The sequence below is a fragment of the Pituophis catenifer genome, unplaced genomic scaffold (genome assembly GCF_029215685.1).
Source record: "Pituophis catenifer annectens isolate HBS135680 unplaced genomic scaffold, rPitCat1.0.hap2 SCAF_2, whole genome shotgun sequence".
Classification (NCBI taxonomy): Eukaryota; Metazoa; Chordata; class Lepidosauria; order Squamata; family Colubridae; genus Pituophis; species Pituophis catenifer.
In genome coordinates this window covers 204,660,012-204,804,190 of record NW_027256882.1, presented here as the reverse complement: position 1 = coordinate 204,804,190, position 144,179 = coordinate 204,660,012, and positions in this window count along the sequence as shown.

Below are 144,179 nucleotides of genomic sequence, written 5' to 3'. Positions count from 1 at the left end.
AAACAAGACTGGCAGCATCGATCCAGGGAGCAGGGGCGTTTTTCTTATGGCATGGAGCAGGACCATCGTCCTTAAAAGAGGCAGTGGCATATCTGCTGTTGAAAAAGTGGGTCACGAAGCCGTAGGATTTTACCAACTATTGCGCTGTTACAAATACTCCTGTATGTGAGGGTGCTTGAGGAACAGACACCCGTGTGATTACAAACATTTTTGAAGGAAATACTTAGAACTTTTCCAGATTTGGGTTTAGGACTAGATCACCTTGATAAACTCTTATCACCCCTGAGGAAGAGCGTGAGTTTGATCGTTTGATCTTAGTAGCTTTTGATAGCATCCTTGTTCTTAATGGGAAAAAATGCCCCCTCAGAAAGTTCAATTACATCATTTAGCGCAGCGGTCACCAACTGGGAAATGAGAAAATTTTGGTGGTCCACAGAAAATTTATTTGCATTTTTTTATATTGCACTAAATCATGAGTTCCAGTGGGATTGCATCATGGCCTGGAACTGGCTGACCCTCTCAGCCCGTTGAGCTTCCAGGTGGCTGTACCTGGCCTTGCACTCCCACAGGTCTTCCCTCTGCTTGGAAAGCTTATGCTAGTAGTCCTCAGTGAGGTGCTTCTACTGAGTCTCCTTCTCAGTCAGATCCAATCTGAACTGAGCTGTTTTGCCAACTCTTTCTCCTGGTGGCTACTTAGCTCCAATAACTGCTTCCTGTTGGGGGCCCTAAGGAGCCTGGGCAGGCAGGCGAGGAGTGGCTGGGAGGGATGGGGCGAGTAGAGGCTGGCGAGGCGCCCCTTGACATTAGTGACATCGAGTTGGCCACGCCCACCCAGTCACATGACCACCTAGCCACGCCCACCCAGCCAGTCATTAGGCAGATCATATTAGTGGTCCACAGGATTTAAAATTATGAATTTAGTGGTCCCTGAGGTCTGAAAAGTTGGTGATCCCTGATTTAGAGGTATACTTAGTGTCCCCAGTGTCAGTGGCCCCACATGCCCATCATTAAATCAAATAAAACCTTACCTGGATAAAGCAGGAAAAGCCCTACCTACTACAGTATCCTCCATACAATAATACCTTATACATGTTAAGGTTACTGTCATGTAATCCACAGCTAGAAGCTACAGTTGGTGCAAAACATGGTAGCCAAGTTGCTGAGCCCAGTGCCTGTTGTGTATATGTAACACATTTATTGAGGCATCCCAAAGGTGCTTTTTTTCAAGAGGCAACTGGACTTTCTTGTTTTTCTTTGAAGACGTTTCACTTCTCATCCAAGAAGCTTCTTCAGCTCATTGGATCTTCAAGCTTCTTGGATGAGAAGCGCAACGTCTCCCAAAAAAAACCCAGAAAGGCCAGAAAAAAGCACCTTTGGACAACCATGACCTGGATGACTGAGATGTCATCTCCATAGATGTTTATTGAGACAATTGCACTGGCTGTCCATTAGCTATTTGAACCAGGGTGAAAATTCTACTTTCGATGTATAAATTTATCGGTTTGGTGCCAGGATATGGGATGAGCTCTTTCACTAACAACACTGAGGAAATTCCTAATGCATGGGCCATCTTTCAGTCACATTTGGTTGGCCTTTCTCTGGTGATGTCTAACCCCTAGTACTCTCTGTCTCATAAAATGTGCAAGCTACGTAGTGCTATATCTTTTAGGCATCAATGGTACTAAAGATCTATGTCTGTAGCCAGGCCTTTCCTATATGAATCATCTTCCTTTTCCTTCCTTTTCCTTCCTTTCTCCCATCACCATTTTTTATTGTACAAATCAAATCAAGTCAAACCTTTATTATAAAAGGTTTTTAAAATTGTTTTTAATTTATTAAGTTTTATTGTGCATTTTATATTTTAAACTCATTCTAGATCAGGGGTATCAAACTCGTGGCCTGTGGGCCAGATGCGTCACGCCCATGTTCCTCCCCAGCCTCCTCACTGTTTGACTCTGCTGCCAGCTCCACAGGCCACCGGCAGACACAACAACAGTCACTAAATGAATGGTTTTAAGTTGAGGACCACCCTGTCAGATGTAAATGCCTTATTCTCTAATGTGTAAATAATGTATATATGGAACATCAGGGGTTAACTTATTCTTTGGACTTTAATGTATTCATAATTTACCACTCCCATTCCTGGCTCCACCCCTTGTATATATAAGGAGCCATCCTCCCCATTTTCATTGCTTCTATCTTGAATATTCAGCGAATATAGAATGCCTATTATGATTAAAGAGAAATATATTTAAATCTCTAACTTCTATTATCTTTATTGAGTCTGATCCTGAAAATATTGCAACAAGCTGGTAGCAGAGGATGGTTAATTGACTCAATAAGTAATAAAAAATGTCCAAGAAAGATAGGCCCAACACCAGGGCCTACAGCAAAGAAATAGAAACTGATCAAGAGACAATCAACGAATCCACTAATGCGATTTCGAGAGAATCCGAAGAATACACCACTGAAGAAGAAGAACTGATGAGTGAAAATAACGACCAGGAAGAAATCGAGATAGAAAATAACGAACTCAGGTCAGAGATATTAAAGATACTAAAAAGCCAAAAGAATGATGAAAGCCTCATCGCGGACCTCCAGGAGATGCTGAGAAACAGCGGAGCAGCGAGAGAGAAAAACGTCATTAAAGAAAAACCCAAAGATCAAAAAACTGTGAGTGAAATGACTACTGAGAAAATAGTTGTAAAAAAGAAAAGATGTGACATCGCGCGAAATTTTGAATGGCAGCCATCTTGTTTTCAACGAACTTCAAAAGAGAGTGAAGCGGAGCCAATCAAAACGATCAGTTCAAAATTTCTGGCGCGAAAAACGCTATCAGACGAAGAAAGTGAAAAAGAAGTCTCAAACTCTTCAGATGAACCAAAATCAGAAAGTGAAGACGATTTAACAAAGTCTCAAGTAAAGTCAGCAATGAAAACGCTTTTTGCTGCTTTTGGGCCAAGATTGAAAATTTCCAAGACATCAACAAAGAAGCAAGGAATCAAACCGACAACTCAAGACCTGCACGCTCCCATCCTGACTTCGAAAACGACGACACCCGAGCCCAGAGAGTCATGCCGATTCCGTCCTACACCGCAGACAGAATCGAGTGCCAGCGCACACAAGAGAAAGAAAAGAACCGTCGCCATCACCAAAGCCCCAAAAACCGAGCCAGAGACCGACTCATCTGAAGAGGAGCGGATCGAGAGAGCTGAAATGGAGAGAACCTTCCACAACGGCGCCAAAGAAGAAATGAGCAACGCGCATGTGCAAAACTACGTAGACGGCCCCGAAAGACTTGAACTGGCCAGAGAACCGCGCAGACTCGTTACAAGCATCCCAATGCCGTTCTGTAATTTCCTGCACTTGAGAGACCACGGACTGCCTCAGGTTGTAAGTAATGGACAGAATAATGTAGGGAATTTACCCAGTGACTTCCCAAAACTTAGAGTTGATGGCATTAATTTACAAGAGTGGTACCAACAGCTTCAGGTTGTTTTTATGAAAGAAAATTTACTATTCTTTATAACTAGTCCTCCAAGAAGACCTTGGACTTTAAAAATAGATTGTTTACATCATAGAGCATTTTTCATAATAATTTCTAGCGTGTCTCCTGCAATGTATCATAGCATCAAACCAAACCTAACTGTATCAGAAATAATTCAATGCATGTTTAATCTATTTCACAGCGATAGCGTAGCCACAACCACAAGAATGTCTAAGGATTTCTTTTCTTCTAGAGTGAAACCAGGGGTTTCTATAAGTGAGCATTTGATAAATCTAAACAAAATAAGAGCAGAGCTGCAATTGAGGGGGGAAGTGATTTCAGATCAAACAATGAAAAGTGTTATTATCAATTCACTTGATCCATCATGGGATAGCTTTATGTCACACTTAGATACCATTAATTTGGGATATTTATCAATAGAAAGTTTATCTAACAAATTGATAGCAGAAGACAATTCAAGAAAAAATCGTTTCAGTAACCAAACAGAACACAAATCTTTTAGGAAAGTAGTCTTTCAAGATAAATATAATGAGGCCTTTAGATGCCACAATTGTGGATCCAGGGAACACAGTAGAAGAGACTGTCCCAAAGTCCCAAGGGAAAGACATAGGCCAGAATACAGGAGCAAATACAATTACAGACAATCTTCCACAGATAGACACAAATATAGAAGTCCACCAAATTACAGAGAAAGTAGAGGGGGTAGAGAAAATTCAAAAGAGAGAAAATCTGGGTCACTAAATGGGCTAAATAAACAAGACAGCACCAGAACACAACAAGATGAGAACAATAATTGGCTTATTGATTCTGGTGCAACAAATCACACCACTAACAACAAAAGTATATTATCTTCATTTACAGAAGATAAGTTTGTGATAAAGGTAGCTAATCAAGAAAAGGTTCAAGTATTAGGCAGAGGAAATGTGACCTTGCCTGGTTTAGGGAAAATAGAGGGGGTATTATTAATCCCAGAAATACCTCACAACATACTGAGTGCCATAAAACTAAGCAGAGAATCTGACATCAATATAGTTTTCTCAAAGGGGAAAGCAACTATAGAAAAGAACAAAACAAATGTAGGCACTGTGATGATAAAAGGGGGTCTACCCTATCTGATAACCAAAGAAAGATGGTTACATAACATTGATTCAAATATGGAAGATTGTATTGAAGCAGATGATGAAAATGTCAGTAACAGTGACAATGATGAATGTAAAATAACTCATGATAACAAAAATACACACAATGAGAAGAAACCAAAAATAGGTAAACCAATTCATGATGAGTGTGCTCACATCTTACATAGGAAGTTAGGACATGCAAGCTTTCCTGTAGTACAAAAAATGACTGAACACGCAGAAGGTGTCAAAATAAAAAATTGTGAAAATTATTTGGAATGTTCAGTATGTAAATCCACCAAACTAAAAACCAGTCCCAGACCAAAAAAATCTAACAGATCAACCAACAATATTTTTGATTTGGTACATATGGACTTAGTTGGTCCATTAACTCCATCAATTACCTATAGAAAACGTTACTTCCTAACAATAGTGGATGATTACAGTCGCTATGGTTTTGTTTACACATTAAAGCACAAGGATGAAACCTTTCAGAAATTTAAGGAATTCTACAAACGCGTAGAAACACAACATAATATTAGAATAAAACAAATTATGACAGATAGGGGATGTGAATTCATGTCTAAAGAATTCTCCCAATGGTTAAAGGATAGAGGGATGCTACATTTCACGTCCAATCCATTTTCTGCATTTCAAAATGGGATTGCAGAGAGAAAGAATTCCACACTACAAACCATGATTAGATGCACATTAGAGGATGCTGGTTTAGGCAAACAATTTTGGTCAGAAGCCTTACATTATTCAAATTACACTCAAAATAGGACATGGTCCAGTATTGTGAATAAGACACCATATGAGGTGATGTACAATAGAAAACCCAAATTAGCACACATGCACATATTTGGAGTTACTGCAGACGTACACATACCTAAACAATTGAGGAGAAAGGGAGAAAACGTATCCAGGAGATTAAGATTCATGGGATACGAAACTGGAACCAAAGGGTACAGATTCATTGATAATAATAACAAATTTATAGTATCCAGAACAGCTGTGTTCCATGAGCAGGCCAATTGGTCTAAATTGCACCTTAATGAAATATTTCCTAATAAAAGCAAAGATAATATATCTTGCGAGGAAGGAACAACAGAAATTCAAAGTATTAACAAAAGTAAGAACAAAACCAAAACTTGGACAAACAGTCAGCATAAAATAAAGACAGACACATTAACAAAAAAGGAAGCTAGATTTTTGCATGACAACCATAGCAAACCTGAAAGAAATATTAGAAACAATAGAAACCAAATACCAAATAAATACAAAGATTACATAATGCATATGGATAGAGAACAAATAACACCTAATACATATGAGGAAGTATTGAAACTTCCCTGTGAAGAAAGAGAAAAATGGGAACTAGCTATGGAAAAAGAGATGGAAAGTTTACAAGGATTAAATGTATTCACACCTGCGATCGCACCTAAGGATAAAACAATTATAGGTACCAGGTGGATTTATAAAATTAAGAATTTAGAAGGAGGTAATACCTTATACAAGGCCAGACTAGTTGCACAAGGTTATGCACAAAAATATCCAGAAGACTATACTGACACATATTCACCAACAGTGAGAACAGAGAGTGTCAAAACAGCTCTTGTAGTAGCATCTGCACTCAATCTGGACGTGTTTCAATATGACATACAGACTGCATACTTACATGCAAAATTAGATAAGGAAATATATGTAAGAGCACCACACAGTCAATACACTAATAAGAACGAAATTTGGTTATTAAATAAGAGTCTGTATGGATTGAAGCAATCTGGAAAAAGATGGTACGATTGTTTGGTAAAAGTACTTAAAACCATGGATTTCAACGCCACCACTGCTGATAACTGTTTCTTTGTAAAAAAGAGTAATGATCATATTGAATTTGTATTAATTTATGTGGATGATATTTTATATATTGGAAAGCATAAAGAGAGCAGGGAAATCTTTGTAAATAAGTTAAACGAACACTTCTCATTGAAATCACTAGGTAGAGTGAACAAATACCTTGGTGTACAAATTAACAAAACAAAAAGGGGATTCAAACTTACTCAGAAAGATAAAATCATTGAACTCCTAAACAAATGTAACTTAAATAATGCCAAGACATGTGACACACCTATGCAAACTGATTTTCTCAGAAACATTGATGAATCTTCCCCTGAGTTTAAAGACAACACATTTTACAGATCAGTTATAGGTTCACTCCTTTATATATCCAATTGGACTAGGCCAGATATTGCATTACCTCTCAATTTATTGTCAAGATATGTTAGCAGACCAACCTTGTATCATTGGGAAGCTGTCAAAAGAATTTTAAGATATCTAAAAAGTACATTAGATTTTTGTTTAATATTGGAACCCAATAATGACAAAGAACCAAAAATTACTTGTTATGCTGATGCAGATTGGGCTGGTGATACATCATGCAGAAAGAGTACCTCTGGTTATGTTTTTCTATTGAACGATTGTCCAGTTTACTGGTATACTGGTAAACAAGAACTGGTAGCCACTTCTACCACAGAAGCGGAATATGTTTGCTTGTCTAAAGCTGCAAATAACCTTGTATGGTTCAATGATTTGATCACAGATATTTGGAAGAAACCTACTTTACCATTTATTATGCATGAAGACAATAAAGCGGCCATTGAAATATCTAGATCCGATGCAATTGGACAAAGGTCCAGGCATATTGATATAAAATTTAAGCACGTGAGACAACTATCTCAAGACGGATTCATCAAAGCAATACATTGTGATACTTCTGAACAATTAGCTGACATATTAACAAAACCCTTACCTTCTAAACAACACAAATATTTAACTTCTAAATTATATGTATTATATTGTCCTGAATCTGAATGTAACTGGTGTTGTATAACGAACCGGCATTTAGAGGGGGATTTGTCAGATGTAAATGCCTTATTCTCTAATGTGTAAATAATGTATATATGGAACATCAGGGGTTAACTTATTCTTTGGACTTTAATGTATTCATAATTTACCACTCCCATTCCTGGCTCCACCCCTTGTATATATAAGGAGCCATCCTCCCCATTTTCATTGCTTCTATCTTGAATATTCAGCGAATATAGAATGCCTATTATGATTAAAGAGAAATATATTTAAATCTCTAACTTCTATTATCTTTATTGAGTCTGATCCTGAAAATATTGCAACACACCCGTACTAGAAACTCATCTCAGTAATGCTTATGTCTACATAATAACATTGGACAACCTTTTGGTAGGCAACAGCCATAGTTACAAAAAGGAGAGGACCACTTTATGTACTGCATACCATGGGGACTAAGCTATTAGGGTTTTCAGGTCTTAGATTTTATACAGTACTACATTCCTCATGTGTCTTTAGAAGAGCAGGAATCTGTGCTGTAATCAGAGGACTCCCCAGGCTGCAAAAAAGAATCTGGGAGTTAGTTCTATGAGGGTATGCCCCCATTTGTAGAAAATGTTCATTTGGATAACATGTCGATACTGAAGCCTGAGCCTGCCTGGGTCAGTATGATAAAGATAAAGGAATCCTTGTGGATTTTACTCCGCTCTCATTGTCGACTATAGAAGGTGTTGTTCATCTCCATTTCAAGGCCATTGAGCCAGCACAGTCTGAACACATTTCCATGGTCCTGTGGCCAGCATGATGTCATGGAGCGCTGTTCCCATCCCACCAAAGTGGTACCTATTTATCTACTCACATTTGCATGCTTTCAAACTGCTAGGTTGGGAGGAGCCAGGGCGAGGATGAGGGCTCACCCTGCCATGTGACACTCAGGACTCGAACCTGGGCTGCTGGAATGAGACATTTCCCCCACTCCCAAATCCACAGAGTACCATCCAGTTACATTTAAGTATTTATTCAGAGCAGGGGTGAAATGTAAAATTTGTTACTACCAGTTCTGTGGGTGTGGCTTGGTGGTGGTGGGTAATGTGACTGGGTGGGCATGGCCAACTTTTTTTTTTTAACTTTTCAAAGCATTTTTTCTAATGCTTTGAAAAGCCTCTGCCGATCAGGCAACTCAACTGGGATCGTCAGAGGAGCTTTTTAAAAAATGCCTCTCTGACAATCAGACAACTCAGCTGGGATCGTCAGAGACTTTTCAAAACGTTTTTTTTATCACCTCTTCAGCCAAGAGGTTGCAGGAAAAAATGCTTTGAAAAGCCTCTGACGATCCCAGCTGAGCCGCGCGATCATCAGAGGCTTTTTTTTTTTTTAACTTTTAAAAGCATTTTTTCGGCTGAAGAGGTTGTAGAAAAAATGCTTTTAAAAGTTTTTTAAAAAAGCCTCTGATGATTGTGTGGCTCAGCTGGGCATGGTGGGGGGGCGGGGCGCAGGGATTTTTGCTACCGGTTCTCCGAACCACCCGCCGCCATTGCTACCAGATCAGGCGATCCGGTCCGAACCGGGAGCATTTCACCCCTGATTCAGAGTCAAAATCAGGCTGTGTTATACAAGCTCAAAAGAGAAATCTAACTCTCCATGGGCCACAGAGACAGGAGCGTAAACAGTGCTGTACCAATGGGTTTTCTCCTACTACGTTGCTTTTATTTTCAAAGTATGCATGCATACACACATAGAAATAGAGAGAGCAAAGAGAAATGGTGCATGAAAGGATGTGGTATGGAATAAGATTTCTTCCACTTTGGCGGGTCTGAGCCCAATCAGGCCACTATGGACCTTTCCTGTTTTATTTTCCTAAACTATCAACCACAAGAAAAAGAACAGGAAGGCTGGAATTCAAACTAAAACAGCTGCTCCCAATAGCAGCTCTCAAACCAGCTTTAGTTTCTTTTGATCACCCGCCACTAGATCACCAAATAAGTCATTTACCAAGGCAAAGCAGCAGACCCAGCCAGCTGGCTGTGGTTGTGCACAGTAGGGCCTTCATTTAATTATCTGAGTATAAGTGTGGGTGGATGGGTGGATTACGGGCATCCATATCTATTAGTATGAAGACAGATGAACTAAGAAATTAGCTTTTGGATAAGACATTGAACTTAGTTAGTGGTCTTCTGCTAAGCTACTTTCGATGTTTGCCTGTTCCGTGAGGAGCTTTTCATTGTGGCATCTTTCCGTCCTCTTTCATTTCCTGAAATAAACTATCTTTGGTTGCCAAAATTCCAACTTGGGATAGAATGACTGGATAACACATCCAGGTGTAGTCTACTTTTTATACCATCTAAAAACCAGTTGCCAACTTGTACGCATTTCAAATAGCAAAGCGACCGCCAGCTTCCTGCAGATTCAAATGTTCCCCAGTATGCACAGTACAACAGCATGACTAGGTTTAATGATTCTACAATAGTTAAGCATGGGGTGATGAATATGCCACTTTAGCCCAATTTCGAACAGTTGATTGCTACCAGCGTATCCATTTAATGCTTTAGTGGGCTTAAGATCCCATTTCTCAGTACAGGAGGCAACAATATCAGCAGATCTTCATTTTAGATTTGGTAGGGGTGGCAATCATATGTAAAATATATGTTGGGCTGTAGGGGAGACGGTTGCATAAAAAGAGGAGAGACCCAATGAACAGCTGCAATGCGAGGCATTAAATGTTCTGCTATTAGAGAGAGATTCAGACATGCTGCTTTCATTGCCTTCTTTCCAATTCTATTATGGTAACAAATGAAAAAGTAGAAAAGACTAGCACTAAAGGACCAACACAATTTCAGAAATGTTTTTGGCATGTACAATACAGAGCTGAGAAAATGGCCGGATCTGAATGATGAGCAGCTTTACACTAAGCTCTCACTCGACAAGCAGTGACTAGTCACAACACAGCAATTATTCAACACACAGGAGATTTTCTCTAAACTTTTATCAATGCGTCCTACAACCTAGGAAGACAATGTGGTGCCCAGGGGCACCAGGATACCTAACCATACCTCCTTGGGTGCTCTCAGCCTCCCTAACTGCCTGACTTTATTCTTTTAATGAAATATTAAAACATAAACAAATCTGACAATTAAAAATGGATGGACTCTTTTAATTAAGAACAATTAAATGTGAAACTAGCATGCCGCAAAACAAAGCACAAGCTTCTAGCATCAAGGTACAATGTTTCTCAACCTCCCCTTTAAGATGTGTAGACTTCAACTCCCAGAATTCTCCAGTCAGCATGGGAGTTGGAGTTTCAGTTAGAGTTGGGGAATTCTGGGAGCTGAAGCTGAAGTCCTTTGAATCTTAAAGTAGCTGAGGTTGAGAAACATTCATCTACAAGGATGCCTCTGGGTTGGTTGGCATTCTGAGTTTGTCAGTAGGCCCTGTCAGTCAAGAATTTCAAGATGGCAGGGTCCAGGAGAAGGGCCTTCTTTGCCATGGCCCTGTACACCTTACTCCCTGAGCTGAGATTGGCTCCCATCCTTCTTTCCTTCCACAGGACTCTGAAAATCTGGCTCTGCCAGATGGCCTCAGAGCCTAATGGGGGAACATCACATTGGAGAGTGTTGTTGAATTAAGAGGCAATCCCACCTCCCCCACACACATATATTCTGTTCCCTGCCTCCCCAACTTTTAACCATATCTTGATTGGGATTACTATTTGTACTTTTTAAAAGATATTTATTTCTTGGGTTTTTAATGTTGGAAGCCACTCAGAGTTGTTCGCTATGAGATGGGTAGCGAATAAATTAATAAGAAAATAAATAAAATTGTTTAACATGTTCTGGGTGGGTAGAACCCATGACCCCAAGCTCTATTGCTAACCAGACAACATCAGTATTGGTACCAATCAGGGGTGGGTTCTACTTACCTTTACTACTGGTTCGCAACAGGATCACATGCGCACGCTTGCTTTGCTCGCGCACGTGCCTTCTGTGCATGCACAGATCGCTGATGATGACATTCAGGGTGGTGGGCGGGGCCTCCCGCTGGTTTTACTACCGGTTCTTGCGAACCAGTCCAAACCGGGGGCAACCCACCACTGGTACCAATCTGCCTACCAGACAATATACAATAGCAATCAGTGTGATAAAAGGTTAAGATCAGATTCAGAAATAGGTGCAATGTTGCCCCTTCAACCTATCATAGCTTAGTATTAACAGCACTATTTATGATGGGGACCCAGCCCAGTCAGAAAACTTTGGCTGAACATTATGTCCTCTACTTTTCAATAGAGATGGTTTGCAAGTTATTTGCATTGCTGCCATGGTGGTGCAGTTGTTAGAATGCAGTATTGCAGGCTAACTCTGCTGACTGCCAGCAGTTCGATCCTGACCGGCTCAAGGTTGACTCAGCCTTCCATCCTTCCGAGGTCAGTAAAATGAGGACCCAGATAGTTGGGGGCAATAGGCTGGCTCTGTAAACCGCTTAGAGAGGGCTGTAAAGCACTGTGAAGCAATATATAAATCTAAGTGCTATTGCTGGTTTTCACTGGCAAATGAGATAGTGCCCACTTTATCAAAGTGCAGACTTCTGGTCTTCTCGTAACAGCAAATAAAAGACTCTACAGATTAATATCTAGCAGAAGCTCACTGTAGGTTTCTTTTCACAACAAACCTGCAGAAGTATGACAGCTATTCCACGAATCACAAATGCTACCATGAATATAAGCTCTTCTAAGCTTTGTCTGGGTTCTTGTAACGTAAAACAAGATAGTTGATGTAGCCATTATATGAAAATACAACTCTCCCCCTGTTTTTCTTCTGGCAAGTCACAGACATCTTTCATCCTATGTTCATGTTATAGTAATGAACCAGGAGAGTTTCTCTACTTTACATGGCTTTGCATTTTACCAAATTTGATCAGTGATGTCTCCAAAATTTCAACCCCGTTTCTTGCTTCTGTTGCATTGTCTTTCCTGCAGTGTCTTATATTAATTCTTTTGAAGAGATGAACACATTAAGAGAATCCCATATGCTACCTCTAGAATGCTCTTTGGTGATATACAGTATTTCTGATTCTCTAAAAGTATTAAGAATTTTTTATTTTCACCAGGTGATGGGAACATCTTTCTTCCTGCTTTTTCTATACAGATGCAGTAAAGTTGCTGGTGTGTAAAAGCACTCTAAAATCACATTGTGAAGAGTTGAGAATGGTTTCAGCTGGCTACCTTTTTTGTTAGTTTATTCCATTAGGTTAAAACTGTAAGGAAAAATGAGATAGTAGTTGATCTAATATCAACAGGCATTTGGATTTGGGGAAAAAATTGAAAGTAGGAAATGAGAACATTCCAGAACAACTAAAAGTAATCGAACGATAAAATTCATTTAGTAAATGTAAGTCAGTGCAGCAAGCTAAGAAAAAAAAACAGCGTATTTTGAATATTTGGATGGCAGTGTTGCCTTTGAGACTTCCAATGAACCCAACACTTTTGTCAGAATGAAAAACCAAGGGCCACATCATTGCAACACAGGCTCTCCCCTTATGTACTCTCATACATAATGTCTACCCAAAAGGGGAGGAGCTTGTAATGCTCATTTTACCCTCTGTCTCCTTGCCTCCAGGCAGATATCCATGTCGCCTGTCCCTATCCTGTTGCATAGCAAACTAAAGCTCTTGAAATTGAGGTAAACCATATGGTTAAGTGGGCTTATTCTGAGTACAAATTTCATACTCTTTCAAAACTCTACACTTGCCCAAGGCCAGACGTTTGCAAAGATGCTGGGTTTTGAAAGAGCCACCTTCTCTCACTTTACCCCATACCTCCCACAAGACCACTGAAATCATGAGGTTTGATCAGGGGTTAATGCTCTTTCGAAACACGGCACCTCAGTAAACCCTTAAATTTATGAAAATGCTATGTTTTGAAATAGCGTTAAAGCCATTCTTGAAGCAACTGCTCCATGGGCTTAAGGAGCTGGCTGTTTCCTCAAACCTATTCAATATCTATTTAGTAAGATATACAGGGTTTGCAAGTTTTGATATTCATCATTATGTAGGATAAGTGGGTTAGTCCCCTCTTAAAACTCACTGCCTCTTCCAAATGATCCTTGTCCTTACCGGCAAATGGTTTTTCTGTCAGCTTTGGAAGCCATATTAGCACGAGAAACTTCCACACTGCCACTTTCTTGTGCTTGGGAAAGTAGGAGGGGGGATTTAGTAATTTAGGGTTTGTAATTAGACATAATAGCATTCTTCTTTTCGATCAAGGTCAGGTTGTTCCTGCATCTGGAGGAGGAGTGGTTGAAGTGGTGGCTCAAGATGGGATGGATGGGGATTGGGCCATGTGATGGACTGAAGGCTGCAGGGGTTGGATTTTGGATGCTGATTTTCTGAGGGAAAACCCGGAACTCTCAGATTTGGGTTTTTCCAGATGTGCCAGTATACCTACTCTAATAAATTGGAACTTTGAGAAAATGCCTGTTTTGGAGTTTTTAATTGGAGTTGGGTTCTTCTGGAACGCTGACATTTTCTTTGGTTGGTGATATTGGAGGTAGAAGGTGGCAAAGCCGGAAGATTTAACTAACTACTTCACTTAATACAACCTGCCTACCCAAATCAAGGCTCCATTTGTCAAGAGCTTCCCCCCACCGCAAAAGGCTATAGATGCAGGATAGGGATCAGCAATGGGGAATAGCCAGTTTTCTACCAAATCAGGGAGACATTTTAATTCAAAAGTGGGAAAAAATCCTTACATTTTAGAAAAAATACTGCTGACGGAATGATTATACTCCACTCCCTGCCAATACTAAGATGAGATTTGGAAGAGTTTTAAGAGGGAACTAATCCACCTCTCCCACATTGCAACACATATCAAATCTTGCCTGCCTTCCTAACACATATTGAACATGGTTGAGGAAATAGCAAGTTCTGACAGGTGCAGAAGATCTCATGTTCTTTGTGTCAAAGCAGGAGAAGACAGGTCTAACTGCCAGCTCCCTAAGCCCATTGAGCAGTTGCTTCAAGCATGGTTTTAGTGTCTTTCAAAACATGGCACTTCTATGGCTCCAGGGCATTTCTGTAACCTCGATCTAACTTGCATTTATCTTCCTTTAAAGCAGTTTGGTGCTCTTCAGATCTTTGGACAACAACTTCCACATGTATTTAGCAAAATGCATGACATGAACTGATAGGAAATATCACTTAAAAATATCTAAAACATTGAAATAATTAATTGCCATCAAGTTTCAGCCCAGCATTTAGTCTGATAAATGCACAAAGGGAACTAGGCAGTGCCTCAACGCTAAAGAAAGTAAGCAAGTATCAAATGTTAAAGGAAGTTAAAATTTACAAGTCATTCTCAATGTTTAAGGAAGCTAATGGTTCAGATCAAGAAATTCAAAACATGTCCATCACAACACGGAACTTTTCAATTCTATTATAGGCAAGTTCTCTGAATCCCCAAAAAGCAAACAGGAACAAAACATCCTGCTTCTGCAGAGGATTGCCACCTTGATCACTAGCCAATGTTATTTGGGGAATTTTATGGTGCCACATCACATCTTTTGCAATTTCTTTCTTTTTTTTTTTTTTTTCAAATTGCAGAAGAAGAATTCTCTGAGGTTTGAGGGCAGGCCGTGGCTGGTTTGAGGAAATCTTACTCACTCACTCCTACTGCTAGAATGTGGAGCTTTCTAGCATATTTGACAGCCAACCTTATCAATGACCCCTAATTTAAACCTTCTAGTCATCTAATTTGTTTCCTAATCTGTGCAACAACAAAAAAGGAGGGGGAGCAGTTTGCATGAGTAAAATGTTCCCAATTGTTGCCTCATCATCACTGGGGGTATGAGGTAGTTATCATTCTATTACAGTATTCCCCACTTCACCCTTCCAGAGAGGTTGTACAATGTAACCAACAATCCTGGTGCTGTTAGTTGAAAAATCTTCAGTTAGTGAATCCTGGCATCATACCATTGCCAAAGCTTTTAGTGGGAATTTATATCTGGCAAGAATTATGTTTTGGCAACCAAACAATTTTCTTGTTGCATCCCCAGTTCAGATTTTTTTTTTTCTGGGAAAGCTCTATATAACAGAGGCAAATAGAATTCTATTACTCCAGGGGATAGGGCTTGAACAGTGGTGAAATCCTATTTTTTTTTTACTACCGGTTCTGTGGGCGTGGCTTGGTGGGCATGGTGTGGCTTGGTGGGCGTGGCAGGGGAAGGATACTGCAAAATCTCCATTCCCACCCCACTCCAGAGGAAGGATACTGCAAAATCCCCATTCTCTTCCCATTCCTGGGGGAAGGATATTGCAAAATCTCCGTTTCCACCCCACTCTGGGGCCAGCCAGAGGTGGTATTTGCCGGTTCTCCGAACTACTCAAAATTTCCGCTACTGGTTTTCTGAACTGCTCAAAATTTCTGCTACCAGTTCTCTAGAACCTGTCAGAACCTGCTGGATTTCACCCCTGGGCTTGAACTAAATAGTAATTTTCGCCTTCTCCTATTGGTCAGTTGGAGAGAATGTTGATGCCTCATAATGTTTTCTGCCTGTTTTTGGCATTCTAGAGACAAGAAGAATGAAAGGAATCTTAGTGCTGACTTTAACATGTTTTTAAGAGATTGGGGAATAAAAATGGGTCCATACGGAAGTGCTCTTGGTTAATCTTTGGATTTATTGGAAAATGTCTGAATCAACTAGTTTTAACCGAGGTGGTGCAGTGGTTAGGGTGCAGTACTGCAGCTACTTCAGCTGACTGCTAGTTCAGCAGATCAGCGGATCAAATCTCACCGGCTCAAGGTTGACTCAGCCTTCCATCCTTCCAAGGTGGGTAAAATGAGGACCCAGATTGTTGGGGGCAATATGCTATTTAGTATACTGTCTTTGGTGTAAGCCGCCCAGAGTCCTCGGAGAGTGGGCGGCATAGAAATATGAATAATAAAAAAATAAAAATAAAATAACTCTAGATTCAATTGTATTCATCTTCCCATCATTTACTAGTATGGTAAGTCACCAACTACATGCCATTCATAATGGTGTTCTTAAAGTAATAAAACAAAAAATCATTTGGGGGGGGAGAAAACCCCAGGTTGAAAAAAAGTAAAATATCCACCAAATTTTAAATGTGTTCTCAGTGAATTAAGTCTATGAACAGATTAAGCAAAAAGCATGAATAGATGAACTGCTGTTAAAAAGATCATGCAAGGACACCAAACAAATATATAAAACAGTCTAACATGCATGTAAATAATCATACTAACCTTGATAGGAAAGAAATAGTGATCAGGTTACAAAACAAAAGACTTTTGTGAATGTTGACAATAACGCACCTTGAACTAAACAGCACAGAGTAGTTAAAAGAAGCACTGCTGAGACCTGCAACTAAGGAACGGCAGAATTAATGTCTGTCTCAATGGCTATTCACTGGAGACACCATGGGAACATTTTTAAAAAGGAGAGATTACATTTGTTGAACAAGCAGTGGCTATGTATTTATTACTCGATAACTTGAGATTATTTTGGATGATTTGGAGAAAGTATAATAGAACTATATTAAAAAAATAATAACCAGGCATTAAGATGAAATGCAAAAATTGCAAAACTCTCCAGGAAATTAAATTCATTGTTTGCTTTATGCATTTGCGCTATGGATGCATCCATATGCTCTTTTTTCTTTCTTTTGGTGAGAGCAATGGACTGAAAATCTTGAAATTTAAAATCCTCCCCCTCCCAGCTGTTTCCCCCCTAAATTGATACATATAGTCTTTAGACACATTTAAAGATGCTGAGCTTGTCATCTGGAAAGTTGACAGCCTGGGTTCGAAAGCGGAGCACCGCACAACAGGGTGAGTTTCCCTTCCTTCCCCAACTCCTGCCCATCTAGCAGTTCGAAAGATGCAAATGCAAGTAGATGAATAGGTACAACTTTGATGGGAAAGTAACAGTGTTCTGTGAGTCTTTGGCATATAGCCATGTTGGCCACATGATCATGGAAAATGTCATCAGACAATGCTGGCTCCCTCAGCCAAGAAACAGAGCACCTTGCGCTAGAGTTGAACACAACTAAACAGGGAAACTTTTACCTTCAATCTGTATTGGCAACAATAATTAAGAACTGAAACTGTGAAACTCTCCCCATCCGTTTTTGCAAAACAAAGTCATATCCAACTCCTTAAAGTAGAGTAGGTAAAGGTTTTCTCCTGTCCTGTCATGTCTGACTCTAGGGCAGGGATTCCCAATCTTTTCTATACCCGCACCCCTAGAATGCTTCTGATATATTCTCGCACCCCCTAAAAAAATAAATAATTATATGCATACAATTATACACTATAATTTTGAAACTTCTAAATCCAAGATTTTGCACACCCTGGTTGGGAACCTCTGCTCTAGGTGATGGCACTCATCTTCATTTCTTAGCCAAGGGAGCCAGCGTGGTCTGAGGACCTTTCCGGGGTTATGTGGGCCCCATGACTATAGGCCAAGGCACATGGAACCCTGTTACCTACCCACCAAAGTGGTACTTATTTATCTACTCACATTTGCCCACTTTTGTACAGCTAAGTCACGGGTATCAAACTCACCACGTCAAGTTGCCATCACGTGATGTATCGCAATGTTTTTTCCCTTCGCGGAGCTGGGGTGGGTGTGGCCTGCACGTGATGCATCCAGCCCATGGGCCGCCAGTTTGACACCCCTGTGCTAAGTGGTCAGAAGTTGGGGCAAGTAACTGGAGCTCGCCCCATTGTGCAATGCTCAGGTCTCGTCTTTAACCACTAAGCCATTAACTCCTATAAGAAATGTTGGTGTTTGGTGGCAATCTAAACACGGGGTGGAAAATACTACCAGCTTTTTGCAGTGTATAGTACAGCCAAAGGGTTATGCCAAACTCCAAATATCTCAGGATAACTTTGGACATCCTAAACAAGTTGACTTCCCTTGAATTCAATTCCTTATCCATACACGTACTCACCATCAAACAGGCACACTTTTTTGTCCATTCCAAGAATGCAAATCTAACCACAGTCATTTGTTTGGAAACACATCGTCTAAATAATTCTGCTTAGAACAGCAGCTCAAGAAACACAAGAGAGGTTTCTCTTAGCTTAACCCATCCTCTTCACCAGAATATACATCAATGGGTCCACAAACCTTCCAGTTTCAAATGCTGATGTGACACTTCTATGGCAAATGTTGACACAGCAAGTTTGTTTTTCCTTGCTGTGCAGAAAGCACCAAGTGTCTTTTGCATTCATAAATCTTCTGCTGGATGCAAAAATAAAGGGATATCAACTTCCCATTCCAGCATCATGCTTAATCCTTGGAGTTCAATACTATTTTTTTTTTCAAATACTCATCAGTATATTCCCTGAGGGGGAAAAAAAACCTTACCCAGATGTGCATTATTTATATTAATTTTTTTACACATACAAGTAAGTCTTCCAACAAAATGTTGCAGAACCGAGCACTCTGGCTCCAGCTTCTAGCCAGCCATACTCTTATTCAGGGTTTTCTCTTCTATTTTCTCTCCTTGTGAATTTCTACCACCACCATCCCAATCTTCCTAATGCCCATAGGTATTAAACTGCTTCATCTTCCTTCGACTGGGATGTGCAGGTAGGTATTCTATGGTCACTCAAGTAATGGCTACTAGGATTTTATTTGTAAAAATAAGTTCTCATATATAAAATATTAATCTCTAAAATAAGTAGTCAAGAAATGAAGATGACGATTGCTGTAATATATGGAGTAATTGGTCACTCTCTCCTCATTAGTAGCTTAGATCAGGGATGGGTTCTACTTACCTTTACTACCGGTTCGCAATGGGATTGTACACGTGCGCTCACTTTGCTCACACACTTTGCCTTGCTTCTGTGCACGCGCAGAAGCTTCTGTGCATGCGCAAATCGCCGATGATGACATCTGGGGCGGTGGGCGGGGCCTCCCGCCGGTTTTACTTCCGGTTCTTGCAAACCGGTCCGAACTGGGGGCAACCCACCACTGGCTTAGATGTAACAGATTAATCAGCCAAACCTCTCTGAATCCAGGAATGGGGAGTTTATGGCCTTTCAGATGTTGCAAGTCATCTGCCCATGATAAGACAGGCTAGAATCTATAGTTCAGCAACATTTTTTCATATACATTTGGGCATGTTTCAGGAAATACTGGGAAAAAAATTGAATAAAGGTTTTCTTCAAATAAAAAAATGAAGGAGATTTGATAGGCTGGTTCATTGACAATCGTTTGCAAGTAGACAAATAACCATGGTGTAGAATGGCAGAAAAACACAACAAATTAGACGCAGAAAAAGTTATAGCAAAGTCCAGAAAAAGTTTTATTAAAGCCCTGCAGAAATCAATACGAATTTTCTTTGCTATACATTGAATACCCAATGTATTTCCTAACCCAGGAGTCGGCAACCTTAAACACTCAAAGAGCCATTTGGACCCGTTTCCCACAGAAAAGAAAACACCGGGAGTCACAAAACCCTTTTGACATCTAAAATGAAGATAACACTGCATATATCATCTCTTACTTTTATGCTATGTATAAAAAAAACTATAATGTGCTACATTTATGAAACCAATGAACTGCTACAGAGAAAACAAATTTTTATTTCTGCATGCAGCAAAAACATTTTGAACTCCCCCCAAAAAAAGATGGGTCAAAAAGCTCAATAAATCATGTGCCGGCGGGTGTCACACATTGGCGGTTGTGACGCATATTTTGAGTGACAGGGAGCCACAGCAGAGGGATGAAAGAGCCACATGCGGCTCCAGAGCTGCAGATTGCAGACCCCCTGCCCTAACCATTCAGGGACCTAATCTTGCCTCAAGCTACACCCCAACCTTGTTGTCCATTGGTAGACCAGTCAGCTCCTTGGTGATCCCTTAGCCATTGAGACAAATTTGTAATTTACGGCTACCTTTTTCAAGAAACTTGGCAAGTTACTTTTCTGAGGTCTCTGATAATAGAGAACCAAATAGAGAAATGGAAAGCCAAGCCAAGCAAACAAACAAACTTATAACTGACACTTTAAAAACAAAACAGAGCAGGCCTGTCCTCTACATCAATCTCTTGAAGAAAGAGGCGTTCTGATCTCTTCAGAAAAAGTGCCGTAGGCCAGCTTTAAAATGAATCTCTCCCTCCTTACCTCTCTTTCCCTCTCCCTCTCTTTCTTTGAGGCTGGTCCCCCTGGAATGGAAGTCTGCTGAGTGAACAATCTCGATAAGTCCACATCATAATCCCGGGAAGTCACATCTCCAACTGTCCCATTAGTTACATAACTCTAGATTGCTTCCAACCGTATGAGCCAAGGCTGTCAGAAGTCCTCTCTCTCTAGCATTTCAAGAGATTGTTCAGGTCATTGTTTGTGCCAGCAGATTTCCCTTCCAAGATGACCTAACTGGAGAGAAAGGAACAGCAGCACTTTGTCACTTGCTCAGTCAGGAGGCTTAGCTCAAAACCTAGCCTGAGGTTAGATATACATAGACTATTCTCCGAATGATAAGGATGGCTCTTATCTTTGGCGAGGGCACCTCTGTACCTCTGTTTCGGTCCACTTCGCTTCATTACAAACTCCTTTTGAACATAGTTTGTGCGATTTAATGTTTAAAACGGGCTTTGTTCTTTCACCATCTCCAGAGATGAGAAACGGCAGTCTGCGCAAGACAGACTTGCTTCTACCAACAGGTTTCTTTGAATGGTTATTCTCTGTGTACATTTTTTCAAATGATGGTTATTGTAGTTCGGCCCAACATAAATAGAGCATATGGAGCCTGGACTGATTTTCTAGCTATCAAAACTCCCTTACCCCCCCCCCAAAAAAAGAACAAAACCTCCAGTTCTTGAAACAGGCAAGCAAAACTTACCTCCGAGTGGAGTTTGCCAGTAGCTGTGAGTGTCAAACTGCTGTAAATTTATCTTGTTCTAACAAACAGCAGGAGTTGGCCCTAAGAGTTCCATAATTAGGAACAGCACCATGAGTCCCTATTTTCCTCTGCTCTTTGCCAAGTAGGAAACTCTTCACTTGGTTAAGAAAAGTAGAATGGCTGGAAGTCTATTTTCTCCCCTATCACTACTCTTTCTCTATCACTAATGAACAGGGCTGCTTGATTTTTACATTGCCATGAGATCTATGTGAGATTTAGTCACAACTGCATGAGACAAAGTGGAGGTAGGAGTGGAGGGGGAGAGGAGAGGAGGGGAGTGGAGGGGAGGGCAGGGGAGAGGGGAGGGGAGGGGAGGGGAGGGGAGGGGAGGGGAGGGGAAAGGAAGGGAAGAGAAGAGAAGAGAAGAGAAGAGAAGAGAAGAGAAGAGAAGAGAAGAGAAGAGAAGAGAAGAGAAGAGAAGAGAAGAGAAGAGAAGAGAAGAGAAGAGAAGAGAAGAGAATTACTCACTAAGTTTCTGAACAGTCAGTCCAAGGGTTGGAAATGACCACACTGTTCCAAGTAGCATATAAACTGATTTCAAGAACAGAAAATGCCAGACTATCAGGGTGTACATTAATAGTTACAATGTTCTCAACAATGCACCTTTCAAAACAGCAGAGGCGCAAATGGTACCCACCTCTTCATATCGAATAGTATCTAGGGGTGTCCATAGGAAAAGGGGTCAAAAAAGTCAAGATGGACACAACCATGGAATTGAAGCCATGCTCCTTTATGTCACAACACATGTAAAAGGACAAGGCTTTGGTTGCATAGTTGTGACCCCATCTTGACTTTTTTTTAAACTTCTTTGATAGTATTAAAACTCAAGGGTTTTTTTGCAAGGCAAATACTGCTGTGTGCACAATTTATCCATCTCAAGCCAGTGCAAATTGCAATAGCACTTTCTGTTGCATGGATTAGTTCCTTAACTCTATCAAATGCTAAAGCTGGCCTTAACAATCAAACTAGATTGGGAGTTTTTTCCAAAATATTCTAGACTGCAGAATTTTCTGTAGAATCAGGAGTCTAATTTGGATTAGAGATTACAGACATTTTCAACTCTGCCTAGAGAACTATTCGGCTTCACACTAGTGCAATAGGACTGGGTGTTTTGTTAATATGATTTATTAGGTTAGGGATCTTCTGTCTTCACTGTGAGTTGTATCGTGTTGGGGGGGGTGTGCACTGAGGGAGCTCATCCAATCTCATAGTACATATGTTGTGCACAACTGAATTCACAATGCACTTGATGAATCTTCCAAAACGAAGGCTGCCTAAGAAGCTATTTGCACTTTGCCGTTTTATAATAAGCAAAGTCATCTGATAGTGAAATAAGATTTTCAAATTATTAACGTCATCATGGTCATTATTATTTTGTTTATTTCTCTGTGTATCATGAAGCATCCTGGGAATAATATTTCAGCAGGCACTAGACACTTTTATAGCACTTTCAACGTGCATGTTTACGCGATCGGATGTAAATCTTACCGATTTTAATGTTACTTATTCCCAAATAAGCGTGTACATAAAATTGCAGCTTTAGATTCTGTCTGTCAAGAAATTCGTACTGCAACTATAAACAGTTGCATAATTTCAGAATTACTTTGTACTTTCCTTTATCACTTGTGTACAGACTAATACATACATTAAATGCAATTAAGTCATTAAGAACAGCCAATAGAGAATCCTATGTTCAGACTTATGTTGCTTTCAGAATTTTGTCCTCCAGTGTCACTTCAGTGACCCGCCATCTGTATTTTCCCGCCTGCTATTTATCCCAAGCAATTGCTTTATTGCAGCATTTCACTTTCAGCTCACATTCTGAATTATTTTGCATGACTTTCATTAAACTTCTGTTTAATACCATGATATTCGACAGCTAGAATATCAACAACAAATGTCAAGTAAGTTAAAAGTTACTAAGAAACACAGGACAAGCACCAGACCGCCTTTTATTGCATAGCTCTCAGTGACCGGTAAGATCCCACAGAGTTGGTCTCCTCTGGGTCCCGTCAGCTAAACAGTGCCAGCTGGCGGGCCTGCGGGGGAGGGCCTTCTCTGTGGCTGCCCCAGCTCTCTGGAACCAGTTACCTCCTGAGATCCGGACCATCCCCACCCGGTGAAGACCTGGCTTTTCTGGCAGGCCTGGGGCCGTTGATCTCACTGTTGCGATCTGGCAAGATCCGGCCATGAATGGTGTGAATGGGTTTTAATTGTTTTTAATGTTTTAATTTTTAATGTTTTATATTTGGTTTTTAATTGCATTGTAAACCACCTTGAGTCTTTGGAGAAAGGCGGCATACAAGTTGAATAAATAAATAAATAAATAAATAAATAAATAAATAAATAAATAAATAAATAAATAAATAAATAAATAAATAAATAAATAAGCATGCTATCGATATAGAATGCGTTGGCATTCTTTCATGGCATGATGGTTGCTGCCTTAGCCCCTAATACTTGTAATTTAACAGGGCCTGCATAAATGTGGGTTTTGGTCCTCTCCTGAAGGGTTGGAGCAAATGCTTGAACTCCTTTGAGGGGAAGGAATAGGGGTGATGATCAGTGATGAAATGTAAAATTTGTTACTACTGGTTCTGTGGGTGTGGCTTGGGTGGCTAATATGACTGAGGGGCGTGGCAAACTTTTTTTTTTTTTTACTTTTAAAACCATTTTTTTACAACCTCTTCGGCTGAAGAGGTTGAAAAAAAATGCTTTTAAAGCCTCTGATGATCCCAGCTGACTTGCCTGATTGGCAGAGGCTTTTTTTCCTTTTAAAAACATTTTTTCTATAACCTCTTCGGCTGAAGAGGTTGTAGAAAAAAATGCTTTTAAAAGCCTCTGATGATCCCAGCTGAGCCGCGCAATCATCAGAGGCTTTTTTTTTTTTTAAAGCATTTTTTCGGCCAAAGAGGTTGTAGAAAAAATGCTTTTAAAAATTTAAAAAAAGCCTCTGATGATTGCGCGGCTCAGCTGGGCAATGGAGGGGGTGCTACCGGTTCTCCGAACCACCCATCTCCATCACTACCAGATCAGGCGATCCCGTCCGAACCGGGAGCATTTTACCCCTGGTGATGATGGCATGGAGGTTTATGGCATTTAATTAATTGTTGCATTTTAAGGGACAAGATTAAATTTTAAGAATTGCATAGGCACTGAACTGAATATTAGTCCTTAACATTTCTCGATAATGGGCCAATACTGCCCAATTTTGGAAAATGGCCCTCAAGAACTGAAGAAGCTTCTTTGATGAGAAAGGAAACGTCTTCTAGGAAAACAAAAAAAAAGCCCTTTATGAAAAAGCACCTTTGGGACAATGTCTACAGAGATTCTCAATCATCCAGGTCATGGTTGTTCTGAAGGTGCTTTTCCAAAAGGCAACTGGATTTTCTTAGTTTTTTTTTTTTCCTTGAAAATGTTTCGCTTCATATCCAAGAAGGTTTTTCAGTTTTTGGATAAGAAGCAAAACGTTTTCAAGGGGGAAAAGAATAAAGTCCAGTTGCCTTTTGGAAAAGCAGCTTTGAGACACTCAAAGCATGGTGTAACTGATATGTGCTTAGACAATAATATGGCTATGATTTTTGGACCTAGTAAAGATGCCATCAGCCTCATATATCACTTCCATTCTACATATTCAATTAAGAGGAAATCCCATAGAGTTTAGCATGGCATATTCCCAGGAAAGTGAAAACAGGTTCCAGTTATGAACCATCTATCAATTCAAAATCCCCTGCATGAAGTTCAGGGGCTCAGCTGAAAAGCACCACAAAAGAAATAAAGTTAAACATTTTTGGTGTTTCTTCAAGCAAAATGCCTGGCAGGGAAGGAGTCACAATCCGATCTCAAATTGGAATCACCCTTATAAGCAATAACCCCAATTCACTGTTTTGAATTGGGAGTGAGATGCTAAGTCAGGCCTGTCAAACTGGCAGCCCGTGGGCCGGATGCATCACATGCAGGCTATGCCCACCCCAGCTCCGCAAAGACAAAAACCGTCGTGATATGTCACAATACATCATGTGATGCAATTGGGTTGGACACCCGTGTTCTAAATGCTTCTCACAAGCTCATCCAGAAAGGTCCTAGGGCAAAATCCAAGTCTCTGAAGTCCAGAAGAGGGAAACTTGAGGTGAAATGAACTGAAAAGAGTAGAGGATGTTCATAAACTGGATATGGAACTTTCTTCTCATTTACAAAGTGGAAGAAGGTGATCTTTGCTTGATCTAGAGCTGGTATATTTCATGGTGCTACCCAATGGTGGGTTGTTCCTGGTTTGGCCCAGTTCGGGCGCAAAGTGTGTGCGCGCGCAAAGCACGTGTGCGGAAAGAACCGGTGGTAACACCGGTTGGAACACACCACTGGTGCTACCTGTTTCCCCCAAAATAAGACATCCCCTGATAATAAGCCCAATCGGGCTTTTCAGCGCATGGCCATAAGGCCAAGCGCTTATTTCAAAAAAAAATAAGACAGGGTCTTATTTTCGGGGAAACACAGTATATAGTTTTGTATGGAAGTGTTACAGTGGTGGATTGCTACCGGTTAGGTCCGGATCCAGCAAATGGCAGTAGCGGCGGCAGTGGGAGGCTCTGCCCACCCGCCCGGATGCTTCTGCGCATGCAGAGAAGTGCCCCGTGCACGAGCGCATGTGCTCGAGCGAACCGATAGCGACAGGATTTGGAACCCAGCCCTGAAGTGTTACAATATTTGTGGTTTTATTATCTGTCCACCTCGTCATGGACCATATCATGGAACAGCATGTGCAAAAATTGGAAGTAGAACTACTGAAATGTTCTCTGAATAGGTAGCTCATGGTGCTTCCTTCTCCTCCCCTCACCCCCAAATGTGAGCTTGGTTGACAAAGTCACTGGTTTGCTGTAGTTCTGTTACAGCAACTTGCAATACGTAGACAACCTTGGCTGACAACCTTGCTTCACTAAGCATCATCTGATAGGGATGTCAGCCCTTCAAGGTAGACCAAATTAGGAAATCAAACTCATGAGTACTAATATTACTTTTAAAATAAAGTTACTATTATATTACTGGGAAACTGGCCCCTTGTCAGTCAACAGGAGTGTTGATTTACCACCAGCCTATCAAGTACTTAGAAGGCGAGGGCTGGGCAACACAAACAAACAACAGCTAATGACTTAAAAACCAGCCATCAACACACCCCCAATCAACATCTAAAAAGCCACTTACAACAGGCACTATAAATAACACACACAGAACAGCACACACTCTGCTAAGAAGAAGTTCCCTGAAGATGGGCTCCAGCACAAGCCTGAAAGCTCAGAAGACAAAACTTCTGATCCCAGTGACCAACCCAGATTGAATCCTGCAATGTTATCCTGGGACACATATATTCACCTTCATTCGTGATAAAGTTACTAATTGAATATTAGTTTCAGGGGTGAAATCCTCCCGGTTCGCAGCAGATCAGGCGATCCAGTAGCAATTGTGCCGGGTAGTTCGGTGATCCAGTAACGTTGGGAGAGCAAAGCTCTGCCCATCCGCCTGGATGTCATTACTTCCTTCCGAACCGGTAAGGAAGGTAAGTAGATTTCACCTCTGATTAGTTTACTTCTGACAACTTAGGACTTACTAGTTAATAAGTACTTAACTATTTACTACTTAGTACAACTTATTACTCTATGATGAGGTTATTATTTACTACTTTATTATAAGGTTACAGTAACCAAATCTTGCAAATCTGAGTGTGCAAGGGAGGGTCTTGTCTGAGACACTCACTCAGGTTACAGTTCTGGCCCAGATTCATTTCTTTTATGTAACCATTGCCTTGGTTGCAACTCTTCCTTCTGTTCCTCAAGGTTGTTCCTTGTTCTCATTACTTTACTTTTACTTTACTTTATTTTGAATTTATATACCACCCTACTCCCGAAGGACTCAGGGCGGTGAACAGCCAAAAGATAAAACACACACAATACAAAATTTAAAAACAACGTAATGTTTTTACAATGTAATTACAATGAGTTAGTGTTCGGATGAGGAACAACCAGGAAATTTCAGAGCTGTAAGCTAGACTGGGGAGTCAAGAAAACATCCCTGAAGAAGGAGACATAGAAAAACAATTTCCATGTTGCTGCCAAGAAAATCAAGCCTTGCGTTAGTCTCAAAGGAGTCACTTGGTTGGCATAACCCAGTGATGGTGAACTTTTTCGGCACTGTGCCCAAACCAGACCATGGGCGCACATGCACATATTCGCACCAGAGTGCCGGAAACCTGAAGAATAGCTGGCCGACACCAGAGTGTGCATGCACGCCCTGGAAACCAGAAGAGCAGCTGGCAACGGTGCACGTGCCCACAGAGAGGGCTCTGTCACGTGTGCCACAGGTTCTCCATCACGTTATACTTTAGCTGTATCAGACAAACATAAAACTTGATCCAAGCCATCTTGGAATTACCACATCAAGGCTTCACAAACTAAGTTTGAATTAAATTATCATGGTGCTGCAATTTATCCAAGAAATTTCTCCTTGCGATAAAGTTACTTAAATTAGTCTATCACTTTATCAATGATAGCGCAGCTGGTTGAAAGTAGTTTATTAACATTTTTTTTTCTCTGACTTCAATGCACCAGCCAGCCATTCGAACTGCCTGATCAGAGAATGGAAGTGGTAGTGCTCACTAAGCTTCTCTTATACAGTACTTAGAGGCAAAATGGCCCACCTGTAGTTTGGCAATTCTTTGATCTAAATTTCTCCCCTGACTGGATCACCTTACTTCACTTCCTTGGTCATAAAGGTAAGGAATATTCAATTTTGGATTTTCATTCCTTGAAATTGGAAACTTTTATCAGATTTCAGCCAGCAAGCAGAACTGTAACCAATTAAGAAAACTCATAAACTCCTGATAAGTAATTCTTTATTGAAGAAAGGTTAAGAAGCCGCACTCAGGAATTCTGGCGACTGTTGTTTCAAGGGCAAGCCCATCTAGAGAAACCATATTCACATGCTTTTTCAGGATTTTCTCATAGAATAGAATAGAATAGAATTCTTTATTGGCCAAGTGTGATTGGACACACAAGGAATTTGTCTTTGGTGCATATGCCCTCGGTAAACATAAAAGAAAAGATACATTCGTCAAGAATCATAAGGTACAAAACTTAATGATTGTCATAGGGAACAAATAAGCAATCAAATCATATTAGGAAACAGTCAATATAAATCGTAAGGATACAAGCAACAAAGTTACAGTCATGCAGTCATACGTGGAAGGAGATGGGTGGTGGGAACAATGAGAAGATTAATAATAGTGCTGACTTAGTAAATAGTTTGACAGTGTTGAGAGAATTATTTGTTTAGCAGAGTGATGGCATTCAGGAAAAAACTATTCTAGTCTAGTTGTTCTGGTGTGCAGTGCTCTATAGCGTCATTTTGAGGGTAGGAATTGAAACAGTTTATGTCCAGGATGTGAGGGGTCTGTAAATATTTTCTCAGACTTCTTTTTGACTCATGCAGTATACAGGTCCTCAATGGAAGGCAGGTTGGTAGCAATTGTTTTTTCAGCAGTTCTAATTATCCTCTGAAGTCTGTGTCTGTCTTGTTGGGTTGCAGAACCAAACCAGACAGTTATAGACATTCCCATCCTATACAGGTAGTCCTTGACTTACGACCACAATTGAGCCCAAAATTAATGTTGCTACGCAAGACATTGGCTAAGTGAATTTTACACCATTTTACAACCTTTCTTGCCACAGTTGTTAAGCAAATCGCTCCCGATGTTAAGTTAGTAACCTGGTTGTTAAGTGAATCTGGCTTCCCCATTGACTTTGCTTCTCAGAAGGTCGCAAAAGGGGATCACATGACCCCGGGCCACTGCAACCGTCATAAATATGAGTCAGTTGCCAAGCATTTGAATTTTGGACACATGACCATGGGGATGTTGCAACGGTTGTTAAGTGTGAAAAACAGTTCTAACTCCCTTTTTTCACTGCCGTTGTAACTTTGAACAGTCACTAAATGGATTGTTGCAAGTCGAGGACTATCTGTATAATAGACTACCCAACTCCTCTTTTGCACAGCAACACTGAATTTTTGCACTGACCATTTAAGAACTAACACTTCCCCCCACCGTAAAAGCTATTCAAAGCGCTGTTTAATGGTTTAATCTTGTTGCAATATTTTCAGGATCAGACTCAATAAAGATAATAGAAGTTAGAGATTTAAATATATTTCTCTTTAATCATAATAGGCATTCTATATTCGCTGAATATTCAAGATAGAAGCAAGGAAAATGGGGAGGATGGCTCCTTATATATACAAGGGGTGGAGCCAGGAATGGGAGTGGTGAATTATGAATACATTAAAGTCCAAAGAATAAGTTAACCCCTGATGTTCCATATATACATTATTTACACATTAGAGAATAAGGCATTTACATCTGACAAATCCCCCTCTAAATGCCGGTTCGTTATACAACACCAGTTACATTCAGATTCAGGACAATATAATACATATAATTTAGAAGTTAAATATTTGTGTTGTTTAGAAGGTAAGGGTTTTGTTAATATGTCAGCTAATTGTTCAGAAGTATCACAATGTATTGCTTTGATGAATCCGTCTTGAGATAGTTGTCTCACGTGCTTAAATTTTATATCAATATGCCTGGACCTTTGTCCAATTGCATCGGATCTAGATATTTCAATGGCCGCTTTATTGTCTTCATGCATAATAAATGGTAAAGTAGGTTTCTTCCAAACATCTGTGATCAAATCATTGAACCATACAAGGTTATTTGCAGCTTTAGACAAGCAAACATATTCCGCTTCTGTGGTAGAAGTGGCTACCAGTTCTTGTTTACCAGTATACCAGTAAACTGGACAATCGTTCAATAGAAAAACATAACCAGAGGTACTCTTTCTGCATGATGTATCACCAGCCCAATCTGCATCAGCATAACAAGTAATTTTTGGTTCTTTGTCATTATTGGGTTCCAATATTAAACAAAAATCTAATGTACTTTTCAGATATCTTAAAATTCTTTTGACAGCTTCCCAATGATACAAGGTTGGTTTGCTAACATATCTTGACAATAAATTGAGAGGTAATGCAATATCTGGCCTAGTCCAATTAGATATATAAAGGAGTGAACCTATAACTGATCTGTAAAATGTGTTGTCTTTAAACTCAGGGGAAGATTCATCATTGTTTCTAAGAAAATCAGTTTGCATAGGTGTGTCACATGTTTTGGCATTATTTAAGTTACATTTGTTTAGGAGTTCAATGATTTTATCTTTCTGGGTAAGTTTGAATCCCCTTTTAGTTTTGTTAATTTGTACACCAAGGTATTTATTCACTCTACCTAGTGATTTCAATGAGAAGTGTTCGTTTAACTTATTTACAAAGATTTCCCTGCTCTCTTTATGCTTTCCAATATATAAAATATCATCCACATAAATTAATACAAATTCAATATGATCATTACTCTTTTTTACAAAGAAACAGTTATCAGCAGTGGTGGCTTTGAAATCCATGGTCTTAAGTACTTTTACCAAACAATCGTACCATCTTTTGCCAGATTGCTTCAATCCGTACAGACTCTTATTTAATAACCAAATTTCGTTCTTATTAGTGTATTGACTGTGTGGTGCTCTTACATATATTTTCTTATCTAATTTTGCGTGTAAGTATGCAGTCTGTATGTCATATTGAAACACGTCCAGATTGAGTGCAGATGCTACTACAAGAGCTGTTTTGACACTCTCTGTTCTCACTGTGGGTGAATATGTGTCAGTATAGTCTTCTGGATATTTTTGTGCATAACCTTGTGCAACTAGTCTGGCTTTGTATAAGGTATTACCTCCTTCTAAATTCTTAATTTTATAAATCCACCTGGTACCTATAATTGTTTTATCCTTAGGTGCGATCGCAGGTGTGAATACATTTAATCCTTGTAAACTTTCCATCTCTTTTTCCATAGCTAGTTCCCATTTTTCTCTTTCCTCACGGGGAAGTTTCAATACTTCCTCATATGTATTGGGTGTTATTTGTTCTCCATCCATATGCATTATGTAATCTTTGTATTTATTTGGTATTTGGTTTCTATTGTTTCTAATATTTCTTTCAGGTTTGCTATGGTTGTCATGCAAATATCTGGCTTCCTTTTTTGTTAATGTGTCTGTCTTTATTTTATGCTGACTATTTGTCCAAGTTTTGGTTTTGTTCTTACTTTTGTTAATATTTTGATTTTCTGTTGTTCCTTCCTCGCAAGATATATTATCTTTGCTTTTATTAGGAAATATTTCATTAAGGTGCAATTTAGACCAATTGGCCTGCTCATGGAACACAGCTGTTCTGGATACTATAAATTTGTTATTATTATCAATGAATCTGTACCCTTTGGTTCCAGTTTCGTATCCCATGAATCTTAATCTCCTGGATACGTTTTCTCCCTTTCTCCTCAATTGTTTAGGAATGTGTACGTCTGCAGTAACTCCAAATATGTGCATGTGTGCTAATTTAGGTTTTCTATTGTACATCACCTCATATGGTGTCTTATTCACAATACTGGACCATGTTCTATTTTGAGTGTAATTTGAATAATGTAAGGCTTCTGACCAAAATTGTTTGCCTAAACCAGCATCCTCTAATGTGCATCTAATCATGGTTTGTAGTGTGGAATTCTTTCTCTCTGCAATCCCATTTTGAAATGCAGAAAATGGATTGGACGTGAAATGTAGCATCCCTCTATCCTTTAACCATTGGGAGAATTCTTTAGACATGAATTCACATCCCCTATCTGTCATAATTTGTTTTATTCTGATATTATGTTGTGTTTCTATGCGTTTGTAGAATTCCTTAAATTTCTGAAAGGTTTCATCCTTGTGCTTTAATGTGTAAACAAAACCATAGCGACTGTAATCATCCACTATTGTTAGGAAGTAACGTTTTCTATAGGTAATTGATGGAGTTAATGGACCAACTAAGTCCATATGTATCAAATCAAAAATATTGTTAGTTGATCTGTTAGATTTTTTTGGTCTGGGACTGGTTTTTAGTTTGGTGGATTTACATACTGAGCATTCCAAATAATTTTCACAATTTTTTATTTTTACACCTTCTGCGTGTTCAGTCATTTTTTGTACTACAGGAAAGCTTGCATGTCCTAACTTCCTATGTAAGATGTGAGCACACTCATCATGAATTGGTTTACCTATTTTTGGTTTCTTCTCATTGTGTGTATTTTTGTTATCATGAGTTATTTTACATTCATCATTGTCACTGTTACTGACATTTTCATCATCTGCTTCAATACAATCTTCCATATTTGAATCAATGTTATGTAACCATCTTTCTTTGGTTATCAGATAGGGTAGACCCCCTTTTATCATCACAGTGCCTACATTTGTTTTGTTCTTTTCTATAGTTGCTTTCCCCTTTGAGAAAACTATATTGATGTCAGATTCTCTGCTTAGTTTTATAGCACTTAGTATGTTGTGAGGTATTTCTGGGATTAATAATACCCCCTCTATTTTCCCTAAACCAGGCAAGGTCACATTTCCTCTGCCTAATACTTGAACCTTTTCTTGATTAGCTACCTTTATCACAAACTTATCTTCTGTAAATGAAGATAATATACTTTTGTTGTTAGTGGTGTGATTTGTTGCACCAGAATCAATAAGCCAATTATTGTTCTCATCTTGTTGTGTTCTGGTGCTGTCTTGTTTATTTAGCCCATTTAGTGACCCAGATTTTCTCTCTTTTGAATTTTCTCTACCCCCTCTACTTTCTCTGTGATTTGGTGGACTTCTATATTTGTGTCTATCTGTGGAAGATTGTCTGTAATTGTATTTGCTCCTATATTCTGGCCTATGTCTCTCCCTTGGGACTTTGGGACAGTCTCTTCTACTGTGTTCCCTGGATTCACAATTGTGGCATCTAAAGGCCTCATTATATTTATCTTGAAAGACTACTTTCCTAAAAGATTTGTGTTCTGTTTGGTTACTGGAACGATTTTTTCTTGAATTGTCTTCTGCTATCAATTTGTTAGATAGACTTTCTATTGATAAATATCCCAAATTAATGGTATCTAAGTGTGACATAAAGTTATCCCATGATGGATCAAGTGAATTGATAATAACACTTTTCATTGTTTGATCTGAAATCACTTCCCCCCTCAATTGCAGCTCAGCTCTTATTTTGTTTAGATTTATCAAATGCTCACTTATAGAAACCCCTGGTTTCACTCTAGAAGAAAAGAAATCCTTAGACATTCTTGTGGTTGTGGCTACGCTATCGCTGTGAAATAGATTAAACATGCATTGAATTATTTCTGATACAGTTAGGTTTGGTTTGATGCTATGATACATTGCAGGAGACACGCTAGAAATTATTATGAAAAATGCTCTATGATGTAAACAATCTATTTTTAAAGTCCAAGGTCTTCTTGGAGGACTAGTTATAAAGAATAGTAAATTTTCTTTCATAAAAATAACCTGAAGCTGTTGGTACCACTCTTGTAAATTAATGCCATCAACTCTAAGTTTTGGGAAGTCACTGGGTAAGTTCCCCACATTATTTTGTCCATTACTTACAACCTGAGGCAGTCCGTGGTCTCTCAAGTGCAGGAAATTACAGAACGGCATTGGGATGCTTGTAACGAGTCTGCGCGGTTCTCTGGCCAGTTCAAGTCTTTCGGGGCCGTCTACGTAGTTTTGCACATGCGCGTTGCTCATTTCTTCTTTGGCGCCGTTGTGGAAGGTTCTCTCCATTTCAGCTCTCTCGATCCGCTCCTCTTCAGATGAGTCGGTCTCTGGCTCGGTTTTTGGGGCTTTGGTGATGGCGACGGTTCTTCTCTTTCTCTTGTGTGCGCTGGCACTCGATTCTGTCTGCGGTGTAGGACGGAATCGGCATGGCTCTCTGGGCTCGGGTGTCGTCGTTTTCGAAGTCAGGATGGGAGCGTGCAGGTCTTGAGTTGTCGGTTTGATTTCTTGCTTCTTCGTTGATGTCTTGGAAATTTTCAATCTTGGCCCAAAAGCAGCAAAAAGCGTTTTCATTGCTGACTTTACTTGAGACTTTGTTAAATCGTCTTCACTTTCTGATTTTGGTTCATCTGAAGAGTTTGAGACTTCTTTTTCACTTTCTTCGTCTGATAGCGTTTTTCGCGCCAGAAATTTTGAACTGAGCGTTTTGATTGGCTCTGCTTCACTCTCTTTTGAAGTTCGTTGAAACCAAGATGGCTGCCATTCAAAATTTCGCGCGGGGTCACATCTTTTCTTTTTTACAACTATTTTCTCAGTAGTCATTTCACTCACAGTTTTTTGATCTTTGGGTTTTTCTTTAATGACGTTTTTCTCTCTCGCTGCTCCGCTGTTCCTCAGCATCTCCTGGAGGTCCGCGATGAGGCTTTCATCATTCTTTTGGCTTTTTAGTATCTTTAATATCTCTGACCTGAGTTCGTTATTTTCTATCTCGATTTCTTCCTGGTCGTTATTTTCACTCATCAGTTCTTCTTCTTCAGTGGTGTATTCTTCGGATTCTCTCGAAATCGCATTAGTGGATTCGTTGATCATCTCTTGATCAGTTTCTATTTCTTTGCTGTAGGCCCTGGTGTTGGGCCTATCTTTCTTGGACATTTTTAATTACTTATTGAGTCAATTAACCATCCTCTGCTACCAGCTTGTTGCAATATTTTCAGGATCAGACTCAATAAAGATAATAGAAGTTAGAGATTTAAATATATTTCTCTTTAATCATAATAGGCATTCTATATTCGCTGAATATTCAAGATAGAAGCAAGGAAAATGGGGAGGATGGCTCCTTATATATACAAGGGGTGGAGCCAGGAATGGGAGTGGTGAATTATGAATACATTAAAGTCCAAAGAATAAGTTAACCCCTGATGTTCCATATATACATTATTTACACATTAGAGAATAAGGCATTTACATCTGACAAATCTTGTCCTTCAAACATGCCTAAGACATATAAACAGTATTTTAAGATTTGTTTTGTGTAATTTTGTGCTTCATTATGTGCTTTTCTGCTTTATAATTGCAGGAGCCCCTTGGGAGCGTGGCAGCATTAAAATAACACAAATAAATAAATTAGTCCTTGGTGCTATGAAGTTTTACTCCAGAGACGGAGTCCCAGATACCAGAGAGCTGTTGCCATTTAAGGGCTGAATAGAGATAGAAAAGAAAAAAAAAGAACGAGAATGAGAATTCAATTGCAGATAGCAACGAAGAACCCCGATCTGTATTAGCAACATACAAAAAGCAGGAAGTAGCATTTATGGTATCAGGACATCACTGGTGGTATTCAGCCAGTTCGGACCAATTCAGGTGAACCAATAGTGGTGACCTGTGAGTGGGCCACCCGCCCAGTAGTGAAATGTAAAATTTGTTACTACCGGTTCTGTGGGTATGGCTTGGTGGGGGGGGGGGGTAATGTGACTGGGTGGCCAACTTTTTTTTTTTTTTACTTTTAAAAGCATTTTTTAAAATTCTTTAAAATGCTCTTCGGCCGAAGAGGTTGCAGAAAAAAAATGCTTTTAAAAGCCTCTGACGATCAGGCAACTCAGCTGGGATCATCAGAGGCTTTTAAAGGCACTTTTTTTCTACAACCTCTTTGAGGTTGTAAAAAGGGTTGTAGAAAAAATGCTTTTAAAAGCCTCTGACGATCCCAGCTGAGCCACGCAATCACCAGAGGCTTTTTTAAAAAAAACTTTTAAAAGCATTTTTTCGGCCGAAGACGTTGTAGAAAAAATGCTTTTAAAAGTAAAAACGACAGCCTCTGATGATCGCGTGGCTCAGCTGGGCATGGAGGGGGGGGCACAGGGATTTTTGCTACCGGTTCTCCAAACCATCCGCCGCCATCACTATTGGATCGGGCGATCCAGTCCAAACCAGGAGCATTTCATCCCTGCACTTGTCCCAGCAGTATGGCATCCTATTTAGTCACTTTTTCTAAGCTGTGCGCATGCACGCAAGCCACGTGCGCGAGCAAAGTGCATGCGTGGAAGGCCGCACGTCAGTGGTGGGTTGCCCCCGGTTCGCACCGGTTCTATAGAACCAGTAGTAAAACCAGTAGGAGGCCCTGCCCACTGACCCTGACGTCATGAAAATGCTTCTGCGCATGCACAGAAGAGCGTGTGCGCACGAGCGAAGCGATCGCATACACGCGGCCCCGTTGCAAACCGGTAGTAAAGGTAAGTAGAAACCACCCCTGCTGCACATATTCGGTGCGTGGCGAACCGGTGGTATAATTTTATGAAACCCACCTCTGCAGGACATATCATGGGGGGAAAAAAATCTAATTTGAGTCCCAAGGAGGAATTATATACAGGAAGAACTGAGAATCTACTGAGATGTTATATTGTCATATTTGCCCTCGAATAAAATCTAGCTTGCTCAACTCAGGCTATTCCCTGGATTGTTGTAATCAGATCTTCTAAGAAGGACCAAAAATATATCCCTCTGCCAGAAGCAAAGATTTGCATTATTCCTCTGTTGCTGTTTTGTTCCAACACTTTTGAATATGTTCTCGGGGAACTTTCTTTCTTTTCTTTTTTTTCCAGGGGTAAGAAATGCACGATCAATACAACTAAGCATCATATCAACTCATGGTTCTTAAAAAAATAAAATGTAAAAAGAGCTCATTTCATACTATAAAAGAGTGATGGGCTTCAAGGTTTGCTATTCTCCAGTTGAAAAAGGCTCAGTCATGGAAGGGAATGCTTTGTAAAAACAAGACACGGCACAACAATGCAGATGCCATTTTCATAGACCTTTGTATGTTATCCAAAGGTTTCAAATACTTTTTTGTGCCGCTTTTATACAATGAAGCCTGATCTCCCACTGGACTGCTTTCAAAAGGAACTGTGACAAACACCAGGTACAGTTCCTATAAACCCCAGCGTATGTCCATTCTTGCCAAGAGAGCTGAGAGTTGTTTAAAACAACCTTTCTCATTTAAAACAGTCAATGTAGTTACATTTGTACAAAAGTTAGACGTTGTGTACAGGCGAGCATTTTACAATACTAGATAGGAGGGGCTGGAAACTCACTCTCTGTTTGTAGATGCCACACCACAAGGCATGTGTAAACTGTGTCTGATAAATTCTCAAGTAGGAATCCGGGATATAAATAATCAAAGTGGTGTTTTAACAACAGTCATGGAGCACTGACCACCAAGTGGATTCACCTTTGTGCTGCAGCTTTCAGTATAAATTTAACACACTAAGAGTGATCTGGGGAAACAGCCTTAGGTTTTGCTTTTTGTCTTGTAAGTTGGCCTTTTTGTTTTTAAAGAAAACCTGTTTTTTTTTTCCTAAATGCACTTTCAAATCAGTTGTGCCGACTTTGTGGATAAGTACCTGCTGTTTTCTTGGGAAGATTTATCAGAAGTGGTTTGACATTGTCTCCTTCCTAGGGCTAAGGGTAAGTGACTGGCCCAAGGTCACCCAGCTGGCTTTTGCCTAAGGCAGGACTCGAACTCATAGTCTCCCAGTTTCTAGCCTGGTGCCCTAACCATTTACATAAAACTGGCTCTCTACATACATACATACATACATACATACATACATACATACATACATACATCAACACCCTTGGGGTTGAAAACAACATTTAGAGAAAACAAGAACTGTATATTTCTTCAATGATTATGAGCTCAGCTCAAATAAATGAATAAAATAAATAAAATCCTCAGATTGGTACATAATTTATGTATCTGGCTAATAGAACTTGAGCTTCTGCTCTAAAGAAAAAAGATCTCTGCAATATAAAAGACTGCCCATTTTTGCTTTAGCTACAACCCAAACTACACAAACATTCTGTTGTAATGATACCAATGAGGCACACAACACAAACCCCAACTGCTTTCCTCTTAGAGAAAATGCTTCCAATGTCTACTCCAGGGGTGTCAAACTCAAGACTTGTGGGCTGGATCCAGCCCGTGGGGGTGTTTAAATCTGGCCCACAGGGCCAGCCTGGAAATAGCAAATGACTGGCCTGTGGTCCTCTGACAGCCAAAATGGGGCACAGGGAGCCCACATGTTGCCCCCGTGCCTGCCCCCCCCAGCATGCCCCATTTTCGGCCTGGATGGCCACCTGCAGCACTTTGCCGGCCAAAATGGGGCATGGGCTGTGGGTGGCCCGTTTTGGCAAGCAGGGTGCTGCAGGAGGCATCCATCCCATCTCCCTGGGCCTATCCCACCCGGCTGGCCCGCAGAAGAGAACTACAATGCTGATCCAGCCCTCAAAGAAATCCAGTTTGACGCCCCGCCCCCATCGCACATGCACGCACGACCACCACCCACCCACCCCCAGAGGCCCTCCGGAGGCTGGAAACGGCCCATTTCCTGACTTCCAGTGGGCCCATAAGGTCAGAAAAGCAGCTGGCGCATGCTGGAGCTGAGATAGGGCAACAATCGCGTGCCCACCAATATGGCCTCGCCATCACGGCTATAGGATGTACAAAAAATACAACCTTTCTAGTATCTATTGGTTCTGTTGCATTTAAAATAGATTTCATTGCAGGGACATCTTGCTCACGCTTTAAATGCAGCAAATGCTGCATTGCATGAGTTTCTGCACCGAGCAGCATTTCCAATTCAAAGAATTTCGCAAACATTGGTGCCTTGCACAAAAGAAAACTCCAATAGAAATCCTGCCCGAAGAAAGCCTGCTGCATATCTGCATTCAGCTTCTTCCCAGAAAGCTTGTCTAGCATCTTGTTCAAAAAGCCAATTATAAACACACTCTGAGCAGTATGAGACTTTTCCTTGGTCAACATTTGCAAAAAGGCCATGCAATTGTAAGTCCAACCTCAGAGTTTTGAATCTTTATTAAAGATCTTGGGTCCTTAATGTGGAACCATGAATGGAGGGCATCTCTTGACTTTTCCATCAGCTTTTCCCAGCCCCCTGCCCCATTTTTAATTAAAAATGGTAATCTGGCGTGCTACGTTATCTTATTCTCTAAGAATCTCTTTGGCCCCATAGGTTTTCTTGAGTAATATTTGCAAATGTAATTTTTGCTCCAAAAAAGCGACAAGGTTAATGCTGCTTACTGCCTATTAATTTGTGTTGGTTTTTATCTACTTGTTTAAAGGTTTTAATAAAAAAAAATTACCAGGATAATGATAAAATAATTTGGATAATATAGAACATTCCACAAAGAGGACTGCTAAAGAAGTTAGCAGGCGGCAGTCTGTTGCATGTGTGCTTTATTTAGTACATTCATTGTCAGTCCTTTGAGGTAGTCCAGACAACAAGCATCAACCATGAGTACTAACACTACCTTTATTGTAAGTATGGTATCAGAGCCGTGGTGGCGCAGTGGTTAGAATGCAATATTGCAGGCTAATTCTACCAACTGCCAGCAGTTCAATCCTGATCGGTTCAAGGTTGACTTAGCATTCCATCCTTCCAAGGTAGGTAAAATTAGGACCCAGATTTGGGGGGGGGGGGCAATATGCTGACTTTGTAAACCACTTAGAGAGGACTATAAATCACTGAAGCAGTAGATAAGTCTAAGTGCTATTGCTATCAGAATCTTGAATATCTGAAAGGCATTTCTCCCCTCCTTAATTTTATTGTCCCAAAAACAATGGTGGGTCCCTCCTAAGATGTTACCCATGTCCCTTTTACTTCTGTGGTCTGAGTTTCCTTTTGCATGATGGCTGCCCTCCTGTCTCCCAAGATCAATCCGACAAACCACAACATCCATGGCAATTATTGTGTCTCTCAACCAGCCCTGACCCCCTGCAGACACTTTGCAAAAATATCTTAACACTTTGTCGCAAAGATGCTTTTTAAAAGGGAACTGGACTTTCTTGATTTTTTTTTCCTTGAAAACATTTTACTTCTCATCCGAGAAGCTTCTTCAATTCTGACTAAATGGTAGTGAACGGAAGTTCTTCAGTCAGAACTGAAGTAGCTTCTAGGATGAGAAGTGAAACATTTTCAAGGAAAAGACCAAGAAAGTCCAGTTGCTTTTTTATTATTTATTTATTTATTATTTAAATTTGTATACCACCCTTCTCCTGAAGGACTCAGGGCAGTGAACAGCCAAAATTAAAATACATACAATATAAAATTTAAAATAATTTAAAAACAGAATTAAATTGAATTGGCTTCCCAAAAGTTAAAACCCATTACCCTTAAAACCCATTAAAATTTTAAGCCAGCCCAGCTTGGTGAAATAGGAAGGTCTTCAAAGCTCGACGGAAGGTCCGGAGGTCCGGGATCAGTCGTATTCCTGGGGGGTAGCTCGTTCCAGAGGGCGGGTGCCCCCACAGAGAAGGCTCTCCCCCTGGGGGTCGTCAGTCGACATTGCTTGGCCGACAGCACCCTGAGGAGGCCCTCTCTGTGGGAGCGAATTGGCCGGTGGGAGGTTATCGGTGGCAGAAGGTGGTCTCGTAAATAGAAAAGCACCTTCGAAAAGCACCTTTTTGAAAAGCACCTTTGGGACAAATATGACTTGGGTGATTGAGACTCTCATAAATACTTTATTTGGGGGGACAGATGGACTGGCGGAGGAAGGGCTATGAAAACCAACTTAAACTCCTGAAAGAAAGGCAGGATATAGATCTAAAGAAGAAAATGAGATGTTCTCAAAACTCCAAAAACGGAGTTTCTACAGATGGAAACTAATCAAGGAAAAAAGCAATCTAGAACTAAGGAGAAATTTCCTAACAGTGAGAACAATTAACTAGTGGAACGGCTTGCTTTCAGAAGTTGTGGGTGCTTCATCATCGGAGGCTTTTAAGAAGCGACTGGACAGACGCTTGTCTGGAATGGTATAGAGTCTTCTGTTTGAGCAGGGGGTTGGACTAGAAGATCTCCAAGGTCCCTTTCAACTCTGTTATTCTATTTTCTGTTTCTGATCCTTTGTTAAATTCAGGATACCAGGCTGTTGTTTGCTTTTTGTCTGGGAATTATCAAGTGGGACCAGGACTGAGGATCTCAGAGAAACTTTGGGAGGTAGCTGAATAACATTAAAATGTAATGAACTTGTAGTATACGAAAATCCAGCTGAATCAGCTGAGGGTTTGGGTGCATTTAATGGAAAATGTAATCCCTATTCAAAAATGCAACTTTGCTTAGAAACTAGTAAAATTGCATTTGCCTCAACCCCACCCTTTTAAAAATGCTCTCTTGGGGTCTCTCTCTTTCACCTCAGCCTGAGGACATTTTGTTTTTTCTCCATGCTAAAGAATTCTCCCTTCCAGGATAACAAAGGTCAGTGATAATTGATATTGAGATAAATATCCATTCATTGCTTAAGAGCCATTATCTTTTAAAGCATCTGATTAAAGTAGCATCAAGTCATTAAAATCCTTTTTACATTTAAGTATTCCCTGACAAAGGAATGGTTTCTTGTTTAATATGCTAATATAGAGGTCAAGATATGCCATTCAAAACCTTTATTGCGTCTGTCATCTCCAGAGACTAAAGAAATAGTTCCCCACCTACAATATGACAGTGGACCTTTTGGGGGTGTTTTTTTTTTCAGTTGGTTAAAGCTGAGGACTTTGTGCAATAATTGTTAATCTAGCAACTATTCAGTGCATCGTTTTCATAAATAAGGCATTTAGATAAACCAATGTGAATTAATGGCCAGCAGCAATCTTAACTTTAGTAAAGGCAACATTTAGATTTGCTCTGTGAATGGGTTTACAGCTTTAAAATTCCCTTGCACAGGAAACCTGTTGCAATTTTCTCTGGGATAGAAGGGACTGTCTTGTGGAATTTTAACCCTGATATGATGTTTCCTAAGTGTTAGGGGCAGTGAAAGGATTCAGCCGGTTTGAGCCAGTTCGGGCGAAATGGTTGTTAAATTGCTGGCTGGCTCCTCCCCTCCCCTCCCCACCCCTTCCAGGAGTCCCAGGTAAGTGCAGGAAGGCCTACTAGGCCCAAAACAGGGCATGAGGGCGGTGCCCCCCCGGCAGCCCGTTTTTGCTCCCAGGGGGGTGCAGGAGGCCAAGTGCCACACCCACCCGGCTGGTCCTTAGGACAGAGAACGAGTTGTTAAATTATTTGAATCCCACCATTGGTTAGGGGAGTTAAGTAACGTGGGAGAGGGTGGCTCTTTGCAAACCTGTGACTTCTAGTCTTGGGGAAGTGTAGAGTTTTGAAAGCCTATGAAACCTGTGCTCAAAATAAGCCCACATAGCACTGCCCACTGCTATGACACTAGATGTTCAGTGCTGTCTTCAATATGCCACACAAGGGTGATATAGATCAAGGGTCCCCAACCCCCATCTGCAGCCCAATACCAGGCCGCAGCCCATTGGGAATCAGGCCGCACAAGCAGTGGGCAAGCACATGAATGTGCATTTGTGCAAGTGGCATGCATGGAAAAACCATCCCTGCTCTCCGGTGACATTGGAGCCGCCAATTTATATATATATAAATATATAAACCAGCTAGATTGGAAGAAAATGGGCCTAGCTTTAAAACTGGAGGAAGAGATATCAATAGCCTTTGCTATGCTGATGACACTACCCTGATAGCCAAAAATGCAAAAGCTGTACTAATGAAAATCAAGGAGCAAAGTGAAAAAAATGGAACTAGGATTCAAAACAAAGAAGACCAAACTAAGCACTGCTCAGTAACCATTGTTAAAATTGACAATGAAGAATCTGGTGGATAACGTCTGCTTTTTAGGAACAAAGACAGGCAAAATAAAATAAAATGGAGAAGTGGGAATGGAGCCTTCACAATCATTGCATCAAAAATATGCTTAAAATGGACTAAACTTTGATTGGTCAACTGTAAATTGAAGATATATAATGTACTCTATTCTTTAAAATTGCATAGCTATCCCACACCATATACCCCTTAGCCCCTGTTTCAAAAAAAAAAATGAAAAATTTGAAACAGAAGTTAGCATGGCATGCAGACATGGTAGATAAAAACTCTCCACACATTCTAATACAATGTGGGATGGAAAGAATTAAAAACAGGTAGATGGAAAGATCTGCAGACAGGATAAAATATCTTTCTGTAGGTCTAAACAACAAGATTAGGGACATCTATTTCACTGAATCTCTGGCACAGTTCAAATAATTAAATATGAAAACTTTATTTTTAAAAACTCCATCACTGTTTTGCCTTTCTTGTGAATATTTTAAGTATTTAGAAATTTCAAAGAAAATATTTTCAGAAAATAAGATTAGAAGGTGCAGGAAAAGGCTTGGTTATCAAACCTTTGGATAAATTGTTCCTTCACTGTTGAGAGAAGATGAAGATCTGGAACAGGAGATTCTGTTTAATATTGCCAAAATACTCAAGGAAGTTTGTGAGATGCCAGAAGAGTTTCAGTATGACTAATAACATCTCTAGTATTTGCGTGAAACTTTTAACTTATGAAACAGACAATTAACTTATATGAAACAACCCCATTGCATATTGGTAAATGTACAGCCTTCAGGAATTGATTTTTCCGCCATAAGGTTTTACTCCAAAATAGACTTTACAATTGAATGGAAAATTCAATAATCATTTGTGTGATAACCTCTCCTTTAGATTTAAAATAGACATCCACACAAGCGCACACACGTACAGCCAGACACACAGAGTAACAAAAAGGATCAAGTATTCTGTTAAAAAAAAGAAATAAACAGGGGATGTGAAACAGGAAGGACACTGACAGGAATTAGTTTAACATCAACAGAGAAGATGCAGCTTATAAAAATATTGAAAGTTTAGGAGAGAAAGACTTGGAAGGCACTGCTTGATTAAAAACAGGCCCTACGAAAAAAGGAAAATCATTCACAAAATTATTCAAAGATAGCCTTAAATCAACATAAAATGCAAATTCAGCTCACAGTATTTGAATACTTTTCTCATTTTCTAATTTGGATTCTGATATTTAGACATAGTTTCCACCTGATGGGCTGTTCCTCATAGACATATTAAAGTATTCTCTTCCGTTCTTTTAATGAGAAAAAAATGATTGATTTATTTTATTAAACAAATTTATAGAGAAGGCCCTTTTTGTGGCCCCACCAGCTGTACATCCCTAATCGATGGGATCCTTAACATACCCTGCTTTCCATTCCTGGTGGGCTAAATGGATTGTCCTTCATTGATCACAGGCCCAAAATTTTCTGACCGAGGAATGTTCACCTTGCTTCCTAGAGGGTAATATTTAAAACCCATGGAAACAAGGGACATCTTAACTACAGCTAGGACATTTGGTGCCATCTTTAGAAATAGCAACCTACTAAAACAATTACTGTAATAACATGCGATGGCCTAGAAAGACTTCACTGATTTCTGAACAAACTAAAGGAGGAAAATCTGTTTTTATGGAAAGCAAAATCCATTCCCAGCTGAGAGCACAGTGAATGAAAGGAACCTGATTTGTGGTTTGTGAACACTGATTCAGAGCCAAAAGATTGTTATCCTTTTAAGAACATTTTGTTCTAGACTGATGCCATCAATTCATCACGTTTACTTTTTTGCAAGCTGAGAGCTTTCAACTTTGGGTGTACCTAGTCAAGAATGCCAATGCTGCACTATTGTCATGATCAGCTTCTAAGCACTGATGGGCAAAATTCCATAAAGTTGTCAAGGCCTCTTCATCCATAAGCACATACCAATGGACTTGACGCAGATAACACAAATGGCACCACACTGCTCCTTGTACAGTGGTTGTAAGTATCTGAAATCCTCCCGTTTCCCCTGTAGATTACTTAAAGTACAATGTTCAGAATTCCTAACTGTTGTGTCTTTTCTATTGATATATTAAAAAAAAAAGACCTTTGAGACTGGATTGGTTATTTTCTGATGCATGCTTTAGTAAAACCTGTAGAAGAATGAACCCCAGAGAGGCTGCAAGATTTACAACATATACAGATAGGCCAAAGTAGTTGAGCAACAGAGTAAGTGTGGAGGCATATTTAATCAATCAGTGATATCAAGAATCCAAGAGACTGTACCAACAACTTGGATCATTCTGACCACAGATCTGAAGCAGTGGTGAAATTCAATTTTTTTTATTACCGGTTCTGTGGGCATGGCTTGGTGGGCGTGGTGTGCCTTGGTGGGCGTGGTTTGGTGGGTGTGGCAGGGGAAGGATACTGCAAAATCTCCATTCCCACCCCACTCCAGGGGAAGGATACTGTAAAAATATCCATCCCCTCTCCACTCCAGGGAAAGGATACTGCAAAATCTCCATTCCCACCCCACTCCAGGGGAAGGATACTGCAAAATCCCCATTCCCTCCCCACTCCTGGGGGAAGGATATTGCAAAATCTTCATTCCCACCCCACTCTGGGGCCACCCAGAGGTAGTATTTGCCAGTTCTCCGAACTACTCAAAATTTCCGCTACCGGTTCTCCAGAACCTGTCAGAACCTGCTGAATTTCACCCCTGATATGAAGGCTACGAGGTTAAGAGAAGGCTCAACTACTTAAGCAAGTGGCAGTTTGATGCCAAATAGAAAACCAGACTTTGGACGGAGGTTTAACAACACTTTCTTAACTGCAAACAGACCAGCTAATGTCATAACTTGTGTAATATCTGCTGCTGCAAACCTTATAAAGTGATCTCACGTTCAAGTGATGAAGTGTGGAACAGGCTTTTAATGCTATGTAATTCTTCCTACAACTGATTTCAAAAGAGCTGCTGCTGTTGTAGCTTTAAATCTTCACTCTTTGCTAGTGTTTCCTCTATGCACTCGTGAAATATTTCTGTTCTTACATCTTGTTACATCTGTTTAAATAAATAAACCAAATAAAATTAAACAAGGCTTTATTCTCTATTATCTTTCTTCAATCACTCTGCCTCTTTGTGTCAAAACAAAATATTAGAATCATAAAGAGCCTTGGTAGTACAGTGGTCTAAGGCACCCTGTTATTAAAGCTGGTTATTAAGACCAGCTGCCTGCAATTACTGCAGATTCGAATCTCGCCAAGGCTCAAGGTTGACTCAGCCTTCCATCCTTTCTAAGGTAGATAAATTGAGGACCCAGTTGTGGGGGCAATAAGCTGACTTTGTATAAATATACAAAAGAATGAAGGCTATTGCTTAGCGCATTGTAAGCCACCCTGAGTCTCCGGAGAAGGGCGGCATATAAATCAAATTAAAAAAAATAAATAAATAAAGGAGGTACACCATGCTGGCTGGGAATTCTGGAAGTTGAAGTCCACACAAGTTACCAAGGTTGAGAAACATTGCTCTAGACCAGGCATGTCCAGCTTGTGGCATGCGAGCCACATGTGGTTCTAAACAGCTAGTAATGCGGTCCCACAAAATCATATACTTTTAACATTATTATGTGACTTATATACATTAACCACCTATTATATACTTTATATGCATCCAAGGCCATTCCTCTTCACTCAATGAAGCCAAGAGGTTGGATACTCTCCAAACTTGGCAACTTTAAGATTTGTGGACTTCAAGTCCCAGAATTCCTCAGGTAATCAAATTTGGAGACTCCTGATCTAGACCCATACTTCCAATCAGTACAGGAAATTCAGATGCAACTTCCAGTGAGAAAAAGCATCTCCCTTGTGTAAAATCCTTCAAGTTGCTATAAGAGTAAATAAGGGTATATTCCAGGGGTGAAATTCAGCAGGTTCTGACAGGTTTTGGAGAACCGGTAGCAGAACTTTTGAGCAGTTCGGAGAACCAGCAAATACTACCTCTGGCTGGCCCCAGAGTGGGGTGGGAATGGAAATTTTAAAATATCCTTCTCCCAGGAGTGGGGAGGGAATGGGGATTTTGTAGTATCCTTCCCCTGGAGTGGGGTGGGAATGGAGATTTTGCAGTATCCTTACCCTGCCATGCCCACCAAGCCACGCCCATCAAGCCACACCATGCCCACCAAGCCACACCCACAGAACCGGTAGTAAAAAAAATTTGGATTTCACCACTGGTAAATTCGTATTCAACTCAAATCCTGTATCATTGACCAATTAGACTTAATTGATGTTCTCTGAAACAGAAAAGAAGTATATTTCCCCTTCTTTACATAGCAACTCTTTAGGTATTTGAAGACTTATATCCTGACCTTACCCCCATGGGATTTCTTAAGCTAAATATACTGTACCAATTCCTCTCATTTTTCCTTGAATTTTTTTTGAGGGTGGGTGGGAAGCTCTCCTTGACATTCTTGTTAGTTGTATCTCTGGCTTTTAGACACTTTAGTTATGTCTTTTGTACAAAACACTACCAGCTCAAAAGACTTCGGATATTGCTCTGGTAGAGAGAGCACCTTTGTTCATTAACACAATATAGGATTGTGAATTCATATGCAGGTATATCTTTTCAGGCTTTCACATTCCACTTTGAATTATTGGAATAGGGTGGCCACAAATTTCTCTGAAAATCTCTTCCATTCATTTGGGAATTATTTTCAGAATCATTATTTTTTTTTTCTACAGCTGAATTGGTTGATAATAGTTCTTAACCTAGGTTGGAAATAGAGTTTGCACTGTTGCACGTTGGACGAAATATCTATGGAGTTCTTTGGCAGTTTTGCTAATGCTTTGGCAGAAAGCAGACCCAACAACTGCACATGAGAGAAATGTTTTGCAGTGGCACACTACCTCATTCTGTGGGATCAGCATCTCATAAGTTTCTCTTTCATAGGATTGTAGATTGATCAAAACAGTGAAGGAAGTCTGGAAATAAAGCATTGAATTGCACTGAGTTGCAGAGGAAGAGCATGGATTATGTATGGAAAATCTAGGATATCAGCCTGGAAACTAAATGCAGATTAGTCCACACTAGCATGTCTCCCTTAGTTATCTACAGTTGTGAAAGTTGGACCATGAAAAAAACTAGAGGGGAGGAAAATCAACTCATTTGAGATGTAGTATTGGAGAAGGCTCTGTAGGAGAAAAATAGGGGGGTAGAGTAAAACATGCCATCAGTTTAGAATCCTTGCATGGCTATAAGAAATCCAAATCCAGCCCTATGTGAATTCTGTTGTCCCTTATTAGCACCAATTTAGTGCTGGCCATTAGTTGACTAGACTTTTGTGTATAGGCCTCAATAAATTATCTATGTTGCATCCTTACAAATGGTCCTGATTCTTTGCACCCAACAGGTTCCTGAGTGTGCATTCCTTGATCAGCAAAAGGGACAAGCAAGCAAGTATTGGAGCTTATAAAACCAAACATAAACCTGGAAGGCAAAATCACAAAATTCAGCCTTACTAATTTTAACCACATGTGATCACAAGTTCACTAAAAAAGGCAGCTGTGCTTGGAATGTCAGTAAAAGAAAACAAGACTACCAAAAAAACATGGTGGCTAAACCACCAAAATCAACACCAGCCAGAGCATAAAACCGCTAAAAGAAGCCATACAAGATCAGAAAATGTAGAGAGAGATGAATAATAAAATCCGCCCAAATTGGGCATGATTAAATGGATATCATCATCATCATCATCATCATCATCATCAACATCTACTTTAACATAGAAAGTATAACTAATGCTTTTAATTTTATTTTACAAGATGGTAGATAAAAGTTAATAATTTGGAGGTCAGTAATTGTCTTAGATACAAATAAATCCCAATTTAATCCTGCTATATTAGATTGAATCCAGTTAAGATCAACTACAGATAGGGATCAAGAGGATAGTCACAACTATATAATTGATACCGCGCCCCTTTTGTATATATCATGACCACTATCTTGGTAATTTTTTTACACTGTCCAATGGATGCCGCTGAATTCAGTGCATAGGATAGTACTGTCAATTCAATGTTGCCAGAATTTTTCCAGCTAATAGGAACTATAGTATATAGGGATTGCCTGAAACATTTTGAGGACCAAATCCAGAGTCTCAAAAGATATGTGCTATTGGAGAACTGAAGTTTGAGAAAGGAGTTTTAACTATGGAGATTGGATTGGGAGCTGAAAGTTACGCTAAGAACATTATGTAAAGACAGAAAAGCTCCTGGAAACAGCAGTCATTGGGATGGGAATATTTCTATCTATCTATCACAGGGGTGTCAAACTCGCGGCCTGCCGGCCAGATACACCACACGCTGGCCACTTCCACCCTCATTTTAGTGAAGGGGGATGATATATCACGTCACAAGTTTGACATTCCTGATCTATCATCTATCTGTCTGTCTATCTGTCTGTCTGTCTGTCTATCTATCATCTGTCTATCATCTGTCTTATCATCTATCATCTGTCTATCTGTCTGTCTATCATCTATCTACAATATCTAATCTATCTATCTATCTATCTACCTACCTACCTATCTATCTATCTATCTATCTATCTATCTATCTAACTATCTAACTATCTATCTAATCTAATCTAATCTAATCTATATTTTTCATCTATCAAATTTTCATCTCCTAAGAATTGACTGTGGGCGATGTACAGCAAAAAGTAATATCAAACAATAAACATGTTAGATTTTAAAAGTTACTCCCAAAATAACATCCTGCCAAGCAAGCTACAGAAAAACCAGGATGAATTAACAGATGAATCCATTCAATGACGAAGTCAATTACATATGTTAGGACAGGGACAGGTTAGCCAATTAGTTGCTAGGTTGGGCAGCTAGCTAACAAGAAAGAAAGAAAGAAAGAAAGAAAGAAAGAAAGAAAGAAAGAAAGAAAGAAAGAAAGAAAGAAAGAAAGAAAGAAAGAAAGAAAGAAAGAAAGAGGAAGGAAGGAAGAAAAAGAAAGAAAGAAAGAAAGAAAGAGAGGAAGGAAGGAAGGAAGGAAGGAAGGAAGGAAGGAAGGAAGGAAGGAAGGAAGGAAGGAAGGAAGGAAGGAAGAAAGAAAGAAAGAAAGAAAGAAACTGTGGCTGCCAAAAGAGGAATGAGGAATGGGAAAACAAGTCAAGAACTAAATGGAAGAGGCAGTCACAAGATACCAGCAGAATCAATTGGAGGGACAAGTTTGCTAATGTGAACAGGCCATTTCAGGTTGCCTCTCACAAACAAATCAATGCACTTTTTCTATCCCATACCCACCATAGTATTTTCAATGAAATGTTGAGGTTTTTTAAAAAAAATTGTGTGAAATAGCTGCCATAGTGCTACAATATGGAATAGACTTGAATTGCAGAATGGAAATCAAGGGTCTGAGCGTTGCCATAGGTTGTGAATTGGAGCAGTGTATGTTGGTGCCTGTGAGAGCTACCCCATGTCAGTGCAATCCAAATTATCCCAATTCTCTTCAGGATTCAGACACTATCTCAAGCCAACGGACAGTTGTTACAGTTCTAACAACCATTGTTAGAAATCAGCTTTGCTCTCTGGATTGTATTTATTTATGGGGGGGAGGCTTTAATATGGTTTTTTTTTTTATTCCTGTGACTGCCTGGACAAGTCCCTGCAGTCCTCTTGGCAGGTATCTTCAGAAATAGTTTGCTGTTTTCTCCTTCGTAGGGCTGAGAGAGAGTGACTGGCCCAAGGCAAAACTAGAACTCACAGTCTCCCAGTTTCTAGTGGGTGCCTTCATCACTATACCAAACCAGCTTTTGGGAGTCAGCATTCCATCATGTCTCTGTTTCTGTGAAATCGAGTTTTACTTCTGATTATTGAACCAGCGATTGAACAGCGAATGGATGCATCCCAGCTGTTCTTGTAAGGAGAAGCAGCATTTGGGAACTTGAAACGAGGTTTTGCCAGGGAACTGTGAGTTTATGGAACTGATCAGCTGCGTTCAGGGAGGTGAGTTTGGCTCCTTGGGTAAGGATGCATTCTTTGTCTTGCTGAGATGCAGCCTGAGAGGAAGAGGGTTTTTCACTGCAGCTGTTTCCTGATCGAGCGTTTAACAAGTGGGTAGAATCACATTCGATGTCTCAATCCCAGCCAGCAACCTTGGGAAAGAGGAGAGACAGCTGGGCATTTCCAAACAGAGCAAGCGAACAGCAGGGCTAACAGGAGAACAAAACAGGAGGAGTTTTCCAAAGGTGTTTTAACAGGACAGGAGCAGACTGACCTCTGCTGACCAATAGGAAATAGTGACCATCGTGCTGTTACACTTAACATACACGCAGACAGGAAGCGGCTGGAAAGGTCCAACACTGTTGTTTTTTTGACTAAAAGTGTGTTTTTCAAACTTCGCAACTTTCAGATGTGCAGGTTTCAACTCCCAGAATCCCCCAGCCAGCATGAATCTGAAAGAACTACAAAGAAACGTTCGAGCAGCTTTTATACAAATCCCTTACCTCCTTGCTTCACATCTTCATAAAACAGACTCTGGCGAATACCTTTATTCTGCCAAGTCCCCGTGGCTTTGTTTTCATCTCCTCCTCATCTTATGCGTGGGACTGCCTTAAGCCATGTTTAGCCATACAGAAAGTTCTTGGCTAGCCACCACAATGGGGCCCCCCATTTCTTGTTGCCAAGCAAGACATTTGTTAAGTGAATTTCACCCCGTTTTTTTACGACCTCGCTTCTTACAGCTGTTAAGTGAATCGCTGCAGTTCTTAAGTTAGTAGTATGGTTGTTAAGTGGATCGGGCTTGCCCATTGACTTTTCTTGTCAGAAAGTGCCAAAAGGGGATCACAGGACCCTGGGACTGTGCCACCGTCATAAATATGAGTCAATTGCCAAGGGTCTTGAATTTTGATCATGTGACCATCGGGATGCTGCAATGGTTGCAAGTGTGAAAAATGGCACTTTCTTGAGTGCCGTTGTAACTTTGAACGGTCGCTAACTGTTGTAAGTCCAGCACTACTTGTACTTGTGTTAAAATGATGTTTTCCCAAACTGACAGCAACCAGCAACGGTTTCAACGTGAGGAGGACAATCTGCCCATGACAGTACCATGAAGGGACCTGTAGGGGGTGAGATGATCCCATCCTTTATTGTTTACTTAGGGCTGGTGTACTTTCCTTCATTCGCCTTTCTTTAGCACAGGGGTCTCAAACTCAAGGCCCACGGGCCGCATCGGGCCTGGAGGGTGCTTAGATCTGGCCTGTGGAGCTGCCCTGGAAATAGCAAAGGACTGACCCGTAGTTCCTCTCCCAGCGAAAACAGGGGGAGCGCCTCCCCAGCTCCATTTTTGCTGACAGAGGGTTGCAGGAGGCCGTCGCAGGAGAAAACAGATGAACTGGCTACAGCCCCCCCCACCAGCCCCCCACGGTCAAACACAACCCTGATGCGGCCCTCAATGAAATCAAGTTTGACATCCCTGCTTTATCAGGAAGAACAGGGCAAAACAGGGGTGAAATCCAGCAAGTTCTGACAGGTTCTGGAGAACCGATAGTGGAAATTTTGAGTAGTTTGGAGAACCGGCAAATACCACCTCTGGCTGGCCCCAGAGTGGAGTGGGATTGGAGATTTTTGCAATATCCTTCCCCCAGGAGTGGGGAGGGAATGAGGATGTTGCAGTATCCTTCCTCTGGAGTGGGGTGGGAATGGAGATTTTGCAGTATCCTTCTCCTGCCACACCCACCAAGCCACACCCACAGAACCGGTAGTAAAAAAAAAATTATTTCACCACTGGGGCAAACCTATCTTGTTCTGCAAGCCCAGGTGCTTTCATGAATAACAAGTCGGTGGACAGGATTGGAGAATGACACTGGAAAACAGAAGAACTCCTCAATTTACCAAATGAGCTTCTTTTAAACTGGGATTTAGACCTCTTTCAAAAAAAAAAAATGGTGAGACAGAGATTTTCCATATTAACACAGGTTCCACTCCCAAGGGATTTTATGCTGGGAAGTGTGACAGTATCCTTGCTCTTCTCATCATGGAGAAAATATACTTCCAGCAGAGCTCGGATCCTTTTGATGAGCTCCAAGGATGCTTTGCCTCTCTAACTTTGCACCTCAATCTGTTTCAAACTCTTAAAAATGTGCAAAAAATAAAATTGCCAATTGTTAAGAAAGAGCTGCAAAATAAAAGCTAGGAAAACAGGAAATTGGTAGTTAAGGCCAGACGTCTTCTCTTGCTTCTGCAAGACCTCTGCAGCTTAGAAAAGAACTGAAATGAGTCTTTGTCCCTGGGTTGAGTTATTGCAAGAGGCAGATTCTAACCATATCATCTGATTACATGTTTGCCTTCTTCATTTCAGCAGAATAAAAATAAAACGCCACCATCCCACCTCTGTCCCCACCATCACGTAAATATTATTCCTCAAATCCTGTAAGGAGAACGGATGGAATTTTTCCCCTTCCCAGCAATCATCGTTCTTTTTCATCTGTGGTCAGAGATCAAAGGTGTGTGCTCATCACCACCACCTAAAAAGACGAATGGGGCATTGCAGATGTTTTGTAAGAAATCGAGAAGGCTTGCAGTGTTTAAACTAGGGTTGCAGCCTCTTCTGGCAACTGTTGTGGAGAAAGTAAAGCTTTCAGGGAAAGTGCCTCGGGGTTTTAGAACTTCAAAGAATAAGCCTACAGAGACTGAAAAGTAGGAAGGAAACACAACCTGTATTGCTAGATGTAGCTGCCGAGCTAATCTACTGGCCTAGGAACCTAATCAGTGGAAAAAAGTGGAGGAATCTAAGAAACAAGGAGAGTACCTGGGAATTTTCTCTTAGCCGGATTAGGTAGACCAGGCCAGAAAATTGATTTAGCAAGACTAGAACTGCATTCTAGTGAGGTTGGCAACCAAATCTTCCAAGTCTGATTGTGCTTTACCTCCCTTCTTTCTTATATCCCAACGGATCAGGGAATCATTTGTCTGATCACTTCCAAACATTATCTTGCTTGCCATGACTTATAGAATATTTCAATGTCCTTTATCTAAATAACAGTTCTTACACATTTTTGTCAAGGTCACTTTCCTTGTTCTCCAGACCTATCTATCACCACCCAAGCAAAATTTCCTGAAACATGTTCTGACATCTTTTTATTATGATGATTATGGTTGGTTGTAGAATCTCCCAGATGTAGACTGGATTTGGCACTTTTGTCCACCTATCAAGCTTTCCAAGAGCCTGGGATAGGCAGATGTTGTTAATAATATTAAAGGATATTAGATCATCTAAATTGATGTTATAGTTTTTGCAGAGTTGGTACTTCTTGGCACAAAACCTCATGCCTTATTAACATACCTTCAAAGCAGAAGTAGTATTCAGCAGATTCACACCTGTTCACACGAACCGTTTAGTTTTAGTTTTAGTTTTATTAAATTTGTATACCGCCCTACTCCCGAAGGACTTAGAGTGGTGAACAGGCACAAGATAAAATACAGAAATACAAAAGTTAAAAACAATTTAAAACCAAATTAAATAATATTGGCCCACGACGATTAAAATCCCAATAAATTTAAAACAAATTAAAATTTCAATTTAAAATTTAAAAGAAAGGGGAGAAAAATTAGGCCAGGCCGGCTTGCTGGAATAAGAGGGTCTTAAGAGCACGGCGGAAGGTGCGCAGATCCGGGATCCTCCGTATCTCCGGGGGAGCTCGTTCCAGATAGTGGGTGCCCCCACAGAGAAGGCCCTCCCCCTGGGGGCTGCCAGTCGACACTGCTTGGCTGACGGCACCCGGAGGAGACCCTCTCTATGGGAGCGTACCGGCCGGTGGGAGGCTATTTGTGGTAGAAGGCGGTCCCGTAAATAACCAGGTCCTAAGCCATGGAGCGCTTTAAAGGTGGTAACCAAAACCTTGAAGCGCACACGGAAGACCACCGGGAGCCAGTGCAGCTCACGTAGGAGAGGTGTTACACGGGAGCGCCATGTTGCTCCCATGACCACCCGCGCGGCTGCACTCTGCGCCAGTTGGAGCCTCCGTGTGCTCCCTCAAGGGGAGCCTCATGTAGAGAACATTACAATAGTCCAGGTGGGAGGTGACGAGGGCATGAGTGACTGTGTGTAGGGATTTTCTGTTGGCGGAAATTTGGCCAAGATCACCAAACTGGTAGCGATGGCCGGCTAGCCATGCCCCCAAAATGGTCCCCCAGTCGCCGCTCACTCACCCCACCCGTCATGTTCATCGCCGCCATGTTCTTCACGTACACGCATCCCATTGCCTTGCAAGTTGCCATGTTCTTTGCATGCACAAAGAACATGACGGCGACGGCAGCAGTTTTTTTTTGCGACCTTCGGTACTTTTCGGCAGCCTCTGGCCAGCCGCCACAGCTGCAAAGCAGTTCTCCAAGAGTCTTCTTTGCCAGCCACTTTCCAGCAGCGGTGGCTGGCTGGGGGCTGCCAAAAACTCTGGTCAGCTTGCCTTCCGGATTCTGGACCAGCTGCCACAGAAGGTAAGCAGCCCGAAGAAAGAGGCAGTGGTGGGCTAGGGCCAGGGCCACTAAAGGAGGGAAAATGGGGGCAACTGGTGAAGGGAGGGCAGGGGCAGATAGATGGAATTTCCAAAAATTTTCCTACCTTTTTCTGTAGGCATGGCTAGGTGGGGGGGGGTGTCATGTGACTGAGTGGGTGTGGGTGTGAGTGACATCAAGTTGGCCATGCCCATTCAGTCACATCCCACCCACCTAGCCACGCTCATCAAACGTAGCGAAAATTTTTGAAACCCACCACTGCTTCAAAGGTATATTATACAAAAGAATATATAAAACGTTACTTTTCTTTTGTATATGTGCTAGAAGTCATAGAATCCACCTTTTAAACAGCCACTATATGTACCTTGATACATGTGGTCTTCAATTCTTAAAATGAGGATTAAAAATAATGCAGGCTGGTGGTTTATATACTGGGTTTCAGATCAAATATTTGATCAAATGTTTGTCTAGTAAATAGGAGCAAAGATATCCCAAAGTTTGAGTAAATAAATAGCAATAGCACTTAGACTTACAGCATATACTACTTCACAGTACTTTACAGCTTTCTCTAAGTGGTTTACAGAGTGAGCATATTGCCCCCAACAAACTGAGTCTTCATTTTACTGACCTGAGAATGACGGAAGGCTGAGTCAACTTTGAGTCAGTCAGGATCAAATTTCTAGCAGTGAGCAGTGAATTAGCTTGCAACACTGCATTCTAGTCACTGCGCCACCATGGCTCATAAAATCCCATAACCTATCACACAACAGCAAATAATTAAGTGTTTCACTACCCCTTTGCTACCATCATCTGGAGTTTTGCAACTCAGCCCTAGATGGCCTTAGATAAAGAAACAAGTTTCAATTTCTTAAAAAGGAAAACCATGAAGATCCTTGGGTTTAGTATATATTTGTTTTGGATTTCTGACCCATGTAGGTCATCAAATCTGTGTTGGCATAGGTTTGATTGCATTGAACAGATCATCTCTTATGCAGAGCTAGCCAGGTTCCTTGAGAATAAAATGAAAAGTAATTGTTGTGAAGGGAGTCTTGGACAGTCAGCCAAAGAACAAAATGTACTTAACTTGCTTGAAGTTGGAAGGATCGTCCTTCTTACTTCTGTTTTAATCTTACAAAAACAGTCCTTGGTCTAGTAGTAAAATAGAAGAAAATACAAGTATCAGAACATAAGGGCTATTTTGTTCAGAAGGCTCCTGGAGAACATCTACTCTGGATTATGTCCTTTAAGTCAGGATATACAAACCATAGCTGGAAAACTTGCTGTTTCCTGGCTCAACATTTATATTGCTTTTTTTCAAGGACTGCTGCATAAGTTATCTGCAAACAAAGCAAAAACTGAGAGCATTCCTAGTGAAAAATTCTGCAATTCTTTTTAAATTAGGATGTCACCAAAAAAAATGGGCAATGTAGAGCAACCCTATCTAATCTTTTATAAGTCTCTTGAGCTTCTTCGCTGTTGAATTCTCATGGCTGCCCTGGGAGGTTTAAACAACAAAACTTTGCAGTGGAACTGCAAAGATAAAGTAGAAACGCTACGGCTCAGAATGAGCCAAAACTTGCAACAAATGTCAAAAATAACTTTTAAAAAATTCAACATGAAAAAAAGCAAGAAAAAGGTCAAGGAAACGATTGCTCCACTAATGGAAGATGATGGCATGGAAGTGATGGCAGCAAGGAGAAAGCAGAAGGGCTTAATTTGTTCTTTGCACCTGTCTTCCCATAAAAGGAAAAAAAGTAGTCTAACCTGCTAAACATCGTACCATAATAGATAGACTAGGAATACAAGTCAAAATAGGCAAAGTAGGCATGATGAAACAACATCTATCCACTCTAGACAAGTTCAAATCAATAGTACCAGATGGATTACATCCCAGACTTCTGAAATAGCTGGCAGACGTGATCTCGGAATCATATCTTTCAAAGACCCTGGAACACAAGGGAACTAGCAGAGGGCTGGAAAAGAGCTTATGTGGTTTCTATCTTCAAAAAAGGGGGAAAATTGGATCCAGGAAACTAAAGGCGAATCAGCCTGACATCAATATCTGGGAAGATCCTAGAAAAGATAATCAAGCAACAGGTCTGCAAACACCGCAAGCAAAGCTATTATTAGAAGCCAACATGGATTTGTAAAAACAGATCATGCCAAACAAATTTCATTGCATTATTTGACAAAGTGATTAAATCAGTGGACCAGCAAAATGCTTTGGACATAGTATAATTGGACCTCAGTAAGGCATTTGACAAAGTACAGCACAACCTATTTCTTGGTAAGATAGAAAAATGTGGGATAGATAGCATCACCACCAGATAGATTCATAACTAGCTAACAAGCCACATTCAATTTGTAGTCCTCAATGGAACTACATCTACATGGAAAGAAGTATGCAGTGAGGTACTCCAGGATTTTGTCTTAGGCCCAATACTCTTCAATATCTTCATAAATGATTTAGATGAGGGGATAGAACTCATCAAATTTGTAGACAATACCAAGCTAGGAATATAGCTTTATTCTATATATATAGAATATATACTTTAGAATATAGGCCCAATATCTAGAAGGATCTAGATAGATTTGAACACTGGGCCCTATCCAGCAAAATGCAATTCAGTGGTAAGAAAAGTACAATTTTACACTTAGTCAAGATACACAAATGCACAGATACTTGGCTCAACAGCAACAACTGTGAGTGAGATCTAGAAGTGGACAACCACTTAAGTATGAGCCAGTAATGTCCTGCATCTGCCAAAAATGTTGATGCAGTCCTAGGTTGCATCAATAGAGGAATAGTATCAAATTCGCATGAATTATTGGGATCCCAGCATATACTGCTTTAATAAGACCACACTTGGAGTACAGCATCCACTTTTGATCACCAGGATTCAAAAAAGATATTGAGATTCTAAAACAGGGGTGTCAAGCTGGTGGCCCACGGGCCGGATACGTCACGAGCGGGTCACACCCACCCCAGTTCCGCAAATGGGAAAAATGTCGCAAAACATCACAAGAAACGGGATGCAGTGAATTTGACATCCATGGTCTAGAAGGAATGCAGAGAAGAGCAACAAAGATGATTAGAGGTCTGGAGGCTAAAATATATGATGAGCAGTTGCAAGAACTAGGTATGTCTAGTCTAACAAAGAGAAGGATTAGGGGTGACATGATAGCAGTCTTCCAATATTTGAGGGAATGCCACAAAGAGAGCTATTCTCCAAAGCACCTGAGGGCAAGACAAGAAGTAATGGATGGAAACTTATCAAAGAGAGATCCAATCGAGAACTAAGAAAATAAGAATTTTCCTAACAATGAAAACAATTAATCAGTGGAATGGACTGCCTTCTGAAATTATGGGTGCAGCATCACTGGAGGTTTTTAAAAAGAGGTTAGACAGTCATTTGTCCAGAATGATATAGGGTCTTTTGCTTGAGAAGGTGGCTAGACTAGAAGACCTCCAAGGTACCTTCTAACTCTGTAACTCTGTTATATTCTGATATTATATCAATGCTATATCAGCTCTGATAGCTGGCCTGGATGATGCTTAAGGCAACTTCCTCATTCATTTATTCATTCCAGTGGTGGGTTCCTCCCGGTTCAGTCCGGTTCGGCCGAGCCGGTAGCGGTGATGATATGACATCACCGAACCGGTTCTCCCCCCCCCCGCCCTCCCACTCCCCCACCCACCCATGTTATTCTTACCTTTTATTTGGTCCCACCCCCAATCTATTGCTGCCTCCTGAGTCCCAGCTGATGACTAGAGGAAAAAAAACTGTTTAAACTCTTGCCACGGGACTTCAAAGGGCCGTCCTACAGCTGATCAGTGTTAAAAGCAAACAAATGAGTTGGATCGTAAGTGCGAGGACCTTCCAGAAATGACTCTGACCAGCTAGCCACGCCCACCTAGTCACATGACCTCCAAGCCGCACCCACAAAATAAGCCACTCCCACAGAACCGGTAGTAAAAAAATTTAGAACCCACCCTGATTCATTCCAGTGGTGGGTTGCTACCGGTTCACCCCGGATCAGGCGAACCAGTAGTGGCGGTGGTGGGAGGTTCCACTCTACCCGCCTGGATGCTTCTGCACATGCACAGAAGCATCGCGAGTGCGCGAGCATGCATGAGCAAACCAGTAGCAAACTAAATTGATTCATTCAATTCAAACCCACTACTCATTCATTCATTCATTCATTCATTCATTCATTCATTCATTCTAGTCTATAAGCTATCTGCTAGGTAGATATGATATATGCAGGTTCTTGCTCATATGGCTGTGATCTGTCTATCAGAAGAGCTCTGGAGTCAGGAGGGGAGGAAAAAATCTATGAATTTGAAGAAATTGACCCGCATCACGTTCACATCATTGCAAGCTTGCAGTGATTCACATGGGAAACAGGTGAAAGCCATTGAAATGGCAGCCTTTGTCTTCCCAGAAAAAGCATTCAAACAAGCCTAACAGGAAAACAGACAAATGTGATTGACCAGATGGCCCTTTTCTTGCTTGCACTGAAGACATGCCACAATATATTCTCCTTCCCTGTCTGCCCCTCTCTGTGTCTCTCCCTTTCCCTCCCTCGCTCTTTCTCTGTAATCTAGGACAAATACTTTCCCTTGCAGGTTGCATTGTCAGGAGGGGTTGGCAAGGTGCTAGTGGTGTTTGAAAAGATTTCCTTCAGCCTGTTGAAAAGAAAATAAACGCTGTACTGGATGAGAAGAGAGAATAATGCCTCGCTGTAGAAGCGCACAGACCCACACAAATTCCTGCTCAGAACTTTATTCCCCTGTCTCCCTTTAATACCCGTCGGAAATTCACCAAGTATTTTTGAAGTCTAAATTCCAACATTTAACGTTTCAAAATGCTACGGGGAAAGATACAAGGAGATAGAAGAAACTGTCCACAAGCAGACAAGCTGCCTGCTTTTTTTCTTCAGGAGGAGCAGAGAAAGTTCTCCTGTCCACCAGCTGAAGGAGCTGGCTGCAGGTTTTTATGCCTCGATGTGATTCCAACTGTGGAAGATAAATTCATCTCTTTAGAAATCTCTGAATAACCTTGAACCTATAAATGCCCGGTCTTTACCGAGCTACACATTCAGCCCACTTGCAAAGAATAAAATGCTGCTGCTCATTTCTTGTCTTTTGTGGTTTGCAGTCTAAAGTTTAATGAGGTTTCTATGTTTCACTGGGGTAGGGCAGTCCTTCAATAGCTGAGCCACTTTTATAAAAAAAAATTCATTCTCTCTCTCTTCTCTCTCCCTCCCTCCCTCTCTCTCTTAAATAAGATAATCAGAGAATGCTTTTCAAGAGTGACATTATCTAGCAGGTATAGCAACTGGTACAAGATAATTGCTCCTAAATCCCAAGTGCCTAAAAAGTATTTTGTTACCCTGCTGAGGAAAAATAAAATGCACAGATATAGCAATATCCCTGGACAAGTGGAAGCCACTGTTTACATAACCGTTTTTAGTACTGACAGGAGTAAAACTAGGCAGGGAAGAACTTAGACTTGGAACTTAGACTTAGAATAACTTTATTGTCACTTGAAATGTACACTATCAGCATACATTAAAATGAAATTTTGCGGCATACAGCTCTCAGAGGGTCACCACCTCCAATATAGACTACATAAACATGATAAATAAACAAACAAACAAATAAACAAACAAACAAATATGCATATATCCACCTATATTATATGACACAGAGAAACAACATAGTCTAGTTTGGATGTATATACTGTATGTACATGGCAAGAAAAACAAATCTTGCAAGTTTACCAGACATATGGCATAGGGAACAAAGCTGATACAGAATCTGGTAGTCCTGCTAGAAATAATTCCTATAATCTTCTCGGCTGTCCTTACCACTTTCTGTATGGACTTTCTATCTGAGGCACTGCTGCCACCAAACCAAACAATGATGCAGTTTGTTAAAACACTCTCAATCGTGCCTCTGTAAAACGTGGCCAAGACAGTAGGAGAAAGATGTGCTCGCCTCATACGACACAGGAAATGCAAACACTGGTTTGCAGGCTTCACTAAGGATGACGTGTGGAGAGACTAATTCAGATTGTTAATTATCTACAACCCCAGATACTTAATACTGTTGATCACCTCTACAGCTCATCTTTGATACTGAATGAATTATGACTGTGCCAGCTCTTTCTAAAATCTACAATAATCTCTTTTGTTTTATTAACATTTAGAACCAGGTTACTTTTATTGCACCAGTTCACCAGAGCCTTAACCTCTTCCCTATAAGCATCTTCATTATCATCCCAGATAAGACCCACCACTGCTGTGTCATCTGCATACTTTCACAATATGATTCATAGCAGATTCGGCACAGCAGACATGGGTCATCAAGATGAACAGTAGCGGACTCAAGACACAGCCCTGTGTGGAACCTGTACTCAACGAGATGGAGTTGGAAACTTTTCTTCCAACTCGCACAAACTGTAGCCTACTAATAAGGAAATCAAATAACCAGTTACATAGAAGAGTATTGAACCCTAATAAGCCCAGTTGGTTCACCAAATGCTGAGCAATGGTTGTGTTGAACACTGAACTAAAATCAACAAACAGCATTCACCCATGAGTATTCTTCTCCTCCAGGTGCACCAAGCTAAGATGAAAGGGAAGAGCATCATCTATAGCAGAGGGTCAAACTCAAGACCCAGGGGCTGGGGTGCTTAGATCTGGTCTGCGGGGCTGCCCTGGAAACAGTGAAGGACTGACCCATGGTGCCTCTGCCAGCGAAAACAGAGCTCCATTTTCACTGGCAGAGGATTGCAGGAGGCCATCGCAGCTGGAAATAGAGCTTGGGAGCCCGTTTTTGCTGGCAGACCACTCAGGCCACCACAGGCACCCCCAACACGAGTGACGTTGAGTTGGCCATGCCCACCCTGGCCATTCCCACTTCGCCCCCCCCCGGAGATCAAACACAACCCTAATGCGCCCCTCAATGAAGTTGAGTTTGACACCCTTGATCTATAGAGCAGTTCTTCCAATAGGCAAACTGTAAGGAGTCAAACGTAGGGGGAAGGCATGAAACCATATAGTCCTTTACCAATCTCTGGAAATGAGTGCAACTGGACTGTAAGCACTGAGGTATGTGATTATAGATTTTTTTGGGCACTGCTACAATGATTGCAGTCTTAAAACATAATGGAACCACGGCCTGATGCAATGAGAAATTGAAGATGTCTATGAGAAGAGAGGCCAGCTGGTCAGCACACTCCTTAAGTACTTGCCCAGGGATGTTATCAGGGCCCACAGCTTTTCAAGTGTTGATTTTCTGCAGGACCTTCCAAACAGCAGTTGCATTCAACCTGAGCACCTGTTCATTAGGGAGGGGAACAGCCTTCCTTGCTGGAATGTGGTTTGCAGCCTCAAACTATCCAAAAAACATTTTTAATTTGTTTAGGAAATCTTTGCCACCCTTATATGTCAGGGAAGCTGCTTTATAGTCAGCAATAACCCAAATACCTTTGTCACATACGTCTAGGATCCATAGGATCTTGAAATAAATTCTGTACTTTCTGACTATAGGCCCGCTTTGCTGTTTTTATGGCACTTTGGCAAATCAGCTCTTGTGCTGCCACATCGCCTGATTTGAAAGAGTTGTTTCTTACCTTCAATATTGCATGGACCTCTTGAGACATCCAACTATGAAAGCTGAGGACATAACTCAGGGTCCCGGGGCCAGATCTGGCCCATGGGGCCACCCTGGAAACAGCGAAGGATCGGCCCACGATGCTTCTGCCAGCAAAAATGAAGCTCGGGAGGGCCGCATGCGGAGCTCCATTTTCACTCGCAGAGGGTTGCAGGAGGCTGTGACAGCCAAAAATGGAGCTTGGGAGCCCATTTTCGCTGGCAAAGCACTCGGGCCACCATAGGCGTGCCCGACACGAGTGTCAAGCTGGCCACGCCCCCCTTGACCCCCCCCGAAGTCAAACACAACCCTGATGCAGCCCTCAATGAAATTGAGTTTGACACCCCTGATGTAACTATAATGGAAGAAGCCTTAACCATACACTGCACTTACTCTGGGAATACTCCTACTCCCTACAACAGCTTAGTGTGGTTAAGAGAGTCAGGCAGACAAAGATTGTTCCAGAAATCTGCCCCACTGAACTCTTTCCTTTCTTTGCAAGGCATTATGATCAACTGTCTAGTGGGATGAGTCCAGGAGGGAAAAGAGAAGAAGAAAGACTAACTCCACCACAGAAATGTGTTCTTCTGGAGTCTCTCTCTTGCTCCAAATACCCTCTTCACCTAAAATCCTGTAGGGAAAATTCTAAAAGGTCATGCCATAAAGTCTTCTTTGTTGGATTTATAGTTGTGACTCTTGTGATTGATTGTTAGCAACTTTGGAAGTATTGCTGTCCTGGAAGGTAGAATGTGGATATTTGGAATAAAATAAGCAATATTTTACTCCTGCAAAACAGGATTCCTGCAACATTTGAATGGATGGAGAACTCCCAAAACTAGTCCTCCTTTCCTGTTTTTCCATAATAAAAGAATTCCACTAGAAGTGTATCAACTCCAGCCAGGAGAATATAATGGCAAGAGCTTTCCACCTATGAAATATCTAACCAATTCCAGGTATGGCTCGCAATCAAAATACAGTATAATTCTTGCAGACCACCCTTTATTTTCACAGTGTCTGGCTTACTGTCGATTTTGCTACTGCTGAAAAGGAATTCAATTTTATTTCTGTCTTAGTTTGAGAACCTTTGTCAGAAATTCCCTGCATATACCGCTTCATAGTGCTTTATAGCCCTCTCTAAGCGGTTTACAGAGTCAGCATATTTAGGTCCTCATTTTACCAACCTCGGAAGGATGGAATGCTGAGTCAACCTTGAGTCAGTCAAGATCGAACTGCCGAACTTCTGGCAGTCAGCAGAAGTAGCCTGCAATACTACATTCTAACTACTGCGCCACCATGGCTCATATATGAGACATATAAGACATATAGGACAACAATGATCTAAATATAATGATGCTCCTGTTTCTTAGAGCAGTTCATCCAAACATGTTAGTGTCCAAATGTGCTTAGCTATAAGGTTCCACCATCCTAGGGTGCAGTATAAGTAAAGCTTAACTTTACAAATTCAGAAGAAATAAACTTGTGACATAATCAGAAACTTAATGATGACAAATTACTTTTAAGTTTCAAAAACATTTTTCATTATATAAATAACAGGGTTGTACACTTCTCATAAATAGTCAGCAGTAGACCCTATTGTTTTCCTTCCTTCCTTCCTTCCTTCCTTCCCTCCTTCCTTCCTTCCTTCCTCCCTTCCTTCCTTCTTTCTTTCTTTTCTTTCTTTCTTTTTCTTCCTTCCCTCCTCCAGTCATCCCTCCTTCTTTTTTCTTTCTTTCTTTCTTTTACTTCCTTCCTTCCTCCAGCCATCCCTCCTTTTCCTCTTTCTTTCTTTTCTTTCTTTCTTTCCCTCCCTCCTTCCTTCTTTCTTCCTTTCTCTCTTCTTTCTTTCCTTCCTTCCTTCCCTCCCTCCTTCCCTCCTTCCTTCCTTCTTTCTTTCTTTTCTTTCTTTTTCTTCCTTCCTTCCTCCAGTCATCCCTCCTTTTTTCTTTCTTTCTTTCATTCTTTCTTTTCTTTCTTTCTTTTTCTTTCTTCCTTCCTCCAGCCATCCCTCCTTCTTTTCCTCTTTCTTTCTTTTCTTTCTTTCCCTCCTTCTTTCCTTCTTTCTTCCTTTCTCTCTTCTTTCTTTCCTTCTGTTCCTTCCTTCCTCCAACCATCCCTCCTTCCTTCCTTCCTTTCTTTCTTTCTTTCTTTCTTTCTTTCCTTCCTTCCTTCCCTCCCTCCCTCCCTCCCTCCCTCCTTCCTTCCTTCCTTTCCTCCTCCCTCCCTCCCTCCCTCCCTGTATTCGGTGCTCTTGTAATCCAAGTTTTGTAAACTGATGCACTATTAGCCACTCAGAAGATATGGGTTGTTTTTTGTTTTTTGTTTGGACTACAGAGAGATTATGGTGCTGGCTAGGGATGATTACCAAAAGGAGCCAGTGACGCAGATGCACAATGCTCATTTGCATAAAGAAAAGAAGCCATAGAATTACTGGAGCGTTCCTGGGCCATAAAAATGTCATTCCCTATAATAGGAAGGATCCTCAATGGAACAGTCTTTGCCCATATTATAGCAAATGAAACTTAATGATGGGCCACAGGACACAGCATTTTGTCTAAAAATCTTTGTGCATACCAGGGTAGTCGAAGGATAAAATTATACATTGCTTCAGTAAACCATCTTTTACCCAAGCCACGTTTGGAAGCAAACGACATTTTTTTTCTCCCAAGTCATACTTTTACCCAGGTATAAATTGCAATGGGTACAAATGACAGAACTGCATTTCTTTAGGTGGAAAAAGAGGCAATCATAACAAATTATACTTTTCTAAAGTTATCATCAGTCTCTGTCAAATTGTTCTTCAAACAGCGGTCTGGAAAAACCACCCGATTCGCCTTTAATTTACACAGATGTCTACTTTTCTTTGTGCTACTTCTATCTTTGGGGTGGCAACTCCCATTTTTTTGTAAAGGCTTGTGTTGCTCTGAAGGCTTAAAAGATGAAGGGCCGTATTTTGATCCTATTATCATGCAAATTCATGGTTACCCCCTTAATGATCTATACACACAAAGGGTTGGATAATTGCTCTTCTATAATTATGATGGATGAAGAGAAGGTGAGATGATCTAACCACATCAAAGTACGTTCTCTTAGGGTTAGATAATAAAAACAGAAGTTAGAGATTTGTTAAAGTAGACAAGTAAAATATTATCATTATTATAGAATTAATATTATTGTGATGAATACTATTGTAAACATCTTGATGATGATTTCCTAAAAATAATTACACACTGGAGACTTTCCTCTTTTTTCCAAAGATTTCGGACCCATTTCATGTGGACTAAGCCTAGTTTCCAGGGTCCATGACCTTCACTGAGAATTGAACATGGGGAGTAGAACGCACTGTCTGATTGAAATTGAATTTTTACATATTATACAAATAAAACAAATTTTAAAAAATTTCAAAGTATGTTCTCTTAAGCACAAAGCACACCCCAGGTCAGGGGTGAAATCCAGCAGGTTCTAACAGGTTCTGGAGAACCAGTAGTGGAAATTTTGTGTAGTTCAGAGGACCGGAAAATACTACCTCTGGCTGGCCCCAGAGTGGGGTGGGAATGGAAATTTTGCAATATCCTTCCCCCAGGAAGGGGGGGGGGGGGAAATGGAGATTTTGCAGTATCCTTCCCCTGCCATGCCCACCAAGCCACGCCCACAGAACCGGTAGAGAAAAATTTTGGGTTTCGCCCCAGGCCCAAAGTCTTTTAAGTACACAAACCAAAAACAAGGCTTTCACTGTCCAACCCCTCATCTTAGGGTTTTTTTATTAAACAGAAACAAGGATCAAAGTTTTGCTCACTAACTTCAAGCTTGCTTAATGACTGCTAGCTGGTGAAGATTTTCCGGGTTGTGACTATTAATGTTCTCCCAATGTGAGGCTGCTCCAGTCACTCCAAGCAGTTGGTGTTTTATAGTACAATTAAGAGATTTCTTGTTAACAATGTTTAGCAGCCAAACTATTGTTAAATCAATATGTAACAGCTTGGCAGTAAATTATTAGGGCATGCTTGGAAAAAAAAATTATTGAGAAGAAATTCTTCAGAATAAAAAGAAATGGGACCCTTCTCTGCTATTTACCAAAGAAGATTTTGATTTGTTTGTTGATTGAGTTTATAGGGCTGCCAAACCTGAACAACTCCAGGTACAATAACACCCCCCCCCACCCCCCGATAAAGCAAGACAAACAATTTCAATTAAAATTAAAATTCAACCAGATATTAATAGGTAACCAGAAACATCCCTTCAGATGGAGATTATTATCTTGTTTCGGACTGCCCTGTAATTAATTAAGATTCCAGCTAAAATAGTTTCATTTCGCTGAATGATAATACAATTCCAACAAACTTTAGTGTACAATAAGCAAAGATCTTTGGGGAATCTCTATTTATCTATCTATTTTTCTAGCTACCTATCATCTGTTTTATAAAGTCACCCATAAGAACCGACAAAGTTCTGGGCAACAAATATACAGTATAAAACAAACAATAACAAGTCATCTGTAATGGGTTCAGAGGAGGTATTCGGCCGGTTCTGGCCGGTTCTGGAGAACCAGTAGCAGAAATTTTGAGTAGTTCGGAGAAACTGGCAAATACCACCTCTGACTGGCCCGAACCAGCTGATTGGAGTCCCAGCTGATCAGCTGGATCTTCTTTTGTTGCCCTGCAGAGAACGGAGCTGGAAAGCAGGTTAGTCGGATGGGGAGGGAATGGGGATTTTATAGTATCCTTCCCCTGGAGTGGGGTGGAAATGGAAATTTTGCAGGAATGGGGATTTTGCAGTGGGGAGGGAAGCTCCCAGAAAAAAAAAAACCAATCTGTTCTTGTTCTGATCAGGTTTGCTTTGTTCTGAAATGCAAAAGGAAAAGTTTACTTTTTTAAAAAAATAATGTTTATTGAAAATTTTACATAGACAATAAGAAATATATTCAAAGAAAGGAAAAAGGAAAAAATATAGTAAAATGGATATGAAAAATAAAAAATAATATAAAAGAACAGAGAAAAATTACAGAAAAAAGAAAATGAATGGAAAATATGAATGGATGGTTGGATGGAGGGCTGGATAGATAGATAGATAGATAGATAGATAGATAGATAGATAGATAGATAGATAGATAGATGATAGGTAGGTAGGTAGATAGATAGATAGATAGATAGATAGATAGATAGATAGATAGATAGATATAGACAGATAGTTTTATATATACAATTCTAATCAAATCTCTCTGCCTAAAATTACATCATATTTTCCTTCTTTCCTGAACTAATTCTTTTTAATCACCAAACCATAAGTCATAATATCATTTTCCTTCTTATACAAAAAGCCCATAAGCCGTGTCTGATCATTGACGAAGGTCAATAATGACCTTTCTCTAACCAAAGAAATCAATGTATCCATCCCAGCAAGTTCTGTCAATTTCACCAACCATTCCTCCATAATGTGTAATGCCGAATCTTTCCATCTTTTGTGCATACCATCTCAGGAAACACTTTTTTTTTTTGCCCAAGGTTAACACGTTGCCTTCCAAATCCTCTCCTTCATTGAACATCACTGAAAATTCACTGTGACTTTTCAATGTACTCATCATTATAATTTAAAAGAGGAAGCGAAAGAACAGCCGCTAGGACAAAAAGGAGCATGTTCCTTCTTTCTTAATATTATAGATCAGAGCCATTGTGGGCAAGTTTGATCATGTTTTTATTTGAATCAAGTCAAGGCCTGCTTTTATGGATCATTTGCACAATAGTCTAGAGTTGTATATGCAGTGAGCAAAAAGAACCAGACTACAAAGGTGAGAAGGAGGGTGGGAAAGCTGCCTTTATAAAATACATCTATTCCCAGAACTATTTTTTTTTTTAAGCAATTCAGTCAGTCTGCCTTAGAATACAAGAAGGAAAGAATTTCCTTCTGCGGTTACTTTGTGCTCTGAGTAGCCATCCCTATTGTTCTCCACAAGAGAGAAAAGACTTTTCTATAGCTCCTGCCTTCCCATTTCAGTTCAGAACAAAACAGAAGTACTGTAAGTAACAATTTTTCAGATATGACAACAAATGAAATTCTGCAGTCTAAACAATTTCTGAAGCTCGGAGACAATACTTTTCAGAGGCTGAGAGTCTTCTGAGAAAGTTTGAAGAGCACTTGAAGCAAATGGGGATGCTTATTTCAGGACTAATCTGCTCTCGGGTTCAAAATGAGAGCAGAACAGCTACAAAATGAGAATCTGTGGCTTTTGAATGAGAAGCTACCATCAAAACAACCTACTCTATCACCTGTGCCTCCTCCAGCTCCGTGTTTTATGTGATTCTCTTAACCATCCTTTAGTACGGAATGTTGCAATTAGTTTTTTTTTTTTTAAGTATTATTATTATCATAGGTAGGCGCACTGCAAATGCAAGACAATCTAGAAAAAGTAATGTTGAAGATAGACCCATCATTGACTTCTCCCCACCAGTGGTGGGTTTCTACCGGTTCACCCCGGTTCGTGCGAACCAGTAATGGCGGCGGTGGGAGGCTCCACCCACCCGCCCAGATGTCATCACGGACGCTCTGTGCATATGCAGAAGCACTGTGCACGAGCGAAGCAAGCGAGCGCACATGCTCCCAATTTCAAACCAGTAGCGAAGGTAAGTGGAACCCACTACTGCTCCAGTGGTGGGTTTCAAAAATTTTTACTACCAGTTCTGTGGGTGTGGCTTGGTGGGTGTGGCATGGCTTGGTGGGTGTGGCTTGGTGGGCATGGCAGGGGAAGGTTACTGCAAAATCCCCATTTCCTCCCAATCAGCTGGGACTTGGGAGGCAGAGAATAGATGGTGGCAGGGCCAGTCAGAATTTTTACTACCGGTTCTCCGAACTACTCAAAATTTCCGCTGCCGGTTCTCCAGAACTAGTCAGAACCTGCTGAAACCCACCTCTGTACCGCTCCTCACTTAGTGCTAGACTGTAAAATCATATTTTTCATTTATCAAATCTCGAAAGGGAAGACCTTTCCTAATTTTGCACTGTAATACATTTTGCTTTTGTGGAATTAGACCTTTTGGCCGAGAGAAGGAAGAACAACCTTTGTATTTTGAGTAGAGAGAGGGGAGGATAACAGTTCCTATAGCAAAGAATCATTTGATCAGCTACAGAAGCCCTTTGGGGCTTATTCCTACTAGTCAGTTTCAGGAAGACCAGGTGAGATTTTGATTGATGGGAGATGGGTGTAATAATATGGGTGGGGAGATTATGAAAACACAGAGCCTGTGTTTGCACAACATACTTATTTATATTTAACTTATTCCTGGTTTACTCAATACATCCAATTCTTTGGATCTGCAAGATGCATTGAACCATAAATTAATCATGCTGGCTGGGTTTGTATAATAAGCAAGGCTAATGTTTGACGGCTAACTGTCATGCAAACCCAGCCAGAATGTTTAGAAGAGTCCATTGTGAAGATTGATAGCTAATTTCCTAAAATCCTTGGACCTGTCATTTCTTGGAGGATTCCTAACAAAGACTAAACATAAAACTCGCTTATGCTTGCTTTGGAATATGTTTCCTCAACCAAATGACCATATGTTTGGCTAAACTCCCTTCTGTGAGCTTCTGCTGATATTTAACAGCAGAGATAGAGATACTCAACGTGAAGAAGAATAAAGCCAGTTCTTCCTTTAATCTGTAGAGAATTGGGGATTTATGAAGGCATCATTTGATGCTTTCTCTTTCTATGGCTAACATCCCTTCCAGTTACTTCTTTTATGTAACTGTTATGGGAACAACAATTGGTAATATGGTCATCCTAACGAAGATGTAATTTGCACATAATGCTAACTCTCAACGCAGTGGTGAAATCCAAATTTTTTTACTACCGGTTCTGTGGGCGTGGCTTGGTGGGCGTGGTGTGGCTTGGTGGGCATGGCAGGGGAAGGATACTGCAAAATCTCCATTCCCACCCCACTCCAGGGGAAGGATACTGCAAAATCCCCATTCCCACCCCACTCTGGGGCCAGCCAGAGGTGGCATTTGCCAGTTCTCCGAACTACTTAAAATTTCCGCTACCAGTTCTCCAAACTACTCAAAATTTCCCCTACCGGTTCTCCAGAGCCTCTCAGAACCTGCTGGATTTCACCCCTGTCTCAACGTGATTTGTTTCATGCTGGCTTCATTCTCTGTGAATCTAGCCACTGGGTTTATAAACATGGTTAATGGCACAGTAGCTGAGCCAGGTCACTGGGACATGATCGGAAAGCGACATCTGAAACAACAACAAAATTAGCAGTGAATCCAGTCCCTGTCTTCCCTGTCCCCCTACCACTGGAACTACCCATTTCTGCTCCTTGTGGCATGTTCTAACACTTGTAACATTCCATTCCAGACCAACCTTAGAAGCGACAGGATCTCCTGGGCCCTGATGTGATTCAGATGTGGGCATTGGAGGCCGAAGTACAGAGCAACTCATTCCTATATTATGATCAGACTTTGACTTGCTGGAGAAACAAAGAAAGAGGGCAAGCACTGGCACCAAAGTAGACAGGGTTCAACCCAGGGGTGGGTTCTAATTTTTTTTACTACCAGTTCTGTGGGCGTGGCTTATTTTGTGGGTGCGGCTTGGAGGTCACGTGTCTAGGTGGGCGTGGCTAGCTGGTCAGAGTCATTTCTGGAAGGTCCTCGCACTTACGATCCGACTCATTTGTTTGCTTTTAACACTGATCATCTGTAGGACGGCCCTTTGAAGCCTCACGGCAAGAGTTTAAACAGTTTTTTTCCCTCTAGTCATCAGCTGGGACTCAGAAGGCAGCAATAGATTGAGGCTGGGACCAAATAAAAGGTAAGAATAACGTGGGGGGGGTGGGAGGGCGGGGGTGAGAACCGGTTCGGTGACATCATATCGTCACCGCTACCGGCTCGGCCGAACCGGACCAAACCGGGAGGAACCCACCACTGGTTCAACCAGGGGTGAAATCTACTTACCTTCTCTACTGGTTCGGAAGTGCGTGCGCCATCATCACATCCAATTTTAGACCTTCTGTGCATGCACTAACCAGGTTACTTCCTGGTTAAAACCAGGAAGTAATGACGTCCAGGTGGGTGGGCAGAGCCTTGCGCCAGCGCCGCTACCAGTTCACCTGACCTGGAGTGAACCAGTAGCATTTCACCCCTGGGTTCAACCTTCCAGAAGTTTCAGGAATTGCAAACAAAGCAGGGAAGGCAACGTAGGTCTCAGCTCTTGATCAAAGAGGTCAGATATTCTGTCAACAGACATTATACTGGCACAGCTTTCTCTACACCTTGAGTGCTCTCTTTGAGTGAAAAAATGCAGGAGGCAAGTCCAGCAGTGCAACACTCAGGCTGCATTTGACTGCCTTATAGAAGGGACTACCGTATTTTTCGGAGTATAAGATGCACCTTTCCCCCCCCTAAAAGGGGGTGAAAATTTAGGTGCATCTTATACACTAAATGTAGCCCCGCCCACCCACTGGCCCCACTCTTTGGCCTCTACCTCCCAGCAGTTACGTCCTTGCTGCAAGCAGCAAGAAGAAACAGCTCCTTTCAGCTTCAGCACAGCCTAATTAGCACAAGTTGATTGGATCGGCCTCCCGACTCTCAGCTGTTTTGCTCTCAGCTGTTTTGCCCGGGCCTCTGCTTCTTGCTGCAAGGAGGTTAATTGCTGGAGCAGATTTTTTTTTTTTCTTGTGCTAATCAAGCTATGCTGAAAACAAAAATGAAAGTAAAGCAGGCTATTTGCTGTTTGCTGCAAGGAGACAAAATTTCTGGGAGGCAGAGGCAGATTTCTTTTTCTTGTTTTCCTCACCAAAAAAGGTAGGTGAGTCTTATAGTCCGGTGTGTCTTATACTCCAAAAAATACGGTACTTGTGTGACAAAAGAGCACCAAATCAAAATGTTTTGAGATTTGTATGTATTTTGTATTGCCTGTATCTGAGGCTGTTGATAAAATGTGAGCGTTCCATCCTTAGAAATAGAAACACAGCACTAACAACACCAAATAAAACAACACAAGCAAACTCGGTTCCCTTGAGCAGTGATGCCATCTGTTTTTTTTTTCCCCCTGAAAGGGTAGCTGTGCTTTTTTAACCCCCAGCATCATAAATAGACATTCAGAAGGAAGAAATGTTTTCTACCAAGCAGAGATAGGGAAGACTTTGTAACCCCTGAAGGTTATTAATTCTAAAGCTGATGCAAAAGTTATTTCCTGAGAAGAAAGCACAGGTACTCATTACTTGAATGGGCTTTGCCTACCTTCCCTCAGCTTCCTGGAGATGATTATCTATGCGTTTATTTGAAGATTCAGCTGGAAGATGCAGCCTCAAAGAAATGTACACAAAGCATGCTATTTCCTCAGAATCCCAGAACCATCTGCATGATTTCTACCAAGCATCTACGTACATGTCAGAGTCTGAAGAACTAAATTGACATCTATCTGCTAAAAGAGTTTTATTGGGGGGGATTTTACATGCCTTTCTTTCCTCAAATAACTAAATAAGCATATGGGACAGGTTTGTGCTGTCCCTCCATATTTATCTAACTTGAGTGTGCCACTTTATTACCTTGTGTAGGCATTCTAATTATTATCAATTATTAATTTGAAATTGATTAATTTAATTTAAATTAAATTAAATTGAGCTGCCCCTGCTGTAGTAAACTCTGGACAGTTTACAAATACCAAACTGGAAAAATAGTTAAAATGTGCAACATCACAAGTGACTTGAACTAAAACAATCTTAACAATAACAAACCACACCAAGGGTTCCAGAGACACGTTAACCTAGGTCTGAGATCAAAGACAGGTTTTAAGGATTTCTTGGAATCCTAGGAGAGAGAACACCATCAGTATCTTTGGGTGGATGCTCTTCCAGGGGATGGGGGCCACCCCAGAGAAGGCACATTTCCTCGGTCCTGCAAAATGACAGCATTTAATAGAAGGACCTGAAGGGTACCCTATTTATGAAATATACCCGGTAGGCAGAAACAGTTGGAGATACAGTTCCTTGGTTGATGGAAAACAGGCAATGTTGTAGCGCGGGAATAACAAGAGGCACAAGCAGGCTAGTAACAACAGCTCTTTAATTCAGGGTGAGACTTCAGCGAAAACTCGCAGGCAGCAGCCCTCTTTATATACTTTCCAGAGGTAACCAAGAACCAATCAGGATTCACTCAGCATTTGAATTTCCCGCACAAAATAGATACATACACAACACCCCTCCCTTCCCAGAAGGCACTTATTCTATCTATTTACATATTTACATACAAAATCACGCAGGTGACCAGGGCATGTCTTAATTCTGGTTGACCTGTACAGTTCAGTTGTTGGCGAGGCGTCGAGCCGGTCGGAGGGACCTCCCGGCTCTCCCGGCTCCGCCAATGGAACCTCCTGGATTTCTCCGGAGGTGTGGCGATCTCCGGCTGGGAGTGTCGGCTCGCTGGGGCGGCGCTGGAACTCAGGGTTGCCAGATAAGTATTCCGGCTTACTCGGGCTTGAGGTAGCTGTGTTGGAAAGACTTGGGTAGTTAGGACATGGTGTTTCGTTTGGTAAACGTTTTCACAATTGATCTATATGTCTCCTCCAGATTTTACCATGCCCAATATCTACTGTGTAAGACTGTGGACCGATAATTCCTACGATGGTTCCTTCTACCCATAATGGGCCATTGGTGTAGCTTCTAGCAAAGACTAGTGAACCTACTTTGAAGTGTCTGAGTCCTCCCCCTTCCCCGGTAAAACTATCAGAGGAGTAATTAGGATGCAGTCTGTCTAGAATGCATCGTAGCTTTCGGCCCATTAAAAGTTCGGCCAGGCTGCGGCCCGAAGTGGGGCATGGGGTGGCATGCTGTACTGTAAGGAACTCATCTATCCTGGCCTGCCAGTCCCCAGCATCTAGTCGAGAGAGGGCTTCTTTGGCCGTTCTTAAAAATCGTTCAACAAGGCCATTAGAAGCCAGATGAAAAGGAGCGGATAGTGCATGTCTAATGCCTAGTTCGGCAAGGTAGCCTTCGAGTTGCGTTGCCGTGAATTGGGACCCATTGTCGGACACCAGAATGTCTGGTAACCCGTGTGTTGTGAATAGTTTTCTGAGTACCTTGATTACAGCCTCAGAAGTGGTCGATGGCATTAGGGCAATTTCAAGCCACTTAGAAAAAGCATCTACGATAATTAAAAAGTTTTGGCCGTGGAACGGGCCAGCGAAATCTATGTGAATCCTCCCCCACGGTCCTTTTGGTTTTTCCCACTCCCTAACAGGCGCAATGGGGGGATCCGGGCGGGACTCCTGGCAGGGCCTACACTTCCCTACCCACTCAGTGACATCTTGATCGAGATGTGGTCACCAAACATAGCTACGAGCTAGGCCCTTCATACGAACAACCCTAGGGTGACTCTCGTGCAAAATTTCTAAGACCCTGTGCCTTAATCGTGAAGGAATGACCACCCTGTCACCCCACAACAAGCAACTCCGCAACATAGACAGCTCATTTTTCTTGTTGAAATACAATTGGAAGTCACCACCATCCACCTTGGTAGGCCACCCCCTCGTTACCCAGCCCATTACTGTGCTCAAAACAGAGTCTCTGGCAGAAACCCTCACCACCTCGTTTGAAGAAATGGGGCCCGGGGAAACAATGTCAAGCAGTAAGACTGGGGCTTCCAGGGTCGGGTTGTCCAATAGTTCTGGTAAAGGACATCAGCTGAGGGCGTCAGCATGTCCTAAGGTTTTGCCTGGTCGGTGGAGCAGTTTGTATGAGTACGCGGCCAAAAATATGGACCATCTGGTCATCCGGGGGAAGAGGGCCGCCAGGGTCGGCTTATCTCCAGCCAAAAGTCCCAACAGAGGCTGGTGGTCTGTGATGAGTTCAAAAGGATGGCCAAACAAATACTCGTGAAATTTTTTGACCCCCGCTACAGCCGCTAGTGCCTCCCTATCTAGTATGGCTATAGTTCCTTTCAGCACTAGACAGAGTGCGAGAGTAATAGGTGATGGGCGCCTCTAACCCATTCAGCAGTCTATGGCCTAAGACTGCGCCGACGCCAAAAGGGGAAGCATCACAAACTAACACCAGAGGTAGTTCAGTATTGTACTGAATAAGGAATGCCAGACCCGTCAATTCTTGTAGCCTAAGAATTCCACTGATGGCACTGCTATCCTGCATTTATTTCGTTTGAGTTTAAGTCCCGCTTCTCTGAATCTGGTTAGGACTTGTCTAACCCTTAGGCCCAACTGCACTTCGTTCTGGCCACTAATCAAAATGTCATCGAAATACAGGACGACGCCTGGGAGGTCTTGTAGGAGGCGCTCCATGGTACTTTGGAAAAGTCCTGGGGCTATGCTGACCCCAAACTGAAGCCTGGTGCATTTGAAGGCACCTCTGTGGGTTACTATAGTCTGAGCTTCTGCCGTAGCATCATCTACTGGCAGTTGCTGGTACGCCTGCACAAGGTCTAGCTTCGCGAATAGCTTGCCAGGGCCCAGGGAGTGTAGTAGATGGTGGACTATAGGAACCGGATAGGCGCTCTGCTGCAACGCCTTGTTAATCGAGCACTTATAGTCGGTGCAAATTCTAATTGAGCCATCTGCTTTAACTGGAGTAACTATTGGGGTCTCCCACTTAGCGTGATCTACAGGAACTAGCACCCCTTGTTTAATGAGCTTGTCGAGCTCCGCATCGATTTTGGGTTTTAAGGCAAAGGGGACTCACCTTGCCTTCAGTCTAATTGGCGCTACGTTGGGGTCTAAATTGAAAGAAATAGGGGTCCCCACGTACTTGCCTAGAGTCTCTTCGAAAACGTCCCGAAACTCGTGAAGCAGTGTTTCTTTCAATGATGATCCATTGATGTTGTGGAAGCCCGTGAAGCCCATGCCGAGGGCTCGGAACCATTTCATGCCCAGTAGACTCGGAAGGGGCTTGCTGACGACAGTCAGAGGCAGCTCTTTCTGGAACTCGCCGTAGGTGACCCGGAACGTGCCCACTCCTTCAACGGGAACTCGGTTTCCCTGGTAGTCAAGTAGGCGGATTTTCTGTCGGGATAGCTGGCTTTTCTGAAGCTTGGGCAGGAGTGCCTTGAGTGTAGACCAGGACATGATCGATAGCGTAGACCCGGTGTCGATCTCCATTTCGCACGATTTGCCATCGATTTCTACTTTCGTGTAGACTTTCTCGTCGTCGGGTGTGCTGGCTTGGCCGATTGTCGTGGTGTAGGTTTCCCACTTTTGAGGTTCGCGCCGTTTTCTCGCGCCGTCATCTTTGATTGGCTGTTTTGAGCGAGCCGATTCTGGTTGGTCGCGGTAGTCACGTGGTTTTCGACTAGGCAGAAGTTGAGCTCTGCAAACTCGTGCTAGATGGCCTTTTCTATCACAACGCCTGCAGATGGCTTCTCTATATTTGCACGACTGTCTCTCGTGATCCCCGCCACAGCTGGGGCAGTTCTCGTGGCAGCGGCTTTGTTCACTCGATCTCTTTTCTGTATGGAAGACGTCCTCGTCCGACTCTTCCTCTGTTCTGGTTCGCACCTCTTCTCTGTGGACGGGGGCTGTCTTCGGCCCGTCCTTGCTTGAATTGGGACACTGCAGCGCTTCCGATGCCTTCGTTGATGCTTCGTGTGCTCGGGCTTCATCTAACGCGCTGGCAAGCATTAGGTCTGGCTTGGCTAGCAGACGCCTTTGTAACTGGGTATCACGAACTCCGCAAATCAATTGTTCAAGCAATGCATCGTCTAAATCTCTGTAGTCACAATGCGTAGCGGCTTTTCGAAGCGCGGCCACATAAGCACTGCCCGGCTCCCCTTTTTTTTTTAACTCTTTGCCGGAGTTCGTAGCGCTGAACGAATTTTGACGGAACTGGAGCATAGTGAGCCTTCAGGTTGGCTTGAAGGACATCCCAGGGTACCGTCTGGATTGGGGTTGGCTCGCAGAGGGACTCAGGCATCTCGAATACGTCTGGCCCACAGTGGCTTAAGAACAGAGCCCGTTTTCTGTTTGCAGAGAGCCCTTGCATTTCGCTCGCTTCCAAGGAGCACTCAAACCTTGTCAGATACAATCCCCACTTCTCTCAGGTCGGGTCGAAGGGTTTTGGTGGAACGTAGGCAGACATGCCGCGTCTCCGTGTTTGCCAGTCACCCTGGCTGAAACTCCCAGCTCTTTTCGATTTGCCTCTTGTGGCCTCAATCCCACCTTCGTCGCCAATGTTGTAGCGCAGGAATAATGAGAGGCACAAGCAGGCTAGTAACAACAGCTCTTTAATTCAGGGTGAGACTTCAGCGAAAACTCGCAGGCAGCAGCCCTCTTTATATACTTTCCAGAGGTAACCAAGAACCAATCAGGATTCACTCAGCATTTGAATTTCCCGCACAAAATAGATACATACACAACAGGCAACAATATATTACTTTATAAGACAGTCCTTAAATTAGAGATTGTACATTACTCAGAATATCATGAAGATGCTTAGGTTGAAACTAGGCTTTAAGTTTGTAGCATACTGGCTGAATGTGCACCAACTGATTAGTGTTTTGTCCTTGCAGTTAGCACTGATCCTTGCATGACTATTATACTATATTGTAAAAAGTGATAAACGAAAGCAAAACCATCACACGCCATAGGAGTTATAATCTGCAGTCTCATCTGATGACAGGCGTAGCATATAGAGGATTGTGACCTGAAATGTTAAAGAGAAGTAAATGGTGACGAGCATTAACTGATGAGCGAAATGTAAGGAAGCAAAATAGATACGTTGTGGGTTTATGAAATTAAGAGACTGGCGAAAAGAGCTAGATGACCTTGTGAAGTAGAATGCATGGACACAAATCTTAAATTGAAGATGTAAACTTAGTTAGGAAAGACTAAATATGATATCAGAAAGATATCTCCCTTAGGAATATCGTCCCTTCAGAAATTAACACTGTCCCCAATTTGACTCTCTTTCGTAAGTCTGAAGACTTGGTTTTGCCAGTGGGGAACCCAGAATGGGATTAAGCCCATCAAATGGCTGGTTTGACTGTGTGTTGTCGCTGGGGCAGATGGGGTGGAATTGTGTTAATTTTTTTTCTATACTGTGTTTTATTACTTGTAAGCCAGATAGAGTTGTGAGTGAATAGGCAGCTATATAAATTAGATAGATGATAGACAGTTTCTATGATTGTCCTAGTTTCATTGCACAATGTTCTACATTTCTCTTTATAAGTTAAGAAGTTGGGTGCAATTCCAGCTTTTCCCAATCTCATGCTATGCATGAAGTTACCATTTTGTTTTTGTTTTTAAAACTCTGCTAAAAAAAATTTAAAACTCTCCCTTTCTAGCATTTTATGGAAACTCAAAGCACTCATTTACAGCAGATTATCACCATCCTGTGTTCTGTCTGCAGCATGATATTTTCTGTTGGGGTTTTCTTGTTTATTTGCAGCTGTTACATCTGGTGCTCTCAACAGCTTTGTAAGTTTTCTTCTTCAGTACTAAATATTTGCATTTTAATCTTTTTTAAAAAAAGCTTTGTGTTTTTGATCGTTTCCTTTTTAATAAGGTTTGATTTCATTTATCTCATGTGAAATATTTCACGCAAGGAAATACCCAACTCTTCTAATCACCATGTCTCAATGTAATTTGGACAGAAGTTTGCCATTGTAGAAAATACATGTTTTGTATTTTACCTTTTTACCTTACCTTAATCGCTAGAAAGGTAAAACAAAGTTGTAAGATCCTTGTGTCTCCTGTGTACTGGGATTTGAAATCTTGATAATTAGGTGCATGGCATATAAATAAATAAATATATAAATCTGGGAATAAGTGTCAAATGAAGCATCCTGTCAGCGTTCCAAGTAATGCACCCATTGAAAGCAAAACTCCAAGGCAGGTAGATTCCTCTAAGAACAGGTTTATTGGCTACATCATATCGGCACAGCCGGTGAAAACCAACTCTGAAAGTTCCCATGGTTTTCACCTAATTAAAAGAATGAAGCTTTCCCCCCACCCCAGTGAAACCAGTCACATGGTCCAATGAACACAGCTGGCAGGCTTCTCTCCTCCTTCTCCAGCCACCTGTTACAATGACCTTGGTTCCCTCAGGAAAACTTTTCATTTTGACTGTAAGCTGGGCTATCTACTTCCCCCCGTCCCCTTCCTTCCCAGGCTTCGTGGCAACTCTGAGGCAGCACAAGATGGCTTTAGCCAGGTTCGCTTCAGGGTTGACACATCCCCTGAGGCAGCAGGAACTGCCAAGCTGCTGCCACAAATAAGGAGCCAGATCCAGGGAATGAAGACTCAGAAAGTCTCAGGGGAGGTTTAATATCTCTAGCTTACTATACTATGGCTCAACAATCTTCCACAAATGAAAATATATAAATACTTATATTAAGTATTTAAAATAATAATAAATAATAAAACACTGAAACACTTTTGAGAATGGGTGAAAAGGGCTAAACAAGAAGCCTGTAGCAGAGAGTGTGGAAATGAATCTAAAAATGATAAAATGCTATGGGATAAGAGACTATTGGAAAGGCTACTTAAAAATTAGCAAGGGAATGATAGTGATATGGCAGGAAAGGGAGTTTAAATGGATGCTGTAAATATTACATTTATAGAAAAATGATTAAAAGAAAATGATAAATATATTGCGAGAATGTTTAAAAATGGTTAGAACAAATGGTATAAGTGGGACAATGCAAAAATATTGATGTGGTTTGCTCATGAAGTCAATGTTGTTCCCAGATTCGAAAGGAAAGCTCACAAGAGAAAATGGAAAACCAATTGGAGATTAAGCATGCCTACAAAGAAAGAGTACAAAAAGTGACAATGACTTAAGTTTGGGTGGTCTACTGCCACATACTTGGCAAGGGATGATTGTTTCTTGAATAAAGCTAAAATAGCAGCATAAAACAACTGTCCATTTACTTATTTGGAAATGTAAATTGGATATGTTAGAAGAACATAAAAAAGAAAAGTAATGTAGTGAGACTGGTTACTTAAGTGTGTATGGTAATTCAAGAGGAGATTGTGTCAAAAGTGAATTGGTAAAGAATGAATATGTCAAGAGTGAAACATGGGCAGTTATGTGCCTCTTCGTTTCCACTTGTCATTAGAGTAAGGGCGGGAGTTGTTGACTATAAATGGGTTAGTTTGGAGAAGTGAGACTTCTGTAGTTCCACGGAAGCTTGTGAGAGTCTGGACACTTTTCAAGGTCATATCAACAGGTGTGAAGAAGAAGGCAGATGGTTCCCATAACAAAGAGAACTTGTTTACGTGGTCTACATGGAAGCCTGGGGGTTGGGCTGAGAAATTCATTGTTTAATACTGTGAACTGGTGCCTTAGAAATTCAGAGTTAGTTTTACCTTGCCATTACCACACTATGTATTCAATAAACTGTAAGCTTTTCAGAATTGAAATGATCCTGGACTTCTATTTGGATGCTCAAGCTGGATGTTGACAGAATGTGGATGGTATAAAGAACTGAGTACAAAAATATTGATTCATACTTATGACCATTGCAGTGTCCCAAGATCATGTGATCACCTTTTGCAACCTTTTGACAAGCAAAGTCAATGGGGAAGCCAGATTCAGTTAACAACCGGGTTACTAATTTATCAACAGCAATGATTCACTTAACAACCGTGACAAGATAGGTCATAAAATGGAGCAAAACTCCCTTAGCAAAACTTTTCACTTAACAAGAGAAATTTTGGGCTTAATTATGGTCACAAGTTGAGTATATAAAAATGTATACAAAAATTGTATACATACCTGTATACAAAAATGCCCTGCTTCCTTACAAAAATTCTCATTTTTAAATGGAAGTTACATAATATTCCCAAATCAGTTGCCCGGTGCAACTAATCTTTTCTTCAAGAAAGTGATGGTGCATCCTAAGTCAAATGTTGAACTCAGAGATCACTGATATTCTTGGGAATTTGGCTTAAGTGTCGTTTAGTGTTTAGTTTGCCAAACTAAATCCTAAACCATTTCCCTGACAAGTCATCAGAGTCTACTTGGCATTAGGACTCTTAATTTTTGTGTGAACATCTTAAGAGAACAGCACGTAGCTCTCAAAGCTAAAGACCAAACACGTCTGTTGAGAACAGATTTTGGAACAGAGTCCTTAGAGTGAATCTCATCAGGAGAAGCAGATTACAAATTCAGCGTAAAGGAGATGGCAGGAGGGAAGCGGCTGCAAGACAGCTTCTGAAGAAAAGCAAAAAAATGTCTCCTAGCATTACTCGGGCACCCAGATGGAATAAAGCAGGATTAGAAGAGACCTTAAGAACTACACAGGCAAAGAAAAGAAAAAAATCTTGACCTGGAAAAAAAAAAAGAAAGCACAGAACCTGCAAGTGTTTGATTTAAAAGCACGAGGCTTAAAATGTGTGTCTCCCACAGTGGTGGGTTGCCCCCGGTTCGCACCGGTTCTATAGAACTGGTAGTAAAACCGGCGGGAGGCTCCGCCCACTGACCCTGATGTCATTAAAACGCTTCTGCGCATGCACAGAAGAGTGCACATGCACACGAGCGAAGCGAGCACATGCGCGCAGCCCCGCTGCAAACCGGTAGTAAAAGTAAGTAGAACCCAACTCTGGTCTCCCATGAAGGAATATCTGCAGAAGGATTGTTCCTTTTAGCCTTCGCTTGTCCCATGCCTCTTCAAGGCGTTGTATTGAGAACTGAGGTCTGCAACGAGAGAAGAAAACAGTCTGAAGCACATTGGGCTGAATTTACTATACAGATAGTCCTCCACTTACAATCATTTGTGTAGTGACCGTTCGAAGTTACAGTGACACTGAAAAAAAATTACTTATAACCGTTTTTCACACCATTGCAGCATCTCCATGGATCGAAATTTAGAATTTTTAGAATTATTTATTTATTGGCCAAGTGTGATTGGACACACAAGGAATTTGTCTTTGGTGCATACGCTTTCAGTGTACATAAAAAAGAAAAGATACATTCGTTAAGAATCATAAGGTACAACACTTAATGATTGTCACAGGGTACAAATAAGCCATCCAATCATACTAGGAAACAATCAATATAAATCGTAAGGATACAGCAACAAGTTACAGTCATGCAGTCATAAGTGGGAGGAGATGGGTGATAGGAACGATGAGAAGATTAATAGTAATGCAGACTTAGTGAATAGTTTGACAGAGTTGAGGGAATTATTTGTTTAGCAGAGTGATGGCATTCGGGAAAATACTGTTCTTGTGTCTAGTTGTTCTGATGTGCAGTGCTCTATAATGTCTTTTTGATGGTAGAAGTTGAAACAATTTATGTCCAGGATGTGAGGGGTCTGTAAATATTTTCACAGTCCTCTTTTTGACTGGTGCAGTATACAGGTCCTCAATGGAAGGCAGGTTGGTAGTAATTGTTTTTTCTGCAGTTCTAATTATCCTCTGAAGTCTGTGCCTGTCTTGTTGGGTTGCAGAACCAAACGGGACAGTTATAGAAGTGCAGCAGGGGTGGGTTCTAAATTTTTTTACTACTGGTTCTGTGGGCTGACTTATTTTGTGGGTGTGGCTTGGAGGTCATGTGACTAGGTGGGCGTGGCTAGCTGGTCAGAGTCATTTCTGGAAGGTCCTCGCACTTATGACCAGTCCTCGCACTTACGATCCGGCTCATTTGTTTGCTTTTAACACTGATCAGCTGTAGGACGGCCCTTTGAAGCCCCGCGGCAAATGTTTACAGTTTTTTTCCCTCTAGTCATCAGCTGGGACTCAGGAGGCAGCAATAGATTGGGGGTGGGACCAAATAAAAGGTAAGAATAATGTGGGGGGGAGGGCAGGGGGGGGAGAACCGGTTCGGAGACGTCATATCATCACCGGGAGGAACCCACCACTGAAGTGCAGATGACAGACTCAAAAATTCCTCTGTAGAACTGTATCAGCAACTCCTTGGGCAGTTTGAGCTTCCTGAGTTGGCGCTTTGAGCGCTTAGCAACTGGCATGTATTCCTGATCATCATTGCTAACCTTCCCAACCAGCTTTTAACACACAGAGTCAATGGAGGAAGCCAGATTCGCTTAATGACTACACGACAACTGCAGGGGTTCACTTCACCGTTGGGGCAAGAAAGATTGTAAAATGGGGCAAAACTCATTTCAGGACTGTTTTGCTTAGCAACGCAAATGTTGGGGCTCAATTGCGGTTGTAAGCACAATTGGGTTATCTGTACTCCCTGTAGCGGGAAATCCAACTAGAGTTTTCTCTTCTTTCTCCTTCATGTGCCGCAGATATTTGGTGTGCTGGGTTTTCCAAGTACTGCTTGCATTCCATATTCCACGATGATCCGTGTTTTACATTTTGCCATTTTTGATATATATATATATATATATTGTTTATTTTATATTTTCCTATTCCTGGGCATTTGAAACTCCTTTCTCTATTTTAGGGAGGAAGGAACATCAAGTGCAGAATCAACAAGTGGCATATCTCAGCTTTCACCAACTGGCTAGAAATTATAGAAGTCATAGTTCAATACATGTGAACCGAAGCAGATTGAGAAAAGCTGCTATAAATGGTAAGTAGTTATTTTTTATGTAATTGTTACTTTGTTGAAGGCCATCTATAGGGAGTTCTCAATTAACGACCAGTCACTTAGCAACCATTTCAAGTTACGACAGACCTTCCCAGAGCTATCTCCAACCTGTTTCCAGTGTTCCGACAGTTGTGCCCCCCAGTCACATGATCATATTTTCAATGCTTGGCAACTGGCTTGCGCTTATGGTCATGTGACCTTTTTTTTAATATTGGTTTGCAGCAGTGGTGGGTTGCCCCAGGTTTGGACCGGTTCATAAGAACCGGTAGTAAAACAGGCGGGAGGCTCCGCCCACTGACCCGGATGTCATCATAGATGATCTGCGCATGCAGCCGTGATGTGAACTGGTAGTAAAGGTAAGTAGAACCCACCCCTGATTTGCAGCGCTTCTGGTTTCCAGTCAAAAAAAATGCCACTTCATAAAATAAGTTTCTTTAACATCTACGGCATTCCCTTTACAACTGCTATGTTCGCTTAATGACCAAGGCGTTCATTTAAGGACCACAGCAAAAAAAAGGTCATAAAATCAGATCCGGCCACACGGTGATCTATTTAAAACCACCATGGCTTAACAATCATAATTCTGGGCTCAGTGACTGTTGTAATTTGAGGACTTGAGGACTACCCCGTGGTGTGGTGCTATAGTTAAGGTACTAGACTAGCACCTGAGAGATGCAGATTCAAATCCAGCCTCATTATGAAAGCTTTGAGCCAGTCACTCTCGCTTAGGCTAACCTGAATTTGGTTATCACATTGATGCATTCATTCTCGTTGTGTTCCTTTGTCATTGTTTATTTTATTGTTCTATTATTTTACTTCTGTTTACGTGCCTTTAATTTTTCTTTCTTTTTATTACTGTAAATCACCTGGAGTAGCCCCACGGCAAGATAGGTAGCAAATAAATTTAACAAATAAAAAGAAATAAACCTACTTCACAGGATTGGTCTTTGTGGTGGGGTAAAAATTAGAAGAGGGAAGACTAAGTAGGTCAGCTTGACATCCTGGAGGAAAGAGGGGAATTAAATCTACAAAAAAAAAAAAAACCCACCTATAAACCATTTTTTTTTTGTGGCCTAAATATATGTTTGATGACATATATGTCTCCTTTTACAGGCTTGCAATGATTTGGAAATAGTATTACAGGATTTGCTAGATGAAGTTTTTATACAGATAGTCCTGAACTTACAACAGTTCATTTAGTGACCAAAGTTACAACGGCACTGAAAAAAAGTGACTTAGGACTGTTTTTCACACGTATGACCATTGCCGCATCCCCATGGTCATACGATCAAAATTCAGATGCTTGGCAATTGACTAGTATTTATGACGGTTGCAGTGTCCCGGGATCATGTGATCACCATTTGAGGCCTTCTGACAAGCAAAGTCAATGGGGGAAGCCTGATTCACTTAACAACCATGTTACTAACTGAACAACTACGGTGATTCACTTAACAACCGTGGCAAGGAAGGTCGTAAAGCGGGGCAAAACTCACTGTCTTCCTTAGCAACATAAATTTTGGGTTCAATTGTAGTCGGCTAAGGATTGGAATGGAAAACATATTGAATGGAGTCCTACAAATGTTCTGAAGGAGTCTGGTGGTCTCTTTTCCGAGTAGCAAAGTTTATTAAAAGGCATAAGGTTTTGCGAGCTACAGAAAACTTCATCACATCAGTGGTGGGTTTCTACCGGTTCGCCCCGGTTCAAGCGAACTGGTAGCGGCGGGGGCAGGAGGCTCCACCCACCTGCCCAGACGTCATCACAGACGCTCTGCGCATGCGCACATGTGCTCACAGTTCCAAACCGGTAGCGAAGGCAAGTGAAACCCACCACTGCATCAGATGCCCGGTTTGGCCACACCATGCGTCTGATGAAGTAAAGTTGTAATTCATGAAAGATTAAACCTTTTTAATAAAATCTGTTGGAAATGGAGTTACTAGACCCTTCCTGATTTATGCTGCTGTAGGGTAACACAATTCTCCTCTTAAAAGTGTCTAGAAATGTTTGGAATTGAACAAAATTCAAGCAGAACTGATCAAATTATCCCTAAAATATGAAGCTTTTCCTGGCCTAGTGATACAGAGAGGAAGTCTTCTATCTTTAATTTCTAGCGTATTAGGCTGCAGGAACAGAATCTGTAAAAAAAAAAAAGAGAGAGAAGAAAAAAGTGGGAAGGTCACTGTTGCATTATGGCATCCTGTAGTTTTTACATATGTCTTAAAAATTAGCATTCATTTCATCTCCCTCATTTGCAGCTCAAGTTTATTTGCTGTTTCCCCAAGTGAACATTTGGCCTGTGGGAAATGGGTATATTATGGAACATGAGCACTGACAGACCAGCTTGTTCAAACTTATGCCTCATTCTGGGCTTCCTGAGCATTGAAATCTGCTCTCTAAATTGTGCCAGATATTTCTCTTGCTCTTTTTCTTTTTTCATTTTAGAGCAAGGATTTCGATTTGGTAAACAAGGATATGAGTCAGTCTGTGTCTATGATAACACAGATTGAATCACATCCTCTGTAAGGTCACCAGCAGTGGTGTAGCACCAGTATAGGAAATGTCACAAGGCTTGTTTGCAAATCTAGGTTGATCGTTCCTTCACTGTACTGCTAAGTGATGACTTGTTGTGGATGAGGATGGGCCATATCAACAGAGACAGAACTTGCACACAATTTGATGTCAATATTTTTGGTGGGAAGAGTTCATACATTTGTCTGAGAAATCTCTATTAGCAATGATCAAGGATTGAGAGATGGCATGCAGATAAGTAATAAAGCGGAGCGGAGCAGAGCGGAGCGGAGCGGAACAGAACAGAACAGAACAGAATAACAGAGTTGGAAGGGACCTTGAAGGTCTTCTAGTCCAACCCCCTGCTTAGGCAGGAAACCCTATACCATTTCAAACAAATAGTTATCCAATCTCTTCTTTAAAATTTCCAGCGTTGGAGCATTTACAACTTCTGGAGGCAAGTTGTTCCACTGATTAATTGTTCTGTTAGGAAATTCCTCTTTAGTTCTAAGTTGCTTCTCTCCTTGATTAGTTTCCACCCATTGCTTCTTGTCCTACCCTCAGATGCTTTGGAGAATAGCTTGACTCCCTCTTCTTTGTGGCAGCCCCTGAGATACTGGAACACTGCTATCATGTCACCCCTAGTCCTTCTTTTCATTAAACTAGACATACCCAATTCCAGCAACCTTTCTTTATATGTTTTTGCCTCCAGTCCCCTAATCATCTTTGTTGCTCTTCTCTGCACTCTTTCTAGAGTCTCACCATCTTTTTTTACATCGTGGCGACCAAAATTGGATGCAGTATTCCAAGTGTGGCCTTACCAAGGCATTATAAAGTGGTATTAACACTTCACGTGGTCTTTTTTTTTTTTGTTATTTGAATTTTTTCTTTTCTTTTTTTTTATTGCAAAAGTTTTACAATTACATTTTCTCCCCATTCCCCCCCCCCCGACAACACTTCACGTGGTCTTGATTCTATCCCTCTGTTTATGCAGCCTAGAATTGTGTTGGCTTTTTTGGCAGCTGCAGCACACTGCTGGCTCATATTTAAATGGTTGTCCACTATAACTCCAAGATCCCTCTCACAGTTACTACCACATATACTATACCTGTGCATTTTGTTTTTTCTTGCCTAAATGTAGATCCTTCCTTTTTTCATGCACATGAACCAACCTGGTGATGGACTGCCTTTTTATAATATATGCACATTTCTAGGCCTGCTTGAATTCTCAGAAGGGTATTTGTGATCCTAATCTTCAGATTTCTTATATATAATTGGCCTTTACTACATTAGGAGCCGTGATGGCACAGAGGTTAGAATGCAGCATTGCAGGCTAACTCTGCCTACAGCCAGGAGTTCGAGCCACACTGGCTCATGGTTGACTTAGCCTCCCATCCTTCTGAGGTCGGTAAAATGAGGACCCATATTGTTGAAGACAATATGTTGACTCTGTAAACTGCTTAGAGAGGGATGTAAAGCACTATGAAGTGGTATATAAGTCTAAGCGCTACTGCTATTAGGAACAGTGTATTTGCTACTATAAGCATAAAGAAGATCATTCTCTAGAACCCATTCCCATGGTGCATTGGTTACTTTCAAAGAAAGGAATTTTGGATTATGTTGTTGTTTGTTTGTTTTTTTTTGAATTTGATTTATATGCCGCCCTTCTCCGGAGACTCAGGGCGGCTTACAATGCGTTAAGCAATAGCCTTCATACTTTTGTATATTTTATACAAAGTCAGCTTATTGCCCCCACAATCTGGGTCCTCATTTTACCTACCTTAGAAAGGATGGAAGGCTGAGTCAACCTTGAGCCTGGTGAGATTTGAACTTGCAGTAATTGCAGGCAGCTGATGTTAATAACAGTGCTTTAGTCTGCCGCGCCACCAGGCTCTTACTACACTGGCATCACCGCTCCTGAAGATAGGAGCTCAAATCAACCACCTGGCTTGTCCCTCAAAGTATCCCAGACAAGCAGCTGCTTCCTTGTTCTGATGGCCTTAAACTCAGAGAAGAGCTTGAGATGCTTTGCTGCTTGGGAGGTCCACTTCCGCGTTCCATGCAAAAAATACAGCTGCACTTAATACTGAAGGGGAGCTCAGAGGACAAAGGAGAGCCTACATAGCACATACCACGCTCCGATCTTCTCCACTTTGCCTCCCCACTCTCATCTCGCAGCTCTCACCTTTTCCTTTGAATACAGCTTTTCTGACACAGGTCTTGTTTGGGAACCACCAATGGGCTGCACCCTAGACTATGATGGCTTGCAGCATCTATTCTGTAAATCTTATTTTGCAGTATATTTTATATCTTTGCAGAAAAATCTTATTTTCTTTTTTGAAAATAAGCACCATCATCTCTGCACTATTTGTTTTTGAAAAAAGAAAATAAGAAATGTAAAGAGATATAGTATATTAATTCAAGAAAGACTTGGATCTTTAGCACCTCTTTCCTTCCTTCCTCCCTTCCTTCCTTCCTTCCTTCCTTCCTTCCTTCCTTCCTTCCTTCCTTCCTTCACCCCTCCCTCCCTCCCTCTCTAAATAAGCCCTTCCTTCCATCCTCCCTCCCTCCCTCCCTTCTCCCTCCCTCTGTAAATAAGCCCTTCCTTCCTTCCTTCCTTCCTTCCTTCCTTTCTTCCTTCCATCCTTCCTTCCTTTCTTCCTTCCATCCTTCCTTCCTCCCTCCCTCTGTAAATAAGCCCTTCTTTTCTTCCTTCCATCCTTCCTTCCTCCCTCCCTCTGTAAATAAGCCCTTCCTTCCTTCCTTCCTTCCTTCCTTCCTTCCTCCCTCCCTCCCTCCCTCCCTCCCTCCCTCTGTAAATAAGCCCTTCCTTCCATCCTCCCTCCCTCCCTTCTCCCTCCCTCTGTAAATAAGCCCTTCCTTCCTTCCTCCCTCCCTCCCTCCCTCTGTAAATAAGCCCTTCCTTCCATCCTTCCTTCCTCCCTCCCTCTGTAAATAAGCCCACCCTTGCTTACTTACTTACTTACTCACTCACTCTCTTTGTAAATAAGCCATCCTTCCTTCCTTCCTTCCTTCCTTCCTTCCTTCCTTCCTTCCTTCCTTCCTTCCTTCCTTCCTTCCTTCCTTCCTTCCTTCCTTCTCTCCCTCTCTAAATAAAACTTATTAAAGCACAGGGCCTTTTTTTCTAAAAAAAAAAAAAAAAAAAAGAATATGATTCTTCTGCAGATGGGCAAAAGTGTGTCTGCAATACCAACACAGCACCAAGTTTCTTCCAACAAGGAAGAGAGGTCTTCCGATGTTTAGCTTAGAGCTTTTTTTTTTTTTTTTTTTTTGGTTTAGCTGTCTCAAGCTGTGTATTTAGATATCTAAAGGGTATATGCAGTGCTGACCCGAGACATTTTGTTGCTTGAGGCAACCCATGCCATGCCTTGTGCAAATATCAACTGGGCTGGCAGTTAAACTTTCTTCTATCCTGGAGATGGGAGATTGTGCCTAAAGGCAGGAAGCTGGCTAGGAGAGCATGTCAGACACCATATGCAGAGCGTCTTCCTCCAACTGTTTTTTCCTGCTGTTTCTCAGTGTCCACTACCCAAGGCAGTCACCTCCTTCTGCCTGTTACATCCTCTGGGGTGGCCCAGTGGATGTAACAAAAGCCGGTGTATTTTTCTGGGAAATATAGCATTGCATGGGTGGGATCTTGAACAGGGAAGCCCACTGATGCTTAATGTTTTCTCAGTTGAACGTTATTTCCCCAAACACAGTTTTCCTTACAGCATTTTCAAACAAGTTTGTGCAAATAAACCTGCTGGAATCTCTGTGGGAGAAAAGCAGTTTGGGGACACGTAGAGAAAAGGCTGCCTCGAGCCTTCATTCCTCATCTCTTGTTCCACCATTTTAAAAAAAATAAAAAATAAAAACCCTCTTTAATGTTATTCCCCACTCCCAGGGGGAAAAAAAATATTTTGCTTCCATACATTTGCTGAATAATGTTCAGTGGTGGGTAGGTGTACCAGATAAGGGATTGATTTCTTCCAAGATCAGCAGCTATCACGTAAATATGGATAGGTAGTCTTCGATTTACAACCATTCATTTAGTGACCAAAGCCACAATAGTGACTTATGACCATTTTTCATACTTACATCCACTGCAGTGTTCCCATGGTCACGTGATCAAAATTCAGACGCTTGGCAACTGGCTCATATCTATGACGGTTGCAGTGTAATCCCTTTTTGCAAGCTTCTGACAAGCAAAGTTAATGGGGAAACCAGATTCACTTAACAACCATGTTACTAACTGCAGGGATTCACTTAACAACTGTGGCAAGAAGGTCGCAAAATGGGGCAAAACTCACTTAACAAATGTCTTGCTTAGCAACAGAAATCTGGGGCTCAATTGTGGTCATAAGTCAAGGACTACCTGTATAAATCCTTATCATAGGACTAGTTCTCCAAGAGCAAGGGGGGAAAAAATGGTGATTAATTTCTTTTTGGGGTTGTCTGCTTCGTCCAAAGGTCAGTGAGTCTGTTTCTAGGGCAACGCTCACTTAACAAATGTCTCCCTTAACAATGGAAATTTTGGGCTCAATTGTGGTCGTACACCGAGGACTACCTATATATATTACAAAATACAGTAAATCCCATTTAGTTTAATAAGATGCAAGGCATGGTGTGGTGGACTAGAAACCAGGAGGCCATGAGTTCTAGTCCTACCTTAAGCAGAAAGCCAGCTGGGTGACCTTGGTCCAGTCACTCTGTCAACCTGCAAAACGGTTTTTGCCATTCCAGGGGTACGGGGGACACTTAGGAATGTCGTGCCTTAGCTGGTTAGTCATAATGTCTATCAGTCACAGTGGTGGGTTTCAAAAAATTTTAGTACCGGTTCTGTGGACGTGGCTTAGTGGGCTTGACATGGCATGGCTTGGTGAGCGTGGCAGGGGAAGGATACTGTAAAATCTCCATTCCCACCCCACTCCACTTCAGGGGAAGGTTACTGCAAAATCCCCATTTCCTCCCCATCAGCTGGGACTTGGGAGGCAGAGAATAGATGGGGGTGGGGCCAGTCAGAATTTTTACTACTGGTTCTCCTAACTACTCAAAATTTCCACTACTGGTTCTCCAGAACTGGTCAGAACCTGCTGAAACCCACCTCTAATCAGTCGGTGTGAGAATACAGGTCACGTCAATGGACACCTGTTGAAATTAAGTGGGAACCTACATCTGGACTGATTGGCCCATGTGACCTGAGAGACAAAGGGGGGTGGGGAGGTCTCATTCTTTTAACTATCCCAAAGGGCAGGAATAATTTACAGCTAGCTTTCTAAGTGCCAATATGAGGTACTTAGATAAAGGATCTCTTGAACCTAAGCGAAGTGTCAGAGTCCTGACTTTCCTGAGTCCGTTACTTGGAACGATGACATCCTCTCTCTCAGTCCTGGGAGGAAACAAATAATGGCACACCACTTCTAAAATCTTTTCCAGAAAACTAGTGATTACTCCAGGTAGTTGCCAGGAGTCATCATTGACTGGAAGGTACACATACACACCAGTGGTGAAATCCAATTTTTTTTACTACCAGTTCTGTGGGCACGGCTTGGTGGGCGTGGTGTGGCTTGGTGGGCGTGGCTTGGTGGGCATGGCAGGGGAAAGATACTACAAAATCCCCATTCCCTCCCCATTCCTGGGGGAACGATATTGCAAAATCTTCATTCCCATCCCACTCTAGGGCCAGCCAGAGGTGGTATTTGCTGGTTCTCCTAACTACTCAAAATTTCTGCTACCAGTTCTCCAGAACCTGTCAGAACCTGCTGGATTTCACCCCTGATATACACCCACAGTTCAGTAGGATGTATTCCCAGGTAAATGGGTATCAGAGCATGACCTTTGCCCTTTGAGGCTATCATCTCCCCCCTCCTGTTTCTTTTATCCCACAGGAGCAGAGACGTCAGAGCCTATCTAGGAAGAGAAAGGAGGTGACAATAGAAGCTTAATTTTAGAGCCTAGAATAGACATGAAAGACAAATGCCATGCTGTGCTGCACAGAGAATGACAACGTAGGCAGAAATAATTTCTTTGTCGGTAACATCAGTTGAGCTTCACCTGAAACCTCCCGATCAATCTGGAGCAGAGCAATAGAGGGGGGGAAAAGCAATTTAAAAGGTTTGAAACCAGACTAACAATAAACATGATGCAGTTGGATCGAAGGGTATAAGGAAACCTAAAAAAGGAGGCAGAAGGAAGGTTCTTGAGCTGCCTATATTTTTGAGAAAGAGTGAAACAGGAAGCCTAGGAAGTGGTTCCATCAATCTAGGGAGTGGGAGAATTATGATTTTGTTGTTTTGATTGTTTGATCAATTTACACGGTTGCCCAGCTCATGAATGCAACTCTGGGCCACTAATAATATGAAATAAATAAATAGATGGTAGAGATGACAGCTAGCTAGATGATAGATAGATAGATAGATAGATAGATAGATAGATAGATAGATAGATAGATAGATAGATTGATTATAGGTTATAGGTTATAGGTTATAGGTTATAGATAGATAATAGATGATAGATAGATAAATGATAGATAGATGATAGATGATAGATGATTGATTGATTGATTGATTGATTGATAGATAATGATAGAATGTCATATAGATAGATAATAAATGATAGATTATAGATTATAGATAGATAATAGATGATAGATAGATGAATGAATGAATAAATATGAAAATATTTTGTTTTAAAGTAAATCTGAAGATAAACCAAAACAGAACAATTAACAAAGCCCTTCCATGGGCTACCTAATCATCACATATTTCAGCAGGTTAGAGGCATTCTGTTCTTTTCAGCCTAAACATGGCAGATAGCAGGGCTTGGATAGAGCCAAGACTTTGTTCCTCCTCCAGAAGGCATCAATGGGAGAGTCTAATAAAATCTTGCAGATACTGTCACCACTGCAGCCATTTTATGAGTGCCCTGAGATTTATCTGGTCTCCTCTGCCCTCTAATGCAGTAGAGGCTGCTGTCCTGTGGCCACCAATGAAGTGGAAGATCTTTTTTATCTGATTTCTTTCCTGACTTGCACTTTACCACAGTATGAACATGCCTCAGCAATGTTCCATTCATCTCATTCCTATCCCATAGCTGATAGAACCTAAAGTCACCCTTAGCTGTTCCAGTTATAGTGTTTTCCCTCTTAAGCAAATAAAAAGCTAATGCAATTATTATTAAATGAACAATTCTGTTAAAAATCCACCCAAGATTTTGCACCCCATTGCTGAACAATTCTCTGGAAATAATAACATCCAACTGAACCCTTCCTTCCTTCCTTCCTTCCTTCCTTCCTTCCTTCCTTCCTTCCTTCCTTCCTTCCTTCCTTTTCTCCATCTGACAGTTTTTTTTATTTTTATTGCTGGTCATCCCCTTGGCTTCTGGCAATTGAATCTATATATTCTGTGCCAAAACTACCACCTCATCTCACCCCATTTTTATTCAGATACGTCCATTTCCCTGCTTTGATTACTTGGCTAAATTTCTCACCTGCTCAGCAGTTGGTGACTTTCAGTCATTCTTCTGATAACTGTCCAATCCTTACTAGGAGAAATAAAACTGCATAGGCTCCAAAACCTGGAATTTGCTTCCTAATAGACTTTCTTTTCAAGATAACTGACAAAGCAACAGATTCTTATTTTCATGAGTTAAAAGACTCCAGTTCCTTTACCCTCCCCCCCACCTCTTTTTAGCTGCATCATATTTGACCAGAAACATGTCCCATTTTAAAATCTTTAACAAGATTTATCCTTACTTCCAAATTCTTGAATTCAAAATTCAAAGAAGATAATGGATGAATTCATTAGGATTGCATATTTCCTCCACACTGTTTCTATCTATCTATCTATCTATCTATCTATCTATCTATCTATCTATCTATCTATCTATCTACAGTATCTATCATCTATCATCTATCTATCAATCATCTATCATCTATCTATCTATCTATCATCTATCTATCTATCTATCATCTATCATCTATCTATCATCTATCTATCATCTATCTATCATCTATCATCTATCTATCATCTATCTATCTATCATCTATCATTTATCTATCTATCATCTATCTATCATCTATCTATCATCTATGTATTTATTATCTATCTATCTATCTACCTATCTATCTATCTCTATTTCTATATTTCTATCTCTCTCTTTCTCCCTCCCTCTCTCTATCTCCCTGCCTCCCCCCCTCCTTCTCTCTCTCCCTCCCTCCCTCCCTCTCTCTCTCTCCACTGCCTATTGGTGCTGTCTACCATTTACAAATTAATCTGACTCCCATTAGTAGCTCCTCTTTATTTTAATGCTTTTGATATTGATTGTTTTTCTACACTGACGCTTCGGGTGCAATTTGGAATCGTGAACGTTGCATCTCGTGTTGATTGCCTGGAAATAAGACAGACACGATAATATTGTTTCGCATTAACTGCTCCATATCCCAGAAGCTTATAATATGACATTGCCATGTGATTCAAGCCAACCCTGTTTAACCAAGCTCCTGACATCTACAAACTAGGCAAGCACCAAGAAACTCTGGTAGAAGATCTCACGCTGTTATGGCATTGGAGTCATGCACCAATAACTCAGCATCAGCTGTCATCTTCAGTGCTGGGTGCCTCAGATTCACAGGGGTTACCTACCAAGTAAAGAACTGTAGGCAGCTCACTGCTGCTGAAAATAATTGAGCAATAGGTTCACAGCAGGATGTGTCCTGAATTGTTCCTTGTGAAATTATATACTTTTAACCTGGGGGGAAAAAAATAATTTAGGAGAGAAATCCCGTTCCACCTCCCCCCTCACTTCTTATTTTCAGTAAAAATCTGGAGAGGTGCTTTTCATTTGCAATCTGAAAAAAAATCAGGCTGAAAGTTATGCTGCTAGGCATAAATATTGGGGAAGCAACTGGGGTAGCTATCACTTTGGTGATTAGATTAGCTTGCTCAAGACTTCTCTGCAAATTGCACTGTTGCTTACACAAGGCTTCCCTGCTGAAACACAGAAAGAGCAAATATTCTGCGGAGGAATTATATCTAAATTCGTATGCTAAACAAGCTGTTTGGGAGTGGGGGGAAGGGAACTTAGGTAGACCATAAGAGGCTACTTTACATCCAATGATTATATGACATACTATTCAGAGTATAAGGGCCCATGAAAGAATGGAGTGACAACGATATTCCAAAGGGAGATGGCTAATTATGAGTTCATCAATAATGCAATAATCTACAGGATCATATTGGAATGAATTAGTGGGGTAGTCAGAGAAAATCAATATTACAAAAGGTATGGCCATATTCTTGATTCAATGGCAGAAGAGACTGAGGAGTTACATGGCAAATTGCAAAATGTGCTAAATACAATGTGTTGAAAAGATGTAAGTCATTAACATGCCAAAGCTGGTGAAATAGAAGAATTTGAAATTATAGGAAGATTTTAGATTGGGTAGCAATAGCAATAGCACTTAGACTTATATACCCCTTTATAGTGTTTTACAGCCCTCTCTAAGCGGTTTACAGAATCAGCATATTGCCCCCAACAATTTGGGCCCTTAGTTTACCCACCTCAGAAGGATGGAAGGCTGAGTCAACCAAGACAACGACAATGGTGGGATTCTATCAGTTCTCCCCGGTTCAAGCAAACTGGTAGCAGCAGTGGCAGGAGGCTCCGCCCACTCACCCGGACGTCATCATGGACACTCTGCACATGCACAGAAGGCTCTGCACATGTGCACAGGTGGCGCACGTGAGCGCGCTCCCATTGGCGAACTGGTAGTGAAGGTAAGTGAATACCACTACTGGACAAAGAGTGTGTTAATAAAGTTGTGACGATTATTCTTGGTTATGCCAATACCAAAACACAACTCTACAACATTCAGATGGGCAACACTGGAATCAAACTGAAATCATTACCACTGATTGTCATCGTCATCACTGAAAATTGCAATCTATTCAGCCAGGATGTCCCAGAGGTCCTTTTTTCCAAAAGGCAACTGGACTTTTTTGTTTTTTATATTTTCTATGAAATCTTTCAGTTGAAGAAGCTTCCTGGATGAAAAGCTTCCTGGATGAGAAGCGAAACATTTTTTTTTTAAAAAAAAAACCCTAAGAAAGACCAATTGCCAAAAAGCACTTTTGGAACAACCATGACCTGAAGGATTGAGAATCTCCGTAGACATTCAGCCAGAGCACTTTTATGTATAGTTTGTAGAATAAATCACAAGTTATTAGCGCCAGTTATAAGGAGAAAGCTTTAAAAGTAACCTGCAAGAAATTTAATCAGATCAGTCTAAGAAACAGTTTCAGTATATTCAATGTATGCAAAAGAGAAACTGAGCAGCTACTGGAAGAGATAATAGACTTTTTGTAAACTGGAGAGGACAAATATTCCCAAAAATTTCAAAGAAGAGAAGTTCCAAGTGACTTTCAGAGCAAGCTCTTTATGATAGCCAGAGAAAGCTAGAAGATAAAAGCTGTAGATAACTAGAACAATGTATAATAACTAAACACAGACTTTCAGCATCGAGCAAGTCAGAACAAGAAAAGATATACATAAATAGAGGGAAAATAACAAGAAAGGGAAAGTGGAAGAACTTTTTAAAAGATGATCAGAGAAATCACAGCTCAGATACAGCTGCTCAAGAATAATCACGGATGTGATCTAATAGAGACAAATGAGATAAAAAGAAAATGGAATGACTACAGTGAACTCTTTTACAAACCAGATTAAATGATAGAAGCATTTGTAGAGAGATTTAGAAACTTGTCTTCCTTAGAAAGTGAGGTATATAAGAAGCCGTAGGCCAACTGTCAAATAGAAAAGCAGCAGATGCAGATGAAATACTTCATGAATTGTTTAAAAGTACAGGCAAAGAGGCAATTAAAGTGCAAACATCTCTGTGATAATAAATATGGAACAAGTCTGTATCTTCAAGAAAGTAAGGTAGATCTAGGTATATACTTGCATTGGGATGACCTTGGAAGAGCTGTAGATTGTCTCTGGAGACAAACAGGATGGCATGCATTCGTCCATGGAGTGTCTATGGGTCAGCCTGACTTAAGGTCATGTAAGGATGTACAAGAAAATCTTATGGGATGGAGAATAACTAAGAAAATTAGAAGAAGAAAAAACATGTATGAAAAACATGAAACTCATGGTCCGTGTTATGTTAGAGTATGAATATTCATGGCCTGGAATAGATCAGCCAATGGGGACGGACTGAATGAAGACATGGTAACAAGGTCAGCCAATGAATAGGCATGGTAACAGGCTCAGCCAATGTAGGCTGTTTAGAAACAGAAACTTAAACTAGAAGTTTGGGCATGGCTTAGGCAAGTGAGTCTGTGCAGAAGCTTAACTGCCCTGTATAGAGGAGGCTCTCTTTGTATTTTTTTTTCCCCAATTTTTTTTTTATTTTTTTTTTAAACATAAAACATAAAATACATTGTTTTAGAGCAAGGGTTTGGTCCGGCATAAAATGAGTACAATTATTCACATTCCCTCAATCAATTTTGTTCCAAATTTTATCCATTTACATCTTTTAAAAAAAAAGAAAAAAGAAAAAAAAATATTATTCTAAACATTTATCATTCTACTATTACACCCAAAATTCTAAACAATAAACACTGTTCTAAATCTTTATCATTTTAACAATCAATATTTCATATATATTCCTCCATCCTAAAACCCATTACCTCAAATCTATATTTTACTTCTCTTAAATTACATCTAATATCCATAATCTTGACAAAAAGTATTTTCTTCTTCTCTTAAAGTCATTTCATAAACAATCAACATTTCCTTCTATAGTTTATTACTTCCACAATATTTTATTTTATTTATTTCAAGTTTATTCTCATATTTTATTGAATCTAATTTTTAACTGGTTCATAGTTTAAATATCTATTTCCCAGCTGTATTTTCCAATACTCCTATCTGTATTTATTTAAACTGGTTCACAGTTTAGCTACTATTCTCCGGTAAAATCTCTTCCACTTCCTCCTAAATTTATTTTTTAGCTGGTTCGCATCTTAATCAGCTGCTTTCCAGCAATGCTTTCCTCCACTCCTTATCTTAATTATTTTAGCTGGTTCACAGTATAATTTTAACTGCACACCAACCTTCTCCTTAACTCCTCCTAAATCTATTATAAAACTGGTTCACAACTCAAGTAGTTGCCTTCCAGCAATGCTTTCCTCTACTCCTACCCCTATTTTTAACTGGTTCACAACTTTATTTCAATTGATCCCCAGGTATAGTCTCCTCCACTCCTAACTTTTTATTTTTGGCTAGTTCACAGTTTTGCTTTAACTGTTGACCAGCGTATGCTTTCCTCCACTCCTAACTCAGTGTTTTGGCTGGTTCACAGCTTTGCTTTAACTGTTTTCCAGCCCATGCTTTCCTCCACTCCTAACTCTTATTTTTATTTTTAACTGGTTCCCAATTTACTTTAACTGTTCTCCCGTATGATGCTTTCCTCTACTCCTAAATTCATTTATTTAACTAATTCATAACATTTATCTCTTATTCAGTTGTTTAGCTCCAAATTACTTCGGAATGTGTTACCAATATTGTTTTCCAATCTATTCTCCTCCATATCTCTTACCAATTTAAGATAAAAGTATATTTCAATAAATATCTTAACTCCTATTCTCTCTTAAGTTTTCTCCCATTCCATGCTTATTTCTTATTTTCAATAGGAAACATTTTGAAACACTTTAAAATCAATTTTTTATGGTTCTTAATTCTATAAATAATTCTTTTTAACATCCAACGCCTTTAAAAGTGAACATTTTCTTCCAGATTATTAAATCTGTAGGTAGTGCTAGTTAAAAATTCAAAATTTAAAAAGGCATTAGAACATCCAAAAATCATGTTTTTCTTCAATCATTTATGCTCTTATTTCTTAATCAAATTGTTTATATATTTATATGAAAATAATAAAAAAGGAGAGAGTAATAGCAATAATAATAATAATTACAATAAAAGAAATACAAAAAAAATAAGGCAACACTAACAAAAAGAAGAGAGTAGAAAATATAACAAAAGAAGTAAAATGGATTAAAAAAGAAAATAGAGAGGGGAAAAGAAACAAAAAGAAGGATACTACAAGAAAGAAATAGAGAGAGAGCATAGAGAAGAAGAAGAAGAAAGAAAGAAAGTATCTCCTAGCATTTATTCAACCACCCAGAAACCGTTACATTCATTTAAATCAAAATATAATATTTTGTTGTCTTGTTACATTATATATTCCATTATTCGTTTCTCCAGTCTGTCCAAATATGTATCTTTTCCATTTCAATGTCATCAAAGTTATGAGTTCTACAAAGTTAATTCTGAAGCTATTCCATATATGGTATCATCATGTCCTTCTTCTATTGCCACACCCTTCTTTTGTTGCCACATTTATTAGTTCAGTTTTCATTGTTCCATTTAATTTCTTCTTTCTAATCTTCAATAAATCCTCCAGTGAACAGATTATATATCCTAAGTCAAGTTCTCTGAGTCTTTTCCTCGAAATAGTCAAGTTTAAATAACAAGCAACAAAGTTTCTCTTTTCAAGTAACAAGCAGCCTGGAATTTACACTTTCCCTTTTCAGCTGGCAACCATTTTATCCGTCTCCGTTTGTTTTTTTCCTTTGCTTTTGAAGGCATAATTATTTCCTCTTCTCCTTCCTCTCCCCCATAGTCCAATTTCATTTATCCACCAAAAAGTAAAGAAAAATTATATCCAGATCTGTAGTCAAACATTTCCAAAAAGTCAATAATTTATGTTATCCACCACCAGGTCTTTTGTCTTTGTGCCCCAATTGTTCTCAGCCGCTGTTAAGGCTGGGGCAGACTAATTGTAATTCAGCGTTTGTGGGCAGTTCCTGCCTGGGTTGATGTCCACTCACCCGGCATGCAAACTCCTGGCTCCGCACTCAACTTCTCCTCTTCTCCTCCTGCGCATTCTTGTATCCCAATTGCCACAGTCTCAGGGCAGCTGCCATGGCCGCCGTTCCACTGCCGCTGGCACAGAGGGCAAGCCTAACCTGCCCATTCCTCTCAGCCATCCGAAGGTCCCTCTCTATCCCCCTGTCCCTACAGGACAGGGTACGTCCAACGATCTACCGGCAGGGGCTTGACAGACGGGGTTTTCATGGGGCTCCGAAGAGCCCGCTAATTCCCCGTCTGTATCCCCGCGGCGCCAACTGGAAGTCCGAGGCTCTCTTTGTATTAAGCTCTGTAATCAGCTCTGAAATGAGACAAGCCTGGGCTTGTGTTTGCTGAACTGAAACTGGAAACTGATCTTTCTACTTGTTACCACATTGAAAGAACTCTGCTATTGGTATTGTAAAATTTATTTCATCTGTTATTATGTATATAAAGAAGTTAATGAATCCTGCTGCATCAGTCTGCCTGTGTGTGTTTTCTGGATTTGATTTTGCAACAAACTCTGACATGTTATTCATAGAACATAGAATCATACGGCTGGAAGGGACCTCAGAAGACTTCTAATCCAACCCCTTGCTCAAGACACAAGACCTTATACATCCCAAATGAAGGAGACAACATCTAATCATGGACTTTTGCTTTATTGGGAACATCTGGAATTTGAAGAGCACATTATGTGTATTCCCATAAAAATAGAATGAGATTAACTACTTTTTTACTTCCTCTTTTGCTGCTCAGGTGTCAAGGGAGAGACAAAATTCTGGTTCTTGCCCTATTGGTGGCCTCAACCATTGTTAATTGATGTCATTTTAGTGTGTTTTTGATGTTGTCTTTCCATTTTCTTCTGGATCTGCTTTGTGTTCTTTGACCTTCTCCTCTTTTTGTGTATGTCTTGTATGGTATGGTATCCCAAGACATGAGGTGATCAATCCTAAAAATGAGGTGGCCAATCAGAAAAATATCTATGTACCAAAAGGACTCTTTATTACAACCCAGCTTACCCCTGTTTTTTTTTTCTGAGCACCTAACCACTTTCAAACAAAGCATTAAATGTTCATATGAATAAATATGACATCAGAAGATGAATCTTTGCTTTGTGACATACTAGCTTTCTTCTACTTTAGTTAAAATAGACTCATTTAAAAATTAAAATAAGATGCCTATGGGTGCCATGTTGCCTCTCCCTTCTAATTGCAATGATTAAATAGGAGAACAAGACCAATGCCCTCTACAAACATCTCTTTTCCTGTTACTAAGGGTAAAGCATTTAATTCAGATATGATGGATACATCTTGATAAACCAGAGTCAGACATCTATCTTCCAGTCCTCAAGCAGTTAAATCAGGGTGTTACTTAGAGGGGTGTTGTTGTTATTTTGGAAGAAGGATGGGCCATTTTAATGCTGGGGTAAATCAACTTCTTAAAAAAATTCCTCCTCTGAAGAAGCCTGGATTCTTGATATAAAATAATCCACTATGATTGCTCTTGGAATTCTACAGCTGTCTTCACACTAAGTTTTCGATATAATAAATATATCTGGCAGATGGCTCCAAATTTAGATTTGATGATATCCTTTGCCAGCTTCTTATACTGCTGATTTGTTTTCCAGCTAAAACCCTCCCTTCCTGCCCCAATGCTCAATCTAAACTCACAACATACAATGGATTTGGATGAATCCCAAGACAAATTAGACAAATTGAAAAGATTCTGTGGGTCTCTTGGGCAAATGGGATTTTCTCCAAAGCCACCAAAACCAAGCCTAAGCTTTGTCAAATTTTTGTGAATACTTTGGCACTTGGAAGGCCTGCAGAGCTGCAACAAGCCTGCAAAAAAAATTAACTTATTTTATTTTTGCATATGTTAGAGATGCTGAGATTAGTTTTAAAAAGCAGGGAGGAGGAGACAACGGATCTGGAGGATTGAAAAATTCACCTTTTAATCATGAGGATTAATTGTGCAGGGATTTTTTTTTTCCTTCTCCAATTCTTATTCATCCTTCCAGCTAACAAAGAGATCTATAAAAGAAGTTAAAGCTTGAGATCTGATGCATGAATGGGATCCATTCAGGACATCGGGAGATCATATCACATTTTGGTGGAGATCCTGAAGTTCCTTTGGGAGACCACCAGAACTAGTTGCTCCAGCATTGAACTTCCGGTCACATGATCTCTGTGGTCAAAATTTGTGGATGAGAGATGGGCTTGGAGGACGTCATGCTAAGGGAATTTTGATTAGTACTGTTTTCTCTTCCTGCCTTCTATAAGGAGAAATGGCTATAAACCTCTTATCTTCTAAAAGCAGCTGCAGGACGAGCATTTGATTTCAAGCTCCGTATTATGCTGTCACCCGTATTATTACAGGCCTTCCAGGAAAGAGCCTCTTGTTCATTATTTTTTAAATTTATTTATGCTGCTGCCTGATGTGCATGAAGACAACAGTTCTCTCAGCAATTCTCTTTATAGTGATAGAATTCCGCTAAATACAGAGGTTAAACTCCTTCTACTATTTCCCCCTCCCATTCCACTTCCAAGATAAAACTTCTGCAGAGATGCCCACAGGGTGCACCTCAGGAAAATCAAAACTTACTCCCCCAAATCCATCATAATTTTGTCCATGGTTTTAACATCATTCTTGCTCATTCCCAGCCTTCCTAGCAACAACTTCTGTTGTTGTTATTATTGTTATTGTGATCTATACAAATCATAAACTGGTCAAATGTATGTGCAAATTAACTGAATTTCATTAACTGCTCACCCAACTGCAACTAGATCATTTTATTCCACTAATGATTGATCAGGCTAAAGGTCCTCCTTAACAATTGTTACATAGCAACGCAATTGTTATCATAAAGCAAGCTTTGGTCCACAGTCAAAATCTAGCTTTCAGCTGCCATCATCAGAATGGCAGCCCAGCACATAATCTCTGTGTGAAATACGTGCCAAGTTCTCTCGATATACCATATTCTTTAAATATATATCATATATGAGAATTCTATCAGAAAATCACTCGCTTTCTTTAAAAAAAAATAATATAATATTAAAAATATATATTTGCAGAATTGTTCATTGCCCATTAATTTTGGAGATCTAAATACATCTTTACGATAAAAATAGGAAATCCCCCTTTCCTAGAATATCTAGAAAACCTTGTTTTTAGTGAACAGTTTTAAATGCATATAAACTGAAATGCCTTTCAATTTATTTTGCCAATAATCTTTCAGAAATACGTGTTGCAGAGCTCTTGCTTCTGTGAAGGTTCATTAACTCACTCACACACACACGCACGCACACAAAGGAATATGTCGGTATTCTCAATTCTTTGTCCTGAAATAGTACACACTAGAGGCTGACTTTTAATATTCTGGGGATATATAGGTGTGAAAACTAGTTATTGTAACAAAGGAAGTCATCGGAACTCAGCAAGGCTGAGTGGATCAGATAAAGCTGACACCAAGATAAATATGTTTTACATCCTTTTTGCAGAAGTTTTGCTAATCTAAATGGTTCCAGCTCTTCCAGAGGACACGGGAAAGGAAACAGAATGCCAAACCTTATGGTAAGCAGAAGTTTACAGATCTCTAACATCTTGCCCTAATTTGTAGTTTCCAAATACAAGTCAAACATTGTGTTTCCCTCAAATCTCGCATCAGCAATCCGAACTTCTACACATTATAGCAAAAACCCTGCTATCAATGATTTGGAAACTTCTGTGAAATTACTATGTGAATTTTGCATTCGTGCTCTTGATTGCCTATAGTATTTTTGACAGCTTACTGTCATTTTCTTTAAAAAGTAAGCATTAAGATAGGAGCACTAAGCCTCTAGTTGACTTACCACATTTATTTTATTCAACAAATGGGGGGGAAAACTTTAAAGACCTTGAGAGTGGCACATCCTTAACAAATTGTAATATTTCATGTGGTAAAAGGGGATGATTATGAAATATGTGATTGGAGAGCAATCATATTAACTCTATTTAATTTTAAATTCAGTTAACTTTAAATGAATAGAACAACTATATTGATTTTTGTTCACGGCTCATGGACTACTTTGGGGAGTATGACCCCTTTGGGAGTATATAAATTGTAGAAAAACAGAAATACCAAAGGTTTTGGAGTCATCTTGTCTGATGATCCCTATGGCACCTTGATGACCCTCACAGACTACAGAAGCCTATAGATATTTTTTAAGAACATGAAGTCCAACTGCAAAGGTAACTTACTCTTGATATATAATCATTGCAACCATTAATGTTCTTCCAGATTTTCTTTGATTTCCACTGAAGTTCCTGCATCTAAGGATTTTTTTTTCTGAGTCATTCAATATGTTGAATGACTCCTGGTGTTATTATTTACTATTTACTCCAGTTACTGGAGTTGGGCAGCCAGTAAGGAGAGAGAGGGAGGGGGACAGAGGGAGGGAGGGGGAGAGCGAGAGGGAGGGAGAGAGGAGGGAGGGGAGAGAGAGGAGGAGGGGAATTATGTAAGAGCATTTAAGAACCAAAATGTGGGTATATTATTTATTAATCACATTTATAAAGCCCCCATCTCATAAAAATGCCACTCTAGGCAGCATACAAATAATAACAACAAACATACAAACAGGCCATATATTTCCTAAACCCATTTTTTTCTATATGACTTTCTGTCAGCCTTGCCCTCAATATAACCCCAATGCCTGTGACCAGGGATCCTCAGAGTCTAAATTTATGTTTCTCATCTTCAGTGATGGTAAGATGTGTGGAATTCAACTTCCAGAATTCCCTAGTCAGCAGGCTGGCTGGGGAATTTTGGGAGTTGAAGTCCACATTGCTGAGATTGAGAAACTCAGGCCTAAACATTTCAGTCAATGACACCCAGGGGCTCAGTGACTCAGAAGTTCTGACAGGAATTTCCTCACTGTTTGCACAAAAGAATATTTTTAAAAATGTGCTCTCATGACCATCCTCTCAGTTTTGCCCAGCAAATGTCTACTGCTTCTTCACTGATGCATCATCCTTATCTATAAATTAGTCAAAAGGATCAATTCAGGTAGACTGTGAAATTCCATTGACTTCCTACAACCTAGATCTTTCAGCCGATGTTCTGCTTGAACTTTCTAAAGCCTCTGAATATGCAGAAGGGATGCAGAACCTCATGAGATGTCTCCAGAGAAAGCTACATTGAGTGCAAATTGTCCAGCTGAAGAGAAGTCTTGGGGGTGAAGGAAATTTGCCATGTGTACGTTTATTCTGGCTAGTCTGGTTCTTCATCTTCATGAGTTGAGGCGGTACCCAAAGGCCCAGCTTTCATTTGTGGCCAATGAATAATACATTTACTTTAGATCCTTTTGTATGTCAACTCTTCATGCCTCAGGTACTTAACCTTTACTTTAAAAACATAGTTCAGGGTCTAGCTTGGAGGCGGAAGGGAGAGGCGGTAGTCCCCTTATAAAAGCTTTGCTTAACAAAGGCACCATTATGTGAAGGTGCAATGCTGAGAGAGATTGAATGGCATTCATTGTTTTAGAGGCTTCCATACAGCTGCTGCCTGTCAAAAGCAGGAACTCCTGCTTTGGGCCATGATGGCATTCAGGCTTCAGGCACAGGTGGGAATGGAAAAGCTTCTTATTAGAGGGGGAAACTGCCTTGGTTTTGCTTGTTTGGCATTGATCAACCCCATCAAATTGTGATAAGGGTTGCAGCATCAGGAGATTGTACATTTAAAAGAGGACTAACCAATTTTAGATAAACTTTTTCATAATGTGGAACAACTTGCCTCCAGAAGTTGGGGATGCTACAACACTGGAAGAATTTTAAGAAGAGATTGGACAACCATTTGTCTGAAGTGGTGTAGGGTTTCCTGCCTAAGCAGGGGGTTGCACTAGAAGACCTCCAAGGCCCCTACCAACTTTGTTATTCTGTCATGATGTGGACACGGACTGGAGGTCACTAGATCAATGTGTGGTATTTTAGCTTCAAAAATAATCAGATGTCCTGTCAGGGATGTCCTCAGAGTATGGTCAATGCACGTAATAAACAGGCAAAGTTTTGATTGCATCCTCATAGCTGTCAACTTGACTTTTGTGATCTGCAGACATCGCTGGGTTTTTGACCTGCACTACATCCCTGGTGTTTCAGTGTATAAACAGAATTGCACATATTAAACCCCTCAGAGATTTCCCTATAAGCAGACTGTCACCTAGTTACATTCCTACTTTGCTACATTCTCTTGGCCCCTTTTTGAAGACCAAACAAAACCTTCATGGAACCAGCAAAGAAAACTTAAAACCTGGTTTGGAGGCTGCGGCCCAGAAAATTACATTAGAAAGCCCAGCTTCAAATAACAGTCAGCCATGCAACTCTCCCTGGCTTGACACAATACACCACTAGAACCAATCTGTTGAACCATATGTTGCTTAAAAAAAGCCACAAAACTATAGTTTGCCAAACACAATACCTCAGTTCACATTAAAGGTAAAACAAATCACGCTGCATAATAAGGTTTGCAGCTCAACTTTTAGAGAATACTCTAGCAGCTAAAGAAGAAAATTAAAAACATTTTTTTTAAAAAAAATAAATAAGGATATTAAAATCAATTAACAGTGAAAGCCCAACAAAAGAGATGTATTTACAATTTTTAAAAACCTCTGAGGAGAATTGCAAATATAAGACCCAAAGGAACATGTTTTATAGACTAGATCAATGTTTTTCAAATTTGACAATTTTAAGATGGATGGACATCGACTCCCAGAATTCCCCAGCCAGCTGGGGAATGGGGAATTCTGGGAGTTGGAGTCCACACATCTTAGAGTTGCCAAGTACACACTTTTCAGGATAACCATTTGATCTTTGTACCATATACTTTGCACTTTAATTAGTTGAAATTTCCAGACATTCCTAGCACATCTCAATGCCAGATGACAATCAATTAGCAGATTCCCCTCCCTTTCCCCTTACATAAATACACAGAAATAAAAGTTGAGACCCTCTCAGCCCCAAGTTTTTTTTTTCCTAAAGGGCAGTTCCAGTGGTGAAATCCAATTTTTTTTTTTACTACCAGTTCTGTGAGTGTGGCTTGGTGGGTGTGGCTTGGTGGGCATGGCAGGGGAAGGATACTGCAAAATCTCCATTCCCACCCCAATCTGCGGCCAGCGAGAGGTGGTATTTGCCAGTTCTCTGAACTACTCAAAATTTCCGCTACCGGTTCTCCATAACCAGTCAGAACCTGCTGGATTTCACCCCTGGGCAGTTCCCTTTGGACTCCTCTCTTTAGAAATGACCTATAATCCCAGCTTGGCATTCTTTTTGGGAACTCGGGCCAAGAAGTAACCCTGGTGAAATAGTGGAAGCATATCATCCAGGCCTAATCATGTGAGGAAACTTCTTACTATAAGCAATTTATTTATTTATTTATTTATTTATTTATTTATTTATTTATTTATTTATTATTTATTAATCAAATTTCTATACCGCCCTACTCCCGAAGGACTCAGGGCGGTGAACAGCCAAGATAAAATACAGATAATACAAATATTTAAAAAATCCCTTAAAATTATTAAATATTTCGGCCGAAACACAGATTAAAACACCCAATTTGTAAAATCACGAATTAAAAAATTTAAAAATTTAAAAGATGGGAGTTAGGCCAGGCCAGCTTGCTGAAATAGAAAAGTTTTGAGAGCACGGCAAAATGTGCGCAGGTCCGGGATCTTCCGTATCTCTGGGGGGAGCTCGTTCCAGATGGTAGGTGCCCCCACAGAGAAGGCTCTCCCCCTGGGGGCCGCCAGTCGACACTGTTTGGCCGACGGCACCCTGAGGAGCCCCTCTCTATGAGAGCGTACTGGTCGGTGAGAGGCTATTGGTAGCAGAAGGCGGTCTCGTAGATACCCCGGTCCGATGCCATGGAGCGCTCTAAAGGTGGTAACCAAAACCTTGAAGCGCACCCGGAAGACCACCGGGAGCCAGTGCAGCTCGCGCAGGAGGGGGGTCACATGGGAGCGCCACGTCGCTCCCATAACCACCCGCGCGGCCGCATTCTGGACCAGCTGGAGCCTCCGGGTGCTCCTCAAGGGGAGCCCCATGTAGAGAGCATTGCAGTAGTCCAAGCGGGAAGTAACGAGAGCATGAGTGACCGTATTTAACGAGTCCCGATCCAGAAAGGGACGCAACTGGCGAATCAGGCGGACCTGATAAAAAGTCCCCCTGGCCACGGCCGTCATGTGCTCTTCTAAAGACAGCCGTGAGTCCAGGAGGACACCCAAGTTGTGAACCCTCTCCGTGGGGGCCAGTGACTCGCCCCCAATAGTCAGTGATGGCACCAACTGACTATATCGGGATGTCGGAAACCACAGCCACTCGGTCTTGGATGGGTTGAGCCTGAGTCTGTTTCTCCCCATCCAGATCCGCACGGCCTCCAGGCACCGGGACATCACTTCAAGGGCATCATTGGGGTGGTCCGGGGTGGAGATGTACAGCTGAGTATCATCAGCGTACTGGTGGTACTTCACCCCGAAACCACAGATGATCTCACCCAGCGGCTTCACATAAATGTTGAACAGAAGGGGCGAGAGGACCGACCCTTGTGGCACCCCACATACAAGGGGCCTCGGGGTTGACCTCTGCCCCCCTGTCAACACAGACTGCGACCGGTCAGAGAGAAAGGAGGAGAACCACCATAGGACGGTGCCCCCCACCCCTAACTCCTCTAGCCGGTGCAGCATGATACCATGGTCGATGGTATCAAAAGCCGCTGAGAGGTCTAATAGGACCAGGACAGAGGAACAACCCCTGTCCCGAGCCCTCCAGAGATCATCAACCAACGCGACCAATGCCGTTTCCGTGCTGTACCCAGGCCTGAAGCCCAACTGGAACGGATCCAGATACGACGATTCATCCAGGTACTGGGGGAGCTGTCGCGCTACCACACTCTCAACAACCTTCGCAACGAAGCGAAGGTTGGAGACTGGACGATAATTTGCCAACACTGCCGGGTCCAGGGAAGGTTTCTTGAGGAGAGGCCTCACCACTGCCTCTTTCAAGGCGGCAGGGAAGACACCTTCACTCAAGGAAGCATTTATAATCCCCTGGAGCCAGCCTCGTGTAACCTCCCGAGAGGCCAGCACCAACCAGGAGGGACACGGGTCCAGTAAACATGTGGCTGCGCTCAGTCTGCCCAGTATCTTGTCCACGTCTTCGGGCGTCACAGAATCAAACTCTTCCCAGATAATACTCACAAGACCTGCCTCTGTCCTCCCCGCTGAATCTACCCAGTCAGAGTCCAGATGTTCCCGAATCTGAGCGATTTTGTCATACAGATACTGTACAAAATCCTCGGCTCTACCCTCCAAGGGGTCCTCCCGCGCTTCCTGGTGGAGCAGGGAGTGGGTCACCCTAAACAGGGCGGCCGGGCGATTATCTGATGACGCAATAAGAGTGGCAAAATAGTTATACTTCGCCACTTTTATCACCACCAGGTAGGTCTTAATATGAGACCTTACCAGTGTTCGGTCAGATTCAGAATGGCTGGCCCTCCAACCACTCTCCAGGCGTCTTTTCCGGCACTTCATCTCCCTCAGCTCCTCAGTGAACCAAGGAGCCAGGCGAGATCGACGCCGGGTCAGAGGCCGCAAAGGCACGACCCGATCCAAAGCTCCAGCGGCCGCCCTATCCCAGGTGGCCACCAGCTCCTCAGTCGAGCCGTGTGCCAGAGCCTCAGGAAATGGCCCAAGCTCCGTCTGGAACCTATCAGGATCCATCAGGCGCCTGGGGCGGTACCACCTCAATGGTTCCGCCTCCCTGCGGCGGGGTGCGGCGGTTCGAAGGTCAAAGCGAAGGAGGGAGTGATCTGACCATGACAAGGGCTCGATCACTATATCCCCTATCTCAAGATCACTCAACCACTGACCAGAGACAAAAACCAGGTCTAGCGTGTTTCCCCCCGTGTGAGTAGGGCTATGAACTAACTGGGTCAGGTCCATAGCCGTCATGGAAGCCATGAACTCCCGAGCCGCCTCAGACGCCTCACCGACGGATGGCAGGTTAAAATCCCCCATGACCATAAGCCTGGGGGTGTCAACCGCCACCGCGGCTATAACGTTGAGCAGCTCGGGCAGGGCTGCCGTCACGTGGCAGGGAGCCAGGTATGTAACCAGCACACCCATCTGCACCCCATGACCCCACTTCACAAGGAGGGACTCACAACCAGCCGTCTGAGGAACAGTGACCTCCCTCGGACCAAGACCTTCTCTAATGACAACCGCCACCCCCCCCGCCCCTTCCCTGTGTCCTCGGCTGATGGAATGCACGGAAACCGGGTGGGCACATCTCAACGAGGGGGACCCCCCCCTCCTGGCCCAACCAGGTCTCCGTAATACCCGCCAGGTCCGCTCCCCCCTCCTGAACAAGATCATAAATGAGGGGGGCTTTATTTACCATGGACCGGGCGTTGCACAGCATCAGCCGAAGGCCCAGGGCCTGAGGGTCTGTGCAACCTGGGGAACGAGGGGAGCATTGGAGGCCGGAGCGCGCCACCGCTTGGAGCCAGCGGGCGCGCACTCCCACAACCTGATGTGGCCCCCTGCTCCCGCCATATCTGCCCCTCCCACCCACAGTACTGATGTAATGACCATCCATAACACAAGCTCTAACCCCCTCCTTGACCCCGGTTCCCGCATCTCTAGTGCCATGCTCTTCAGCCGGCTCTGGCCTCCTCCCTGACAGGTTCTCCCCCAAACCCACCGAACCCACCCCCCTCCCAGAAACCTTTAAAACCTTATCTAAAAATTTCCCCAAAAAACCCCACAACCCCCTCCTCGCCGCATGCCACCTCTCGGGATTCCAAAATCCGTCATCAAGGTAGGCCCTCGATAGTGAGGAGGGCCAAACCTGCGAGAGGGGGGAGTCTCGCAGCGCAAGCAGGTCAGCAGCCGTAAACATCGCACAAAACAGAGATGGAGAGTCAACTGGTCAGGGCTTCACCAGATCGTCCAATAATACTGGGTCAAAGTAGATCTTCATATCAGGAGCTGGTTCACTGCCCTCTCACGCCAGTGAAAGGGGCCAGTGACATCCCCCCACGTCTGGAGGATAATTATCCCAGTCACCCTCTCACAGTGACTGGGGCAGATGACACCGACAATAAAGTCACAATAGTCCATCCTTTCATCTGGCGGATGACAAACAGCCCCCTCAGCACCTGCACACCATTTTGCCCAGTTCTCCTCCAGTTTGGGGTCGCACAAGAAGCCAGCAATTTGTAAAGTTATTAAAGACAATGATGATAATCCCACAGGCACAAGTTCTTCCCTGGGGCGAAAGTAGGGATAGCAGACAAAAAACCCAGTCCAAGTCCAAGGGTGGGTGGCCATCAAAGGCCAACACCCACACATACCTGGGGAAAGAAAGGGGGGGAGGAGAAGCCACCCGAGGCGACCGATAGAGCCCTGGTCAGCCTCCCGCCTCTCCTGTCCCAAGACTCCCCAAATCCCCAGTCTCAGCTCTGATGACAAACAAACCCCAGATGACAGGGGTCAAGGCTCAAAAAAAAAGAGCAGATGGTAATCCTGAGGGCAAGGCAAGGCTGTCTGTATTCCCCCATCCACCTGCTGCAAGTTCTTTCCTCAGATGGATGATCCGTGGCTGCCATTGCCTTCCGCCGCCGCCGCCGCCACCACCGCCGCCGCGGCCGGCTCGCAACCAGCACCCTGGGCTCCCCATGGTGCCTCCAGGACCCCCGAAAAACATCAGGAGAGTGTCCCAGAGATCCGTGAGGGAGGTAGGTAAGTAGATAGACAGGCAGCTAGGTGTCTGTCCTCATGAAGGACATTGATAACTGGAGCAAGTCCAGAGAAGAGCTACCAAAACAGGGAAAGATTGGAAATCAAGTCCTATGAAAAACAGTTAAATTGAGCTTGAAAAAGTGGATGAGAGCGGACATGATAGGTATCTTCAAATACCTGAAGAACTGTTATTGTAGAAGGTTCAGACTTATACTCACTTGCTCCAAAGGGTAAAACTAAAACTAACTGGAAGAAACTTCAAGGATGAAGATCCAGATTAGACATTAACAAGAACATCTTGATAGTAAGAGCTGTTAATCAATGGAACAGGTTAGTGCTTGGAGGGATTTTTTTCCCATTAGTGGAGGTTCAATGATTCAATGATGCAGTGCACTTTCCCTCTGGTTCACCACCAAACTTGGCCATGCAGAGATGGTCTTCTCCATTCATTAAGCATCATGAGCGAACCAGGATAAATGATGACTCCAGACCTTCTACAGATCACTGCTGCTTAGCTTAACATACCTCTCAGGTTTGGTGGAAAGGACAGCAGTGTATGTACCACCTTAGATACCTTAGAGCAGAGGTGGGAAACTAGGGCCCCTTTATGACTTGTGGGCTTCAGCTCCCAGCATGGCTGGCTCAGGAATTCTGGGAGCTGAAGCCCACAAGTCATAAAAAGGCCATAGCTCCCCACTCCTGCCTTAGAGAAAGGGTATAATTATATAATGCATAAGTAAGTGATCCCCTTTTAATTCCCTGATCTCTTCTTGCTACATAAGCAATGAAGAGGCCCTTTGAGGCTCACCATTCCTAATAGCCATTGATAATGTAGAAGCTCATCTCCCCTTACTGATCTTTCCACAACTTTCTGAGGCACTGCAGGATCCCCCGGGGTACAGCATGACTCTCACTAATGTATTTTAACTCCAAGGATGGTATTTACTAGTCAGTTGGGGTGAAATGAGATACTAATTACAGGGTTTGTTTATAATTAAAATTATGGAGAACACAGATCGATCTGCCAATCTTTTCCCTGTTGTAAGGATTAATTAACTTCCTGTAGTATGGTTTAAAGAGAATTAAAGTAATATATATTCACATTGGGTTTTTTACACACACATATACAGTAAATCCAGACAATTTTTCCAAATAATTTGGGTGGTGGTATTTTTTTTTTAATTCTGCCCTCAGTGACAAACAATTGCCTAATTCAACCCCCACTTGTGGGCCTCCAAATGTATTTATGTTGCAGTTCTCAAAATACTGAGGGGATGGGACCATCTCTTGTTGGTCACATCCATCTGACCCACTAGAGTGGGGAAACAAGGAATGTTGTGGGGTCCGTCCCCTAAGAAGGTACATCTGGCAGGACCCAGAAAAAGGGCCTTCTCCGTGGTGGCTCCCTCCCTTTGGAACATCAACACTGTAGAAATTAAACTGGCCCCCATTTTGACAGTCTTTTCGAAGGCACTGAAGATGTGGTTGTGCCAGCGGTCCTAGGGAACCCAGAGTGTGAGGGAGCCTATCAAATGGCTTGAATTGTGTGCTGTCACCGGGGTGGTGAGTGATGGGTATTGCTAGCTATTTGTTTGTTTGTTTGTTTGTTTGTTTTTTGTTTGTTTTCTATGTTGTGCTTTTACTGTTTGTAAGCTGCCTATAGTTGCTGTGAGTGAGTAGGAGACTACATACCGGTAAATTTTCATAAATAAATAAATAGTAACTATTCTGGCACATAGGCTAGAAATGCTGAAGATTGTAGCTCCAACACATCTGAAAAAAACAGGGTTGCAAAAGACACTTCTCCCCATATAGGTCCCCCAATTATGGCAACACTGTTTGGAAACATGCCTGATTTCCAGATGATACAATTTTCCAAAAAGACCATCAGCCTCCTCTACAATGTCTATTCAATAATGTCCTATCAATTCAAGAAGACTTATTTCGAAACAAATGTTGTTTGTACCTGCTCTGCTTGACAGTGGATATAGAACTGCAGGCTGAACCTCTTATATTTAAGTCTACTGAATGTGTAAGGATTTCTGAGATACACACACAGATACACAGACACACAGACACACCAAGAATGGATTGTGCCAGTAACCTAGAATCTCATAATTAGCGTACAATTTGGTTACCCTTCTCAAAGAGGTAAATGTTAGAAATTATCATGTTTAGACAGGACGCAACCTGGTGAATTATGCGGAGCAATGCTCTGCAACCAAACTTCAAGCGATGGGGTTAGGATGTCCTTTTATGCCAGGCCTTTTGATACAGTGATTTGTAAATTGCCTATTCAGAAAACTGCCTTTGTCCTATTTGAATCTTCTATGATCGAAAGAAAAAAAAATATCCACAAAGCAAATAAAGCTTCATGAAAAGAAGGCAAGATCCTTCCCTTTTCCTGCTTGTCATTAGAAATACAAATTACAATTTGACCTACGATGGACAGAATTGTACATCTTCTGCACTAAATCTTAAGTTTGATACCTGAAGAAAGAAAATGGGTGGTGGAAGAGGGGAACGTTGGTGCTTCTCATTCAGAATATCTCAAATGCAATCCCAGATACATCCATATCCCTGCTTACAATTCTAAAGAGTCCATCGATTATTACGGACTTGACCTGAAGAAAATTGCATCATCCCAGCCCTTTCCATACATTTAAAAAATGTCTTCGATTATACAGTAATGTGTTATTTGTTTATTTGCAGTTTCCCCCCCCCTTTTTTTTTTTCTTCATTTTTCAAAAGAAACCAAACAGATATAATTTCTTAGAAGCTGGGAGTTCCTGTACCGAATCGTAACACAGCTAATATTCTGATTAATCACCCACCTACAATGGCAATGCATTTTCAGGAGATTCGGGCCTCTTCTCTAAGACAAGTGTGACGGATTACTAAATACAGTTCATTTCTAGGCTGATCTTCTTTTCTAACAGGGGAAAGCTAATCCCTTTCGAGATCCCTTATAGAATCTTTTCTTCCAAGAAATGCCATTGTCCCTCAAGTGCCTCCTTTGTAGCATTTCATTAAACGCCTCAGGAAATGACTGCAGTGTAAGACCTTCTCATTTGTCATCTCCAAATGCTGCCTCTCCTCCTCCTCCAGCACCACCACCACCACCACGCCAGCCGGCCCCACCACCATCATCCCTGTAGACTGCTATGGGATAAGGTGTGATGGAAATCCTGTACAAGCTGAACTGTACTTCCTAATCAAATGGGTGTAACAGATGGCTGCTGGAGCAAGCCATCACAATGGAAATATCTGCAGTTCTCATGGTAACGGATTCTGCCAGGTCTGGGAGATTTGCTGTTTTCCAGGACATCTGAGCTGCAATCTCTTTTGAGCTGTCTAGCAGTCTCAGCCTCGGAGGCTCAGCGTGATGGAGATAGGGTTGAAAGGTGGAGCCTGGTTATGCATTCCAACTGTGATTAAAAGCACAAAATAGTCCCAGGTTGATTCCGTCCCGAGCTGCATATTCATTACATGTCATCTAGAACCTTATTAGCAAAATGGGGGGCTAGCTGGTGTTGTGTTCTTCTTCAGCAAAAGGTAAGATTCCAAAGAAAACAAAGAGAGAAACCTGAACAGAGAAAGAGCATTGAGAGTGGGGAATTAGAATGCATACAATGTCACTCCTTAATAAAGATAAGGAGTAATATTAAAACTAACAGTTGTTTCCCCCTCATGGCAGCCCATCAAGATTATTTAGCAGAGAAGGATAAAACATCTGGCCTGAGGAGAAGAAAAAGACGTTGAATTTCAAAGCATGATATAAAGTCTATTAAAGGAATGGGGTAGGAATTTTTAAAAAATTATTATTAATATATACGTTCATAGGGTTAAAAAAGTTTAGGGGGAAAGAGATAAACGGTACAGGCCCTTACAGGTTAAGTAACAAAATGACAGACATGTCCATAACACCTTTTGGGAAAGAAATAGAGCATGAGTTTTGTCAGCCTTGTGAAGTAGTCCAGAAAGGAAGCATGCCCAGGTGAATAAATTCTACTTGGTTGTAAGGTTACATTAATAGAATCTTGCAAGTCTGAAAGCATTTCTCTCCTGTCACAGCCCAAGAATCTGGGAAGGGTTCTTTCTGTTTTTTCCCGAATGCCATCACTCTGCTAAACAAATAATTCCCTCAACACTGTCAAACTATTTATTAAGTCTGCACTACTATTAATCTTCTCATCGTTCCTATCACCCATCTCCTCCCACTTATGACTGTATGACTGTAATTTTGTTACTTGTATCCTTACGATTTATATTGATATTGTTTCCTGATTGCTTATTTGTACCCTATGACTATCATTGTGTTGTACCTTATGATTCTTGATGAACTTATCTTTTCCTTTATGTACACTGAGAGCGTATGCACCAAGACAAATTCCTTGTGCGTCCAATCACACTTGGCCAATAAAAATTCTATTCTATTCTATTCTATTCTATTCTATTCTATTCTATTCTATTCTATTCTATTCTATTCTATTCTAGGATGTTTGCCACACCCATATTCCTGCTAAGGGCTAAGTTTCCTCTTATCTTCTTATCTGAGCAGTGGTGATGCAGTGATTAGAAGGCAGTATTGCAGGCCAAATCTGCATTCCACTGCCAGGAGTTCGATCCTGACTGCCTTGACTCAGCCTTCCCATCCTTCCGAAGTCAGTAAAATGAGGACCCAGATTGTTGGGGGCAATAGGCTGACTTTATAAACCACTTAGTGAGGACTGTAAAGTGGTATATAAGTGCAACTGCTATTGCTATTGTTATTATCCAACATTGCCTTAGCTGTAGCTCTTCCCCCTGTCTCCCAAGGTCATTCCCACATCCCATTACAAATCCACAGAGGGATAATCTGGGTTTTAATTATTGAAGCCTATTGAATTTTATTATGTCTCTTCATTTTATACTTTAAAACTCTAATTGCATTTAACAGGAAGGGAGCATACTTAAAATGCATGAATTGTATTGCCCATCTCAAACTCTAAAAAGTTTATGCCACGCTACCTGTTGGAAATCCTATAGCAGGTCGGTTTGCAACGACCTCTTTGCTCTACCAAAGGTCAAAAACTCTCAGACGGTGAAAAAATACTCCACTGTGCTTCTATTCAAAGAGGACCATTCTTAGCAAGAATGCTAGGCCTTGTGAAAAGAAAAAAGAAAAGAAAAACGGAGGAGGGACAGAAAGGAAAGGGAAGCTGGCTGATCTATCACATTGTCCCCAAAGGGACTATAATGTTAAACACACACGCCATCCAGAGAGCTTGTGAGAAAGCTTTTCCAGAAGGATGCATTTGTGACTCAAGAACAAATTTGCTGCCTCTGCTAGGAGGAAAGTGCCGATTGTGTTATAATTTCCAGAACCGAAAAGCCAAAGATAAAAGGGTGATTCCCACAAAAAGCTCAAATTATTGAAAAGGGGCCAGGTAACCTTTTCGGCACAGCCCAAAGAAATCTATTGTGGAGGCACCCCTGAACAACTGGTGGAAGATTGTCCAAAAGGAAAATATTGATTCTCAATGGTAAGAAGCAAGTTTTGATCCCATCCCAACACCTCTCTCTCTCTCTCTCTCTCTCTCTCTCTCACTCACTCACTCACTCACTCCCCCTCCCCCTCCCCCTCTCCCTCTCCCTCTCCCTTCTCTCTCTCTCTCTCTCTCCGTGTGTGTGTGCATATGCACATGCATGCTTCATGTTGATACATATTTCTCTGTAAATTGCTGTGTTTGGAATGGCTTGTGAGCAAAATCCACCCTCTCCTGAGCTGGGTTATGATCATTTCATTTGATAGTTAGAAGGGCCCATATAAATTTAATATATATATATATATATAAATTCTGAGTGACCTATACTTAATATTAGTAAATAGAATGAGGCACTTACATGATATTCATAAAATATATTATTCATATCCCACCTTTCCTTTAGGAGCTAAAGTGGCATATAAAATAGTCCCTCCACCCACAGCAAGATCCCAGAGAGGCTAGTTGGGCTGATTGACAGGTCCCGAGTCACTCAGTGAAATTCCATAGCTAAGGATGCACTACTAGAACTTATTGTCTCCCTAGTGCCAGACAAACACCCTAACCATTACACCGCACTGTCTCTTCAAACCCGAGGAGTGTGCGCAGCATTAGTATTTGCCTTGGAGTACATCAATAAAAGAACAAATGTATTTCAAAAACAAGGAGAAAACTGACAGGGAATTCATGAAAAAGAAAGAAAAGCACATGTGTGTGCTTTTATCTGAGCTTATTTCTACTTTTCAGTTTTTTTAGAAAAAAAATCAAGTCATTTGTGAAGGTGCGATCCTGTAGTGTAGATGAATCTGCACAGATGATCTCAATTAGCTGGAGAGATTCACATCAGGGGCTGGTTCCAAATCCTGTTCCTACCGGTTTGCTTGTGCGCACGGCACTACTGCGCATGTGCAGAAGCGTCTGGGCGGAGCCTCTCACCACTACCGCTACCGGTTCACCTGATCCAGTGCGAACCTGTAGCAACCCACCACTGATTCACATGTCATAGAAAGAAAAATTAAGAGAGTACTGTAGATTCCCAAACAAAGATCATCCATCAGATCAATCAAGGCAGCCTCAATCACATAGTCCGCCCTGAAGCCAGTCTGAAATGTTCCAAGCTAATTTGCTTCTTCCAGGACTGCCTGCACTTGAAAAGCCACCAGTTTCTCAATCAACTAATCATAAAAAGTCAGAGATTTCTCTGTAAAAGCTAGTTTCTTAGGGATCCAGGGCAAGTTTTTAAAGACATCAGATAATTGCAATTTTAGCCAAGGAAGGATTTTTGCCTTTCCTCCAAAAGCATTTATGATGCTAACTAAAGGTGCTTCCAAGAACTTCCTAGCTGAAAGATGTTTAAAAATTGGACAAAGATCCAGAGGACAACTCATGGTGCATACGGTCCCATTACTATCTGTCATACAATCACACCCCCATTGTAGAATGCGTTGCCAGTTTTCAAGCTGCAGTTGATTATCTTAACACTTAGAAAATAGTTTCAAAATAGTACCCTAAAGAGACTTGGCAAAAATCAGGAAGGGCTTGACAAAAATTCAGATACAAAAGATGACTTTTTAAAAATATTAGCCAGAAAAGTCTTTATACTGCATATCTTCGATTTTCATTTTCAAATAGGAGTTTTTCAAATAGGAGTTAACTTTCCTTTCAGCAGCAGATTTAACCCAAAGGCTTCTTCATATCAAATTACAGAAGAGTATAGGTAAGAAAATAAACTTACTTTTTACACTTGAATTCCTATTATTCATATTCATAATTTGGAAGCTTTTGCTTTTGCAGCAACCATGGAAGTGAGATTATTCAATATATACTTCTGAGGTTTTGTTTTGTTTTGTTTTGTTTTGTTTTGTTTTGTTTTGTTTTGTTTTGTTTTGTTTTGTTTTGTTTTGTTTTGTTTTGTTTTGTTTTGTTTTGTTTTTGAGTTGAACTTCAACTACCTCAATTTTACTTTTTTTTTTTTTGCTCCAAAATTGTACCATACCTCTTCAGTTACTCAAAAATGTTGGAACATGGCATATTTATCTTCTTCCTGAATGTAGGATGCCATCTCTCTTGCTCATTACTGGCTTACCCTCAAACATTGTTGCTTGCTGTGACAGTGAGAAAATTAATAGAACAATTAGGGCAACCCAAAAGAATCCAGATGATACATTATCAGGGTGACCAAGTGACAATCATAGAGAAATCTTCTTTTTACTACTGCCATTTCTCCAGAGTAATGTATAACCAATGATCGCTCTTGGAAGTACTGCTAGTGGGAGAAAAAAAATCATTAATTAACTGATTTGCTGAATGAATAAATGGATTTATGTTGATGAATTGATGCCGGACTTCCATCCTGGGAGTTAAAATAGACGAGTTAATTCAGTACTGACAAAAGGTTTCTAGTGAATAAATGACTAAATGAATGAATGGTCATAAACCAAACAAGGTCAACTATAATAATTGGGTAATTCCAGGGATGACATTCAAATTTTTTCCTACCAGTTCTGTGGGCGTGGCTTGGTGGAGTGGTATCATGTGACTGAGTGGGTGTAGCCAATTTGACGTCACTCATGGCAAGGTGGAGTGTGGCACCACCCCACCAAGCCACACCCATCAAGCCATGCCCACAGAACCGACAGAAAAGTTTGGCCAAGTCTTCTAGTGTTCAACCCGGCTGCTTCTCATCTCCTTCTCATATTTGCTCTGTGTGTATGAGCCCGAGAAGGAGGAGAGAAGCAGCCACGTTGAATGCTGTGGCAGAGAGAAGCCAAACTTTTCTCCCTCCATTCACAGCAGAGCTGTTGCTCCCTTTATGGTCCCCCCCTGGCCCTCTCCCTCCTGGGGACTACCTTAAAGGGACAGGCTGCAGCAGCTCTGCTGTGAATGGAGAAGTGGTGGGTTGTCCCTGATTCACACCGATTCTATAGAACCGGTAGTAAAACCAGCGGGAGGCTCCTCCCACTGACCCCAATGTCATCAAAATGCTTCTGCGCATGCCCAGAGTGTTGGCCCCGCTACGAACTGGTAGTAAAGGTAAGTAGAACCCACCCCTGGAATGGAGGGAGAAAAGTTTGGATTCTCTCTGCTGCAGCATTTACCTTGGCTGCTTCTTGCCTCCTTCTCATGTTTCTCTGGGTGTATGAGCCCGAGAAGGAGGAGAGAAGCAGCCATGTTGAATGCTGCTGCAGAGGGAAGTCAAACTTTTCTCCCTCCATTCACAGTGGAGCTGCTCAGAAGGCAGCCACCACAGTCTGTCCATTTATGGTCCCCCTCCCTCCCTCCCAGGGGCCAAAGTATCTTAAAGGGACAGGCAGGCTGCCGCAGCTCCCTTCCAAACAGGCTCCCTTCCCTTCGCTGCAAAGGGAGGAAGAAAAGTTCATCCAGTTTTTCTCCTCCTTCTTGGACATACACAGAGTGGAAGGGGTGAGTGGCAAGCGGGCTGGGGTGGGAGGGGCCAACCAGGGATGGTTTTTACCAGTTCAGCGAACCACTTCAAATCGCTGCTATTGGTATGCGCAATCCAGTCTGAACCGGTCGAATTCCACCCCTGGTTAATTCAATAAATGGAGATAATAAAATAAAATAAAATAAAATAAAATAAAATAAAATAAAATAAAATAAAATAAAATAATGAAATGAAATGAAATGAAATGAAATGAAATGAAATGAAATGAAATGAAATGAAATGAAAATATAACATAACGTAATATATAATAATAAAAGAAAAGAAAAAATAATATAACATAACATATAATAATAAAATAAAATAAAAAAATAACATAACATAACATAACATAACAACATAATATAACATAACATAACAACATAATATAACATAATATAATATAACATAACATAACATAACATAACATAACATAACATAACATAACATAACATAACATAACATAACATAACGTAATATAATATAATATACCGACCCGAATATAAGCCGAGGCACCTAATTTTACCACAAAAAACTGGGAAAACTTATTGACACGAGTATAAGCCTAGGGTGGGAAATGCACCAGATAGGGGTTAATAAGAAAATAAAAAATAAAATATAGCAGAGTAAGTACTATAAATAAACGTACTGTATATCCAAGACCAGAGATATACCGGTACTTGTATTCAGCAATTCTTGGGCGGAGCAAGGGGGCGTGACCAAGCACGGGTAAGACTGTAAAGGCTACGTCATTGGTCACAGCCCTGGAGAAGAGCGTGAGAACACAGAAGTAAGGAGGTTCTTGCCCAGTACGGCACGGACAACACAGAGGCTGCTGGCGTGCAGGAGAAAAGAAGAGCAGTGATATCAGCAGTTATCGGACCACCCACAGAGGCTGCAGGTGCCCGCAGATGAGCGGGAGAGACTGGAGAATACCTGCACTGCACCGGAGAACAGGTAAGTGGGACCCTCACTCGAATATAAGCCGAGGGGGGCTTTTTCAGCATAAAAAATGTGCTGAAAAACTCGGCTTATACACAAGTATATATGGTAATATAATTATAATATAATATAATATAATATAATATAATATAATATAATATAATAATATAATATAATATAATATAATATAATATAATATAATATAATATAATATAATATAATATAATATAATATAATATAATATAATATAATATAATATAATATATAAAATAACCCAGTAGAAACCCAATACTTGCTAATGGCAATCAAAAAATTAATAGAATCTAACTCATGGATATATCTGTGAATTGATTGGGACTTCAGGCCAGTAAGTAGATATCAATTCAGAATGTCAGGAAGCCTGGCAAGTACTAAAAGAGCAGTGCAACAGTATATGCACTGGTGTTCCAACAATTCAAATGTCCATCATCCAAATAAACCATAAGAAAAAATATATGTGGCCATTCCTTTCCAACGTTCTAGGAAGCAAGACAGTAAATCTTGCTAAGTTGAAAGCTCTCCTGTGAAGAACAGAAAGGATATTAAGCAAATGTTTATGTGCAGAAAACGGTTTGTAATTGCTGTGACGGTTTAGGGCCTGAAATCTACCTCTTTTAAGTCCAAAACAGGGTTCTTTTTTTTTTTTTTTAACTTCAATATAGGTTTTTTTAGGCCCAAGCATGATCTAGAATTGGCTAAATCATTGACTATATTTTTTTCCTTAAAGAATTGAACTAACTTAGGGACCCATCTCAAGGCTACTTTTAGCCACTATTTTAAATGACAAATTCTCATACGACCCTTTGCCAAGGTGAAGCCAAGCTCCAAATGAAGAAGTGCATTAGTCATACAATTAGTCACACAACAAGGCAGATAGAGCAAGGCTTAAAATTTTTGAATGAAACGCTTGCAGTGCACTCAAGTCTTTATAGAGACAGAGATATGCCCTATGTAAGAGGAGCTCAGCACCTTTGCTCTAAATAGCTCGGGTGGCAGCAGGAGCAAAATTATTGCAGTTACGTCTGGCAAAACTCATTATAGCATTTGAAGCCTTCTGGGCACAGACTGAAATGTCACAAGATTGATATCCTCATACAGGAGAAGATTGGAAGTAAGATTCCCAAGAATTTAAAAACCTCCGACTATTCAATTTGGGTGCCATTCATTTCCCACTTATAGAGGCAATTTAGACAGTGATTAGTAAATAGCACCACTTTGGAATTGTTTTGGAATAGATAATTTGAAGTTCTTCACAACAACATGTAAGGGTCCGCAGACTTTGCCAAAGGACAGTCTGAGTTTTGTGAGAAAGTAACAGCACTGTCAGCATAGAGCGGAATGGAAATAATATTGAAACCTAACCCTGGAGGGTAGAACGTCCTTTTAGATGGGGGTATTACAGTAGAATCAATATAACAATTAAATAACTGTGAAGCAAGAATGCAACTTCCCAGATGATAACTGAAGTGGAGCAATTGCCAATGGCAGTGACTTTTCCCTGCATGTAGATGTTCTCAAACATGTTCTCAGCCACGATAAATTTCAATCAGTAAATAAAACTGCTATTTCCTCCACGATCTCACTTTAGAAATCAAATCAAAAGCCTGTAAAGGTGACATGAAGAATTCCTCTTTATTTTTTTCCCAACTGATGCCATTGATCTCATGTTGACGGTCCCGTTCTGAGGTTAGCTTGTTCCTCTCAGTCCATTCCTTCTACTTTAATCAGCAATTAACATTTCTTACAAAGCTGCCTGGGATGTAATTGAATAATAATGCTTAGTAAATTGGCTGGAAATAATTGGCTAGATTATTTCTGGGGGGAAAAATTGCAGGTTGGTCTCACTCTTTAGACATCTGCAATGACCAATCATTAAGGTTGAAGAAGGGAACCAAGTCAGAAGTGTATCCATCTCAGTGGTGGGTTCCTCCCAGTTCCGTCCAGTTCTGCCGAGCCGGTAGCGGTGACTATATGACATCACCGAACCAGTTCTGCCCCCCGCAGCCCCCCGGCCCCCCACCCCCCGCATTATTCTTACCTTTTATTTGGCTCCACCCCCAATCTATTGCTGCCTCCTGAGTCCCAGCTAATGGCTAGAGGGAAAAAAACTGTTTAAACACTTGCCGCGCGGCTTCAAAGGGCTGCCCTACAGCTGATCAGTGTTAAAAGAAAACAAATGAGTAGACGGTGCCTGCAAAAATAAATGGGTAGACCGATGCCTGCAAAAATAAATGGGTAGACCAGTGCCTGCAAAAATACATGAGTAGGCCAGTGCCTGCAAAAATAAATGGGTAGACCGGTGCTTGCAAAAATAAATGGGTAGACCAGTGCCTGCAAAAATACATGAGTAGATCGGTACAGCTCTGCAAGAAGTTAAAAGCCTGGTATTTTTAATCTGTTATATTTTACTATGTACTATCAATTCATGAAAAGTTCCTTTCAAGCAAGATATCCTAAAAAGGTAGCTTCATTCCTACCTTCTAATTTCAAGTAAGAGAAAAAGATCAATTCAGAATACTGCTCATAAGTGCTACATGCTTAGAGCTCAAAGCATTGTTAGAAACCCCAGCATTGTTAGAGATCCCAGTAAACAGACTTTACTGTCTGCTTCTGTTGCTTCCCTCTGGGAGAAGATTTTGAAGTATTTCTAGCAGGACTACCAGATTCTGTAACAGCTTTGCTCCCTATGTCATCCGTCTGGTATACTTGCAAGATTCGTTTTTCTCGCCATACATACACGTATACATCCGGACTAGACTGTGTTTTTCTCTGTGTCATATAATATATATGGGTATATGCATAATTTTATATATTTTGTTTGTTCGTTTGTTTGTTTTGTCATGTTTATGTAATGTATTTTGGAGGTGGTGACCCTTTGAGAGCTGTATGCAACAAAATTTCATTTTAATGTATTCTGATTAGTGTACATTTAAAGCGACAATAAAGTTATTCTAAGGTCTAAGAATTAGGAAATTGGAAGACTCTATTTGCATTATTTCGTATCCTTTTCAATAAGTCATCGATCCTTTTTTCCCCCCAGTATCTGGCAAAATGACAGTTTCCTACAAGGAGCCAGAGAGAGTGTTAGTACTGGAAAGCGCAATTAAAAATAGTAAGGAACACTCTTACTACAAAAAAAAAAAAGATGTTTAGAAAGACCTCTGGGCTTTAAACTAGAAGTCATTATCACTTCAAATGATTTAAGTGTATGCACAGTGGGGTGGATTTCTTAGTTCTAAACTTGTAGATTGGAAAAGAAATAGGATTTGCCTCTGACCCTATGTATTGCTAAATTTGAATCAACAAAATGATTATACTTTAGAAGTGCCAGGCATGATTTTTCCATATCAAAGATAAAGGATTTCCTCCACCACCCTCTCTACACATTTAATAATCTTAAATGGCAAAGGTTGAAGTGTCTTATATAGCAAGATGTTTCTTCCAGAAATTTATTTCCTGGTGGTTGTTGTTTTTTTACTCTGACGGGAAATAAAATTGCTAGAAAAGAAAAAGTCCAAACCTTCAAATTGTTTCTATTTTGGTTCTCATTCGTCAGACACGTAGATCAGTGGTGGGTTCCTCCCGGTTCGGTCCGGTTCGGCTGAGCCGGTAGCGGTGATGATATGACGTCACCGAACCGGTTCTTCCCACCCACCCCCACCCACCCACGTTATTCTTACCTTTTATTTGGTCCCACCCGCAATCTATTGCTGCCTCCTGAGTCCCAGCTGGTGACTAGAGGGAAAAAAAACTGTTTAAACTCTTGCAGCACGGCTTCAAAGGACCGTCCTACAGCTGATCAGTGTTGAAAGCAAACAAATGAGTCGGGTCATAAGTGCGAGGACTGGTCGTAAGTGCGAGGACCTTCCAGAAATGACTCTGACCAGCTAGCCACGCCCACAGAACTGGTAGTAAAAAAATTTAGAACCCACCCCTGACATAGATGGATAGGTAATGTCTATCTTTTTTACAAGGTATCAGATCAAAATAATACAATCCATGGATCAGCATTTTTGACCTCTTACCAGCTCTAACATAATTATTCCAAAGCAAATTTCTTGTTTAAATTTAGTATCATAACTGATTGCAAAAAAAAATAAAAAAATAAAAATAAGCGAAGTGAAACTTCCATTCTCCTTAAAGGGAAACCTATTGGACACAGCAAACTTGTGTAATGTCATGTCACGAATGCAGAATGCCAAGATAGATTTGACTATATGACAAACGCAGGGACAGCAATCAGTCCAGAAAGCTGACTTTTTCTTATTACTGCAGGAGAAGAGCAGATGCTCAAAACTCTGCTTTATGGCTTCTAACGGAAAATCAATATTGCTCCATGAAAGAAACAAAGAGCCAAGTTTTTGTAGCTGTGGTGTTCAGAACAAGGGGAGTTATAAACATCTTGTTTTATAAAAGAAGATGCGACACACAGGCCCTTAGAGATATGCTACGATCTTCCACTTCCTACGTTCTACATTGATTCAAACTGTGTGCTCCTATCAGGCATTATGTTATCCAGAGCATTCACAACTGTACTCCCCATAAAACTGCCCCCACCGCATGACACTAATCTTGTCAGCTTCTGCAGATGTCCACACGTTCAGCAGAGGCATCCACAGGGAAAGCCTTTCTGTCTATAGCCATGGTAAACCCACAACTCCCTGCAGGAAGCTAATGTCATTTGAGTGACGTCAGCAAGGATGGGGATTATCCAGCCCCCTGACAAAATAAGCACTCTGGATATTATCCTGCTTGAATGAAGCTTATCTTTAGGAGGGAAGGCAGGACCTTGAAATGATTAAATTAGATTAGCTGTTTGTGGCCTAGACATGGTAGAAATGGAATATGTGTTCTGTGTTCAAAGAAGACGACGAGTCATTCTTTGAGGACCTGTTCTGGACTCCGTGATTTATCAGAATGAAAGGGGAAAGATAACACATTGGTGAAAAACATACAAACATGTAATGAAACACTTGGCTAATTAGTCTATCTTTTGCATCTTGCTGCAGGGATAGTAGAATTTTGAGAGCTTGTACTAGCCAGAGAAGACGATGCTAGAGTAGATCAATTAATGGTTGGCCTGCACAGAAGAGAGGATTACTTTTAATCAAATGTGGGATAAAGAACCATATAAATAAATAAATACATTCAGAGCTTGGTTCTGCTCCTGGGAATACCAGGCTCCAATATGCTCCTGCGTAATTCACTTGGCCTCATCCAACTCCATGCCAAATCTGATTTTTTTAAAAGATTTTTTTAAAAAAACCACTAGAATGCTAGAAAACAAATTGCCAAACCTCAAGCATAATCTGTATTTCTAAGAATGCTTCTGGACTCCACATGTATTTGGCTGCATTATAACAGAAAAAAATAATAATAATAGGAGTTGCAGCTCAGAGCTCTGTTTAGTATAGTTTATTCATTTGAGGGAAAAATACATGTGAGCTACAATAGTGGTGGTGAAGGTAATGGGAACAACTTCATTGTTTTGTAGCCATTTTGTGACAAATATGTCTATTGTTGGCCCATTAGACCTCTACACTAGCTTAAATGAAGTGGGGACAATGAAAGCAATTCCAATGTTGTATATCCTGGACCATATTTATCCTAGTGCCATATTTAACCACTGCATGAGCTTTGAATATAAAAAAGAATAGATAATATCATTGGGCAGGAAATATAATTGGAGGTAATGTCAGGTGCCGAGACAAAGAGGAGTTCACAGAGAAGGCATCTCACAAGCTGATAAATTAATTTCTCATACATTTTTAATGGACAGTCTGTTTGGCATCCATGATGATGGAATGAATGTGTTGGGTATAAAAGGGTTACAAACCTGCCCCCTGGCACAGAAGTGCCATGGCAGAACATTGTATACATATCTGGGGTCCATATTAGAAAGCATTACATGTTTACTAAGTATTTACCTTTAATAAACCTTGTGATGCTCATGCTAGCTTTCAACTCCTCTTTCTTGGAAATTTCACATGGATATTGGTCCTTGGAGGGCATTTATATTTTCATTTACATGTGGGAAAACAAATGTTGAAGGTATAATTACCCTGTATTTCCTAATCTTCTTCCTTTAGGTGATAGAAGGATTTTCTGCTGATATGAAGATTCATTTGCTAGTCTAGTCAAATTTTGTATAAGGAATTGGCCTGAAGGACTCAATCTTGTTCCTTCTCTCGGGTGGCAAAATGTCTGAGGTTGTGTGTTATTCCTTCACTCACTTGATTTATAACCTGCTTTCCTTTTCCAGCAATTTATTCAAGGCAGCTAACCAAAAGGAGAAAAAATAATTTAAAAAACCCTGAAAGACAGATAAAAGATGAAACTCCTTAGACTTAGCCAAGAGCAATCATGAGACAGAATGGACTAATTCAGAGTAGTTTTTTTTTTATCCTGCCTTTATTATTTTTATAAACAGCTCAAGGTGGCAAACATACCTAATACTCCTTCCTCTTCCTATTTTCTCCACAACAGCCCTGTGAGGTGAGTTTAGCTGGGAAAGAGTGCCTGGCCCAAAGTCATTCAGCTGGCTTTCATGCCTAAGGTGGTACTAAAACTCACAGTCTCCTGGTTTCTAGCTTGGCACTTTATCTACTAAACCAAAATAGCTCTCAAATTTTCATATTTCTAGGAATTGATGGGTCTTCATTTACATTTAATTCTTCATAAAGAAGAGTTCCTGGTCTGTTCTGCTAATGCACTGTTGTGACCCAGGCCCAAGTAGGTAGTATTAGATGCAAACAGTTCCAAAACAAATAGACTTTATTAGAACAGCTGAGAATTAACTCATTCTCGGCATAGTCCAAACTAAATCAAAACCAGCTCTTCATAACACAAATTCTTCAGTCTAATCACCAACCTTGGTATAATTAGGCAAACTTCCAAAGGCTTCTCTTGGCAAAAGTTCAGAAGCAGAAGATGCTGACCAGAGATAAGTGCAGCAAGACAAGAACAAGTCTATCAACGTTGTTTTCCGACAAAGAGCCCAAGAGCCATTGCTGGTCTTTTAAGCCTTAAAGAGGGGCCAATCATCTCTTGGCCCTACTCCCAAGTCATCCTCTTTGCTTTAGCTGCTGTTGCCTTCTTGCAGCTCGTCTCATACATGTACTAGGAACAGGCTCCTCCTGTTCTTCTGCCTCTCTACTATCATTCTCTGGAGGCTCCAGAGTCCGCACATCACTCCCCGATGGCCCTGGCCCCATCTCTGCCTCCAACACAGAGCTCTCATCCAGGCCTTCCTCAGCCTCCAGGACTGACCTCTGTTCTTCCTCAGCCTCATCGCTGTCTGACTCCGCTGCCAGCTCCGCAGGCTGCTGGTGGACTACAACAGTGTATTATCCTACATCTCTGCCAAAAAGTTTTGTTTTTTTTTAAGCTTTTGAAAAATGCTATATTGGAGAGAAGAGCAGAGATATTGGGTTTAATAACTATGTTTATCCTCAAATTAATAGGATCATTATGATCAGGCTGCTCTACTGATCTTCCCTGTCACTACATTTGGGGGTTGGAGACAGAACCTTAGTTTTACCATTTGCTCCATCTTATTATTAAACCAAGTTTCATGTCCTAAGTGGCTTTGCAATGAGCTGCATTGGTTAGCAGACTTGGCTAAGCAGAAAAACACCATCTGGAAAACTTATATGCAGTGCATTTCTTGCTAAAAATACCTCTACTCTTTTTTTTTTTGTAAAGACTGAAATATGGGACATTTTCACAATAGCAATAGCACTTAGACTTATATACTGCTTCATAGTGCTTTTACAGCCCTCTCTAAGCGGTTTACAGAGTCAGCCTATTGCCCCCAACAATCTGGGTCCTCATTTTTACCCACCTCGAAAGGATGGAAGGCTAAATCAACCTTGAGCCTGGTGAGATTTGAACTGCTGAACTGCAGCTAGCTGTCAGCTGAAATAGCCTGCAGTACTGCACTCTAACCACTATGCCACCTCGATTCTACACAAGGATGTAAATTTAGATTAAATTCGAAGTATAAGTTTACTGTAATTTCATTACTATCAAGCTAAGGGCTGAATCAAGCATTTGGGTGTGATCTAACAAACATTGAGCAGCTATACTGCCTTGGAGAATTAAGTGGCACATCCAAAGCTTATTGTGACCAGGAACTGTGGACTAAGAGAATGTTTCTCTGTAGCCAGAAGTGTGTTATCTATTATTGAAAAAGGCAAGTTTTATTTAGTTACATGAAGAAATGCAAATTTTCTTTTTTTTTCTCCTTCCCCCATAGAGATTAAGTATTAGAAAGGAAATAAGATCGGAGTAATATATTGCTTTTATTGAAGGGGCAGTGTGCACTGAAAAAGCAAAAAGTGGAACCTGCTATCTCTAATAAGGTCGAAGCTTCAGCCCAACATAATGCACTTTAAAAATAAATAAATGAAATGAAATGAAATATAAAGCAAGAAAGCAGCAGCCCAGCTACCAGCTACATTGCTTACTTTCCAAAGCTAAGCCAGTGGGATGCAGATAGTAAGATCTTTGTCTCACTGCAGCGAGGATAGAGGATAAAAAATTCTGTGCCAGTAATCTTCATTGGATTAATGGTTTCTTTTTTATCTGCTGTATTTCTGCTCAGATGTCTTTGCTCGGAATGAGTCAGTGGAATGCAAATGACGGATACAGTCAGTCTGAAAATATTTAAATCTTGCTTTCCACTGCAGTGCAGGTATGTGTATGTGGATCTGTGTGTACACACACACACATAAACACACACACACACACATACAAACACAAACTGGAGGAAGGGCAGATGAAAATTATAGACCGAGCAATAAGCAGAAAATAATAATAGTGCAGATGAAAAATAGACTGGGTTCTCTTCTCGCTTTCCCTCTCCCCTTCATAGTATAAATAAGATCAACATTTAAATGCCTAGTATTAGAGGGGGGGAGGGGATTCACAATGTTCCATATCTGAGACACGTGCGCTCCACAAAAAAGGGCATCTGTTAAAATGTAAAACTGCTTTTATTTCAGAGGCTCAGTGACAAATCTTCACAACTCCTAAAGCAGATTTTTTTTTGTTGCGGCATTATTTTAATTCTAACAAAAGTCGCAACCATTTAGCACAGACACAGCTCCCCTTTGAATTGTTTTCCTGATCTAGTCTGACTTTTCTTCTGAACTGGTTACAGGTTTCTTTTGCTAATTAACTAATTTAGTAATTTTGGCTAAAAGCCAAAAGACGTCTGGGGACGGCAATAGCTTCCATGGAACACGGTGGGTCTTTAATCCTACATAAACAAATATGGGAGTTTGCTGTGAGGTTGTAATCCAAAATAAACTTCATTGAAAATAAATCCCCTTGCAATGCTATAACAGGAATTTGCTACAGGAATTATACAGTACAGTTTTCTGAAACCAACATCGAAACATCGAAAGTATAGGAAGATGTCTGGGTATGAGTGCAGCAGATGTGTTCATGTCTGTACAAAGAAACACAGAATCACAATAATAAGAATCAGGACATTTCACTCGTAAAATCTAGGACTGCAGGAAGGCAAATTAAAACGCTCCTGATGTGTGCATTGATACATGTATCTTCAATTTCATCTATCAGTTATTGTACATCACAATCTGCTCATATCCAAGTAAATAAAAATATCAGGCCTGGATCATAAGAGAAACTGGAAAGGTGAAAGGAGAGATTTATTTTTTAGACTCTTCATCTAAAACAGGGGTGGTGAATGATGGTCCTTTTATGACTTGTGGACTTCAACTCCCAGAATTCCTAAGCCAAGTTCATCGCCTGCTTGGTTGGTTAATGTGACCTGTGACACAACGGGGATGGACAATATCTATACTTTAATTGTACCAAAGCGTGGGAATTATTCAGAGTTGGTTTCACATTTGAACATGCCGATATGATGTAGCCAATAAAATGGATCTTGAGAAAAACCACAGTCTCAGAGTCCTGAATTGATTGGGCCCATTTGTTCTGACCTAAGCTTCCCCCAAAAGCATGAAGCAGAATCCTGGTCCCAACAAAACCCCTTTTATTAAACAAACTGTGAATTCCTCTCATTCACCTTCAGCAAAGTCTTTCAAGGGAGAATTTACAGTCACAGATCTTATCTGGCTTGGAGAGCTGCCAGGCCGATATCGTCAAAAATTGGCAAAGAGTCTTGGAGACTCACAAGCCAATTAGGCAAACTAATTGTCTCCTGCAAACTCCACTCCCCTTTCGCTCCTCTTTAGCTGTTCCCTTCATCTGGCAACTCTGCGCATGCGCACACTGGGAACAGGCTCCAGCTAGTCGTCTGCCTCACTGATGTCTGACTCTGAAGGCAGCTGATAACTGGAATCTGGCCCTGGCCTCCTCTCTGCCTCTGAGGCAGAGCCCTCATCAGAGCCTTCCCCAGCCTCCAGGACTGGCCTATTTTCTTCCCCAACCTCCTCACTGTCCGAATCTGCTGCCAGCTCTGCTGGCCGCTGGCGGGCCACAACACCATTACTCGGAACCATGGCAACTATTTCATCCTTATAAACTAGAAGATCTATAAGAAAGTGCAACCAGTATTAATTGCTAATTCTATAGGTCAGAGGATGTGCTCCAATTTTATCGGCATTTTGGTTATACTGGGCAGACTGGTTGACTACTCTCCTGTGATAGTACCATAACTCAATGTACAGACAGGACTGGCTGGATCAGATGGATTGAAAATAAAAGAGATGGAATTGATGTGGTTTAGCTTCACTTTTGTTATATCCTTGGAGGAGGGCAAATGCACAATATAAGTTAGATGGGTAGTTGGTTAAATGTTGATAGGCTTGGCTATAGTTGTCCCTACACAGGGGTGGGTTCTACTTACCTTTACTACCTGTTCGCATTGTGCTTGCACGCATGCGCTTGCTTTGCATTGCACCCACGCGCATGTGCTTGCTTCGCTCATGCGAAGCTTCTGCGCATGTGCAGATCACCTATGATGACATCCGGGTCAGTGGGCAGAGCCTCCCGCTGGTTTTACTATCAGTTCTTGCGAACCGGTCCAAACCGGGGGAAACCTACCACTGTCCCTACATCCCTAGCTTTCCTGTCGCAGTATTTAATGGTGCAGCAGCCAGAAGAAGTGGGGGGGGGGGAATCCAAGCGAGCATATTTTCTGCTAGTGCAGATGCATACAGACTAGCATTGCAAATACTGGGATCAATCTCCCTCAGTGTGTCAGAAATATAAAACCACTGAGCAATGACAGTGTATGAATCAAAATCAAGCAAAGCATATCATTTGGAAAAGTGATGCTTTTGTTGCAAAGCCTACTTCCCTGAAGCACAATGAAGAAGGACATTGCTGGCACCTTTCATCAGGAATCCATAAAGGCTAGAAAAGCTTTGTATGAATTTTTTTTTTCTAGTTGCAAATGAAAGACAGCTTTACAACACTGGGGGGGGGAACTCTCCCCTGTTTTCTTGCATTCTGGCTATTGTTTTGCTTTGAGAAGAAATTCCAGAAAATTGCTTGATTCTGTAATCAAGGGCCACATCACTAATTCAGCTGAGAACAGGGGTGTCAAACTCAAGGCCCGGGGGCCGGATATGGCCCAAGGGGTGCTTAGATCTGGCCCTTAATGGGGTCACCCTGGAAACAGCAAAGGACCAGCCCACAGTGCTTCTATCAGCAAAAATGGAGTTCGGGAGGGTCACGGACAGCCCTACTGAGCTCCGTTTTTGCTGGCAGAGGGTTGCAGGAGGCCGTCACAGCTGAAAACAGAGCTTGGGGGCTATTTTTGCTGGCAGAGCGCTCAGGACACCACAGGCACCCCTGACACGAATGACCTCAAGCTTGCCATGCCCACCCTGGCCATGTCCACCCTGGCCCCCCAAGGTCAAACACAACCCTGATGCGGCCCTCAATGAAATTGAGTTGGATGCTCCAGCTGAGACCATTCAACTCAAAAGTTTGGCAAAAGATCATTTTTTCTATTAATTATAATATATGAACAGATGAAACCTTTTATTTTCTTTTTACGACCCTGTAATTCCTTGCTTCAGGTGTGGTCAGGGCAACTGAATGGAGCTGAGTGTTTACTAGCCAAATGCCCTTCCTGATGCCTACGTGGCAAGAGATGAAGTATATCATCAGGGGTGAAATGCTACCAGTTTGCTCTGGTTCGGGCAAACCAGTAGTGATAAAAATTACCAGACGAACCGGTAGTAAAAAAAAGCTACCGATTCAGTCAAACCTGTAGTTAAAAAAAGCTATGTGCAGCACGCACCAAAAGGAGGCTTGAAAAGGTAAGTAGTACAGCAAGGGGGGATCAGCTGTGCCACGCGGTTTAGCTCACTAGAAAGCAGGAAATCCTGCTTTCTAGCAAAGCTAAACCTGGCGGCACAGCTGATCGTCAGATCGTAGCTTTTTTAAACTACTGATTCGCCCAAACCGGTGCGCACTGTGCATGCTCACGCAGCGCACATTTGGTGTGCATGTGCACGCACAGCGAGCACTTGCACACAGCGCGCATGTGTGGCCAGCGGACCAGTAGCAAACCGGTTCAGATCTCACCACTGTATATCATGCTCAATTGTCTATTGAGCTAAAATTTTTAAAAGAAATGCAGTTTTCTGTAGCTGCTACTAAAATGATAGATGATATTCTTTGAAATAAATGAGCTAAATTGGAAAAAATGAATTAATTGGAGCTTACATGGATAGTATTCCAACAATGGTAGGTTGACAGGGGTGGGTTTTACTTACCTTTACTACCGGTTTGCAGTGGGGGCCGCGCATGCGAGCGAAGCATGCACAGAAGCATTTTGATGACATCGGGGTCGGTGGGCGGAGCCTCCCGCCACTTTTACTACCAGTTCTATAGAACCAGTGCGAACCGGGGGCAACCCACCATTGGTTCACAACCACAATCAGTAATACTGAGATTCTGATTGCCAAAAGTTCTGATAATACTATCAGAACTTTTGGCAAAAAGAAAAAAAAAATCTGTTTGGACTTTTGTCATTTTATATCCAAGCACTAACTTCCAAATACCTCTCCTGTGATCTATGAGAAGACTTCATATGAAAAAAAGGCAATTATATGAAAATTACCATAAACTAAAACTCCAAGCAATTTGCTTTGGATTTGATTGCTGATCACAAAACCTTCTGTTCCGCTGAAGTTTAATAACTGTCAAAGGAAAATATCCAGGGATGGTATTCAGCTGGTTCATACTGGTTCAGTGAACCAGTAGTTGTGACCTGCAGAATCCCACTTCATGAAATTTATGAAGGATGCTTGAATTACCAATGTCCAGTCTAGATTGATGAAACTCCAAGCAGAGCTTTAAAATTCAAGTATGATTCGTCTTTCAAAATCAAAAAGAATAAAATCATTCTTGTTGATTATTGATATTCATGAACAAAATATGTATAATTTCTCCCAAATGAATTATCTCCCCAATCAGTGAAATGCTTTGGGTTTTTCACCTTTTTCCTTCCAAAGGATCTTGAAATCATCTTATATTGCTTTACTGAGAACTACTTCACAACCTCTTTATATATCAGTGGAAACTTGATATATAAGTTTATCCTCTAATACTCACCAGCTATCACAATCAAGTACAAATTATAGGTCAAACGTAGCTTTTCGTTGCCATTATTTTTAATTTTCATCAGCCATGTATTACTTCAAGAAAATCTTCTGTGTGTTTCAGTTTGAAAAGAAAAACAAAACAAAAGGATCTTTTCATATTACTGAAAAGAATTAACTATTTCTATCTAGATCTACAATCCTTCAGTGGTTTTTTTTTTTTTTAATCCTCTTTGGCTAGAGAAGAGAAGCAACAGTAGAATAGGAAATTAGGATCTATTGCTTGTGTGCTGTGTATATTAGGCCTGTGTGGGGCAGTTTTGTTTAGCCTCAATGAGGTACCTTTGAACTCAAAAGCACCACAGTGCACTTGCTGAGGTGAAAAGGCAACACAATTTGTCTCAAAGAGCTGTCTGCAATCCCTCACAGCCTACTGATTGAAGCTGAAGAGGCAGCTTCAGAGAACCATGAAGTTATATAACAGCATTTTTCAGCTTACCTTTAACATAAAGGAGGTTTATTTGGAATGGGTATTCCTCAAAAACCTACATAGCTGTGGTTGTATGGTACATGTCTGGTCCAGAAAGAAAACCACTGGACTTAAATTATTTTTGTATTTGTCCCATATAGTCCTGGAAGCACTATTAAACATTTTAGAACAAGCTGTTTAGAATAGCTTTCATGAACCTGCACTTACTAGTAAACACAGTCTATTGTGTTTTAATAAGGGCCCGATTGCATTCATTCTCCAGTGGCTCAGGATTTAGAACCCCAGGGGCAAACAACTCTGAGTAAGCTCATTCACAGTATATTCCTGCTCTTCCGCCTTATTAGTATCTCAATTAACATCTCCTCTCTCTCTGAACTCAGTCCATATCATCACCCAGCAAAAGTTGTAGGACAAAATCAGACATCTGCTCTAATCAGTCTTGGTTTAGCCTACATCAGAGGTGTTAAACCCATGTCATGGCGGCATCACATGATGTATCGGGACTTTTTCCTCCTTTGCTAAACCGGGCGTGGGCAGCGCCAGCACATGACGCATCTGGCCTGCAGGTTGGAAGTTTGACAGCCCTGGCCTACATGCTTCCAAAGGGGAAGTGAACAAGAAATGTGTGTTTACCTCTGTGGGCATTTAAGTCAGTTTTGAATCCCTGGTGACTTCCTGAACTAATCCCTGCAGTTTTCTTGACAACGATTTTCAAAATCTATTGTCTATGGAGATTCTCAGTCATCCAGGTCATAGTTGTTCACTTCTCATTCAAGAAGCTAGATGAGGGGGAAGGGAAGCACAGACATTTTGGACAGAGAGGACCGCCAGTTTGAAAGAGGGGTCAAAGCAGGGGTGAAATCATCCCAGTTCAGACCGGATCACCTGATCCGGTAGTGATGATGGCAGGTGGTTCGGAGAACCGGTAGCAAACATCCTCGCCCCTCCCCCCATGCCCAGCTGAGCCGCACAATCATCAGAGGCTTTTTTTTAAAGCATTTTTCTACAACCTCTTCGGCTGAAAAAATACTTTTAAAAGTAAAAAAAAAAAGCCTCTGATGATTGCGTGGCTCAGCTGGGATCATCAGAGGCTTTTAAAAGCATTTTTTCCTCTTCGGACGAAGAGGTTGTAGAAAAAATATTTTTAAAAGGAAAAAAAGCCTCTGCCGATCAGCCAACTCAGCTGGGATCGTCAGAGGCTTTTAAAAGCATTTTTTTTACAACCTCTTCGGCCGAAGAGGTTGTAGAAAAAATGGTTTTAAAAGTTAAAAAAAACCCCAAAAGTTGGCCATGCCCACCCAGTCACATTACCCACCACCACCAAGCCATGCCGACAGAACCGGTAGCAACAAATTTTACATTTCACCACTGAGTCAAAGAGGTCATCTATGTCAAAATTGAACAGCCATCTCTTAAAAGAGGGGAGGAATACATCATCTATCTCCAGTTTACAACACAGTCCTTTCAACAGTTCCAAGAAGGCTTCACAACCATTTGCACTACTCAGGTGACCCTGATAATGCAGATAAACCTCCAGGTGGCCTCAACGACTCTCTAAAAGGATGCAAATGACCAGCTGTCTGCAAGGAATATAAATCCTTCCATTCCCCACCATCCAGTCCGAGATGAAGAAGCTTCTTGGATGAGAAGTGAAAGGTCTTCAAAGAAAAACAAGACAGTTCAGTTGCCTCTTGAAAAAGCACCTTTGGGACATTGTAATCTGCCTCCTTCCCTGATCTGAAAAAGTGACTGGCCCAAGATTAGCCAGCTGGCTTCATGCCTAAAGTGGGACTAAGACTTGCTGTCTATTGGGTTCTAGTTTGGAGCCTTCAACCAAGCTGGGTCTTTTTCATTTCAATTATCAACCCAAAAAAAAAAAGACAATAAAGAACAGCACTGAAAATGAGGAACAGCAAGGTTAGGAGACCTGAGTTTCAGCAAGCAGATTTGGTAGGTACCCAATAATGCCAGCTCCTGATCTCAGCTATCGGACTGTAAAACAATCACCGATACTTTGTGAACCAAAATGTCTGCCATCTCCCTGAACTTCACAAAATGAGTATTAAAATCGCTATGCTATCATTTAGTTCTCTTTTTCCAGAAGCGAACATAGCACAGTTCAGCCAATGCTTTAAAGCAGTCACAAGGACGGGCTGAAAGCAATACGCTCCTTCTATTTTTTGCTGCAAGAGATTTCTGGTATTCATAGGCCTATGTAATTTGGGACTGCCAATATAAAAACAGTAATAGATTTGCACAGCAATCTCTACTGAGACTAGAGTGATCTCCTACAGAAAGGGAAAGAAGGTGTAAGCAGGAGTTCTTTTTAGCTATTCCGGTTAATAGCTGTCGAGAGATCTATCATAAATATTTCTAATCTATTTTTTTAAAAAGTCATTTCACGGGTTGCCCATAGAGGCTGAGGATTAGTTGTTCATATCATTAAAAAATTATAAAACTTAATGCAAAGGATAGAGAATTATTTGTATGTCTTTAAAAGCAAATGGGTGGTTTTGCTGCCCATCTTGGTTTTAAATATTATCAAGTGATTTTGTGATAAAAGCCAAAATGTATTCTTAGGAAAAAGATAGTCACAAATCTTTTTGTACAAACAAGCTTTATTCTTGGGAAAGACAAAGTCTGCAAAATATTCACATGTTGCAAGCTTATTCTTGGACTTTCCAATCTAGTGTTTTCCTTCTGGGTTGAAGGCTTTAGCTCTGGATGATTTAGTAAGGATATGGGATTCAAAATTTTTTACTACCGGTTCTGTGGGCATGGCTTGGTGGGTGTGGCATGGCATGGCATGGCTTGGTGGGCATGGCTTGGTGGGTGTGGCAGGGGAAGGATACTGTAAAATCTCCATTCCCTCATCAGCTGGGACTCGGGAGGCAGAGAATAGATGGGGGCGGGGCCAGTCAGAGGTGGTATTTACTGGTTCTCCGAACCACTCAAAATTTCTGCTACCGGTTCTCCAGAATTGGTCAGAACCTGCTGAATACCACCTCTGATAAGTATCATATGCTCCAGGTGTTCTAATCATCATCTGATGTGGAACCCTAACTCTGCAATACAGATAGACCTCGATTTACAACTGTTTGATGACCGTTCCAAGATACAATGGCACTGAAAAAAGTGACTTATGACCGATTTTCATATGACTGTTGGTCACAGGATCAAAATTCAGACACTTGGCAACTGACTCATATTTGTGAGAGTTGAAATATCCTGGGGTCATGTGATCCCCATTGCGATCAATGAGATTTTCTTACCAACCATGTTATTAAGTTAATAACTGCAGTGATTCACTTAACAGCTGTGGCAGGAAAGGTCATAAATCGGGCAAAACCCACTTAACAAATGTGTCACTTAGCAACAGAAATTTTGGACTCAATTGTGGTCGTACATCGAGGACTACCTAGAGACATACTGTGATAGTACATCCAGCCAATGAAATTAACCTATATGGTAATGTATGAATAAGCACCATGGTGGATTTCCATATGGATTTTTTTTGTTCTATCTGTCATCCTATGAGTTTGTAGAGCACAAGAAAGTAATTTCTATGTTACAAGATCTAGCAACTTGGGTCTGTATGAAAAATAAATTGGCCACAATTTATTAATCAGGATGTTTTTAGTCAAAAGAGGTGCTGCCGGTGTTAAATGACAGTGACAAAGAATACTATCCTTGGTGCCATTTTAACTGTTATCATGAGCATGAAAAATGTTGATTTTTCCAGCATGCTAAACTCTTTTAGCATGCTGGATTTTTAACCTCTTCTTGTTGGTATTAATGTTCATATTCCTGTTGTATATTCATATACAAGATTAATGCAAGTTTTTCTTATAAATCAAACAATTAACTATTTAAAAACCAGAGTATATAAAGGAGCAGCAGTCTAGGTCTCTGAAAATTTAATCTTTCCCCACATGCTAGAATATTGCTAAATTCCTCTAAGCTAAGCCATGATGCCAGGACGTAGTCATGTAGATATTGCAGTACTACAACTCTCAACAGCATAACCAGTGGGCATTATAGTTTGGCACTGGAGAGACAAGGATTGCCCATTATCCATTAGATCTGATTTTCAAACTTGGAGAGTTAAGATGTGTGGAATTCAAAACCCCAGAAGTTGAAGTCTTCACATCTCAAAGGTCCCAAGTTTGAGACGTACTGTGTCAGATGTGAAGGATCAGGATTACACATAAATCTCAGTTCAGATTCATTGCTCAGAGCTTTAGACCTATACACAAGAATCTAGTTAGCCAATGTACAATACTAAATTGGCACCAGAGAATGGAAAAGAATTCAAAAAGGGTTGGATTTGGATAGTGTGTGGGAATATAATGACTGTAGGCTGATGATTTGCTTAACTCCGCCCACCCTCCCAGTTTTGTCTACTCTTTTCTTACACAGTGTTCTAAATTGTGCAAATATATATATCCTATATTTTCTAATAAATATAGGATATATATATCCTATATTTAAACATAGGAAGGTCTCAGTCTTGTTTTACTAATTAGATCACCAGAGAGAATACAGCACGTGTAAGGAGACATGGTGGCTCAGTGGCTAAGATGCTGAGCTTATCGATCGAAAGGTTGGCAGTTCAAATCCCTAGTGCCGCGTAACGGGGTGAGCGCCTTTTACTTGTCCCAGCTTCTGCCAACGTAGCAGTTCGAAAGCACGTAAAAACTGCAAGTAGAAAAATAGGGACCACATTTGGTGGGAAGGTAACAGTGTTCCGTGTGCCTTTGGTGTTTAGTCATGCCGGCCACATGACCACGGAGATGTCTTTGGACAGCGCTGGCTCTTCGGCTTTGAAACGGAGATGAGCACCGTCCCCTAAAGTCGGGAACGACTAGTACATATGTGCGAGGGGAACTTTTACCTTTATCTAAGGGACAAAGAGTCATGTATTATGGCCAGTACCATCATCCGAGGGCCTATTTACCTCATTCAGATATCTATGGGAGACTCCTGTTCAACCAGCATTCAAATAAACAGAATTGCCAACTTGCTTCAACTCACTTTATTTTATACAAGTAAATCATTATCCAAACTTTGCCACTTCAGCAAGCATGGATGGGGAAAGAAAGAGCAAGGCTCTGTACTGTATACCGTACAAAGATTTGTATACTTTATTTTGGGATACAAATTGCCAAACAAGGCAATAGTGCTTTTCAATATACATGATTTATCCATGTGCGTTGTGAAATAATATAGTAAAATAGCATTTTGATCTGCTATTGGCATAATAGACCTTCATGTCACAAAACATGAAGCTGATGAATGTGACAAATGGCTATCATGCAAATGTTAGACTCAGCTGTAGAGTGACATCTCACATCTACTTTGAAAGAATACAGTTCTTGTCCCAATTATATTTTAAAACTCCACGGAATACATTATAATCTCTGGCATGAACAGAATTTAGCCTTACAGGATTTTTTTTTAATTTCTAAATAGGGAATGCAGAAAAATTGTCAGTCTGAAAAGGGGATGGGGAACAAAACTTTCTTCTAAGCTGCCCGCTTGGGGAAAAAAAATAGTTCGGCTTTAACTCTAGGCAGCTTTGCAAAAATTACTTTGGTGATATTTATTGCTCGGATAGGGTCAGTATTCACTCTCTGCATGTTGCCTTCTAAACACATGTTTCAGGCGAAGAATCAAAGCTAATTTCACTGTGTGAAAAGCAAGCAGATTTCATTACCGATTGTGGCTCCCCTTCAAAATGATAAGGATGGAGGATATAGGTCCTCAAAACCAACTGTCCAAATGGGAATTTATGATGTAGAACTTGAACTTTATCATCCATAGGCTTCAATGCAGGAAAGGAAAATTTCTTGACTCAGGAATCTCATAGCCAGCTTCTGAGCTATTGCACTTCCATCTACTGAGACCAAGATTAGGGAGAGAGACAGAGAGAGAGAGAGGGAGGGAGGGAGGGAGAGGGAGAGAGAATATTCCCTTCAGCTCTTTTCTTATTATGTGACATGTTAATATCACAAATAGCTGTTGGCACAAATGTTTTCAGAAGGGAAAGATCAAGTAGAGTCAGTATGTGATCTGCCAGATGTTGTCCAATTTTCATCATTTCCAACCAGCCTGGCCAATGATGAAGGATTGTGGAAGCCGTAATCCAGCAATAACTAGAAGTCTGCACACTGCCAGTCCTGGTCTTCATGTAAACGATGAGGAAAACGAATATTTCTAATTCTTGCCTCACTTGGCATCTCCTCCTCACCAACCTGTTAGCAACGTGAATTTCAATTAGAAGGCACCATGAAGTTCTTCCTTTTATGCAGATTCTTCCCTGTATATTATTCTGACACATCTTAGTCCCAACTGCAAGAAGTCATATGTACTAAAAATATATCTGCAGACTAAACAGGTATGGGTTAATAGGTCTGTGGAGTTACTAATGTGGTAGAAAGAACATCAATCTTAAGAACAGTTGTATGAATCCTGCAGTAGTTAAAAGTGGAATAAACAGACACCTTCAGACATTATTTTTTTTTTTATTCTGAGACAATCCAGACAACTTTAAATGTACCTAACCATCATCACATGTAACGTAACTGTCCTGAATAATTATTTGAAGCATGAGATGGTAGCAATTTGTATTGATTTTATTCAGATTTATACTGAGATCTTTCGATGCAATGATCAAGACAGTCTATCATGATACATAGAAAAACTCTACTAGAAAATGACAAGCACATAAAAATATATTTTACAAATAACCCATTTTTATTTGAAAAAAGGCATTAAAATAATATGCAAAACAGAATGAAATCAATCATCACAATAAATAAAACTGGGGGAATAGAAAAGCTCTTTGGTGCTACAAAAAACACCACTATATCTTTAAAATGTCTTTCTATAGTGAACTTTCCAAATCCAAAACAGTATGATTAGTCCTCAATTTATGACCACAATTGGGACCAGAAACCTTGGTGGTTGAGCGAAGCAGTCATTAAGCAAGATGCTCATAGGACTGCTTCACTCAATATTATAAACCTGGTACTCATGCTTACAGTTGTTAAGTGATCTCCGAGGTCATTAAGCAGTCAAAGAGAAAGAGCTGCCTGCCAGAGGATTTTGGCTACACACTGAAGTGAAATCCTTTCAGCAGGCAACCCTTTTACTTTCAAGCATTTCTGAAACCCGCCAAAGGATTTGATATCCCCTCCGTTCCCTCTGCTTGCAATTTTCTCATTGACTTTCTGTGGAAGCAGGCAGAAAATATTGCAAATGGCAATCACATGATCACAGGGCACTTGAAAATC